At 38.4% G+C, this 128386-nt stretch overlaps 2 protein-coding genes and 1 non-coding gene across 6 annotated transcripts; 2 read left to right on the top strand and 1 right to left on the bottom strand.

The window, feature by feature from the left end:
- Positions 1 to 36602: 36602 nt before the first annotated feature.
- On the bottom strand, positions 36603 to 59170 carry YBX3 (Y-box binding protein 3). 2 transcript variants are annotated; one of them, XM_057700774.1, is made up of 10 exons: positions 58672 to 59170; positions 54792 to 54855; positions 53753 to 53786; positions 51302 to 51391; positions 49160 to 49282; positions 45959 to 46162; positions 41432 to 41529; positions 39444 to 39615; positions 38774 to 38873; positions 36603 to 37171 (listed from the first exon to the last, which is right to left on the bottom strand). In XM_057700774.1, exons 1-9 carry the CDS (start codon positions 58919 to 58921, stop codon positions 38808 to 38810), a joined length of 1101 nt encoding a protein of 366 aa, XP_057556757.1. In that variant the 5' UTR covers positions 58922 to 59170; the 3' UTR covers positions 36603 to 37171; positions 38774 to 38807. The 2 variants fall into 2 exon arrangements, with proteins under 2 accessions (XP_057556757.1, XP_057556758.1); XM_057700775.1 differs by lacking the exon at positions 45959 to 46162 and having other exon boundaries at positions 58672 to 59165.
- A 9976-nt stretch (positions 59171 to 69146) lies between these two features.
- On the top strand, positions 69147 to 125876 carry LOC130832471 (mesenchyme-specific cell surface glycoprotein-like). Of its 3 annotated transcripts, none has more exons than XM_057700778.1 (6): positions 69147 to 69278; positions 89387 to 89487; positions 105341 to 105397; positions 106669 to 106731; positions 123515 to 123553; positions 125252 to 125876. In XM_057700778.1, exons 1-5 carry the CDS (start codon positions 69203 to 69205, stop codon positions 123548 to 123550), a joined length of 333 nt encoding a protein of 110 aa, XP_057556761.1. In that variant the 5' UTR covers positions 69147 to 69202; the 3' UTR covers positions 123551 to 123553; positions 125252 to 125876. The 3 variants fall into 3 exon arrangements, with proteins under 3 accessions (XP_057556761.1, XP_057556762.1, XP_057556759.1); XM_057700779.1 differs by having other exon boundaries at positions 125249 to 125876; XM_057700776.1 differs by lacking the exons at positions 69147 to 69278; positions 89387 to 89487; positions 105341 to 105397; positions 106669 to 106731 and adding an exon at positions 117552 to 117611.
- Positions 71980 to 72083, top strand: LOC130834271 (U6 spliceosomal RNA). Its single transcript, XR_009048653.1, has one exon. It is a non-coding gene; the product is annotated as a U6 spliceosomal RNA (small nuclear RNA).
- Positions 125877 to 128386: the final 2510 nt, after the last annotated feature.

Below are 128386 nucleotides of genomic sequence, written 5' to 3'. Positions count from 1 at the left end.
TACTCTGGTTACCGAGGTTCTGCTGCAAATGGGAAGACATGACCATCACCCCATCCCTGTTCTACTTCATGTCTACCCACACACCCTGGGACCTCTTGCCCTGTTTTCTGTTCACACCACTAAAAACCCAAGTTGCTAATTCTTGCCTGCATTTGACTCTATTACTGAACAGTCCACCTTTACCTACCATCTATCTCTGCAACCTAGTTAATCTTACATCACTTACTCAGACAATTGGTTGTAAAGCTGATGAAAAATAAGAGAAAAAGTCACCAGTGGATACAGGCAACATAGAGATCACTCTTGCCCATAGAAAAAGTAGTTTCAGGGTAGCAGCAGAGCCAGAGAGTGGTGTGGTTCAGGACATTAATAGAAAGTGAGGATGTGGAGAAAATGTGTTTAGATAGCTTTTCTAAGATGTTTAACTATGAATGAGAAAGCTAAGCTAAGGAGTTCAGGGAGAGCTCTTATAGTTGGTTTGTTTGCAAACTTAGGACTGCAGCAAGATGAGGAAGGGAACTAGCAACACCCCAGCATGAGGTAATCTTTTATTCTAAAAACAAAACAAGCCAAACTTTGAGCCGGAAGGGCATGTTCTAAGCTTGAATATATGATAAAGCCTAACACACACACACACTCACACACACACACTCACACAGTGACACTGAAAAACAGAAAGATTAATAGAACATGTAAATATCCTATAAATAAAACACATATTTAGAAATTTAATAGAAAGAAGTCAGCATGAAAAAAACAAGGAGATTCTCAAACTTGGGCTGTACATTAGAATCTCTTACTGAGCTTTCTGAAAAATACTAGTGTTGGAGCTCACCACCCACCCCCAACCCTGGAAGAGACTGTGATGATATGGATCCAACAGATTGTGATTTCACCTATCAGCGTTGAAAAAAAGGAAGAGTATCTCCACGTTTCCCAGGAGATACTAAACTATAGCTGGCATTGAGAGGTACCAAGACAGAGTACGCATTATATGAGCTATGCATAACAGGCATATCATGGGTTGCTCATTTGGCAAAAATAATTGATATCCTTATTTCATCCCTATGTAAAAATAAAGTTTAGTTGGAAAAATGACTGTATGTTTTAAGGGCTTCCCTGGTAGCACAGTGGTTAAGAATCCGCCTACCAATGCAGGGGACATGGGTTTGATCCCTGAGCCAGGAAGATCCCACATGCTGTGGAGCAATTAGGCCCATGCACCACAACTGCTGAACCTGAGCTCTAGACCCTGAAAGCCACAACTACTGAGCCTGAGAGCCACAACTACTGAAGGCTGTGCACCTAGAGCCTGTGCTCTTCAACAAGAGAAGCCACTGCAATGAGAAGCTTGCACTCCTCAATGAAGAGCAACCGCCACTCACCGCAACTAGAGAAAGCCCATGAGCAGCAACAAAGACCCAATGCAGCCAATAAATAAATAAATAAGTAAATAAATACTAAAAAAAAAAAGAAACATAAAAAATAACAGTATAAGTTATATTGGATTGGCAAGGACTTGCTAAGTTTTAAGAAAAGATTCCTTCCAATAGAAAAAAAATCACAAAGAAGAGATCAACAAACAACAACATAGAAATTTTATAGCAATAAATAAAAAAATTATTAAGATGCCAATAAATAAATGGCCATGGAAAGTGAAAACTAAAAGAAAACAAATTCATCAAATCAAAATGCTTAACAAATATGGAACCATGAGGGAATAAGATTAAAGATGTTCAATTTAATTAAATTAAATAATTTAATGATTTAATTAAATAATAAAGTAATTAGATAATACACGTTAAAATAAGAACAAAATGCAATTTTTTTTTTTTGCTTATCCACTTAAGAAAAAAATGGAAGAAAGAATTTTGATGCACTGAGGCAACATTAAAAAGCCCACTCTTTTTTTTTTTGACAGGGTATCTAAATTTCTACATTTATGGAAACAAATTTACCAACATGTAAATGAAGAGCCTTAGTGACATTTATAATTTTGACCCAGTAATTTCTCTCCCAGGAGTCAATTATAAGAATATCTTTTTAAAATGGAAGATGTTTCTGAACATACACAAGCATTTTTATTGTACTGTCATCTATTTCTCTTGAAAGTAAAAATATACATTTACTTCAGAATAATCCCAGGACTTAAAGGAGAGTGGGTGGAGATTTAAAAAAAAAAAAAAAGATTGACCGTGTGTTGAAAAGTGTTGAATTTGGGGGATTAATATAGTCATCCTCCCATCCTACCTACTTTTTTCTGTTTTTGTATAGATTTGAAATTTTCTGCAATTAAAAAAGATAAAAATAAATTTTCATCAAAAAGAGTGTAATGGTTAATTTTTGTGTTAACTTGGCTAGGCCCTGGTACCAAGATACATGGTCAAACATTATTCTAAATGTTTCTGTGAAAGAATTTTTTAAATGAGATTAATATTTAAGTCAGTGAACTTTGAGTAAAACAGACTACCCTCCATAATGTGGGTGGGCCTCATCCAATCAGTTGAAGGCCTTAATAGAAAAAGACTGACCTGCCCAGAAGAAGAGGGAATTCTGCCAGCAGACTACCTTTGGATTCAAACTGCAACTCTTCCCTGGGCCTCCAGCCTGCTCGCCTACCCTGAAGATTTTGAACTTGCCAAATATCCATGGGTTTCATATATCTTGATAGATTGGATAGGTAGATAGATTGATAATAGCTAGCTAGATAGACACACACACACACACACACACACACACTCATATCTTTTGTTGGTTCTGTTTCTCTGGAGAACCCTAACGAATACAAAGAGGGATGTCAAATTTTTATATAGCTGTGCAATGGAATACTATAAATACGTTAACTTTATGTTCATGAAAATTTTTAATAAATGGGGAATTTTAATGGTAGTACCTTAAATGATAAAAGCAGATTTAAAAAATACACATATTTTATAGAAGACCACAGCAATATTGGTTAGGGTGAAACACCTGTGCAGGGGAACCCAAAAGAGAAACATATCAGAATGTTACAGCAACAGTGGTGACAGTAAGATTGATTTTTTTCCTCTGTTTTTTATTTTTTTCCCTCTGTTTTTTATTTTTCAGATAGTCTGAATTAAGCCTTCATTATTTTATAATAAAGGAATGAAAAGGAAGAAAGCCTTGAAGGCAGAAAAAATTTAAAGCAGAGACATCAAAAGGAATCTGGCTGAGGGTGACAGAAAAGACAGAAGAAAAACTCTTCTTTAAAATTTTCTTCATAACTAGTGATCAGAATTAAAGATGAGGTAGAATCACTAAGTCAAGATTTAAGTCAAGCAGCTTCCTCTGCTCTCTTTGCCTAAAGCCAAGGTGAAGATCTGAAGTTTATCAAGTCCTTCCTTACAGCTCACTGGAGGCATTATCTTTCCCACCTGAGAAAGAGCCAAGTTGGAATTTTTGGGAACAAAGTTAATATATCATCTCATCAAGCTGTGGTATAGTAGAAAGAACACAGGGACCAGAGTCGGAGATGCAGAATGGATTTATTTCAACCTTGTAAAGCCTTGGTTTTCTAATTTACAACTGAGCTCATCATGACCACTTAGCTCAGAGGATTCTAGTGAGAATTAATGAGAGTGTAAAAGTGTTCTTCAGGGGTAGTAGTTACAAGTTCCTCTACTAGCAAGCATTCATGTATGTAATATAATTACTTTTCAGACCAAGGGGTCCAACATAGTGTTCCTGAGTAACATATTCTACTTGACGGTCTCTAACTCTGATTACTACTGCCCCACCATGATGATCTCAAGAGAGTGTGCCTTTCCTTTAAAGCATTGGCATAAATGTGGATAAAATCCCTTTCCTCTTAACACAGGCACAATATAATAAAAGTACCAAAAGACTTGCTAAATGTTAAGGGAGAATAGCTGGAAAATAAATTCAGTGAGCCAAAAATGCAGAACCACTAAGTGTGTACATGTGAACACGGATGTGGGTGAGTAGAGTGTGTAGGCATGTGAGCAATTCTGCTATAGTTGGCTTGTTATCTTAATATAGCCGCAGTGCAGCCCAACAGCTGGCCCCACCTCAGCCATCTGCCTTTATCCTTTACTTCCCTGCTTTGAACGTCTATGCATGAGAAAGGTGCTTTGTTTTCAGATGCTTCTTTCCTTGAGGTCTTTTATATCTTTCACAACAAAGGCCAAAAAGGCATACTCCCAGGCTTTAGCCACCTTTCAGTTTTTATTACAAGTCTCAGAAGTATAGCCCAATGCATTTTTGCAACCCAATATACCCATTTCTGCTATCAATTAGCTGTGTACTCTTGAGCAAATTACTCAATCTCTCTTAAACCTCATTTTTTTCCATGTTAAACTAGGTTACAATAGCATATAACTCCAAGAGTCACTCTAAGAATTAAATGACACTTAGAACAATACCTAGCACATAGCAAGTAGCAGCGATTACTAATTATTCCTATAATAATTAGAGGAAATAAAAATATTCCTATAATAACTGTTATTAGTATTATTATTCAAATTATGATCTCTTCAAATGACCTCTCCTTTTGGATAAGGTCTTCATCGTAGGCAGTATCAATATCATGACATAATACCACAGTTTGAATACTCATATGTCTGTGTATCACAGAAATAAGAAAATTATTTCCTGAAATCTAAATTTAATGTATCCTTACAGTAAATATTACCCAGGGTTCTACAACAATTTTCTCACCTTCTTTCGGTGAAGTATCTGTTTTCTTTAAATCTTAAATTTCCAACTCTCCTGTTCTTTTTTTTACAAATTGCTTCATAGTTTTTAAATTTAAAATATCATATTCTTAAAATAAAAGTAGATAAAACAGATTGTAGATGTCCTTTCCCAGACTCTAACCCCCTAAATTTAAACCAGTGTGGTTGAAGGAGCTTTTTAAGTTTCAGCGCCCAAGATGCATCAATTCGGTCAGAATGAGACTCTCTGGGAATGGGAACCAAGTACCAGGATTTGCTAAAGCTCTGAAGGTTAATTCCAACATGCAGCCAAGTTTGGGAACTCTGCCTTAAAACCACATTACCTTCCTTTCTTACTTAATACAGAGGAAATTCACCAGGCTCTAATTTAATAGCTAAGGTTCTAAATTTACAGCTATGTTTTAGTATTCTCTCTTTCTCTCTGTCCAAATACTATCATTTCCCTGTGTTTTAACTACTAATCTATAACAAAGCAGATCATCATCCTTGCACCACCTACCCAGAGACTTTCTAACAAATGAGATAAAACATATGAGAGGACTTTTACAGTTTTAGAATAAAAGGATTTCAGAATCATGTCCCACCCTCCCACACCCGATACACGTGCGCACACGCACACACTACGCCCACTGCCATCTCCTCTGAAGTATCCTTGCTTCCCACCAGTAAAGCTTTTCTATAGTAATAACTTGGGGATCTGTTAAGCTTTGTTAAGGAATTCCAGAGAACTTCAAGCCAACTCTGCTCATTGCCCTGTCATTTATTAGTCATACTTTCTCTTATATATCATTACTAATAATCTTTAAGGAGACAAAGGTTAACGCATCTAAAAAGAGGTGATAATGAGATTCACCTAGGAGAAAAATCTGATATCAAATGAATTTTAAATAATGCTATATCTGTACCAGCATGGATGCCAGTATAATGAGGCCCTGGCATTAATCTTCAGGCTTCAGCTGCCTTCTGCCCTGGAATTCACCATATTTTCCACACCCAGATTATTTCTCAATAGAAAGTTCTGGGAGAAATGTACAGTAAAAGGGAAGAAACCTCTCCTAATACAGGCACAGGAGTCATGAGCTCTAAATAATGACCCTGGGTCAGCAAGTTCTTGTGTGTGACTTTAAACAAGCCAATTAACATCTCTTTGTCAAAGGCTTGTGTGTAAAGCACCAAGAAATAATATGTAAAGAGTAAAAATACAAGGCATTACAATTATTTATTGATATCTAATGGAGAGTATTCAATAAAGCAGAATTATGAAGAAACCAAGTCTATATAAAATATATTTGCCTAGGAGAAGAGAATTCCAAAGTGCAAAACCAGAGAAAGGTGGACAACAGGGTTTTTCTCTATCCTTCTAAGTAAGGGATTTAATAACTTATATCATTCCTTCAAAATGGGTATGCAATATGGGGATATGTGTATAAAAACAGATGATTGAAATTGGTGTACCCCCAAAAAAATAAGAAATAAATTTTTTAAAAAATGGGTATGCAATCCATCCTTCTACTAGAATCTCTATTTGGTGTCTATCAACAGATTGAGATCTACAGAAAAATCAAAACTCGTAAGTACACCCCTACAAAGATGCAGAAACCAGTTTAAAGCAAAGGGATACAAATTCTGCCAGAAATACCTGCCACCCTCCTGGGTTCTCGATTTGTCCTGGAAATAAAAAACGTGGCAGTGACGTGAACTTTAAAGATTTGCTTGATCTTACTTTTTGAAATAAAAGAGCAAAAGAGATCCCAACAAAGACAGGACAAGAGAACAAAGATCATGAGGTTAGTGTCTGAATTCCAAAGGAAAACCCTCAGAATTGTTGTCTAACACATTTAACTGAACAGCAAAAATATATTAAGTACTGTTCACCATCCCTTGCCCTGATTTCCTCCTCTATATATCTCTCCTAACATATTTTTGGATCTTTTTTCCAGGACCCAGGTAAGAAGATTAAATTTAGGTATTGTATCCTTGGACCAACATTATCTCTCTCTCCTTTTCCACTACACCCAGGATCTTTCCACTAGGGAGCATGGAGCAGAGTTCAGACAATAAACAAGTGAAGTAATCTGCTTTGACTCCACCCTTAACTGATATTTACGCTCAGCACAGCTTCCTTGATACTAATTTTTGCTTCACACTACTGCCTAGTACATTTTAACAGCATGTAGTTAAAATGACAAGAACTGATACAGTGCTCACCATGCATCAGGCACTGTTCTAAGCACTTTACATATAGAAGAAGAAACTGTCACAGAGAGGTTAAGTATTGGGTTGGCCAAAAACTTCGTTTGGGTTTTTCTGTAACATCTTACAGCCAACCCAATAACTTGCTCTAGATCACACAGCTAGTAAGCAGGGATTTGGAACGTCAACCCAGGTCATGTGGCTTTAGAATCTGTGTTTTTACATTATACTATACTGCTTCCCTAGCAGATTCTCAAAAACATTTTTTTTCCAAAATTAAAATTACCTTTAATATTGCTTTTGGGTTTTTTGATTGGTATATAATTCACATATCATAAAATGCACCATTTTAAAGTGTACAATTCAGTGCTTTTTAGCATTTTCAGAAAGCTGTGCAACCATCACTGCTATCTAATTTTAGACTATTTTCATCACCCTCTGCAAAAAAAAAAAAAACCCTGTACCAATAGCAATCACTCCCCAGTGCCCACCTCTCCACCCCAAACTCTGAGCCAACACTAATCTATCTTCCATCTTCATGGGTTTGCTTATTTTGGGTATTTCATATAAACTGAATCATACAATCTGTGACCCTTTGTTTCTGGCTTCTTCCATTTAGCAAGTTTTTGAGTTTCATCCATTGTATTAGTGACGGTTCTCTGGAGAAACAGAACCAATAAGATATATAGAGAAAAATATATATATAAGAGGATATTTATTATAGGAATTGGCTCACAAGGCTACGGAGGGCGAGAAGTCCCACAATCTGCCATCTGCAAACTGGCGAACCATGAAATCTAGCAGGAAATCTGGTCTTAATTACTGTAGCTTTGTAGTATGTTTTAAAATTATTAATTCTGGGCAGTTCCCTGCCAGTCCAGCGGTTCGGACTTGGCACTTTCACTGCCAAGGACCCAGGTTCAATACCTGGTCAGGGAACTAAGATCCCACAAGCAGCACAGTATGGCCAAATAAAATAAAATAAAATTAGTCTGAGTCCTACAACTTTGTTTTCTTTTTGAAGATTGTTTTGGATACTTTAAATCCGTTGTGGTCCTTCCTATACAAATTTTAGAATCAGCTTGACCATTTCTGAAAAAACAGCCATCTGGAATTTTGGCAGAGACCGCACTGACTGTATTCATCAACTTGAGGAGGACCGCATCTTAACAATATTGTCTTCCTATTGGATGTCTCTGCATTGATTCAGTTCTTCTTTCATTTCTTTCCATGATATTTTGTAGTCCTCAGTGTACAAGTCTCACCTGTTTTTGATGATAGAATTTATAGTTCCATGGCCTCTAAAGGTTAAATCAGAATTTGTGTATGGTTTGGTGATACCACAGAATGTTCTGTCTCTGAGAAAATCAGTTCTAGAACAGGTTGGGCAATACATACCTCCTAGAGGTTGGCCAGACATGCCATATATAAGACAATAGAAGCCCATGACTGATTTTTCTCATATCTGGATAAGAACACAGACTATAGAGCACCACATTCTGCAGCTTGTGGTGTCAGAACCCAGTTTATTTTCTTTGATGTCCTGAGATGGTCTAAATTTCTTAGGTTGCCATGAATTGGTAGGACTAGAGAAGGTATCCAAAGAGTCACATCTCTAAATTGCCAGCAACGTAAATGTTTCTATATATCTAACCTACAAAAATCACTGTTCCCTGGGCACCCAAATTTTGTTTGATTAAGGTTGAAATAAAAACCACAGAGGTGCAGCCTCCAGTATAGCTATTAAAAAACATAACTATGGGGTATGAAGATATGCACAGAGTTCTATCCCAGGGTTCAGTGAACTTTTTCTGAGCAATTTATCTCACACACTATCTGGATATGTAAAAACCCACAACCTATGGCCTTGCTGATACTATCAAATCTTTATTGCCCATCTGTTTGAAGATAACCAAAGCACATACTTTTATTTTTAAGTCAGCTTGCCTCTATTTCCCAGTCCATTAACTCAGTGAATTAAAAATAAACAATTTTGGACTTCCCTGGTGGCACAGTGGTTAAGAATCCGTCTGCCAATGCAGGGGACACAGGTTCGAACCCTGGGCCGGAAAGATCCCACATGCCGTGAAGCAACTAAGCCCATGCACTGCAACAAAGAGTAACCCCCACTTGCTGCAACTGGAGAAAGCCTGTGTGCAGCAATGAAGACCCAACACAGTCAATAAATAAATAAATAATAAATACTTAAAAAATAAAATAAACAGTTTTAATGTCAGCCCAAGAAAAGCAGACCTAGAGAGAGAAAGGTGGTGGTGGTAAAGGGGAGGTGCTTTACAGATAATTACACAATTGCCTTTGGTTTCTCTACATTTCTTTTTTTCCCAATCCTAAAAAATTTGAGTGCTCTTCAAAGTTTTTTTTTCTTTTTCTTTTTTTTTTTTGGTCCCCAGCATATGGGATCTTAGTTCCCTGACCAGGGATTGAACCTGCACCCCCCTGCAGTGGAAGCGCAGAGTTTTAACCACTGGACCGTCAGGCAAGTCCCTTAAGTTATCTTCATTTTTATGATAGAAAGCCATTTTAGAATAACCCACGGCTGTTTTAACAACTTCATATTGCATGTGGAAACTAAGATCTAAGTGAAAAGGTGACTCATCTAGGGTCAGAAAATAAATCAGAGATCTAATCAGATGTGGGATCTTCTGATCATGAATCTATTATTAGACCATCTTAAGAGTGGAACGTGGGTGAGGACAAAAAAGACAGGGCGTGAAATCGAGGTCACTTGGTGTTAAGCTAGCTATTTGGGTTTCAAGAAGGGATGCACACACAGCAGGTTCAACTCTCAGTGTCAAAAAGCCAATCTATTCCCACACCATAAATGAAGAAACCACCAGTGTCTCCTGTGCCAATATAGACACAACTCCCTGCTAAAGAAATTGTAAAAACAGCAACCCCGCCTTCCATTTCTTATTCTGCTTTACAAGTACACTATGAGATGCAGCATGAGCTCCACAAATGAATTCTAAACATGCACAACCAGAAGAGCCCTTTGAAAGCAACCAAAAAAACCCTACCCTCCATAACTAGCTGCTGAAGAAACTGAGGCATGGGATTGAGGTATCTTCCAACAGATCATTGGCTCCTAAGCTAAGACTAGCCTTGTGTGCCTTGAATGTCTGTCTGGTGCTCTTTTACTATAATTTTCCACCATTCAAAAGGCTGACTGGATATTGGATCTCTTTTTATTAAGTTTTGTACAGATAAGAATAAGGAGGAAGACCCTAGTTCTTAGAATTCATCATGTGCCTATAGTTTCATAGTTTCTTCTGCCTGCCAGGCCTTTGGGTTGTATTTGTGTCTGGCTTAACTTCTGGAAATCTACCCCATACATTTCCGAGGTTGAAGAGGCCTTACATTCCAATTGTATTTTCCGTGCTAGCACTGCAGGGCTTTAAGATTATTCTAGTGAATATTCTGTTTATTTATTCCTCCTGCAAAACTAATTTTGATTCATACTAAGATATCAGCTCCAAGAAACACTAAAGGGGTCAGGCATTGGGACCTACGGGGAGAGACCACATAAGTAGGAGGCAGGGCAGCTTCAGACCAGACTGGTTGGATTTGTAGAATCTGCTTATAAATCTGGTGGAAAACAAGGCAGTCAGGACAGATTTTCAGCATTCTCTTAGCTCCCCTCCCCCTTCCATGAACCACAAGCCAAGCTTGTCACTTCTACTCAGATAAAGAATTCCTCTCCTGTTGCTGTAGCCTCTAACTAGCCAGAGGCAGCACTGATTTTGGGTCCCAGCTGCAGGGGCATCGTACAGCACACAGGCAAAGGTTAGCAGGAGCTTTCCCCATCTGGGCTAAGCCAACCCCATCTGACTTAACAGGGACTTTGGAGAAGCTGATCTTAATGACACAAACTAGGGGTGGCTTGGTCTACAATTGGTCTTGAAAACTGATTATTGTCAGAAAAAAAAATGCTTAGGATCATCTCTAAGCTCCAAGTTATCATCTTTGGCAAATATTTTCCATCATTTAGATGACAGCATAGTATCAATATAACATAAATGGTGTCTCCCAGAGTTCAACACAACACCCCACATTCATCCAACAAAACAGTACATTTGGTTAAATCATTCAAAACCAATGATCAGATGAAAGTTAATAATTTTGAAGTTTTCTCCAGGAAGCTACCTAGCTTAAAATATGAGTATTATATACGTATTACTGAGATTTTTCTATGAGCACAATGTACACTTTGAAACATACTGTTTTCTTAATCTTTAGCAGCTGCTATAATTTGTTCTTAGTAGAATTCTAACATAGCCTAGAATTATACACATATAATAATTTTCACTTAGATCAATATTCTAGAAACAGCACCATATTTCTATGTATTTTGTTACCTGACGACTTTAAGAACCACTGTTAAATACATAAAGATGGGGCAGTTTACTATGACTGAAGGTATAAGATGTTAACAGCTGTACAAGAAAAAAATTAAAGCAATTTTCCTTTTCATTTATCTTTCTTGCCAGTAATTTAGTCCATAAAAGTATAAAAGTATAGGTCAGAAAATTTCAATCACTATCTTCAAGTTGCTATGATCATGCAGATGTTAAGAATTGATTTTATTGAGGTAGTGTTGCCAAGAGGGTGGAGTAAAAGACACTGAGCTCACCTCCTCCCACCAGCACATCAAAATTACAACTATTTACAGAGCAACTATAATTGGGAATGATCTGAAGATTAGCAGAAAAGATTTTTCACAATTAAAGATACAAAGAAGGAACCACAATGAGATGAGTAGGAGGAGCAGAGAATGGTCTAGTCAAGACCCACACCCGTAGCTGGGTGATCCGCAAACTGGAGAACAATTGCAGAGGTTCTCACCAAAGCGTAAGGTTCTGAGTCCCACACTAGGCTCCCAAGCCTGGGGTTCCTGCACCAGGAAGACGAGCCCCCAGAATGTCTGGCTTTAAAAGTCAGTAGGGCTTACATAGGGAGAGTTGGAGGGCTGTAAGAAAAAGAGACTCACTCTTAAAGGGCTCACACAAAATCTCACATGTTCCAAGACCCAGTGAAGAGGCAGTAACTTGAAAGGAGCCTGGGTTAGACTCATGTGCTGACCTTGGAGAGCCACCCAGAGAGGCAGGAAGCAACTGGGATCCCCTCTGGGGACAGAGATGCCGATAGCAGCCATTTGGGGAACTCATTCTACTACAAGAACGCCAGTGCTGGCAAGGCACCCTTTTGGAATCCTCCCTCTAGCCTATGCTTAGAGGGAGGATTACCGACCAGGGGCTTACCCACCCACCAGCCAGTAGGCACCAGTCCTAGGACCCCACAGGCCAAGAAACCAGCCATATGGAAGCACCAGCCCTGGGACCTGCCTCCCCCAAGCCCCACAAGCAGCCACCCAAGGACCCAGCTCCACTCACCAGTGGGCCAGCATCCTCCACATGAGGCAGGGCCTGGCAGCCACTGGGCTGGGAGCAAACTCCACCTACCAGCACACCTACAGTAGTCAGATCACCACAACAGAAGGGCCCATGCAGCCCACATGGGGGCATCCTTAGAGCATATGGCTCTGGTGACCAGAGGAGAGTGTGATGCTGGGCCCTATAGGACATCTCCTATATAAGCCACTTCTCCAAGATTGGGATATATAACCAATCTACCTAATATATACATATATATACACATATATACATATATATAGATAGATAGATAATACATACATGTGTGTGTACATATATATATATGATACAGAGAATTAGGCAAAATGAGGTGACAGAAGAATACACTCCAAATAAAGGAACAAGCTAAAACCCCAGAAGAAGAATTAAGCTAAATGGAGATAAGCAATATACCCAATAAAGAGTTTAGGGTAATGATTATAAAGATGCTCAATGAACTAAGGAGAAGAAGAATGAATACAGTGAGAATTTTAACAAACCAGCTAGAAAATTAAAAGAAGAACCAAACAGCTGAAAAATACCATAACTAAAATTAAAAATACACTAGAAAGAATAACAGTAGATTAGATTATACAGGGAATAAATCAGCAAACAGAAGGCAGAGCAGTGGAAATCACCCAAGCCAAACAGAAAAAAATAATTTTTCAAAATGAGAATAGTTTAAGAGGCCTTATAGACAACTTCAAATGTACTTTTTAGGGGTCCCAGAAAGAGAAAAGAAGGTAAGGGAAAGAGAAGTTATTTGAAGAAATAAAAGCTGAAAACTTCCATAATGTGTGTGTGTGGGGTGGGGGGGGGGAGGTCAGGGGAGGTAGGTATCCAGGTCCAGGAATCAAAGAGAATCCCAAACAAGATGAACCCATAGAATTTCACACCATGACACACTGTAATGAAAATGGCAATATTTAAAGATAAAGAGATAATCTTAAAAGAAACAAAAGAAAAGCAACTACTATGTACAAAAGAACTCCCATAAGACTATCAGCTACCTTTTCAGCAGAAACTTTGCAGGTCAAATGGGAGTGGTATCATATATTTTAAGTGATGAAATGAAAATAACCTACAACCAAGAATACTCTTCTTGACAAGGCTATCATTCAGATCTGAAAAAGAGAGAAAGAGGTTTAAAAAAAAACAAAAAAAACAAACAAAAAAAAAAACCCCAAACAAACAAAAACTGAAAGAGTTCAGCACCACTAAACCAGCTTTTCAAGAAATGTTAAAGGGACTTCTCTAAGTGGAAAAGAAAAACCACAACTGGAAATACAAAAGTTTTGAAAGGAAATTTCTCATTGGTAAAGGCAAATATACAGAAAAGATAGTAGATCAACCACTTACAAAGCTGGTAGAAAGGTTAAAAGGTGAAATTAGTAAAGGCATCTATATCCACAAAAGTAGTTAAGGAATACACAAAACCAAAAGATGTAAAATATGGTGTAGATAACATTCAGTGTGTGTGTGTAGAGGGTGTTAAATGCAGGGTTGTTAAAATACATTTGAACTTGAGATCATCAACTTAAATAATCATGTAAATATTTAGGTTGCCATATATAAACTTCATGGTAACCACAAACCAAAAATCTAAAATAGATACACACACACACAAATGAAAGAAATCCAAATGTAGCATTAAATATAGTCATCAAATCACAAGGAAAGAGAGCAAATGAAGAAGAAAGGAACAAAAAAGGACAAAAACGATCTAAACCAATTAACAAAATGGCAAAAAGCACATACTATCAATAATTACTTTAAATGTAAATGGACTAAGCACTCCAATCAAAAGACATAGAGTGGCTGAATGGATTAAAAAAAAAGAAAAGACCAATATATATGCTGCCTACAAGAGACTCACTTCAGATCTAGAGACACATACAGACTGAAAGCAAGGGGATGGAAAAAGGAATTACATGCAAATGAAAACAAAAAGAAAGTTGGGGTAGCAATACTTATATCAGACAAAATAGACTTTAAAACAAAGACTGTAATAAGAGACAAAGAAGGAATTACATAATGACCAAGAGATCAATCCAACAAGAATACATAACAGTTGTATATATAAATGCACCTAACATAGGAGCACCTAAATGCACAAAGCAAATATTAACAAACATAAAGGGAGAAATTGACAATAACACAATAATAGTAGGGGAAATTTAACACCCTGCTTACATCAATGGATACATCATCCAGACAGAAAATCAATAAGGAAACACTGGCCTTAAATGATAGATTGGATCAGATAGATTTTATAGATATATAGAGAGAGAACATTCCATTCAAAAGCAGCAGAATATATATTCTTTTCAAGTGCACATGGAACATTCTCCAAGATAGATCACACGGCAGGATAAAAAACAAGTCTCAATAAATGTTTAAAGATGAATCATATGAAGCATCTTTTCCAACCACAACAGTATGAGACTAGAAGTCAACTACAAGAAAAAAAACTGCAAAAACTACAACATGTGGGGGGTACACAACATGTTATTAAACAATCAATGGATCACTGAAGAAATCAAAGAGGAAATCAAGAAATATCTGAGAATAAATTAAAATGGAAACACAATGATCCAAAATCTATGGGACACAGAAAAAATAGTTCTAAGAGGGAAATTTATAACAATATAAGCTTACCTCAGAAAACAAGAAAAATCTCAAATAAACAGCCTAACCTTGTGACTAATGGAACTAGGAAAGAGAGAACAAACAAAATCCAAAGGTAGTAGAAGGAAAAAATTATAAAGATCAGAAAAGAAATAAAGTGGGACTTCCCTGGTGGTCTGGTGGTTAAGGCTCTGTGCTTTCACTGCAGGGAGCATGGGTTCAATCCCTAATCAGGGAACTAAGATCCCACATGCTGTGCAGCACAGCCAAAAAAAAAAAGGAGGAAAAAAAAAAAGAAAAGGAAAGGAAGGAAGGAAGAAAGAAAGAAAAAGACAAAAAAGAGAAAAGAACAATAAAGTTAAGAGCTGGTTTGTTGAAAAACAAAAATAGACAAAATTCATAAACCTTCAGCTGGACTCATTGAGGAAAAAAGAGAGAGGGCCCAAATAAATAAAAAATGAAAGGAGTGAAGTTACAACCAAAAGCACAGAGATACAAATGGTCATAAGAGACTACTACGAACATTTATACACCAATGAAATGCACAATCTAGAAGAAATGGATACATTTCTAAAAACATATAGAGTCCCAAGAATGAATCAAGAAGAATTAGAAAATATGAACAGGCCAATTGCCAGTAATGAAACTGAATCAGTAATCAGAAAAACTCCCAACAAACGAAAGTCTAGAACCAGAGAGCCTTACAGGTGAATTCTACCAAACATTTAATGAAGAATTAACACTATCCTTCCCAAACTATTCCAAAAAATTGAAGATAAAGGAATGTTTCCAAACCCATTCTACATGGCAGGCATTACCCTAATATCAAAACCAAGCAAAGATACCACAAAAAAAGAAAATCAGAGGCCAATATCACCAATGAACATAGATGCAAAAATCTTCAACAAAATAATAGCAAACCAAATTCAGCAATACGTTAAAAGGATCATATACCATGAACAAGTGGGATTTATCCCAGGGATACAAGGATGGTTCAATATCCTCAAATCAATCAATGAGATACACCCCATTAACAAACTGAAGAATAAAAATTATATGATCATCTCAATAGATGCAGAAAAAGCTTTCAACAAAACTCAACATCCACTTATGACAAAAACTCTCAACAAAGTATATATAGAGGGAACATACTTCAACATAATAAAGGCCATATATGCAAATCCACAGCAAACATCATACTCAATAGTGAAAAGCTGAAAGCATTTCCTCTAATATCAGGAACAAGACAAGAATGCCCATCCTCACCACTTTTATTCAACATAGTATTGGAATTCCTGGCCACAACAATCAGGCAAGAAAAAGAAAAAAAGGAATCCAAATTTAAAAGGAAGAGGTAAAATTCTGTTTGCAGATCACATAATATTATAAACAGAAAATCATAACGATGCTACCAAAAAACTATTGAAACAAATAAATAAAGTTTAGGAAGTGAAATAAAATATAGAAATAAGTTCTGTTTCTATACACTAATAATGAACTATCAGAATGGCTATTCTCAAAATAACAACAAATTAACAAGTGTTAGCAAAGAAATGGAGAAAAGAGAAACCTAATACACTGTTGATGGGAATGTGAATTAGTACCGTCACTGTGGAGAAAAGTATGGAGGTTCCTCAAAAAATTAAAACAGAACTACTACATGATCCAGCAATTCCCCCTCAGAGTATTCTTCTGAAGAAAAAAATACTAATTCGAAAAGATACATGCTCATTGCCCTATCATTTATTAGTCATATTTTTTCTCCTCTCATATATCACTACCAATAATCTTTAAGGAGACAAAGGTTAATGCATCTATAAAGAGGTGATATAAATACTGAGTGAAGTAAGTCAGACAGAGAAAGACAAATATCATGTGACATTGCTTATACATGGAATCTAAAAAAATGATACAAATGAACTCATGTACAAAACAAAAATAGAGTTACAGATGTAGAATACAAACTTATGGTTACCAAGGGGGGTGGGGGGGAGGGATAAACTGGGAGACTGGGATTGACATATACACAAAACCACATATAAAATAGATAACTAATAAGGACCTACTGTATAGCACAGGGAATTCTACTCAATTCTCTGTAATGACCTATATGGGAAAAGAATTTTAAAAAGGATGGATATATGCATATGTATAATGATTCACTTTGCTGTACACCTGAAACTAACACAACATTGTAAATCAACTATACACCAATAAAAAATTGTAAAAAAAGACATATGCACCACATGTTCATTGCAGAATTATTCATAATAGCAAAGGTATGGAAGTAATCTGTGTCCATCCATAGACGAATGGATAAAGAATATGGGAGATAGATACACAATAGAACATTACACAGTCATAAAAAAGAATAAAATCTTGCCATTTGTGACAACATTAATGGACCTAGAGGGCGTTATGCTAAGTGAAATGTCACACAAAGACAAATACCATGTGATTTCACTTACATGTGGAATCTAAAACACAAAGCAAATGAACAAACATAGCAAAAGAGAAATAGACTCATAGATACAGACAGCAAACAGCTGGTGACCATAGGGGAGGAAGATGGAGCAAAGAGTGAAATCGGTGAGGGAGATTAAGAGGCACAAACTTCTAGTTACAAAAATAAATGAGTCATGTGGATGAAACATATAACATGGGGAAGAGAGTCAATAAAATTGTAATAACTTTGTATGGTAACAGATGGTAACCAGACTTGTGCTGATCATTTTGTAATGTAAAGAAATACGGAATTACTATTTTGTCCACCTGGAACCAACAGTGCTGTAGATCAATTATACATTAATTAAAAAGAAAAAGAATTGGCTGTGCTGGCAACTGGCTACCTCAAGGCCAAGAAGGATTATTACTATAAGTAAGAAAACAGATTAATGCTTAAAAGCTGAGATAGAACTTAGACTGATGAGGGTTAAAGAAAACATGAACGTCAGGAAATCCTTCTGTTTCTTGAAATCTCATACTTCAGAAGTGGCATTCACAGCATGATATAGCTGGAGTCTACTGCCCAATTCAGCTGGAATTGTAGGCAGGGGAAAGTTGTGGAGAAGGCCACCTGAGCTGAGGGGGTAAGAGCAACTTTAGGAAATGAGGCTGAAGTCAAGGCATGGATAGGAACCCCTTCACTTCATCCCCATTTTCCTTTCCTTACCCAGAGTTGACTGTCTCCTCAGCTAAATTCTCACCCATCTCCTCATGATCATTCTGGTTAGGAAACTCAGAGAAATTATGAAAAATTCAAAAATAAAAGGCTTATTTTTTTTAATCTGGAAGAATCTCCCAAGATTTGCCAGTCTACCTCAACCCTTTATTTTCTAAGACAGAAAAAAATAATAATAATAAAACAATTAAGCATACTGAGGTAAGTACCTTGTTCTTTGCGTGCAAAAAGAGTGCCAGAGCTTAAAACAGATTTCAGGTCCTGGGACTCAGGACAGGACTCTTTCCACTCTACACTGTTATCTGTGTAATATCTCCTTTTTCTTTGTTTACATTTATTCCCTTCTTTTACTTTCCTCAGTTAGAAACTGTATCCAAGAGACGAAATGTTAATATAGAGCATGGAATACCTAACCTACTTATTCAGTGCTTAATCAGTTTGCCTGCTTAAGAAACATGATTATCTGTTTCTTTCCAACCAAACAGTAATTTCCTTGAGGGCATACTCAGCTTCTTTAGGTCCTTTTATTAGCACAGCCTGGAAGTATGGAAGTAGACACAGAGCAGTAGCCTGGTGGAGGGTTAGGAGAGAAAGCATGAAAGCCTTCATGAGAACAAGAATTTGGGACTCTGGTTATTTCCTTCCTGGCTGTATCCCTAGCCCTTGGAAAGAGGGTTGTTCTGGGTGCATTTCAGTGTGGGTGTGTCACATGTTACAGTAGCTTAATGCCTCTATCACCATAACTACCGATGGCTATTAGTAAGTAGTGGGAAGAAAGCTTGAAATGTGTGAACAACTCAGATGGGGAGAGGATTCGTATTAGAAGGAGTCCACATTCACAGAAATACAAGGGAAAGAAAGGAGACAAAATGAGAATGAGATTGAAGGATTGATAGAAAGGAAACACAAATTAAGAAAAAGAGAAGACAGAGATGGAATCAATCAAGATGATGGAGTAGGAAGAGGCGGAGCTCACCTCCCCCCATGAACACTTCAAAAATACATTTACATAAGGAACAATTCTCACTGAAAACTAACTAGACACTGGCAGAAAGGCTCCTGCATACCCAAGGCTGTAAGAAAGAGCCACACATAATCTAGTAAGAAGGGAAGAGAAGCAATCAGGTCAGGACCTGTGCCCCTAGGAGGGGACTCAGGGGAAAAGGAAGATTACACAGGAGGAGACCCACGCTAGAGAATGAGCAGTTCAAGCCGCATGTTGGGCATTCCAGTCCTGGGGTCCTACACAGGGGAGATGAGCCCCCTTGGCTGGTGGGAAGACCACGGGGGCTAATAGGAGAGCTGTGGGGTGCGCACAGGCGCTGGCTTGCCCCCAAGGCAGAGTGGAGAGGGCAAAGTGAGGAGTACTCCAGGTGGCTGCCAAATTCCCTGAGACTGCCTTAACATGCACCCCAGCCCAAGCAGAGAGAGTGCTCCAGCCCCATTTACTCTGGGGTGACACTGGATCTGGGATGGCTGTGACCATGAAGAAAGCTCAGCTGTGCAATGCAGAGGTGACCTGGGTGGGGCAGAGGCTGGATGAGGCAGTGGGACAAAAAGACAACCCATGGAATGGGAGAAGATGTTTGCAAATGATACTACCGACAAGGGCTTAATATCCAAAATGCACAAACAGCTCATACAATTCAATATTTTAAAAAAACAAACAACCCAATCAAAAAAATGGTCAGAATACCTGAATAGACATTTTTTCAAAGAAGACATACAGATGGCTCAGAGGCAAATGAAAGATGTTCAACATCACTAATCAGCAAGGAAATGCAAATCAAAACCACACTGAGATATCATATCACACCTGTCAGAATAGCTATAAATAACAAATGTCGGAAAGGATGTAGAGATAAGGGAACTCTCATACACTGTTGTGGGAATGTAAATTGGTGCAGTTGCTATGGAAAACAGTATGGATATTCCTCAAAAAACTAAACATAGAATTACCATTATGACCCAGCAATTCCCTTCCTAGGCGTATATCCAGAAACACGAAAACACTTATTTGAAAAGATACATGCACACCAATGTTCAAAGCAGCATTATGTATAATAGCCAAAATATGGAAGCAACCCAAGTGACCATCAACAGACAAATGGATAGAAAAAGACATATATACATCATATACATATATGTAATGGAACATTACTCAGCCATAATCAAGACTGAAATTCTGCCATTTACAGCAACATGGGTGGACCCAGAGAATATTATGCATAGAAAAATGTCAGACAGAGAGAGACCAATACTGCATTCACATTTATTTGTGGAAGATAAAAAATAAAACAGAGCTTCCCTGGTGGCGCAGTGGTTAAAAATCTGCCTGCCAATGCAGGGGACACGGGTTCGAGCCCTGATGTCTGGGGAGATCCCACATGCCACAGAGCAACTAAGCCTGTGCACCACAACTACTGAGCTTGCGCTCTAGAGCTCTCGAGCCACAACTATTGAGCCCACGTGCCACAACTACTGAAGCCTGCACGCCTAGAGACCATGCTCCACAACAAGAGAAGCCACTGCAATGAGAAGTGTGCACGGCAACAAAGAGTAGCCCCAACTCTCCGCAACTAGAGAAAGCCTGCGTAGAAGCAAGACCCAATGCAGCCAATAAATAAATAAATAAATTTTTAAAAATAAAAAATAAAACAAATGAATGTATATAGTGAAACAGAACAGATCCACAGATATAGAAAACTAATTAGTAGTTACCAGTGGGGCGAGGGAAGGGGGAAGGAGCAAGATAGGGGTAGAGGATTGAGATACAAACTACTCTGTGTAAAATACATAAGCAACAAGGATATATTGCCTAGCACAGGGAATTATAGCCATTATTTTTGTAATAACGTTTTTTTAAGCTCTTTACTGGAAAATAATTGCTTTACACTCTTGTATCAGTTTTTGAGGTACACCAAAGTCAATCAGCTGTATTTATACACATATCCCCATACTCCCTCCCTCCCGTTACTCCCCCCTACCCTCCCGGTCCCGGCCCTCTAAGGCATCATCCATCATCAAGTTGATCTCCCTTTGTTATACAGCAACTTCCCACTGGCTATCTATTTTACAGTTGGTAGTGTATATATGTCTATGCTACTCTCTCACTTCATCCCATCCCCTTCGCCCCCACCCCCACAACCCCGTGTCCTCCAGTCCATTCTCTGCATCTGCATCCTTATTCTTGTCCTTTCACTGGGTTCATCAGCACCATTTTTTTTTTTTTTTTAGATTCTGTATATATGAGTTAGCATACAATATTTGTTTTTCTCTTTCTGGCTTACTTCACTCTGTATGACAGACTCTAGGTCTATCCACCTCATTACATATAGCTCCATTTCATTCTATAAAAATACTGAATGACTATGCTGTATAACAGAAACTAATATAATATTGTAAACCAACTATACATCAATAAAAAAAGAAAAAAGAAAAATTAAGAAGGAAACTGAAATTCAGTAAACAAAGAACAGCATATCATACTGCACAATTTTTAAGCGTGATTACAAGCGTGATTACTGATATTATCTCATTTAAATAACACAACCCCATGGGGTAATTACGTTCTTAATTATGCTTAAGAGATGAGGAGCTGAAGCTAAGACCAGTGAGCCCAAGGCGGCACGTTTGAACAACTGTATCGTCCTGTAACAAGTAATTCCTGTACCTGCTTGTTTCTATATATCTCCCCTCTCCTGATGGCCTCCTCTCCAGGAATGACACAGAGGCCCCTCATCACTTCGCTTTCTCGCTGCTGTGCTCCTTGCCAACATTGCTGAGGCAACTCTAGTCTATCCTTGAAAAAAAAAAGACAGAAGCCAAAACCCACGAGATGCTTGTTCCAAAGAAATACAGATTCACTCACCCGGTGATCGTTGTTTGTTCACATAAAATACATACAGCCACCTGCAACCATCCTACTTTCGGCCGCCTCCCTCTTTTCCTTCCCAAACATCAGTCCACCCCAGCTGCATCCCTGACACCTTCCCCCCACCCCACCCTTCATACCCCCCAAACCCTTTTCACTACCGTGTCCTGCCTCCGGTCACTCTGTATTTCAGATGAAACTGGCCCAGCAAGGAAAAAAAAAAAAAAGACCGTTTTGGGTAGGGCAAGCTGTGCCGGCCTCAAGGAAATGCTTTTCAGTCCCTCCTTCCCACAGCGGGGCGTGGCTGCCAGCAAAGGATGGAGTTTGGGAGGGCTCCCCACAAAGGAAAGTCTGCGGGCACTGAGGTTTCCGGCACTCACCACACATGAACCAGAAGGAAATCTCTGCCGAAACTGTAAAAGCTGGACTTGTTTCTGATCAACTTATTCATTTCCTTCTCTAGCGATTGCTAGACAGGTGTAAAGGAGACGCCTGTCCAGGTGAAAGTATAGTTACGATAAAGCGCAACAGCGCCACCTCCTGTGCGACCCAATAACAGCTGCCTTCATTGGTGCTGAGAATGGTCACGATTTGACTCAGCTCCAAGGGACAATTGCAACCCCAAGCCTTTGCTGGGTTCACCAGATAATATTGACAACTGCTATGACATGAGGCAATAGATGTGGTACAGGTGAAAATAAAAATCCCAGGAGTAGGCAGTCAATCATTCACATATGCTTTTTAAATAATCTATGTGCTGGATTCTCCTCTAGGGATATAGTGATAAGCAAGCTAGTTATGTTATTTGCCCACATGAAATTTACAATCATAGGAGATACTGAAGAAAATACACAGCTGGGAGAATTCAAAATTAGATACTAACAGCTAATACACATTCTAGTCAAGAAGTATGGGTCATAGATTGAATAGATGGCCAGTTTGCTCAGCATTGGTAGCAAACCAAGCAGAAATTGGTCATCATTAGAACAGAAAGAATTTAGGTACAACGTGATGTGGGGCATTTAGAGACTGAAGCACTTAGGTTCTCTAGCGTCTTTGTGGTTGATAGTTTTAGTTCCTTCAGAGCTCTTTTAAAATAGGATGAACTGTGCTGAATGCCACTGAATTGTACATTTAAGAATGATTGGTGGTTAATTTTATGTTATATGAATTTTACCTCAGTTTTAAAAGAAAAAGAAAGGATGAAGTCTCACCAGTCAAATATTCTTCCCACCCTTTATGTCATAATTGATGAATAAAAGCCAAATGAACTGATCTGAGCTTTATATTATATAATCTGAGCTTTATATTATATAATCTCCTACTCTACTTCCCCAAGAACCCTGATCTCCTTGAAGGTAGAGACCGTGGCTTACTCATTTTTGTAATTCCTAAAGCATCCTAGCATATTGCTAGATACCCATTCTGATGCACAGAATTCTGTTTAAAAATCTAGTTTTTGTAAAGAAGCCATTACAGTCACAGAAGCTGTAACCTCTAAGACCTAGAACTTTTTTTTAATATACAGATTGAACAAAGAGGGGAATTCAAAAATTTATTCTCCAAGTTTAATAAACAATTCAAATAAATGATGAATTTTTTAAATTTTCTGAGATAGACAAAACTCTGGAAATGATAATGCTTGGACACAGAAAAACCTACATACATACTAGACAGAGAATCCTAGTTAAACAGGAGGTATATATGTGTGCCTGGTCCCACACATATCTGCATGAATAAGGTGACTAGAGGGACTTCCTTGGTGATGCAGTGGTTAAAAATCCACCTGCCAACGCAGAGGACATGGGTTCGATCCCTGGTCTGGGAAGATCCCACATGCCGTGGAGCAACTAAGCCCATGTGCCACAACTACTTAGCCTGCTCTCTAGAGCCCCAAACCACAGCTACTGAGTCCAAGCATTGCAGCTACTGAAGCCCGCACGCCTAGAGCCCATGCTCCACAACAAGAGAAGCCACAGCACTGAGAAGCCCACACACCACAACCCCATTCTCTGCACCTAGAGAAAGCCCGTGTGCAGCAATGAAGACTCTATTTATAAAAAATTATAATAAAGTGACTAGATATCCCTTATTTCACTTTTCTCTCCAAGTATTCATTCCCTTATAATTTCAATTATTAACTCTGTCTCAAATTTCTGTCCCTGTTACTCGTTTTCAGCAATGCTTCAGTCTACCCGTCCCTGCCAGAGGGTTATTTCTGCCTTGACGTTAGTTCAATTAGCGTTTATTAAATGCCCATTTTCCGCTCTGCCCATGTTAAATACTGAACAGCGAGAAGTCACACTGAAATATATACCGGGGACCTCTTCATTCTGCAGTTTAGTCCACACACACCTCTACTGGATCCTCTAAACTCCTACAACAACACTCGTTTGTGTGTTATTTAGTATATTCTGTCTGATTCTACAACTGTGAAGAGGAATTCCAGCTCAAAGACTGGAGGTGTGAACACTCCTGAAATCTATTTACATGAGGCGTGGAGAAAGCGCTAGGAAATTGTTAATTATAAGGGAAGAGTCAGAGCAAGAAGGCTTTGCCCAATGATGAGAACAGATTGATGTTCAGCATTGTGTCTGTCAAAGTCCTTTGCCTGAGACCTCATAATTTATAAATGAGTCTAGGGAAAGATGACTATAGTACAACTGGCAGAGTTGTTTCACAAAACAGAAAAGCAAAACAAAACTGAAAAACTATGATAGACTTGGGGTAGCATTGCTTTGGAGCGGTTTCAAAGGAAGTTAATACAAAAGCGAGGCAAATGGATTCTTCCAACTTTTATCTGAAAACAATCCAATTTCACCATAGGAGGGCAGCAGGGGACCGTACACAGCTTCACAGGCCCTGAGTCTTATGGAGGAGGTTTGCAGGCCAGTGGAAACAGAGCAATGTTGGTGGAAGCTGTAAACAGAGTCAGCAACAGACTCGCTGGGGCAGTGCCTCGCACCTAAATGCGGCATCTCAGGCACTGCAAGAACAGTAGGCACTGCCAACAAAAAATAGGCACTCGCCATCTGGTTCTACAAAAATGAAGTCACTGGCCACAGCAGTCCCTGACCTTCAACACACCCTAAAAGGAGTCCAGGGGGGAGATCAGGAATGAGGCTCTCTGTGCTCCGGGAAAAACTGGCAGAACGGGCCTTCAGATAGTTAGATGTTTTCAGGAGCAGATTTTATGAGCCCAGCTTCTTGTATCTTCTGATATCTGGAAAAGCACTAAAACCATTCATGGAGACATCTGCTCTTCATGACCAGCAGCAACCCTCTGCCAAAATGTGTGCTTGACTGCATTTACTCCCTTTACTAATATCATATATAACACTGACCTTCCCCCTACCTCTTCAGAGCAGTGAGGACTATAGCCGAGGAGACAGCTTCCCGTTTCCCCACTACTGGCTGGATGACAGCAGGACAAGCTGGATATTAAAGACAACAGCCCCATAGCATGGAAAGAGATTTTATTCCTAAGAAGCCACTGGGAGGAAAATTGCCCATGGGAACCACCCAACCAAACGTGTCTGTAAGAAAAAAGTATATTATAGCAAGCCACTGAAATTTAAGATGGTTTGTTACAGCACTAGAATTAATTACCCTGAGAAATGCAGACATATCAATTTTTCAGAGCCACTGTTCTCCACATAAGTAAAAGGGAAATAAAAAGACTTGCAGTAAAGGTAAAAGATAATCTACGTAGTGCTTGGTACATAGGATACATTAGTGAGATATATGTAAATTGGGGGGAAATACGAAGATTTGCTTCTGTTTTTATCTTGAAGTATATAAAAGTAAGTTTTCTGACTAAAATTCAATGTATTTTTACATAGAGTGACAGCGACGTACTTACTGAATCTGCATATCAGAGGGTTATGTGTCACGTATGGAGGAGGAGGTATCCTGAGAAAAGAATGGCAATTACATGAAAACAAGGGGGTGATAATTTACATTTGTTTATAGGTGTCTAACATAATGCAATTTATAATGATATCAGTGAGGTTTATTTTGTAAAAGCAAAACCATTGAATAGTATAATCCTGGCAATACCTTGAAATGAGAAGTAATAATTTAAACTGTTCTACATAGATGCATCTGTAAGACTTATGAGAATTGTCACATTTAAAATATTATCCATTTTTCTTTTATATAAAGTCAGGTCTCCTAAGTTTGCTCTTTTCTCTGTTAAGTGACTGACAGGAGTATGCTAGAAGATAGTTTTAGAAAAGATGAATACCTTCAAGGTAAAAGTGATATTTTCACAATGAGTAAAAGTGGAACTTTTTTGAAAAAACTCATGCTATACGGTTTGAAAATGGGTTTTTGGAGATGTTATTATTCGTTATCTTGTATTCCTTTGTTGCTGAAATGATATATTTTTCACCTATGGAATCTCATATTTACATATTTCTAAAACTTTTAAAAATTTCTAACCTCTTTAAAAATTATATAAATGGTTTCCACTTATTTTGAAAGCAATTGTTATTTAACAATTTCTAACTAGTTTACATAACAGTTTTGATATCAGCTAGATGGAAATTTTCTATGCAAATTTCGACAAAACAATTAATTGGTAGATGGAATTGAAATATACATATCATGATAGAAGGAAAATGCTTTTCCTCCATTTGGACCCATACATATTTTTTTTTTCAGCTATTACAGCCACTGAACTCAACTATCAAATTAAACTGAGCATATAAAACATATTTTCAAATCACGTCACAAAATATTAAGCCAAAACTTTTACAAATAGTGAAACTTTTAAAACACCTTACTAATTATTATTAAAATATCATAGTAAGAAGTTTGTTACACTGGGCATATGCTCAGAGAAAACCATAATTCAAAAAGACACATGCACCCCAATGTTCATTGCAGCACTATTTATAATAGCCAGGTCATGGAAGCAACCTAAATGTCCATCAACAGATGAATGGATTAAGATGTGGTACATATATACAATGGAATATTACTCAGCCATAAAAAAGAAACAAAATTGGGACATTTGTAGAGACATGGATAGACCTAGACTGTCATACAGAGTGAAGTAAGTAAGAGAGAAAAAAACAAATATATTAATGCATATATGGGGAATATAGAAAAATGGTACAGATCAACCAGTTTACAAGGCAGAAATAGAGACACATATGTAGAGAACAAACATAGGGACACCAAGTGGGAAAAGCGGGGGGAGGTGGGGAGGGGAGTGTGGGAATGAATTGGGAGATTGGCATTGCTATACATACATTACTAATAAAAAAAATCAAATTGTAAAAAACAAAATAAATTACAAATGGATAATAACAGGATAGTATGTAGCTTATAGTAGGTATTTGATATACACCATTGAACACCCCAAAGTTTTCGTCAAAATAAATAGCAAAGGAAATTCTTCCAAAAAAAAAAAGTTTGTTACATTGATAAACATTTTCTGCAGAATACTTTATCTTTCATTTTTAATTTCTTTTTTCTGTTTTATAACATATGCCATACATACATATACATACATACACAGAGTTTATGTATTAAAAAATATGTGCCTTGGGGTGCATACTCACTTTTTTAAAAAATTTTTTAATGAAGTATAGTTGATTTACAATGTTTTAGTTTCAGATGTACAGCAAAGTGATTCACATACTCACCTTTAAAAATTGACAAATTGATTTTTTAAATTAGAACAAGTGTCTAAAAGAGCAGAGAGACAACAGCTCTCAGTGGTACCTACAGTATATCTGAAATTTAAATAACTTCACTTGGAACCACTAGCACAGTGTCATGAGAAAAAATTGTACAACTGAGTCTTTTCTTATTTCTTTATTAACATCAGGAAAACTATCCCTGCAGGGTGTGGTAGGGAAACAAGCAAACAAACCCCTGACCACTCTAAGTTATAAGTACACAGACTGAGACGTACTGAATAAGACTGGAAAGGGAGTCCAAATTGAAAGCACTGGAAAACTCTTCCTCTGGTTCATCTACAACCTCCCAACTACAGTCACGTTTGTAAAGGACATGGCACCAGCAGTAATTTAACCTTAAAGGGAATGTCATAAGAAGAAAGAGGAGCAGAGGGACTAAGCAGAGGAAAAGTAGGGGGTGTGGGGGAAGAGCTGAAAAAATTTCAGAGTCTGTCAAGAAAACGACTTCAGTAATTCTTAACCATTACTAGTACATTTTAATTTCAGCAACTTCGGAGTTATCTCAAACTATACTTGTCGAAAAGGGTCTTATATCACAGTTCTAAACATACACTAAGAGAGCAAATTGTCAGATCCTTGTTCAGCTTCTCCATTACCTATTTCAGTTGGTTATCCTTACCACCCATTTTTGTTGCCACACGCCTGGAACACTGTACACTGCAGGGTAAATGTTAGCAGAGGCAGACATAGATAACAAATAACAGCCAGTGAAATATAATTCTTTGGTGCCGTCTCTAGGTGTGATCTTGACAGAGTCACTTACAGAAAGACGATGGCATACTAAAGTTGAGGGAGAGCGGGGGATAACTCTGAAATGACTTCACCCTGACCCCCGGTTGAAAACCACTGATCCACACAACTTTTTTCTTTTTAGACAGACATTGAAACCACGATGTTGAGTGAGTGGCTTGAGCTTAAAGCTTATGAGAGCTTTGGATTTGAACCCAGACTTTTTCTGTCTCCTCCATTTCTGTGGGTTTGAGCCTCAAAGGGAATCTGTGTGAGCTGGATCCACAACTTTCTCATTTCCTAAATGGCAACAGAAGCTACTATCCAGCATTGGTGTGAAAGTTTTAAACAATGCTGAGAACATTGGCATTTTATGTATTTTTCAATTATGCAAGAAACTTTAAAGATTAAAAAGTCCCTAAGTTAATGATACCATATTTCTTTACTTTTTTTCCACAAAATTTTTATCATCTTTTATTTTGCCTAACCCAGTTTCTTAAACTTTTGAAGGAGTTACGATAGGTGTGGCTTAGGTCAACATGACTTCACAAGACAAGTTTCAAAGTGGGGAATTTGCTAAGATCTTGCCTCTTCTTCACTCAGTCTGACTCAAACCACATCTTCTGATAAATTCAGTCAGTATATGGCCTTGAAGATTTCTCTTGTTGCCCCCAAAACTCAGCAGTACATGTTGATGGAGAAGAAACCAGTGAGTCTAGATGGTTAGATGGTCTATTGGTGCAAGAATATAGGAGAGCTTGACAACAACATCAATCAACAGAACCTAGTTGACATTTATAGAATAATGAGCAGAGATTTTTTATGTTTATTTATTTATTTATATATTTATGGCTGCATTGTGTCTTCATTGCTGTGTGCATGCTCTCTCTAGTTGCAGCGAGTGGGGGCTACTTTTTGTTGTGATGCTCAGGCTTCTTGTTGTGGTGGCTTCTCTTGCTGTGGAGCATGGGCTCTAGGTGCTTGGGCTTCAGTAGTTGTGGCATGCAGGCTCAGTAGTTGTGGCTCTCGGGCTCTAGAGTACAGGTTTAGTAGTTGTGGTACACAGGTTTAGTTGCTCCATGGCATGCGGGATCTTCCCAGACCAGGGCTTGTACCCATGTCTCCTGCATTGGCAGGCAGATTCTTAACCACTGCACCACAATGGAAGTCCCTGAGCAGATATGTTTTTAAGAGCCCATGGAACATACTAAATGATAGACCATATCCTGGGCCATAAAACCAAAATAATACTCAACAAACTTTAAGGAAGTAAAATTATTCAGTGTGTTCTCTGACTACAATGGAATAAAGTTAGAAATTAATAACAGAAAGATAACAGAAAAATTACTAAACACTTGAAAATTAAGCACCACACTTCTAAATGGGTGAATAAGAAAGTCTCAAGAGAAATTTAAAGATATATTAAACTGTATGAAAATGTAAATACAACATTTGAAATTTGTGGGGCACAGGTAAAGCAGTACTGAGAGGGAAATTTATAGCATTAAATGCTTATCTTATAACAGGAGTAAAGTCTCGAGTCAATAATCTAAGCTCCCATCTTAAAAAACCAGAAATTGAAGAACAAAATAAACCCAAAGCAAGCAAAAGAAGGAAATAATAATGTGCAGAAATCAATAAAATAAAAAAAGAGAAAAACAGAAAAATCAATGAAACAAAAAGCTGGTTCTTAGAAAAGATCATTAAAGTTGAAAACCTCTGGTAAGACTGACAAAGAAAAAAAGAAAAAAGATGGAAATTACAAATATCAGGAATGAAACTGATATCACTATCATTCCTGTAGACACAAAAGGACAATAAAGAAATAATTGAATAACTCATCACACATACATTTGATGACTTAGGGGAAATGGAAGAGTTCCTCAAAAAGCACAAATCTCTAGGCTCAGATATTTTCACCGAAGAATTTACTAAACATTTAAAGAAAAATTAACACCAATTCTACACTATTTCTTCCAGCAAACAAAAAAGGAACACTTCCCAGCTCACTTTATCAGGCCACTATTACACTTATACCAAAACTAGAAAAAGAACAGTACCAAAAAAACTACATACCAATATCCCTCATGCACAGAGATGTAAAACCTTCAATAATATCAAATTAATCTAATAATATAATTTTAAAATTATAGAGCACAACTGTCTTAGTCCATTTGAGACGCTATAACAAAATATCACAGATTGGGTGGCTTTTAATCACTAGAAATTCATTTCCAACAGTTCTGGAGGCTTAGAGTCCAAAATCAAGGCATCATTTGATCAAGTTCTGGTGAAGGCCCCCTTTTTGGTTCTTAGCCAGCATCTTCTTGCTGTGTCCTTACATGGTAGAGGCCTAGGAATCTCTGTGGGGCCTCTTTTATAAGAACACTAAACCTATTCACAAGGGCTCCTCTCTCATAATCCAGGCACCTCCCAAAGGTCCTACCTCCTCACAGAATCACGTTGGCATGAGGATTCCAACATATGAATTTTGGAGGGGGACACGAACATTCAGGCCATAGCAATGACTAAGTGTATTTATTCCAGGGATGCTAGGCTTGTTCGGTATTTGAAAAGCAATTCATGTTATCTACCATATTAATAAGCTAATGAGAAAAAATCATGTGATTATATCAACTGAGGCAGAAAAAGCATTTGACAAAATTCAACACCCATTCAGGATAAAACAAACAAACAAACAAACAAAAAACCAACCCTACAGCTAACATGACGCTTAATGGGGAAAGACTGAGTGCTTTCCCCCTAATACTGAAAGCAAGGAAAGAGTATCCACTCTAATCATTCTTAATCAATGTAGTACTGGAAGTCTTAGCCAGCCAGTGCAATGAGGCAAGGAGAGAAAATAAAAGGCACACACACTGGAAAGAAAGAATAAAACTGTCCCTATATTCAGATAATGTGATAAAAATCCTGTTTTGTAAATGTAGAAAATCCCCAAATTTCTATAACTGATAAATGAGTTCAGTGAAGGGCAACATATAAAAGGGCAACATATAAAAATCTATTATAGATAGCTAGTGGGAAGCTGCTGAATAACACAGGGAGATCAGCTTGGTGCTTTGTGAAGACCTAGAGGGCTGGGATAGGGAGGGTGGGAGGAAAGCTCAACAAGGAGGGGATATGGGGATATATGTATAAATACAGCTGATTCACTTTGTTGTACAGCAGAAACTAACACAATATTTTAAAGTAAGTATACTCCAATAAACATGTATAAAAATAAAATAAAATAAATCTATCGTATTTCTATATTCTAGTAATGGAAGATGACATTACAAACACAATACTATTTGCAATCACTAAAACCAAAACAAAATACTTTGGTATAAATTTAACAAACTATGTACAGGACTTGTGTGCTAGAAACTAAAATGCTGGTGAAAGATATCAAAGATCTGAAGAAATGGAGAGATATAACATGTTCATGGCTTAGAAAACTCAATGTCAATTCTCTACAAATTGACCTATGGGTTTAACATGTTTCCTATCAAAATATTTTTGTAGAAATAGACAAGCTTATTCCAAAATGGACATTGAAAGGTAAAAGAACTTGAATAGCTAGAATAATTTTGAAAAAAAATAAAGTGAGAGGAATCACGCTACCTGATTTTAAGATTGACATTAATCAAGACAATGTGTTATTGGCAGAGAGATAGACAAGCTAGACCAATGGAACAGAACAGAGATCCCATAAATAGACCCACATGAGTAGGGCCAACTGGATTTTGGCAAAGGCATTAGCAGTGCAGCCAAGGAAGGATAGTCTTTTCAAGAAATGGTGCTCAGATAATTGGATATTCATAGACAAAAAAAAAAAAAATGAACCTCAACCTATACCTCACATCTTATACAAAAATTATCTCAGAGGAAAACACAGAAGAAAATCTTCAAGACCTAGGGTAAGTGAAAGGTTCTTAGACATGACACTAAAAGCACAATCCATAGAGGAAAAATAATCAACAAATTGGACTTTATCAAAATTAAAAACTTCTGCTCCAACAAAAGACACTGTTAAAAGGGTGAAAAGACAAGTCCCTAACTGGAAGAAAAATATTTACAGACCACATATTTGACAAAAGACTCATACTTAAATTACATAAAGAACAGTTGTTGTTTTTTTAAGTCAACCCCCCCCCATCACCAAGGGAGAAAAATAGACTTTATTTACAAATATTAAAATTTAGAAAATATCTATCCCTGGCGCTTAAAAATCTTCCCAGCACTTCAAATTCAGGGTGTTCCCACAAGGTCAATACTTCAAGAGCACAGGCCTTGCTCTGCCCAGACACCAGGAAAAGCAAGAACCAGGGTCTGTTCCTCCAACGGTCCCTTCTAGATCCAGAGGCTGAAAAGATTGGCTGAGCCCAAAGACTGAGCCACTCACAGCCAGCTTCAAAGTAAAAAAAAAATTTTTTAAGACATGAATAGACATTTCACCAGAGAGAACATACACACAACAAATGAGCCCATGAAAATATATTCAACGTTATTAGCCATTAGGGAAATGCAAATTAAAACCACAATAAAAATCACCACACACATTAGTTAGAGAAAAGCTAAAATTTTAAGGGACATTTCCAAATGCAGCTAAGAATGAAACTTGGAATTCTCATACATCACTGCTGTGAATGTAAAATGATACAGCCACTGTATTCGTTCACTAGGGCTGCCACAACAAAACACCACAGACTGGATGGTTTAAACAACAATTTATTGTGTGAGAACACATTCCTGGAGCTGGAAGTCCAAGATCAAAGTGCTGGCAGGTTTGGTTTCTCCTGAAGCATCTCAGCTTGCAGATAGCTGCCCTCTTTCCTTCCCCTTCACATGGTCATCCTTCTGTACAAGCAAGCCCCTTTTGTCTCTTCCTGGTCTTAAAAAAAAAAACCAATCCTATTGAATTGGGCCCCACCCTAATGGCCTCATTAACCTATCTCCACATATGGTTATATTCTGAAGCATTGGGAGTTAGAATTTGGAAGGAGCACAATTCAGCTCCTAACAACCATTTTGGAAAATAGTTTAGGAATCTCAAATAAAATACATGCACACACATGCAATTCCCAAGGTTTTTATTGCTTGGTAAATTCTGTTATCAATTGATGAGAGGGATTTTTTTGCCAGTTGTGCACTAGGTACAGGAGTCACCCGGAACTCCACATGCGAAATCCTTCATGAATTTAACAGTGAGAAGATCAGTGTGTGAAACAATACTAAAGTAGTAACAAAGTAGCGGTTTCTCATCTCACAGGCTTCCACTCTATACCTTCTTAAAGGAATACTGCCCAAACTACAGGGGCAGAGGGAAAGATTACATCGAAACACTGTGGGTTTCAATTCCATTAGCTTCCCATCCCCATTCTGAAAATCTGGATGGTTCTGGAGCTAGTTGATCAGTCAAAATGAAATGCTTTCGCCCTGAGAAAATCACAAAGCTGATGAAGTCTTTACCACTGCCACTGACAATCAGCACCTGCTTCCTTTCTAGACTTTTCCTATTAAACAAGGCATTCATGCCACAATATATAAAATTATTCCTCTAAAGTGAAGAGATTTTTTTTCCTCTTTTCAACTGAAACCAAGTACTAGCTCTTGGATTTAATGTGTCAGTTCTAAGATTCAAAGAATTTTATTACTTCAAAGTCTCAAAGTATTAGTCTTTTTTTTTAATAAATAAATATATTTATTTTTGGCTGCGTTGGGTCTTTGTTGCTGCATGAGGTCTTTCTCTAGTTGTGGCGAGCAGGGGCTACTCCTCGTTGCAGTGCTTGGGCTTCTCATTGCAGTGGCTTCTCTGGTTGCAGAGCACAGGCTCTAGAGTGTGTGGGCTTCAGTAGTTGCGGTGCAAGGGCTCAACTGTTGTGGCTCGTGGGCTCTAGAGCACAGGCTCAGTAGTTGTGGCGCATGGGCTTAGTTGCTCCATGGCATGTGGGATCTTCCCAGACCAAGGCTCGAACTCATGTCCCCTGCATTGGCAAGTGGATTCTTAACCACTGTGCCACGAGGGAAGTCCCTCAAAGTATTAGTCTTTATAAACACGTCTTTAATCCACTAAGGGCAAAAGTACTTTCGAAAATTGCATCTGTGCAATAAACACAGGAATCCCATTAATGCTGTTGCAGTTGATATATTTATGATGTGAAAACACCCAGCATCACTCTGCACATAGCAGGCACTTGATCATTTTGACTTGTGTAGGGCTACTTTCCCAATAGGTGCTGTTTCAAATATGCAGAACTCCGGAGCTTCAAATTAATACCAATCACAGCTAATGTGTAACCATGGTACAACAGTTAATCTCTAGCTGTGCTCCCACCCAGGGACCATGTGTCTCTTGGTAAAGAAATTCAAATCCCTGATTTTGTGCTGTAACAGAACTTATTTCAGGCCCATCCTCATATCACATCCAATTTGTATTTTCTTCCGTACCCCCAGACCGGTGTGTTTTAGAGATATAGTTACACACACTATCAAAGTTAAGACTTTTTTCCCCAAATCTTTGCATTCATTATTAAATTTTCTTCTCTAGAAATAGAATAGCTATAACCCTGATGGATGGTATTTAGAGGTAAGGGTGTTGGAATGACAAAGTGTTTACAACTGCAATTTTTAAAAACCTTCGATACCCAACAATAGAAGACTGACAAAGGTATGGAGAGCTATGTAATGGAAAGTTATGGAGCCAGCACAAAGGAGAAGAGGACCCTACATACACTGATGATGGAACAAGAGGAAAGATATTAGTGGAAAAAAATCTCAGGGCCCAAATGTATATGGTAGATTTTTTAAAAAACATTTTAAAAAGTATGTTTGAAATACTCCATAATAGAATTGCTTTAAAATAAGCAGGGACAAAGGGGGAAGTTAGAAAAGAGAGCAACTGGCTGAATAGTATAATAAACTTACCCACAGAATTTTAAAAACAGATGTTTAAGCTGTTAGGGACAATTAATACCCCTCTGTCTCCCTGAATTTGCATTAGCTGATCAAACACACACATACACATACATAACTTGTGCACAAAAAACATGTGAAATAGATATATTTTTTTAAAACATGCTAACTGGTTGCCTTGAGGGAACCAGGACTCATATGGGAGATTTATGTCATAAAATACTTTATGCCTTTGAACATTTTTACCTTGCGCATATTACCAATTTTAATTTTTTTAAACTTGCAAAGCAATACAAGGTTCTCAAACAACCCACTTTCTCCAGCTTGCCATTTCTCAACAGGCCAAGTGTACTCCCTGCTTAGTCTTTGCACCTGCTCCCTCTGCCTGGAATGTTCTTCTCTTCAGATATTCAAGAGTTATCCATCTCTCACCACAGGACTCCATTTACATAACCTCTTATTGTATACGAAAAACCTCCCCCCTTGAAATAAACGTACCTCCCATAAGTATGCCAGTCTCTATCCCTTTACCACGTTTTATTTTTCTTTATAACATATATTGCCATCTGATATTAAATTTTACATTTCTTTACATATTGACTGACTCTCTATTCACTCGGAGGGACTAGGGCTTTTGTTGGTTTGTGCCACTATTTAGTGCTTGGCACAAGCCTGGACTCAGTATGTATTTGATTTAAGGAATAAATAATTTGAAAGGCGCAGTGGATCTGAGAAGTAACTACACAGAATTGACATACACTGTAGTGTTTTTCAGCTCGGGGGCACCACCTACTCCCTGGGGGAAGAAATTTGTGGTGCGGTTGCCAAGAGGCCCCCTTCCTCTCTTCTGAAAGACACACATATACAGGTACAGCACAGCAGTTAGTGTTGAAAACCTCTGCGGTTAGAAGTTCAGGAATGTTAGAACTACTAACCCCTTCATTAATCGAAAGGAAGCTGTTAACCTAAATGTCATCAACCATCTTAACCAAGATCAGTCAAGAGCTAGGAGCACCAAGCCAAGCGTGCGTACGGCTGAACCCAGATGTGAATTTGTTCATTCCAAGGGTAACCCCATTTCCTATGTTCTCAGCTCACATGCCTACATTTATTAAACAGCACCAGTCCACTTGTACATCTGGCTTTGAGCTTACTATTCAGTGAACGAAGAGAGGAAAAAAGACAAAACATATGCTGAGATAGGAAAACATACTTCGGTTATACATCTTTTCCTTTCAAGGGTAAAAATTTTATTTTTGAGGAATTTTTATACTGCACATTTTCAAAGAGAGTCGCATAAGAAAGCAAAACGTTATCCTCCCCTCATCCTAGAAATAAATAAGGGCATAAAATTTCTTTTTAAATCATGACACTTGGAAGTTTAGCACCAGCATCCAAAATGAACAAAAAAGAAAAAAAAAAAAAGCATTTACTATATATTTCAGATTTCTTTGGTTGGGGGGTCTCCCCATACGGTATTAATATTTCTTCTTTCAATTCATATTACCAAAACAGTAAAAACCAGGAAAAAAATAGAACCCTAGTGGCTGCTGAAACTGGGGAGGCTGCTCTCTTGTTCTGTGCCGGCATTCTCAGGATCTCAGCTGCTGGAAAAATTGGCTGATGCTTTCCTTATGTAGCTGTTTGTTTTGTAAAGAACAGTCGTAAACATTCTAATGTCCACATCTTGGTTATTAGTCTTCCACTTTATTGCTTGGACGTTTCTTTGGTGTTGGTAAGGTCGTGGCCTGCTTTTTGCTTTTATTTTTTGAATGGTCATTAATTCTTTAGGTCACCTGGAAAAAATTCAAATCAAATTCATGAAGAGTTAAAGAATAAAAGGCAAAAATTATCTGTTTTTTATGCAGTTCAAAAAAACAATTTTCAAAAGCTCTAAACAAAATCTTACACATGGATCTTTTATAAATTTGTATAACAAGACATTAATTTAATAGAAAATTTTTAATAAAACATTTTTATACACCAGGTCAGTAGATAATAGCAAAAAATCCTGTAAAATTATAAAAAAGAAAATTATCATCATGAAGCCTTTTCAAATAAATGATGCTATAACACTGATAATTCTTCATAATCATTTTAGTGACTATACAATATCTCCTAATATGGCTATACTACAATAATTAACCACTTCTTCAATACTAGATTGTAAATAGTAGAACTATTTTTTTTCCTATATTTTGGATTATTTCCTTAGGAACAATACCTACAAATAATGTTACTAAGTAAAAGGTTATGGCCAAATGATTAATACATAATTCTGTCAGTTAATGCAAGGAAGTTTGAATATGGAATTTATTTCTATGATAAACTGCCCAAGCTAGCCAGAGATAAAACAGAATATTCTCAGCATAGCAATTGTCTACTTAGTGAAAGGCTAATTAAATCCCAAACCTCTGCATATAAAAGAGATGGTATTTAAAAAGTAGAAACTTAAAATGATCACAAAACTTTATGAAATCTGAACAATTTTTGCAAAAATAACACTGCTACTATGAGCTTTAGGACCTTTTAACTAAAAGCTAATTCCTTATTTAATGAAAAGGACAACAATCAAGAAATATTAAAAACTAAAATTTTCAGGACTTATTAGATGAAAACCTCAGAATGAAACCAACTATGGCTTATAAAGACTCGCTGAGTCAGTTTTTCTAATGTATTTCTACCTATGTAAATACAATTTCCAAGATCTTTAACAAGAAGACAGAAAAAAGCAGGAAGCAACAATGAAGAAAAACAAGCTAACTTTTACGGAGACATTATTCTCCATTATCTCACTAAGTCTTTGCAACAACCCTAGCAGGGAATCTAGCCAGTATCCTCATGTTGCTAGCAGCAGACAGTACCGCTGCAGAGGATTAATCAACTGCTCAAGATCATTTCAGCAAATAAGGAGTAGCTCCTGCACTGGATACACAAACCCAGGGGCTCTCACGCACTACAGGTTCTGCCTCGAAATAAATAATATTGGTTATCAAAGGGAAAAGGGAAGAAAAAAAAACATTCTTGTTTATTCTACAGATCACAGTCCTCTGTTATTAAAGTGAGGCCTTGTCAGGCACTTTAAAATTATCAAACTGGCCACTAGGTGTCACAAAAGTAAAACTTTCAAAAGTTTTCTGAAGTGGTGCTAACAATTATCTAGAAAAATGAATTTGACTCATTAATTCTGTCTGCATGTTTGCATCTCCAACGCTTAGCAAAGTGAGATAAGCCTCAGAGATATTTCACCACCAACACTGCTCTTTCCCCAGAATCCTGATGGAGATAAGAGGTTGGCCCAGATGAACTGCAGAACTAGTTTAGACTGTGCTACCGCTGAGAAATCAGCACTGTGGAAAGAGAACATCAGCTCCCACACGGGCCGCCCAAGCTCCTACCTGCTGATGGTGAAGGTGCCTGGGGAGCCGGGTGTTACTCGGCACTGCTCTGCTCGGGGGCTGGAGCAGGGTTCTCAGATGGTGCTTCACCTGCCTTGGTCTGAAACACACAACAAAACCACAAAGCAGAAACGAACTGATTCACATGGCAATGGAAAGTTCAAGACTGAAAGGTCTCACAAGTCAGGATCTTTCTGCCTGTGAAGGTATCACTGTGCAAAATATTAACAGAGCTCTTAGAGTATGAGTCAAAAATTAGAACCAGAGAAGAATAGCCTCCAAATGGCAACTAAACAGCACCACTCTCCACAGCAAAAAGCCATAAAAAATACACAGTTGCTTTCAATACGTGCTGAGAGACAGATTCCTCTCTATAAATGCTGTCTTCTGTATGGAGAGCTCTAAACGCTGCAGCTAGAAGGTTAACTGGTTGAATTCAAATATTTGGTTTGTGATATGTGCAGGGCATCCTCTCTTTCTCTCTCTATACATAGATACACACACACACACACATAGATGAATAATGTTATACACAAAAATATATATGACATATATTATACATATTTCAAGTCTCAGTTTTCAGATGATAAAACCACTCTTAGAAGGGAATACTAAGGCTTGATGTGATTAAGGATGACCTGGCAGCATCCCCTCTGGCTGGTGGACGCACCTCTTTGCCATCTTGTGCAGGAGCATTAGGAGGACGGGGGCGACGCCGATAGTTATAGGGGCGCCGGTATCCACGGCGAGCAGGCGGCGGGTTTGGACCATTGGCTGCTTGTTGATTCTCTTTATCTTCAGCCTCTCCAACGGCTGGGGCAGGTCGTGGGCGAGGAGGGCCCCTAGAGCAGAGAACACAGGGGACAAGAGAATAAATGCAAGGGGACAGGGCCCTCAAGGACATCAGGATTTATTTATGTATTTATGTATTTATATATGTATGTATATATGTATTTATTATTTTTGGCTGTGCTGTACAGCTTGTGCAGCACAATCTTAGTTCTCTAACCAAGGACTGAACCCCGGCCCTCAGCAGTGAGAGCTCGGAGTCCTAACCCCTGGACCACCAGGGAATTCCCAGGTTTTATTTTTACAGATTAAAAAGTCAAAGGATCAAGACAATGCTAGAATGAAGCACAGGTTAAAGTGGCAAAGGGAACAAAGGTGTGGTGAAAGTTTTCTGTCATTTTCCGCCTTCACCTGAACACATATTTGCAGTGAACAAACATACACTGAACATACACTATGGTCCTAGCAGGCACTTTGATAGGCACTGAAGATGGAAAAATTAAAAAAGAAAAGTGCTCCGGTACCTGCCCTCCACAGACAGCGTGCAGTGGAGACTAAGGGGATTTGACGTGGGAAGAAAACTAACATCGCTCACTGTGTGCCGAAGCCTGTGCTGGTGTGTTTTCATGTTAATTATCTAATTTAATTTCAGGGCTAATTCTGTGAGGTTAAGATTTACAGTGAGAAAACCAGGAGGTTTAGAGAGGGTAAGTATTTGGTTGAACCATAGAGGATTGCTGCTTCTACAGGTCAAAAAAGGTCAAATGTAACTTTCCCAAGATCACACAGCTAGAGACTGACAGAGCTGGGATTCACATACACTACTGTCTTTTTTCTGTTTTCCTTAAGACATTTCTGTGAAGACTCTGTTGTTTCCAAAGTCCTTAGTAATGAATCATTAGAATGACTATGTCTAAACCTGAAACTTGTGAGAAAAAAGGATGTGGAGAGGTACGAATCCTTCCCAAATAATATACCTAACTCTCCTCTCAATAAACCCATATTGCCAAACTTTAAGGTGGTATGAATGTCACTCAGGAATGAAGCTCCTCAAGGATAGGGTAAAGGACAGGAAGGCTTATAATATAAAAAGCTTACAAAGAATCTTGGGGAATCTCACCCAATTCGGTCTTGTCTTCACAAAGGATAAAGCAGAAATAAAATAACACTCCTTCACTAATCTTAACATCATTGGTAGTGATAATAATCAATCAGCTTATTGAGGGCTTACTATACCAGGCATCATACGGATTATCTCAGATGCCTAATTACATCTAACCCTACTGACCGCTGTGGAACATTCCTCATTGTCCATTTTATAAGCCTGGTGACTAAGTCTAAGAGAAGTCTCGAAACTTGCCAAAGGAGCTACAGCTGCATAGCGGCTACTTACTAATCGTAGACTGGGAATTTAAACACAATTTGACCTGTAGCCTGATTTAACCCCTGCATTAGACCTCCTCAGTTATCAGATTATTCAGTAACCCAAATACTCACTGGCAGCCAATTCTTCCTCCATTTGTAGCATTACCACTGAATAACCCATCAATTATTTTCTGTTTATCTCATTAAATATAATAAAAATTAAGTATTAATTTATATCGTGTGAAAGTTATAAAGAACAAATAATGCTTTGGTACAGGGATAACTAAAAGTTCTCATTGTTCAGTGGAGGCAAATGCCACACAGCCATATGGAAACACATTTTGCAGAGCTCCCCCCACCCCAAAACTTGGACACGTGGTCAAAGCAGTCCCATCTTCTCATTACATAATAAACCCACAAAACAGACCCGCAACATCCCCATCCATCCTACTGTCACTCACAAGTTCTTCGATCAGTCATTAGTCAGTAGAAAACATTACCGACCTGCGGTACCTTGCGCGGTAAGTCGGATTTCGATGAACGGGTCCCTGAAGTTGTGCTCCCTCTGGGACTCCATCTTTCATCTCTCCAATCTCACCCGCCTAGAAGGAGGCAAGGAGAGCTGAAGATGAGTGTCAAGCTACAGAATATGAAAGACACAGCACATGGCTGCATTCGGAATTTTTTTTTAAGGAAAAAATAAAAGCCTTTATTACAAATCTGGGAACTCTCAATTCTAACAGCGAACTTTGTACTGATTAGATCTGTGTGAATGATAGGAAAGAAAGAAAAATGCATTCTCACTAGACAGTCTTTTGCCTCATCCCAGTGCACCTAATTTTATTCTACAATATTACACATTTTGAAGTGTTCCATTCATCTCTTGAAAGAAAACCTCTATCCTAAAGGGAAGTGGAATGATATACTACATTGGAGGAATGAGAATCTTTTCAATCTTTTCAAACTCAGACCCACTCATTCTACAGACTGGGTATCTCTTCAATAAGATAATTATTTCTACATTCAAAGATTCCTCCACAGACCTCTTAACCACACCTTCACCTCTGATTTCTTCCTTTCACAATTTTTTCCTTTTATCTGTTTGCATTATTTAGTAAAATATAACATTAAAAAATAAAATCAAATATCCTTGAGAAATTTATTTTAAGCTGGGGGAATAAAATTAACTTATGCAGAACTTCCAGGGGAAGGAAGAGCTAAAAACTAACAAACAAAAAAACCCAACAACAATCTGCGAATTTCTTTATAACACAGCCACATCTCAATCTTCTTTTTTTTTCCCTCAAGAGTAATATCCCTTCCTTCTCCATATTTCACTAAAAAAAGAAAAGCAATCAGAGCAGAATCTCCACATTCTTTCACCATCAAATCTGCCAACCTACCTGCTTTTGCCTTTTCTTTTCTCATTACACTGGTTAAGTGGTCCGCGCTCACAGCCAAAGCCAGCTGTTCTCTCTGGCCTACGAGGGCACTTGAACTCTCAATCCCCCCTTCTCTCCTCCATCATTTCCATCCAGGCATATAAACATGCTGAAATAGCACCCATCCTTTGACATTTTTGTCTTTAAATAATCACAAACTTACAGGACAGTTGGAAGTACAGACTCTAAGCCTCAGACTCCATTCAAGTTTTGCCAGTTGTCCCAATAATGTCCTTTACAGTAAAGAGACTCATTTGGAACCATGCCTTGAATCTAGTTATCTCTTTATCTGGAACAGTTCTTCAATTTTTACTTGGCTTTCATGACCTTGACACTTTTAACAGTGAGAAGCCAGTTATTTTGTAAAATATCCTTCAACTGGGGTTGTTTGGTGTCTTCTCATGACTTAGTTTATGGATCTTTGGAAGTCACAAAAGCGGCACTGAATTCTTCTCACTGAATCCTGTTAGCCGGTGTATGGTTTCAATTCATACCGTCACTGACACGACTCACTTTGAGAAGTAGTAGGGCTTCTCCACGGTAACTTTACTATTTCCCCCTTTGTAATTTATAAGGATATTGTGAAGTACTTTCAAAGTCTGTAAATATTTCATTCCTCATCAAATTCAATATATTTATTTGTTTATATCTGTAAAGACCCATGGTTTTCTATTCTATTCAATGAGTGATAATCTGTTACTATCATTACTGGCCAATGGGAACCCTTTCCAGCTGGCTCATGTCCTTTGGACGTGTCTCCAGCATTCTTTGAGCACTTCCTTGCTTTCTGGAACAACAAGATGTTCCAGGGTCATATTGTACTTTCTCTGGCTTGGCTCCGAAATCAGCCATTTCTCCAAAGGGGCTTCTTTTTATTGGAGAACGGTATTTATAAATGAAAAATCGGGGGCCAGGCATGCTCAATGCTATTAATGTGTCATTGATTTCAGGCCATTTTAGTAGGTAGAAATAAGGAAGACACACACACACAAATATATATGCACATACACATACACACACTATAAGTTACACATATGTAAATGTGTGTATATGTATGGCATATTTGATCTGCCCGAAAGAAGATCTCCAAGTGACTTCTGTCTCTCTGCCCAAACCTGGTCTTTCTTCACAAAGGTATCCTTTACTCCTCACACCATGCAATCATTCCATCATTAAATGCTGTCACTTCTATGTTGAAAACATTTCCTAAATCTGACCACTCATCACACCTCCACTGCTAGCACTCTAAGCCATGCCCTGATCGCCTCTCCACAGGGAAAGTATGGTAGCTGGTTTCCCTGCATCTGCAGCTGCCTCCCGTGGTCTAGCCTCCTTAAACTGTAGAATGATTTCTCAAATACATTGCTTCCCTATTTAGATCCCTTAGCTGGTTTTTCATCACATTTAGGGTGGGTCAATAGTTCTCACCTTGGTCCACCCAGCATGCTTGATCCGCTCTAAAATATCACCTTAATCTCACCTCTCACCCCTCTCTTCACTCATACCATCCCAACCACATGAGCCTCCCTTACTTCTCTGAACAAGCTGCTTCTTCTTCAGGAACTTTGATTCTCACACACACACACACAGCAACAGCAATGAACATGTGTAAAGGATGAGCATTTACTGGAATGATAGAATGGGAAGAAACTGGACAGACAGATTGAGTTTAAATCAAGTTCTACCTCTTATTGCCCATGTAACCTTAGATAAAAGTTGCTAATTTTTTAAACTACTCAAATCCCTTTATTTGTAACAACAACAAAAATCTGGACACCACTGCCAACTCCATAAAGCTGTAGGGAAAACTAAGAGCTGATTTCAGACATCTGTCCCTTGGTGGATGCCAAACAATGTTGCTCCTTTTCCTCTGTCATATAATTCTCTTCTCACAGACTACAAATACTGATTTTAGCTCAGTAACCAATTCAACTTATTTTTCAAATAGCTAGAATTATTATCTTTAAAAAAAAGAAGTCATTTGGACACTGATATATCATGCTATATTACGTCCCTCAGTACACAAGGGAAATACCTACATATTTTCATTTTTTTCCTGTTGTGTCCAATAAATTTCACAGTTTTGTATACACAGTAGTAGAAAATGTTGGCAAAGACTTTTCTATTTGACCTCAACAATCTTTACCATCTCAGCAATCTCTCTATAGTTTTAAGCCATTACACGGACAACCTGGAAGTAGCCTAGCTACATAGGAGAAAGTTTTAGGAATTTTCCTTTGGTGCTGTTGGTTAGCTTAAGCCGACTTCTGTCACTGGACATTCAATGTGGTATGTATTAGAAGGATTCTAAGGGACAACTGTTGAACCTTTTATTTTAGCTATTAAATGGGTAGCAGTTTCAACCCAAGTTAAGACAACTGAATGCAGTTACCAGAGTATGCACACATTTTCAAAATTAGTTTTCAGCATGGCACTAAAGAATCCCTTCGCTCTGAACCTCCTATTCCTAAGGTGAAATATGCTTTATTTCAAACAATCTAGGAAATAATCATCATATTCTCAAAAAAAAATATGATACACATGTATACGCTAAATACTAAGAAGGATTATTTCAGGAAGGTACTACTAACGCCCTAAAAATAAATGTGTATTACAATCTCCCTGACTCTTCCTGTCCTCATTTCCTAGAGGCCCTAAAGAAACCTACTATGTCTCATGTACCCAATCTCTCCATATATGTAAGGCTACTTGTTATTTTTAGCACATTTGTCAGGGACAGCTGTAAAAGAGTAGAAGGGAAAAAAAAACAAGAAGCAATGTAGAAAGAACACAGTCATGCATGATAGGATAGGAAAAGGGCAGCAAAGAACAGACTGGACATAATGTTCAGTCAAAACACTCAGTAGAAAAACAAAACCCGAGGACACTAAGAGGAAGAAGTTGTAGCTGGTAGTAACAAAAACGACATCCTATCCCAAGATTTTCAAGTTTCCTGGGAACTGCAAAGTTATTAAAAGGCTTATTAATTACAGGTCAAATTCCTAATAGCTGTATCAATATTGTGCGGTAAAAAGGAGAACCAATGTCGAATCAACAATCTCCACTCTGTGTTAGGTTTTCTTAATAATCAACATCATTTCATCTAAATTAAGGACTTTATAGACATTCTCCATCCTGAGGCATCACACTGAGGTCTCTAGCTTTGGTTTAATCATGACAACCCCACGGTGGAGGCAATTATTCCCATTTAACGGATGGACAAATTATCTCAAAAGCTCATAGATAGTGAGTAGCAGAGACAAGATTCAAATCCAGGCCTGCCTGACTTCAGAGTTCAGCTCTTACGTGTACTACCTGTCTCTATGTCTTTTATTCTTCCACAAACTAGAAACTGTGCCCTGTCTACCAGGGTCCCCAGTTATAGGCAAGGCTCATGTGGTCATGCTTTTAGAAATGTGACTAGAATGACTGCTCTGAGAAAGCAGCCTAGTCTGCTTTGGTAGCATCAGGAAGCCAAAAGCAAGGTTTGATTTCTGGCCGCTGGTGTTGGAGGAGGAGGAAGAAGAGGAGGCAGAGGAAGGACGGAGGGGTGAGGACTGCTGAAGAGAAGTCCCAGGTGCAAGTTTACCTGCATTCTGTTGGAATGGGGAAAGACCCGGGAACGGCGATCAAAGGTCTGTCCCACGTGGTAAGGCGGGAAGCGCCGCCGGTACTGAGGGCGGTACTGGGGGCGGCGCAGCTGACTCCGGGCCCCAGAGAACTGCCCATCAGTGGCAGGGGGGTCAAATCCTTCACTGCTGCCGCTCCCTTCCTCCTCCTCCTCCCCAGCGTACTAGCGAAGCAAAGAAACAGAGATTCAGAAGAAGTTTCAGCAAGAGAAGAACCAAAGAATACCATTTAGGATGAATAATAACAAAGGAAAAAATTATCTCCCCCAAAGGAACAATCCCTTCTATTATACCAACAAAAATGCATTTAACCCAGATGATCAGGTGATTACCTGGGATAAACTACATTAAGATTAAAGGAGATCTGCACAGATAAAATACCAAGAAGCAGAAAAGCAAGTGCAATCAATCTCTAGGGAATTTAGTTCACGTCTAGTTAGAAATGGTGAATTTCAGTTGGCCAACCACCGCAGAAACATCCACAAGTTTAGAATATTTAGCTCCACCAAATGTGTCTCCCCCAATATTGGCCATCCCCGGGGGCAGAGTCAAGAAAAATATATTTTGTGGTGTTATCAACGGGTTGATCCTAAGTGATCTGCTTCCTGGAGAAGTTCTCAAAGTGTGGATGGGGTCTCTGAAACCCTTCCCAGGGGGTTATCAAGGTCAAACTATTCTCATAATGCTGTTAAGATGCTATCTGTCTTTTCCCCTCTCAATCTCTCATGAGTTGGGGGTGGCGGGGGGGGGGGGGGGGGGGTCTCCCAGAAGCTACAGTGACATGTGGTCTCTCAGCAGCCCCAATGCAGAAGTAGCTGTGAGAATCCAACTGTCTTTTATTAAACCAGGCATCAGAGATTTGCAAAAACATAAAGCAACACCACTCTTCTTACTCAATTAAAAAATATAGTTTTCATATAAAGTTATTTATATTTACAAGTAATGAGTTCATTTTAAATAAAGCTTTTAAATTTCTGCTTCATTTTCTTATACAATAAATATTAAGATATAAACACACATAAACAAAAACTCTGGGATCCCATATTTAAGCATATAAATGGGTCCTAAAACCAAAAGGTTTGAGAACCACTGACTTATGCCATGATTCTCTTTATATGTTTATAAATAAAGTTTTAATTGAATTTTAATAGATAGTAGTAATAAATACAGTTTCTGAATAAACCTTGTTAACAAAGGGAATTACTGACTCTGTATTTTTTCCTGTATTTAAATTACCCTATCACATACTAATATTTTATATATATATATATATATATATATATATATATATATATATATATAAGTAAACAGCTAAACATCCCTCGAAGAATTTTTTATTTCAAGTCCTACTTTAAAGGGGGGATTGCAATGTCAAAGGTAGTCTTAGGGAAGTAGCTATAGTTTTAAGAAATGAACAAATTTAAAATGAACAAAATAAAATGACTGATGTTGGGGTTGAGGATATTTAAAATTTAGAACCCTCCAGAACCAAGCCCACATGGGCAACTAAATTCCCAAAGAGGAAAAGCTTAAACTATAGCCTAAACTAGTCTAATTTGAGAAAAACCAAGCCATTCTATGCTTTATAAAACCTGTATCAGATATAATCCCCAATTGTGTAAAAAAATATCAGCATAGAAAATGTTCACCAAAATAGTGTGAGACTGCATAAATTGTTTTTCTCTTTAGGTTTTCTGTATCTCTTGAGTTTTCTACAGCCAAATCTTTCATTAAGAGTTTTACAAAATCAGAACAATGGCACCACCATTGTCAAACATATTCAATAAGCTGTCAGGACTTAAAAGACACCACAACAGAAAACCTTCATTTATGTTTACTCTCAGAATCTTGATAATTTTATTTCTAAGCATCTTGCACACGCATGACTTCAGAATTTTCAGCTAAGAAGAAAAGTCTTTAAAAGAAAATTTTTCACTAAAGGTTTTCTACCACTTTTATTTCTGAATTAACCTAGAAATTAAAATAATTACAACTAGAGCTCCGTGAATCTGGTGAGTGTTAAAGAGTTAACACGATGCTGTAAACGCTATGGTAGCTCATTCCACCACCCCCTACACAGCTTATTATTAAAAATCAAATAGGATAAGGAAAACATGTGTAAGAGAAATACAGAAAAACAAAATGTCATAAGGAATCTGATAAAAATCAATCTGCGCTGTGTGTGAGGATGACAGAATGAAGAGAGGAAGCATTTAGGCGAGCAGAAAGCCATTACTCTATCTAAGGGTAGAGATGAATCATTCTCAATCCGCAAATACTTTATTCTGGTGAGATTTTTCAGAAGTTTTCCTTGGATGATATGCAATCCTACGCTCACAAAGCATCTTGAGTTTTACTGCATTGTACCAATCCCAGGTACTAATTCTAGAAACATCAAAAAATGATTCACACCTAATAGGATCCTCATGACCACAAATTGGACGGGAGTCTTTCTGGGTGCCTTGAGAATACTTTAAACTGAGCAACCTAAGAAAGCTCCAGCCAGACTTGGTTGTAAACCCTCTCACCTGGATTGGTATCAATGTAAAGAACTAAAAACCCAGAGAATTACTTATTGCTTCTTTACTTCGCAGTTATGGGAAATGCTATGGTAAATAAAACAACTACATAATTGAGGCAAATTACTTAATATTTCTCTGGCCAGCACTGTTCATCACTTATTCCTGGGCTGTTCCCCATTCCTCCTTGCCAAACAAAGGCTGACTTTCTTAGAAGTTAACAGCACCAGCACCAAGCAATGGACAACAGATGCAAGCCAATTACAGAAATCCCAGTCCCCGTTCCCAGTGAACGTCATGTGACTCGGTTCTGGCCGGATAAAAGAGCCAAATGAAGAGAAAACCTTTTCGACAACCTTGGCAGGGCCCACCCTCATTAAGCCTTCTTGTTGCAAGATAATGAAATGACTGTTACTTGCAGCCAAGTGCATACAAACTGATACAACTGCTGAATGGCAAGTTTCCCATAAGACCAGTGGCTAGGGATAAATTCTGAACATGAAAAATTTCCAAAAAAAGAAAAAGAAAAAACTCATTTTATCTCCAGGAGAAGAAAGATACAGTATTCATATGCTCCACGTATACGCACTTAATTTTAGATGTGCACATTTCAATCACTTATTGGGAAGGGTGACAACGTACATTGCGGGGCGGTCCACGGCGTCTGCCGTAGTAGCCGCGTCTGTAGCGGCGCCGATCAGCGGCGTAGCGGCTCCCTTCCACGGGAACGCCATCCGGGCCGGTCACGTTGGCTGCTTCTGCACCCTGAGAAAGCAAAGAAGCAAAGACGGCCTAGAAGTTAAAAAGAAGCCAAACTACAAAAGCACCACCTCAGCCAGCCAGAGGGTTAAAGACTGGCAGAACGTACTAGGAATTCCCACAGTGATCTCAAAAACACACCCACGTTTTAATTAGGTGAGCAGGGTGCTTGATGTCCTGATTTAAATGTATACAGCTTGACACCTGAAACTAACACCACACTGTTAACTATATTCTCCAATAAAAAATAAAAAGTTAAAAAAAATAATGTATACAGTTTGTTTCCACCACCTTTGCCTTCTTGTTTGACTCAAGGGCACTCTAGCTCTCTTTAAGGAATATAAACTGGGAAATACAACGCAACTATAACAAAGGAATGCTGGACCAGGAAGAATATCCCTCACTGGAAAATAACCGAGATGATGTTCTCTTCCTAGAGAATGCTGAAACCTACATTACTCTGCAAGGTACTAAGAGAATCCACTCATGGGCTCACAAGGCTCTGTCCAGCATGGAGCTATTGAGAAGGAAGCTTTCCCCAGCTTGGGGGCAGAAGGAATGAAGGGTCCTTGACTTAGCTTCCGCATACATACACAGTGTCCACAAATGTAGTCCCTCTTTAAACCTGCTTCTTATCCTTGAAACAGACTTAGCATTCAGATTCTCATATGGACAAGCAGATAAAATAATGCTTCAAAAATTTAAAAAGTTGAGACAACTCTACATCAGTTTGTATAACCTCAAATTCTGAAAATATACAGAGGGAAGATTAACCTAGCAAAACAAAATTTTAAGAGTTGGGTGGGACATTAGAGATCATTACAAGCCAGCATTTGCTGGTAGATAATTTGAAACTCTGAGAGATTTGCAAGATACCCTGGGGATCACACTGGTAAAAGAAATCATTTAAATTTCTATATTAGATGGAATAAAGTATTTTTCTTTTAAAACAGAAAACAATTTGAGAGCTGCTAAGATTATGAACTATGGAATGAATAGTGTGTATGTGAAAAGAGCACACACTTGAGAGTGAACTAGTCATTCACTGAGCTTGTAATTCAGCTGCCACGATTAGCCGCCATGGTAGCTGTACCATATATGGCTTTAACATGTTTTTACTCTTATCCTGTATTATTTTACTGATACCTCTAATATACTGTTGATTAAAAACAAAACATAAAGGACACTACTAATATTGGAATTAAATATATAACAGCATTAAAAAAAAAATCTGTAGATGCACATCAAGATGAGCCATTAGGGGACTTCCCTGGCAGTCCGGTGGTTAAGACTCTGTGCTTCCACTGCAGGTGGCATGGGTTTGATCCCTGGTGGAGGAACTCAGAGCCTGCATGCTGCATGGCGAGGCTGGCAGGCAGGGGGGAGAGGGGAATGATGAGGGGGGTTAAATAAAATGCTTCACCTTTTTTCTTAAAGGAAAAAAAAGATGACCCATTAGCTAGCTTCTTGGGTTGTTCTTCATCTGAAGATAGTTGCTATACAATCTATCAAGATGCCTCTGGCTTTCCAAAACCCAAGCCAAAGAGAAAATACAATGATTATATTCAATTTGAATCTTCTTGTATTGAGATTAAAACATTCTTTACTGTGTATTATTTGTGCATAAGTGCTTACAAATCACAGCCTAAAAAATTTATTCTTAGAAAAAGATATTTTTGGCCCCAAAGCAACTTTTATCTATTTTTAATACTATAAAACAGTTTAATTTTAAATTACACTTGAATATATACTTGGTACCAAAATAAAATGTCATTTTAAGTCTTGAGAAATTAGCTTTTCCTTCCATGATTAAATAGGGTTCGTCATTTATTAAAATGCAAATTAAAATGTTCTTTTATACTACTTCAAACAATGTATATAATGACATTCAATAATCAGAAATATTTTTACTTAAAGGTCACTTCTCTCTGTCATACAAAAAACCCAAAGTATGGCTGAGAGACCATTTACTATGTGAGAAAACTGTGCCAGCGGCCTGGATACCCAACCACAATTTCCTCTCACCTTCTCTCCTTCAACCACATCAAACTCTACAGTTTCTCCATCTCCTACACTGCGCAGATATTTCCGTGGGTTATTCTTCTTGATGGCAGTCTGTCAAGAGAACAGAAAATTCTCAGTGAAGTATATGTCAAAGTTGGCCACAGATTTCATCGCTTTCAAGTTTACTGGCTTTACTGAAGAAATTGTTCATCTAATATTGCTTTTAAAAATTATTCTCCCAACTAACCTGGATCTCCAAAGCAACAACAAAACAAAAAACACTAGGAAACTATGTTGCACATTACTTTCTTGATTCATGTTATCCTTCAAAATTCATCTTGGTAGGTGGGTTAAACAGAATGTGCAGTTACAGCCTGATGACCTAGTCATGACACTGGATAGATTAGTTCCCTCACACTATTAAGTGTCTTAGATTCACTATATCTCTGTCAGTGAAGGAGCTGAGGGGATGCCTTCATGAAATCTTATATACACACATAAACGCAAAAATACAGGGATACAGATTTCTATAGAGAAGAGAAACTGCTAACTTCGAAAGGAATTTTTAAAATGCCAAGGGGATAAATATTTCTGATGGAATATATGAAATTACCTTGAGAACAAAACACTGCTGACAGTTTTCTCCCATTTTACTGACGAGGAAACCAACCCGAGGCTGATAACTGATTTATCTGAGGTTATAAAAATACAGCCTAGGGGAAGAAGGCGGGGAGAAGGAGGGTAGGTGGGGGAAATGTATACCCCTGTACTGTAACTGTATGATACTTATTCAAATTTTTCTCACCATTCATATGTCAACTCATCCCTACAAGCTCCCTGAGAACACTGTAAAAGGTTAATGAAGATGTTATCCTGCATTGAACATCTGTCCCTAAATATCTGCTTATGAATAGGCCTTTTTCAATCAATGGAGGGAAGAGAATAATTCCTGCAACCAATGCCCATTTCTTTAGCTAGTATCTCTAAATAGTTAAAGGGGCTCTGAGTTTCTATGGAACTAGGTCAACCTTATTTTATAAAGCGATTAGGCATGTGTAATCCAGCCCTTCCCTTACTCTGAGTAGGAGGGAGAAGAAAAAAAAAATAAGCCAATAGGGCAGAGACCTCACCCACAAAGGAAAAGGCAGTTCAGGACAGGATATACGACGCACAGGCCGTTTGAACACTCAGCCAGTCCAAAAACAGCCCCTCCCTGCCAGCTCGTTCCCTTTTTCCTGTTAAACTGGGCAAGCCTCAACCCCGTGAGGTGACTCACGGCCCAGCCTCACGGGGGGCTGGAATCAGGTCAGACACTCACAGGCCAGTGAAGCTGGCCGCCGGCCACAAACTTGTGAGGTCCTTTTACTCCAGCAGCCACCAAGAGGCAGCATTCTTACCCCAAAAGGTCTATTAACCTCTAAATATTATAAGTAACGCCCTTTCAGTCTGTTAAAACGTTAAAAGTCATTGTGTCTGGACAAAATAATCTACTCCAATTACCCAGGAACAACTGAAATATAACTGATAGAAACCAAAACCAGAGAGCTTTTTCTTAGATATCACTCTCCCGTCACCAAACTCTACCCTGTTCCACACACGGTCCTAAACAGAAGGAAACAAAAACACAGAAAACCAGATGCTTGACTGAGTCCTGGAGGTGAACATGCTGGTACTGGTATATGCCTTTGTACTTCTTTGTTGTTATACACTAAGAAGTGCACACGTATGTGAGACAATTCACTGCAAACTAAATATACAAAGAAGAGTAAGCGCATGTAATGCTTCTTTTAACCTATTTTGCCAAGCAAGTCCAGGACACAGAATAACATCTTAGGCTAATAATGTAAAGAAAGACTGGGCTTCCTGTACAGAGACGCCAATGTTTTCCATATTTTACCCATTTTCTACATTTCCTTTGAATCTAGGGGACTGCAGGCCTTTTTGACCTGGACATGTGCTAAGCACACCTCATGGTAGCAGGAGAGAGGACTATCCTGGGAGCTGGGAGTTTCCTCATGTCTTGGATACACACACCCTAACCATCTGCTCTGCTGTGCTATTTACTTCAAGTCTGAGCTGCTCTGATAGAGGAGCTTTAACCAATACCCACCCAGGCGAAAGCAAGATGGGGTCCTGCCGAACACTAGCAGGAACCAAAGTCAGGAGCGTAGACTGCTAATGTGGAAATAGAAGGGCTTTAGCTAAAGACTCAAAGGCATTAAAAATTAGAAAGTGGTCTGATTATTACTTCATTAGACTGCAAAATAAAAACTGTCTGAAAACAGTTAATTGATGGGACAGAAGAGCTTATGTGCAAATCCTAAAATGTGGAACTGGGTTCTCTTGCCAAAAGAAAGTCCCAGAAAGAGTTCCAAATAGAACAGTAATGTGTAGGACTTCACTCTGGGAAAGGGAAAATAGCACATTACAGACTCCTCACAGAGCAAATGTCACATTTATCATCACTCTTACCTGATGTACAAATACATCTTCTTTGGTGTCATTTCTGTTGGGAGACACAAAGCTCACAATTAAAGGGACTAGGTATGTGGAAAAACTTAAAAGAACAGTTTGGATCCTAAAACCTCAAAACACAACATAAATGTTTGTTTATCCTCTAAACTCAACTCAGATGTCTCAAATCAATCCTCCTTAAAAACTTCTAAACCCAAAAGATACCCATCTTACTCCTCCATATGACAACACTGCTTGGATCCAAGCATACACTCAACCTACAGAAACATCCCTTTCCTCTCATCTCTCTCTAAATCACATGGTATGTAACCAGAGCCCTAGATTTCCCTCCCAGCAAAAGCAAAGCAAGACAGTTAAAAGGACAGGGCACAGCTGTGAACTAGGCTCTCCTTACACTGAAACCTAAAACACCATCCCCTGTTCTAATCCCCACCCCCCACCCTCCCCTGCCATCACCACCACCCACCAAAACATGCAAGGAAGAAATTGGTGGAATTTTTTTTAAGAAGGGGGGCCTGGGAGGGGGAATAGAGAAAATGATGGTATTATATAAAAACATCAGAATACCCCCAACAGCTTGCAGCTGTGTTCTCATTCCTATATGGTTAGACGTTACCATGGTTTAAAGAAAACACTACGATTTCTACACAGGACTTGGACCAGACCTGGGTTACAGATTCAGCTCAATTACTCACTAGTTGTGTGACCTTAGGAAAGTTGCTTAACCAGTCTAAGACTCCACTTCTCCATCTGTGAAATTGTGGATACCAACTCAATTATCCTAAGGCGCTTCCCATTTCTAATTTTTCCTCCCCATCGCCAGCTTTTTTCTTCTAATGACTAGACTGTATAAAATGTTACTTATCAATGTTTTAGAAAGGTATTTTAATTACTGTTTAATGATCAGTAGCTTAGAAATGAGAATATTCACAGGGCTCAGAAATCTGGAAACTTACACAAGCCATTAATAAAGTATGGGAAAAGCAGGTGCCACAGCACGAACATGTATTTAAAACATGTAGCGATATACACGTACCGATTTATAAATCCATATCCATTTCTGACGTTGAACCATTTGACAGTGCCAAGGACTTTGGTGGCTAAAATAGGATTAAGCAGATAAATTAGTATCTGACCTACAAAGAGATAAAGCTCATACCACTAAGGTCTTAATAGCATTATTTAAAGCCTCAACATACCTGAGGAAACCATTAAAAGCTTCACACCAAAGTATACTGGGAAAAGAAAATAGAGCAAGTGAAGCTATCATAGGGAAATACTACTCATAAGACTAAAACTTTCTTCCTCGTGAAACTTTTCAGTAAAGTCCTAAGAGAAGGAGGGGTCATGAGTTTATACAATTCTGCCATAATTAAAACTGAGAAACACTGCTTAAGGAAAAACAAAACAAAAACTTGCTGTTGAAAGCTTTACAATTGAAAAATGTTCCAAGTGAAAAAGAAGGGTCACAATGAAAGCGACTATAGACACGTGAACAAGGTAAGTACTGACCACCTAACACATCACTTTCACACTTTGAAATAGCAGGCAAACTCTACATAGTGAAATAGTAGCTCCTTGTTAATAGCTAATCTACAGAGACCTGAAGAAACCTGTCTGGGTGCCAGATGGGGGCCTATCAGAGGAGTTGAAAGTAATAATAGAACTGAGGTCGGCTCAGCCCAGTTCTGTACTTACCACCCTGAGACATGATGTAACAGGCCTTTTCAAAGCAGTGATGAATTTGGGATTCTGTTTCATTGTTTACCCTGCTCTCTCCATTTGTTGGGAATCAAACCAAATTGATTTTGGTTTTTCTTATAAACCAAATTCTTATGAGCATTTTCTTATATCATGCCCCCCCCCCCTTAACTTTGCTCATTGTCTCTATTTTTCCTCTTGAGTAGGACCATTTCTGTACAATGCCAGAAGTTTTAATAGTACTCAAGAGAAGGAATTTAAACAAATAGTATGGTCATAGAACGTGTACTTCTTAGATTCATATTTATTTCAGCCATTTATGATTTTTTAGACATAGAAATGCATATGTCTAAACTCAGGAAAGGCATAAAGCAATTATTGAGACAGTGAAACAGGAAATGTGACAAGAGTACCTTTAAAAAAGAAAAAAGTTGACTAGAGAATAAAAGTAACAATTAACATTAATCCATGCTACATCTCTCTGAGATACAAAGTTTTTAATTTCCAAGGATAAACAATAAAGATTCAGCTTTTAAATTCAAGACTAAAACAGTAATTAGGATTTACTTTGCTGTGGGCAGGGTTAATCCTGAGCTTTGCTAGATTGATATGCTTGGGAAAGTATTTTAGCTCTCTTTGTAAAAAGAAAACAAAAACTCTCTCTGTCTTCAAAGTCATTGAGCCCACCATTTACTGAGCAATCTCCAGCTCTCATGCCAAGTAAGGAAGATCTCTCCAATGAAGACATTAAACTATTAAAATCTTCAGTTTTAGGCCATTTAAATTAGAGCAGCAGGGCAAAAAGGTAAACAACATTTTATGTTTTAGATCCAAATTACACAGAAGACTGGTTTTGATAAATCATATGCTTTTAAATCATATTATTTCAAATGATACACTTTTTGTCTCCTTTCACTTGCCCCAAAATTAATGACCTAGAAAAATGTAAGGAAAATATAAAGCTAGGAACTCTTTTTGATTAATTTTCACATAGTTAATGTCTACAGGTACTGTCAAAGGCATAATCTTGATTAGAAAAGCAACACTAATAGGAAGAAAGATGAAAGTGCTTTTCAAGTATAACTTCAATCCAGGCTGAAGGTTATTTTTACTCCCACTGTAGTTTTTGAAAATTTCCTAATTCCACAAATATTTCCAATGACTTCAAAAGGCAAACACATCCATGCACTCTTCTTGCTTTAAAACCATAAGCTCACTTCACATACACAGAGCGGGAAGTGGGGACGGTGGAAGACTACCAGGCTTCCACAATGTTCATTAGGATGGAAGTTTTCCTTCAGTCAGGTCAACTACTTTCCCTGGCCTGTGGCTATGCTCTGAAGTTTTGAACCGTTAGTGAAAGCTAGAATGCGAGAATCCCAAACCAGAATTCCACTGCAGTCAGCACTGTGCCTGGCACATTTTAGGCACCATGTGCTTGCTTGGGTAAGGACAGGAGATGGCAAAACACACTGGACAGAGACAGTGTTGAAATGTCATGCAGAAGGCTGCCCTTGCTTTTGAGAGCTGGAGTGACAGTGGAAAGATCCAAGACCTCCAGACTCATCACCAGGGCTGTGCTAGGGCCTTAAGAGCAGTTGGTGGTTGAGGAAATTAACCTTATCTGTTTCCTTCATCTTTAAAGATATCTGCTTCAGTTTAAAATTCAGGAGTTTAGTCAGATCTAGAAAGGTACAAGGATCAAGTGAAACACTGCAAAATTTTCCTTTATACGAAAAGAAATCAAAAAATAAATTTAAAAAAATTAAAAAAAAAAGAAATCAAATTAAGAATATATCCTAACACTGCTTTGGATAAGCCAAGGTTGTCTGACATTTTGCATGTAAGTGTTCTGAGAAACACTTGTTGCAAACAATATCACAATACAACACTGACTAGACTGAAGCAAATTTTAGCCCAGGGAAATGAAGGCTATTTTGTCTCTTAACCTGCTCTTGTTACATTTAGCAGGTTGTCTGACAGTAACTGAGTAAAATTTAGGGAGAGGGGAGGAACCATGAAAACAGGCTTCTCAAGGTAGGAAACATGGAATCGTATTAAACTTTCTTCGCATTATTCCCCCAATTTTCTTCCCAGAAAATTTCTTCCTAGAAAATTGGGCAGGCAAGGCTCAGAGAGATCAAACATGCCCCCTGCAAAATACTGAAAATCTCTCGGAAGCATCCTACACCATCTCTTACGCTCCCTGTTTTAAAAAAGAGGGGATGGTACAGCACACACCCTCTGGCAAGCCTGTTTAAGGCCTCACACAGGGCGTTACTTAAGGAGAGAACGCTGAAATACTGAACTACGTGACAAAACCAACAACTACCACAGACATCCTTTGTAATGCTCTGCCCCGCCTTCCCGAGAACATCTCAACTTCCGAGTTCCCTTCCTAAATTACAAGTCCCAAGATAACGCTGTTGTGAACTAACGTCATACACGCACTTCCGATGAAGTTTTTTCAGCTGCTGCACCAAATGCTTTCCCACAATCCGGGAAGAAGAGAGTGACTGGTAAACACTGAGTGGTTCACAGCAGCAGCGGGCACAGAGAGGGAGGAGGACGCGGGACCAAGACCAAAGTTTCCCGGAGAGGATTGCAACACATCTCTGCCGGCATGTGGCCGATAGAAGCATGGCCTCTTTCCCGCGCCCCCGTGGGAAGGGCGTCAGGGACAGACACCTGAGCCTTCCCAACAAGAAGCCTTTCCACCTTTCCCTCCCCCGTCTCCTCCGAGAGTCTTCCTCTCCCCGAAGGAAATGCTCTCCTCACCCAGATCCCGAGCGAGGACTCCAGAGTCCCTGTCCCACGTGGGTGCCTGTCCCATCCCTACATCTACATCCATCCCAACCCCGGGGCCTCTCTCCCGACTGCCGCTCCTTTCCCCCTCGCACCGAGGGATGATGCTTCGCCACGGGATGCGACAGTGCCCGCCTAGAGGACCCCAGTTAGGATCCCCATTTGCGGGCCCAGGACCAGGAGGGACGCGCTCAGGCGGCCGGGAGCGCAGGGCGCCGCGCGCTCGCCCGGCAGCGCCCGCCGCACGGGCGGGCGGCCACCGGCGCCTGGGACCCGACGTCCCCGGGGACCCCGCGCTGTCGGCGATCCCGCCAGGCGGGAGGGGCGGCCGGGGCTGCCCACGTGTGCTCGGCGGACCCGGCTGCCCGCCCCGCCCGGGGCAGCCCCCATCCTCTCGGGGCCTGACTCACCGAGAACTTTCTTCTCCGCGTCTTCACTGCCCGCGGCGGCCGAAGAGGCGGGGGCCGCGGGGGCCGCGTCCCCACCGGGGTTGCCCGCGACCAGGGCGGCGGGCGCGGGGGCCGGGGCCTGGGGCGCGCCGCCGCCCGCCGGGCTCTTGGGCGCGGGGTCCTGGGGGGCCGCGGCGGCCGCCTCCGCCGGAGCCTGCGGGAGGGTGGTGGTGCTGGTGCTGGTGCTGGTGGCCTCGCCCGCCTCGCTCATGCCGCCTCCTCCGCTCTCCCTCGGGCACCTCGGTGGCGGTTGGTCGGCGGTTGGCGCGGCTGGAGGTCGCGGCGGCCGGGGCTCGCTCTCCGGGAGGCCGGTGCGGATCTCGAGGCGCGGGCGGCGGAGGCCGGGGTGGGGTCTCGCGGCGGAGGCGGCTCGAGCTCTCGGGCTGCGCGCTCGCTCTTGGGCTCCTCGCTCGATCTTACTGCCCCAAAAATGGCCCCGCACAAGTTTTTCTAGGCGGCGCGCGGGCCCGGGAGGGAAGAGGGTGGGGAGAGTTGGCTCCGGAGTTGGGCATCGACTTCATTAGCATTTAAAGGCGCCCGCTGCCCTTTCCACCCGCCGAGCGGCCCGGGATGGAGCGCGGGGGCCGAGGGGCCGGGAACAGGAAAGCAAGGGTGCGTCTGGGCTTGGCAGGCTGCTCTGGAGTTTTCTGCGGAGCACGCGCTGCCGTCCCTTTGTTGGAGCTGGGCAGCGGGGCTCTCCTGCCTCGCCACATCTTCCAGGAGGGGCACACGAGGGCCTCCAGATGACTGGGCGCTTCTCTCTCCCAAACGCTTGCTCTTGAATCCTTTCTAGTTATCCACGCAACGTTTATGAAGCGCCAGAAACTGTTTCTGATGCAGCGATGAAGAGCTGGAATAAAACGATCTTAAGGCTATTTGGCTACTTCATCCTTGAAAGATAAGTTACGGGTGATTTCGTCTGTGAGTCACAGGTGAGGAAATTGAACTCCAAACCTCCGAGAATTAATGTAAATATCAGTTTACAGCAATGTACCTGGCAACAAATAAGGAGCTGTTAATATTCATATAATAATAGTATGCTTGAAAAAAACGAATAACTCCATATCCCACCTTTTGCTCTAATTGTCTCTGCCAGCTGGTGAAAACTTAAGCAACCGAGCCCTCTTAGCCTCAGGAAGGAGAGCTACAGAGAAACAGATCACCCATTAAAGGTATTCTCAGTTTGAAGGGCCCACATGGCCTTTTAGAGAATGGACTGAATTATGCTAAACACGGGCCAGAGGGACTGTGCCCTGTACTCAGGAACTATTGGGATACACGGCTGTTGGGTGTTCTTCACCTCCAGGGTCCAGACACACCTACGTATATACTCTAGTGCTGCTCTTAGTTAACGGAGTCTAGGTGTTCAGTGTCCCAGAGTCAGTTTCCTCCTTTATGAAAGTTTCTCCAAGGTACCATGGAAAGTAGATGGGATTATCATATGTAACTCCAGTGTCTGGTCCAACCAAAGCTCCTTTTTTTCAGCCCCTATTCTCCTAAACTATTTACTCCCCCCCCTCCCCCGAATTATGTGTTATGTGGCTTCATCAGGAGGGTATCTACCTGGTGTATTTCCTCATTGTATCTCCACTGGTTAGCACAGTATCCATCATAGAGCTGAAACAAAGTAAATGTTTACTAAATGAAAACAAAAAGACCAACACTTTCTAAACTCAATTACTTATCAACACATTCATTGTCAATAATTATAAACTACCTGCCTGATTACTTTCTTACTCCATCCATGAAAAAATAAAACTTAAAAAAAAATTCTTAGGAAAAAAAGCAAAATATGAAATATTTGACTTTTCCATGTAACTGACGTATAGTTTTAAAATTACAAAGATGTACATGTTAGATTCATATTTTAGTTTGACTTCAGTATGGACCATACAGTGAAGTTATCTGTATGTAGGTGTGGAAAAAAAAATGCTGGGCTGGTTCTAAGTGTGATTAAATTATTTCTTAATTTTAAAGAGTGTAGTCTTAATCACAAGTAAATAATATGCATGATTTATTCTGGTGAGGACTGGCCATTGACTTTCCTATCTAACAAAATGGTTATCATTGCTATGCAGAATTGGATTGCAAGGGGAAAAAAATGAGAGGGCTTGAACTCTTCAAGCTCCAATCTAATAGCCAACCCCTTAAAAAAAAGTGTGTGTGTATATATATATATATATATATATATATATATATATATATATCTCCACCCTTAGAAAATAATTCATAACTAGCAGGTGTGGACTCCAACCTTTGGAAGACCCTAAAATAATTCCAGATGCATCCTGGGATTTCCTAGAATTTTGTGCTGGAATGGCTCCCAAAACTACTCATCATTATCAACCAAAAAAAAGCGGTGAGCAGCTGGGAGTTCTTGGTACTGTGCTAAATAAATCTAAAGAGAATTAATTAGAACAAACATAATCTATGTTGTTTTAATAATCATAGTCAGGGAGAAACTTTGAGACAGATGCACACGAAGTCTTCCACTCCTTCCCTCACTCATTAACTCGTGGGCTCACTCATTAGCACATATTTACCAAACCACACACTATGTGTCAAAGTGCTACATTATGAGTATCTGATGTTGATGAAAATAAAGCTTATACTAAAGTTTTTTTTATGTGAAATCATGTTTTTCCTGTCATTGATACTGAAAGAAAATATAACTTAAATTTGAGATTAAGTGGCGGAAAAGAATCATAATCTTATTGTTGACAGTTATCATTTTTAAGCTCTGACCGGTTTGGTCATGAAAACAAAAGGCACTCTGTTCCTAGCATGAAAGGAGTTAGAGCTTCCGCAACTGTTAGAAGGGCTGTGGAAGAGAAAATCTGAGAGTGCCACTGAGGATCTCAGACTCCAGCCCCACCAACGCCGTGCTCCTAAAGAGCTTTCCTGAAACCACCGGAGTCACAGGATCTCTGCGAGGCTCCCAACCATTCCGGGCTAGAGCCAGTTTTGTGAGACAATTACATGATTTAGAGAGCTGTCTTTGAGAATAAATAAATAAAACTATGAATGCAAAGTTGGTAGCTACTTCCAGAGTCTTAGAAAAAGCCCATGCAAGAAAGGAGCCCATAGTTTAAACTTCATTAGCTTCACCATGAGTCTACCTGTACCAGCTATCTCAGTCAGCAACGAAGATGCTGGGGTTCCTCAAGAAGCTTATCTGCAAGCAGCTTTGAACCTCCATCTGCCCATCCTTCCTGTAACTGACTGGGAAAGAAAATGATGTCCTCTTCTGCCTTCTAAGTATTGAACTAGTGCCTCTCATTGACAGTTTCCAACCTGGAACTACACAGGAAAGGAGATTCTGGGAAATGTAGTGCCTGCCTTTGAGGGGGCTTAAGGATGATGCTGAGTTGACAAGAGACTACCCAGCATATCACCCTAAGGAAGACAGTGCAATTAATTGACTAAAGAGATTAAGAAGAGTTTAAACCATTCCTGAGACTAAAGCTTAAGTATGAAAGCATTGCCATATGCTCATATCTAAAACTGAAAAACAGTGAAACATTAATCTACACCTGGTTGATTCTAAAACAATACATACTTTGGAATAAAAAAGTAGAGGAATAAGAGAGCAAAGCTTTTTCACGGTCTTGAGCAATGTTCATGGGAGAAAGTTCCCTGATTATAAGTCTCTGTCATTCACTAATAATGCATTCAATGCATTTATTGATTAGTCGCATTAGGAGCCAAGAATATTATGCAAATCAAGACCAGATTGGCCCAGGACTTCCCTGGTGGTGCAATGGTTAAGAATCCACCTACAGGGAACACGGATCTGGGAAAATCTGGTCTGGGGAAATTCCACATGCCACAGAACAGCTAAGCCTGTGAGCCACAACTACTGAGCCTGAGTGCCACAACTACTGAAGCCCGTGCACCTAGAGCTCGCACACTGCAACAAGAGAAGCCACCACAATAAGAAGCCCAGAGCCTGTGCACTGCAATGAGAGAAGTCACTGCAATAAGAAGCCTGCACACTTCAATGAAGTGTAGCCCTTGCTCGCAGCAACTAGAGAAAGACCCTGTGCAGCAACAAAGACCCAAAGCAGCCAATAAATTAATTAATTTTAAAAAAGAGCAGATTAGCCCTGTATTCGAGGAGCTGTCCAATTGAAATATAATTTGAGCCCCAAATATGATCCACATATGTAATTTTAAATTTTCTGGCAGCCACAGCACATAAAAATAAACAGACGAAATTAATTTTAATACATTTTACTTAACCCGATATATCCAAGATACATATTATTTCAACATTTAATCAATATAAAATTTATTAATGATATATTTTACATTCTTTGTTTTTCTTTTGGTACCATCTTCAAACTCTGGTGTATATTTTAAGCTTATAGCACGTCTCATGTCTTACTTAGACTTGCCACATTTAAAGTGCTCAATGTGGCTAGTGGCTACCATGTTGCCACTAGAGTTATACCAGTCTTCTAGACAACTAGCGGTTTAGCCTGAATAATTCTCCAGAAGCCCATCGTGGAAAACATCCTGGCCCTGCAATCTGGACCACACAACAGTCTGTGGTAACCTGTCAGGATACTACTACCTATAACACTCTCTTGAGCTTCCTTATGACATATAATACCCAAAGAATTTACACGAGCCATAATTCTAGATAGTTGTGTGATGGACATAAGTTCTAGAGCATGTATTGATAAAGTTAATTTACAGTATCCATTCCATGTCCCCACTGCCTTTGCAAACATGCACTCTCCTTCTTTAATACTTTAATATATATTGGTACCAAAGTGAAGCTGTATTGTGCTCTTTCTTCATTTTCATTAAGAGAACTAAGCATAGGTGCAAGATTGACTGTGACTTAACTCTCTCCTCTGAGAAACTGGATTTAGGATTTGGAAATTTTTGCACTTCCAGATCTGAGATTATTGAGAGAGGAGAAGCAATTACCGAGAATTTTTAAATGCAGGTTTTCCAGTCCATTTTCTGCATCTGCATCTTGCCCTGGAGGACACGGGGTTGGGGGGGTGGGGGGTGAAGAGGAAGCTGGGACGAAGTGAGAGAGTAGCATAGACATATATACACTACCAACTGTAAAATAGATAGCTAGTGGGAAGTTGCTGTATAACAAAAGATCAACTCGATGATGGGTGATGCCTTAGAGGGCCAGAACAGGGAGGGTGGGAGGGAGTCGCGGGAGGAAGGGGATATGGGGATATATGTATAAATACAGCTGATTCACTTTGGTGTACCTCAAAAGCTAGTACAAGAGTGTAAAGCAATTATATTCCAATAAAGAGATTAAAAAATAAATAAAAAATTAAATATAAATAAAATGCAGGTTTTAAAAAACCTGATTATTTCAGTATATGCTAATTTTATATAAAAATTCCAGCTTCTAAAAGACTTTGTTAGTAAATTTTAAAAGTTCTCATCACAAGAAAAGAGTTGTAGCCTTGTATGGTGACAGATGTAACGACTTATTGTGGTGATTATTTTACAATGTATACAAATATTGGATCATTGTATCATATACATGGAACTAATATATGTCAATTATACTTTAATGAAAAGAAGCTAGTCAAAAAATAAAGACTTTGTTGTGTTGGTTTTGCTTCCACTGGTTTTTCCTGAACTACTTAGCTTTCCTAATGTTTCTTTAAAGACTAGCAAATTGGTATACTTTTGGTTGAAGAACTTGAAAAGATTGTCTGATAGATACATAAGAACTGGAAAGAAATCTTGGAAATCACCCATTTCAACCCCCTCATTTTACAAATAAGACTCAGAGAGATTAACCAAATTTCTCAAACTCATTTGTCTATTTAATGGCAAAGCTAAAACTCAAACCTGAGTCTCCTTATACTCAATCCAGTGTTCTTTCTACTGTCTATATAATTCTGGTTGAAAAAAATCCCCCTGGTCTGGCACTGAGTCTAGTGGTGTTTCAACTCTCCTCTTTGATTAAGTACATAGTAACTGAAATCTGGTAAAATGTAAGAAACATGCAGAGAAACCTGTAAGCACTCTGAACTCATCTCAGAAATAGACTGAACTGAGCAGGGCTCTCTGGACACTGGAAGATGTTCATTGGGAACCCCCTATAGGAAACCAAGCAGCTCTGTGCAATTTTATTTTATAGCATTTTGGAACTAACTCACTGAAGCAATTAATAAAATATATTCTCCTCTTCCTGAAAAAGCTTCCTTCTGTCTCTTTCTACAGATTACTTCTCTCTCTTTTTTTTTTTCCTGGTTTAATCTGCTTTCTCTATTCGTTTTCATCTTTTTCTTTACTTCCCTTTATGTCCTCACTTCTTTAGGAATTAAATCTCATGGGATATCTAGTTGAAATTCTCTTCTAGAAAGTCTAATGTCTAATGTTTTTTGGTGGATATAATTCTGTGAAGTAAATCCTCAACCAGCAAAAGAAAAAAGGAAAAGCTGCCAATAGATCTCTTTTTCAATTTTTGCTCTTCAAACTTCTTTCCCCTCTCCTCTTTAATCTGAAATCTTCCTCTTAGACTTCCTTTTTTAAATTTATTTATTTACTTATTTATTGGCTGCATTGGGTCTTCATTGCTGCACATGGGCTTTCTCTAGTTGCAGAGAGCAGGGGCTACTCTTCATTGTGGTACGTGGGCTCCTCATTATGGTGGCTTCTCTTGTTGTGGAGCATGGGCTCTAGGTGCACCGGCTTCAGTAGTTGGCACATGGGCTCAACAGCACAGGCTTAGTTGCTCTGTGGCATGTGGGATGGGATCGAACCTGCGTCCCCTGCATTGGCAGGGGCATTCTTAACCACTGCACCACCTAGGAAGTCCCCTTAGTCAGACTTCTGCTTTACCTCTATTAGCATCCCTAACTGCTCACTGTAATGATCTATTTAGTACTCATTTTTTGAAGACATCTGTTCAGTTTGATTTTGATACTCCCCCAATATGGGAACTTTAGGGTAGAAATTGAGAATGAGAAAATTTGGGAGGGTAAGGAAGAAACTAGCTCCTAATAAGATTGCAAGAGAGAAAGATTAGTAAAGTCCCATCAGTGTTTTGACTTCTGTATGACAGGGGCATAATGTTGAAGAAAAAAAATTATATATATATACACACACACACATATGTGCAAAAAATTATCATAAAGCAGGAATATTTGCTAGTGTAGTTCTGAGTGTGTATTTATTTTGATGTGATGAACTAAATATAAACAAGGACAGTAATATCTACCTCTTCCAAGTACTTAGATCTCTATAAAGCTTACTGCACTACGAGCAAACTATTTCTAGTCCTCTTTCTTTGATTCTGCCTTTGCCTGAATCCCTTGCATCCATCACTATTGGCCTTGATCTTCTCATACATATAGGATGTTGGAGAGCAGAGTATGTGTGAGCAAAAAGAATTATGATAGTAGGACACCTGGGTCCTTACTAAGTTGTATTGTACTATAATTTGTAATTAAGCTTGTTACAAATTTCTAGAAACACATCCACCTAATACTGTTTTGGATTAAGGCATGAAATACATTTTCAAAAATATTATTAGTAATATAATCTTTCCTTTATTTGTATTCTTGCTTAGGCAGTTTAGAGTAATTTTCAACATCTTGACTCTCAAGGCAGGGTGTTCTCTTTGGCTTCTTATGCCATTTCAGGTAAAAAGGAGTAATAAATGAAATGGTTTCACTGGTAAAGATGGAGCAATTTTAGAGTTTTTAAAGATGAAAGCAGAACTTTTATAGTTTAAGCTATACCACAATAGGAGTCCCTACAGTGAGAGTTTACATGGATGGAGCATGAAAACATCTAGGAGTTGTGAAGTATCAACAGGGAAAATTAAAATTCGAATAGGCTAATTTTTAAAAACAAGATTGCAAGAATCAGGTGGAGTGGTTTTGTTTGTTTTTTGAGAAGGTTATTTTGGTGGTGGTTGGGGGGATGATTTTTTTGTGTATGTGTTATTATTATTATTATTATTATTATTAATTTTGCCATTGTAAAAAAAAAAAAGCCCACAAAGCTAAAATCATGTCTTCAGGATGATGGACCATATAAAGAAGTATTTTACAATAAAGACTTACATTACACTGTTTGGGTGAGGCTACGCCTATCCTCCTGTATCTCGGTTTCATGTATTTCTATACAGATTCAAGGTCCATAATCTGTAACTAAAATAAAATGAAATATTGTCCTAAAGCTTAAGTATGGAACCTAACATTTAAAAAGACCCAGAAGGTGTGTCAGGGCCTAAGAAAATAGAAGAATGCCATTTTCTTTGAATTTCACTAATGTATAGTAATGTTAGCCAGCTATTTCGTTATCTTTGATGAGAAGAAATGAAAAAAACCCACATTAAGTTGTACCAAGGATATCAGTTTAATAACATCTAACTGTGACAAATGACTTTGAGGCAGCCCTGATTGGAAAAGTTCTAAAGTCAATTTTTGATGGGCAGGAGGTTGATTGGTGATTGGATATAGCCTTGACTTACTGTGAAAAGCCCAGATGGATGGTTTGTTTGTTTGTTTTTAATAATTGTTATTGGAGTATAGTTAAGTGACATTGTTATATTAGTTTCAGGGGTACAGCAAAGTGAATCAGTTATACATGTACATATATCTACTCTTTTTTTAGATTCTTTTCCCATTATAGGCCATTACAGAGTATTGAGTAGAGTTCCCTATGCTATACAGTAGGTCCTGATTATTTATCTATTTTATGTATAGTAGTGTGTATATGTCAGTCCCAGTCTCCCTGTTTATCCCTGCCCCCTTCCCACCTGGTAACTATAAGTTTGTTTTCTACATCTGTGACTCTATTCCTATTTTGTAAACAAATTCATTTGTACCATTATTTTTAGATTTCACATATAAGCAACATCACATGATATTTGTCTTTCCCTGTATGACTTCCTTCACTCAGTATGACAATCTCTAGGTCCATCCATGTTGCTGCAAATGGCATTATTTAAGAAGACTTCCTTAACAATCTTTCCCTTCATTCTTTTTCATGGCTGAGTAATATTCCATTGTATATAAGTACCACATCTTCTTTATCCAATCCTCTGGCGATGGACTTTTAGGTTGCTTCCGTGTCTTGGCTATTGTAAATAGCACTGCAATGAACACTGGAGTGCATGTATCTTTTCAAATTATGGTTTCCTCCGGATATATGCCCAGGAGTGGGATTGCTGTTTCACATGGTAGTTTTTTTTTAATGAATTTATTTAATTAACTTATTTATTGGCTGCTTTGGGTCTTCACTGCTGCACACAGGCTTTCTCTAGTTGCGGTGAGTGGGGGCCACTCTTTGTGGTATGTGGGCTTCTCATTTTGGTGGCATCTCTTGTTGCAGAGCATGGGCTCTAGGTGCACGGGCTTCAGTAGTTGCAGCACACAGTCTCAATAGTTGTGGCACATGGGCCTAGTTGCTCCACGGCATGTGGGATCGATCCTCCCGGACCAGGAACCAAACCTGTGTCCCCTGCATTGGCAGGCAGATTCTTAACCACTGTACCACCTAGGAAGTCCCTCATATGGTAGTTCTAAATTTAGTTTTTGAAGGCACTTCCACACTGTCCTCCATATGGTTGTACTATTTTATGTTCCCACCTACCATGCAGGATGGTTCCCTTTTCTCCACACCAGAGGGATGGTCTTAATGGGTATTTTAGGACCTGGACTTGACAGGAGCAGGAGGCTGCTCTGGAGGGTGATACTCACTTCAGTTCATCACTCAACTCTTCTTTACAGCTTAGGAGGATTTACTATGGCTGTTCAACAGGTATAACTGGGCACACCTTAGCCTTAGTTTCTGATCTCAGTGTATTCTGGTCCCTCAAGGTTAGCTGATACTTTCCTGACCTCTTTTATGGCTGAAACTCTTAAGCAAGTGGCACATACCTACAGAAATGGGCCACAGGGGTGTTTGAAATAGAAGCCTGTCAAGAAAATGCTGGATTGGGATTACTGATGCCTTTTCCTCCAGAAAGGGACCAAACTCATATTGAGACTAAGTTTTGTAGTCAGAGGATTCCTCGCATTCCCCTGTTAAACAAAAGATGGAAAGAAGAGACAAAAATATCTCCTAGGGAGAGACTTCTTATTCTCTTCTCTTGACCTTTCCAACTGCCATTCTTATCATTCCATTTGTCTTTAACTCTAGTCCAATTCATGTCTGTATCCATCAAATTCTCAGATCTTTCTCTCATTGGGTGTTTTCTGTAGTACTGAGGGTGGCACAGCTACTTGAATACTAATAGGAGGCACCATTTATCTGGTATCTATCATGGTCTAGGTACTAAACAGGAGCTCCATAGCTATTATTTCTAATCCTTATACCAGCTCTGCAAGATTAGTATCACGATCCTAATTTTACAGATGAGGAAACCAAAACTTAGAGTGGTTATATGACTTGTCTAAGGTCATAGAGCTGGCAGATCACAGAACAGAGACTCAGACTCAGGTGTTTTAAGGTCCAAAGCCAGGACTATCTCCCCAGCTCTACCCTGATGATTCCTCCAGGTGTCCATACACAGTATGTGAGGCGACCAGCTCTAGAAAGTTATCTACCGTTCTTTCAGAGAGGTAAGTTTGCTTGAAAATTGCAGAGGAAGCCTTATCACGATTTGCTTACCTTTAGCCTCCCACATCCCTCCGTTTCTATCAAACTCAAAGGCTTAGAAGCATGGAAGCAAAGTTAAGGAGAGGAAAAGGTATACAAGAGTGAAATAAATGACTAGGCTATGGCCATTTTTCTGCCCTTTTTATACACCTTTTTTTTTTAAATATATATTTTTTCTTGTTTCCGTCTTGCACACTAGGATTAATCTCGATTTCTTCTTTTCTATAGTACCCCGACACCATTTAAATTTCCAGTTTGATTTATGCAAATTAAGTTGCCTTTATTTACAATAGAAGGATCAGGACGAAGTCTGAATAACTGGGTTTGTTTCTAGGATTTTCTTTCACCTTATTCCAGAAAGACAGCCAAGATTTTGGCTATTAGTTTACAGGACTGAAGGCAGAAGCTGACCCAAGACCTCTCTTTCATCCAAACTGACTAAAGATAATGTTCTAGAGTGTTTCGAATGGTAAGGGAAGAATCGCTAGTGCCTTTGTAAGGAGATGTGCAAAAGCAGAAGCCAAGGCAAGAAGATTCTGAAGCCTGGGAGAGGGATGTTATGTTACTGTGAGTGACTGGGACCATGGCCTGCTCCCTTTAGGGCCCCCTGTAGGCTTCGTCCTGTGGGCATATCTGCATGGTGAGCACATTGGGTGGCATCGTGTTCCTCAGCATTTCCAACTCTGCTGAGGACTCCCCTGCACACTGTGGCACAGAGCCACGGGGCCACCAGACTTGGACATTCTCACAAGCCTGGACAATGCCCATCTCAGCAGCAAGCGTGAATGTGCTTTACTCTGTGTAATAAGGGTCTTAGGTGGGATGGTCAGGGGTGGGAAGCGGAGACAAAATTCCATCAATGATTCAATTTCTTACAACCTTGGTGGGATAGGTTCTTCAAAGAAGATGATTTTTAAGTTAAAGAAAATAATGTAGGCCGAATACTTTTGTTTGTCTCTAAGAGTTAGTCTCCACCTTTCTCTTCCTGGCTCTGTCCCCAGGGGGCTAACTTTCTGGATGGCTTCTACAAACTTCTTTGACCTCTGGATTCCAGTTGTGTCCAGCCATTGGGAGGCACTGGCAGGAGATTAGAGAAATGGAGGAGAATAAATTGGGATATTTACTCCAAAGATCCCTCTCTATGGGTTGACTGGGTCCCTTTACTGAAGACAGTAGATCCTGTCTGGGGCCCTTTCTTATAGTTGCTCTCCCTGGGTTGGGTTCTGGTAACCATGTCTTCTCCTTGCCCTCTCAAACTTAAGATTTTTGGAAGCTCCTCCATTGTGGGCGAGGAAAGAGGGACTGTACTATTCTTAGTTGATTTTCCTCAATCTTATCTACATCTTTTAAGTAGTTTCTTTGTTTTTGTGTGTTTATTGAGGTATAGTTGATTTACAATATTGCGTTAGTTTCAGGTGTACAACAAAGTGATTCAGTTATACACATACATATTTTTTTTTCAGATTCTTTTCCCTTATAGGTTATTACAGAATTTTGAGTATAATTTCCAAGTAGTTTCTTTGTTAAATCCTCCTGAATTAATTGCCGAATTCTTGCCGGGACCCTGAATAATGCAGTATGTGGCTTTATTTTTTCACACCAGAATATATTCTCCAAACCTGGACATGCCATCAGAGGCATGGCTTAACACGTTGGAACAGATAGAGCTAGGAAAAGATCATTTAGTTTGTAATGGAAGTGATTACCAGCCACTGAGAGTGTTTTAGGAGATATAATTTTCATCCCAAGAGAGAAGACAGTTCTATCTTGGATACAGGTGATATAGAGATGTCAGGGAGCTGAGAAAAAGAACATAATCTATGGAATGTCTGAGGATGTCACTCTGAAGAGGCCACTAGTGCTCTCAGGTAAAATGTTTCAGAGGCTGTGGTTGAAGGTACTTGAGAGCTGGTTCCAGGGCTTAAATCCAGAGAATACAGTAGGTAAACCTCTTAAGTGTTGCCAGAAAGTTAGGGAACGCTGACTATATTCACAGTAAGGTTAGAGACTTTATTACAAAGGAACCTTCCCTAAGAGCCTGGGAAAGACAGGAAATGACTCACTGAGCGCAAGTGTGGGCAGGGGCCAAGGTGAGCATCTTTCCCTGCACAAAGCTAAACCTGGCTGAACTCAGCCCCTTCCGAAACTTCTCCCACATAGAGAAGCTGGTGAAAAAGGGGGAAGCAGAAGCAGCTGTTTCCTTCCACAATAGGGAAGTGGAGTTCAGGAAGGTGGGTCCTTTTCAGCTGATTGGCCCAAACCGTGCAAGAGAGTAGATGGGGAGTTAGCATGGCAGTTAAAATCTCTGAATGCCAGCCACTTTTCAAAGTTGCAGGTAATTAGGGGTGGATATCTTTCTCCAGTTTTCCCTGAGAAACAGCTTCTGTAAGGAGTGAAATCTGGTGCTCCCACCAAATTGTCACCAACTTTAACCTGCCATCAATATTGTAGCCAGGGAGATTGGGATTGCCATATATATATTACTAATAAGAAAAAAAGATATCAAATTGTACACTTTAAATATATGCAGTTTATTATATGTCAACTATATCTCAATAAAAGTTCTAAAAAAATATGGTGGCCAGAGGCACCCACTTGAAAAAGACGGGACCCCATGGTGAGATTAACATTGCCAGCAGCTTTGGTGCTAAGGATGGAGGTCTGGTGCTCATTTCGGCAGCACATATACTAAAGTTTGGAACAATACAGAGATTAGCATGGCCCCTGCACAAGGATGACACACAATTTGTGAAGCCTTCCATATTTTTATGTAATGTACAGCACAGGAAATATAGTCAATAATATTATAATACCTTTGTATGCTAGATGATCTATAAAAATATCAAACCACTATGTCATGCACCTGACACTACTGTAATATTTTAAGTCAAGTATACTTCAATTAAAAAAAAAAAAGGAGGTCCAAAGCCATATTTGCTGGAGTGTCAAACTTACAAGCTGTGCAACCTTAAGAAAGTTCATATCTCCTCCCTTCAGTTTCCTTATCTGTAAAGTGGGGATAATAGTACTAATTCTTTTGTGAGGTTGTTGTGATGATTAAACGAGATAATGTATACAAGTGTTAGCAAATACCTGTCACATGTAAAGTATTCGGTAGACGTTTGTGTATCCTTCTCCTCACCAGAAGGCACACATTTATAGGATAGCTGTTTACAGCTTAGGATGTACAATCACTTTTCTTTCATCATGTTTTTGAGGAAGATCAACATTCCATGATTGAGCACGCAATGAGCGCTTGTGATAAAAAACCTAATGTGTGCTTTGAAGTTCCCAGGTGGGACCACTCTCATCTCAGTGGAGGCCACGCTCAATTGGCATCTCCTTTTCTTGACTCACAGCCCCTTAATTCAACCCTCTAGTGATCTAATTTGTGTGCGTGTGAATTAAATAGCATTAGCTCTAATAGTCTGCTCAGAAAATGGGTTATTCGTTGTTACCAGGTAATTTCTCTTCACTGGAGAACTTTTTGTGTTTTATTTGGGGAAAAGCTTTTAGGAAATAATAAACTGAAATTTGGAAAGGGATGGAGGTTCAGTCTAACCTCTCACCAGGTAATAGATGAAGGTCAGGGATGGATAAAGAGTGGGGAGCGATATATCACCTTCTCACTCTTTCCCCAAATACGGATGGATGTGAGCAGGAGCCTCTGACCCAAGGGGTGAGAGGAAAAGGAAGAAGGTGGTGCCTCTAGGGATGAAGAGGCTTGGCAGAACATTTGACTCAGGTGAGCAACTCATATCACTTCCCACCAGAAAAGCCAGTGTTTCTGCCTTAAGCCCCTTAAGGTCTCTAAACACAGAGACCATTAGACTGAAGTAGCTTTAATGCCTTAGTAATGAATGTAAGAAAACCAAAACCTAAGCCTGAAATGCCTCAAGGTTAAGAAATTAAACCTAACACAGCCAATCACAAACAGTCACCTAGGCTTTTCCAATAATGCAACCTCTAAAGCTATAGCCAATCAATTTCCTTGCTTTTTTCCCAAGTCTTCTCTATAAAAGTCTTTCCCCCAGCTCCTGTCGGTGGAGAGCTCCTAACAACTTCTGGCTTAGCACTGCCCCATTTGAAATCGACTTTTGCTCAAATAAACTCTGAATTTTAATTGGCCTCAGTGTATCTTTTAAAGGTTCTGATGTCAGCTGTGGGATCTGAAGGAGACCCCTCCCCCCCCCCCCACACACACACACCCACAATAGCCCTTGGGAGCAAAGAGCAATAAGCAGGTGTGGGTACACGCTGAGCTCACTGTACTCACTGCTTTCTTGCTGTATCTGGAGGTTGTGGGCAGGTCCGTCTCAGATATGTGAGCTCTGCAACTTTTGCATTATGAGCTCTTAGACTTTGAGTATTTCTTTTACCAGACTGGGTCCAGAGTTGGACTGCATCTGTCTTAAATCAGACTGAGTCTGGGGTTGAACTGGGTCTGATTTAAACCAGACTGGGTCCACTGTGAGGCCTCAGGTTAATTAAAAAAAAAAAAAAAAAAAGCATCTTTTAAGAGGAATAAAAAGTTCTTTAGGTCCAAAGAATCTGAGACTCCTCCATCTGGGACTCTGGCTAACTATATGTATAAAAATCATGGGCCTAGAAGTCGTGTTTGTTTGAACAAGTAGGTTAACTTTCTGAAAGATAATCTAGAATTACAGTGGCCACAGTGGAAAACTTTTAACCTAGATAAGCTTATCCCTTTATGAAGTGCCCTAGAGAAAAAGGAGTCTCGGCCAAGAACGCAGAAGGGCAGAGGGAAAATTATTTTTCTTCCCCTACAATTTCTGGTCATCCAGATGGGACCTGCTGGGATACCCTACTCACTCTGGAACCTGCAGATGGGATCCTGGGAAAACTGGAAGAAGCTGACAAAGGGCAAGCATTCTTAGCAAAGTCAGCTTTCTGGATCTCTGTCTGTAGTGCTTGGTCAAGAGAGAGAGAGGTAAAATATCACATTGTCTCTTCCTTTCCAAGTTCAGACTCTTGTGAATTTGGTTTTGGAGTATCTACTAATTATCAATTCTTTCCCTGCCAGGGACCGCTATTGCTTTCTTGTTTGTCTCGCTTTGTGTCCTGAAAACTTGGCCTGGCTTTCCTCCCATTCGGGCATGCAGGTGGTCAGTTCTCCTGTGTGCAGGCAGCTCAGCTATCATGTTTGGGGGCCCAAGAATAAGACTGGATAGAAATATGGGTTGCACCCCCACTTGCAGTAGCATCCTACTGTTGCAGGAAGAGGGATCCCTTCCAGGGCCTGAGAGCGGGCTCTTGTCTCACACTCGGAAATGAATTGTCCGAGGAGATACACGTGCTGACAAAGCAAGAGACTATTGGGAATGGGCGCCCGGGCAGAGAGCAGGAGGGTAAGGGAACCCAGGAGGACCGCGGTCTCGGGGTTTATGGCGATAGGGTTAGTTTCCGGGTTTTCTCTGGCCAATCATTCTGACTCAGGGTCCTTCCTGGTGGCACGCACATCTCTCAGCAAGATGGACTCCAGTGAGAAGGATTCTGGGAGGTTGGTAGGACATGTGGACTGGTGTCTCTTCTCCTCTTTTCACCTTTCCCGTATTCTTCCGATTGGTTGTGGCTTGTCAGTTCCATGTTCCTCACCAGGATCTCCCATAGTAAAATATCTCATGCAAATCGTTACTGTCTTTGCCTGGCCGGGGCAGGCGGTTTCGGTCAGTGTTTCCCCTAACACTACTGACGGTTGCCAGCTCTCATGGGAATTGTCTAAGCCTTTCTTTCTTTTGGTTATCTTTGGGGGTGGTTCTGGATCTTGGAAGGGGTATCTTTCAAACCCTCTTTGGGGACATCTCTTGGGTCCATGATTAAGCCATAAAAGTCTCATTGGTTTTGGTTTTGAATCACGTTATGTGTATGCCTTTGGTTTAAAAGGGAAAAGGAAAAAAAATACATAAGGAGTTCAATACAGCCAGAAATATTTACTGTTTGTCCTGGTTAAACCAGATAATAAGATATTTGAAAGAATTTTTTATTTTTTTTACAGTACTGTACTGTATTTATTGATACTGTAAGTTTACATCATCTGTTTACAAGATGAATAGTCTATCAGCATCTGACAACATCAGTATTGTCTTATCTGATACAAAACATGGTAGATGTTATCTGTATTACTAACACTGGACATCAAAAATGAAAAGGTAATGTGAAAAATAAATTGAAAGAATTTTTTTAAGTGAGCTCCGTGATAAGATTATGGACACTGATATTCAGAGCTTGATAGAAACTTTTTTTAAAGGCCTTTTTTCCTAAGCTAAAGTGGAACAATGTACTCAGAAGGAAAGAAAACATCCTGAAGCTATTGTGGAAGGATTTAGTAAAACAGTCCAAAGACACACAGCTCCATATCCAGAACGTAGGACTCTTTTGATTTCCATCTTTATTGGAAATCTTCTCCCTGATATAAAGAAACAATTGAATGTTTGGCTCAGCCCCTTGATATCTTTCAGATTGCAACCCAATCCTTTGAGGAATTTGAAACAACTGTATTTTGTTTTACAGTAATAGAAATGCAGCATTAGAAGCAATTCAAAGCCCACCAATCCTTTTTAACAATCCCCAGACCTTTCCTATTCATCTCAAAAGGCTTGCAGATATTGTAAAAGATCAGGACATTGGAAACAAAACTCCTTCTTGGAGAAAAACTTACCTCTTTTCTCTGTGCCTTTGAGGTGTAAATTTTTGACCCTGTGTTCTCTGGGAACCTAGAGCCATCTTTCTGAAATTCAAACTTCAGGAAGATAATCCTTCTCAGAAGAAAAATAAAAGTACCTGTCTCATGGCTAAAATTTAAAAATTAAAGCTATAAGATGTCTGTATCTGTCTGTTTCTATTTTAGATTCTTATTACAGAGGAGTTAAAGATGCTTGGGTCTAATAGTAAATGTTTTCTGCCACATTGAAATGTTTGCTGCAAAGGCTGTACTTCTAGAAATTATTAAGAGCATTTATAAATTTGCCACTGCACAGAATGCTGGTGTGACAACCAGTCCATAATTGCTTACCTCTCAGTTTTCACTAGAAACTAGGGTTTCTAAGCATTAAGAATTCTAATCAATATATTTAATTAAAATTACCAGAGGTAATAAGAATAAAAGAAAACAACTGTGTATAAAAAGTAGGTAAGGAAAGTAGAATATGTTTTTAGCTTAAGGAAAGGTATGAAGAACATACTTTTGTTAAGAGAAAAAGAAAGTAATTTTGTCCAGAAGTGGACAAAAGAGGAATGACTGGCTGTTACAGAATGAGAAAGGACAAATATAGGGCAAAACTTAAATGGATACAAAGAACTTCATAGAAGGTTTGTGGAAAAGGAATCCTGGAAATGAATTTTATGTGTGGTAAGGCTGGCTATGATTGGAATTATAAAGAATGAGCCTTAATATTCAAAAGCACCCTGGTGCAAAATTAGAATATGTTTCTGTTTCTGTTAAAAAGACTGTTTTATTGGACTATTGGTCTGCTCTTGATAAGAGATGGTAAAAGCTTTTTGTTTCTGTTTTGTTTCTGTTTTGTTGCCTTTTGGGTAATTTTGGTAAGACACAAAAGATTTTGTGCTTCATGTTGTCTTTATTAGATTTTTGATTACCTTAAAGAACTGAGTCTTCTCAACATTAAAAGAGCTAAATTTTGTTCACAACTATATTTTCCTTTAATATCTTCTATTGTCACTTTTGCTAAACAGATAATTAAGCAATATTTCATAATGACCTGTGATCTTATTTAATCAAATGTTCAAATCTTTTGACATTTTTTTCAACTTCCCAAATCAAGTATGAATGGAGTCTTTTTGACCTCAAACTAACTTTGAGATTTCCCAGAGGGCCCCTGGAAATTCTCAAAAAATTTGTTTCTCACCTTGTAAAGGAGATGTTAAACTAATTAGGTTTATTTGGCATGTTAAATTACATGGGAAACATTGTCAAATAAGAAGTGATAATAAACTTTCTTAGGTTATATTTGTATGGATATGTTACCAACATAAATATTCCAGAAATTGAAGTTCAGAGAAATTTATCAATATCCTCATTGTTTAATTATTGTCTTAAATTGTTGTATGCCACAAAAATAACTGAATTTCCTTATCAAATGAACTCTCATCAGATCTTCAACCATAGCCATTTTAAAAGTCTTTTGGTCATTTATAGACAGTTATTGTTTTATACTGATGCTTTTGCAAAAATGCTTCATCTTCGAAGAGAATCATGGAAAAGACTCATATAAGTACCCTATAATACAAGTTTCTGGTACTTCAAGATCATGCCACAGAATTGGGTAAGAATTTTCAGAACGCTAGTGGAAAAACAATTCAAGCAGAACAAGAATTAATAATATGACGCTGAATGAACTGATGAGAATGATTCTACGTCTTAATGACTTTATGCTGGCTCTTTAATGTTTCAGTTTTTCAGAATTAAGGAAACCCTTTTCTCTCTTCTTTTAAACTATCTATTTCTTAGAGAAATTTGATAAATTATACCTCTGTAAACAGAATTGAAACACTTTTTCTCTCTACCTGATTTCTCTTGGATTTGAATTATCTTTGATAAGAATGGTGGTGGCAGTAGAGAAAAAAATTATGTTTCAATGAAAAACTATACCACAACCTTGTGGTCATTAAATTCTAGTCTTTTTCATTGTCTTTGAGGTTTTATTATCTGCTTATAAATTAGACTGGATCTTGAATCCTTCTAGTTTTCTCACATATCTGACTACAACTCTCCAAGCTAGTGTTTCCAAATTTCTCCTACGCTCCTGACTTGGAATCACTAAGAACAAAGACTGTTTTTGAACTTTTTTTGGAAGGGACCATACCAAGTCACTGTAGACAGCCAAACTTCAGGATCTTGAACTTTGGGTCCATATCTTCCAATTAAAAAGGGCTCCTCCAGACACCTGGAACTACACCCCACCTGGAGATCTGAAATCAAATTGCCTGGAAATGTTCCTCCTCAGAAACATGACATCTTGAGGTGGACATTTCTCCCAAGATCAGAAATCAAGATCTTCATCTCCAATAGGAAAACTCTTCCTTTTGTCTTTTCTCTGCTTCCTTTTTCTCTCTATTAATGCATGAGAAGACAATGCTCTTTAGCTCTGGCAACTACCCCCAAATCCACTCCTAAGGTCATAGCTGCACAGCAAAAGTTCCCAGGCTTTCTTGCTAAAGCGTTGATGATGAGGAGAACATTTCCGTGGATTTAAAGTATCTCCCCACAGATCACATATTAGTTGGAAGAGAAAAAATAGTAATGATACCATGGAGAATGAGCAACACTGTGACCAAGTGATCAGAATTAATACTGCCAACGAGGGACAGATGCACATCTTGTGTCTCCAAATAAATGATCCTGCGGACAAACATTAGCTAGGTAGTATCCCAGATGCAAATATATAATCTGAATCTAATAATGAGAAAATATCAGACAAATCCAAAATGAGGAATCTTTCATTAAAAGAGGGGCGGCTATATTCTCCAAAAATGCCAACGTCATAAAAGCTGGGGAAATATTCCAGATTAAAGAAGGCTAAAGAGAGGTGACAATGAAATACAGCACTAGATTGGTTTTGTGTGCTAGAGGAGGCAAAACATGCTGTAAAAGACATTGTTGGTTTCATTCACAACTTTGGAATTGGGACAGGAGATTAGATAAAAGTACTATATCAATGTTACATGTCCTGAAGTTGATAAGTGGCTGTGGTTGTGTAAGAGATTGTCATGGTTCTGAGGAAATACACACTGAAAAGTTTAGAGCTAAAAGGCCATGATGTATGTAACTTACCCTCAAACAGTTCAGGGAAAAAGAGAGAGAGCAACAAAGCAAATGGGGTAAAATGTTACTAAGCAGATCTGAGCAAAGGTATGTGGATTATTTTTGCATTATTCTTATAGTTGCAACCTTTCTGAATGTATGAAATTATCTACTAAAAAAAAGTTAAGGGACTTCCCTGGTGGCTCAGTGGTTAAGAATCTGCCTGCCAATGTGGGGTCATGGGTTCAAGACTGGGCTGGGAAGATCCTACATGCCGCAAAGCAACTTAGCCCGTGAGCCACAACTACTGAGCCTGAGTGCCACAACTACTGAAGCCCGCATGCCTAGAGCCCATGCTCTGCAGTAAGAGAAGCCACTGCAATGAGAAGCCCACGTGCTGCAACGAAGAGTAGCTCCCACCCACACACTGCAACTAGAGAAAGCCTATGTGCAGCAAGGAAGACCCTACACAGCCAATAAATAAATAAATATAAATAAATAAATAATAAAAATAATAAAAAAAATAGATAAAATAAATTTTTGAAAAAGGTTTAAATAATTTTTAAAACATGCGTTTTATTCTTTCTGGCTTTTTACATACTTTTTCAATGTGCGTATATCTATATGTATACCAAACATTCAAATACATTTTTCTGTCTTTACAAATCAAATACAGGTTTTAAAATTTATTCATCTATCAACTGCTATGGAAAAACCACAGAGCGAGGCACTGCCCACGAGGACTTGGAGTAGTTCTCAGTGGTGCACCAAGAAGAAGGCCTAGAAGCAGACCCTATGGCATCTTTGTAATTGATTATGATTTTTACAGTCACGGGGCAGGGTGAGGAAGGGATCAAAATGAGACTGACGAAGAGAAAAGCATGATATGAATATCTTATCACATCTAAGTACCCAGATTAAACTCTACAACACATTGTAGAAAATATTTACGGGCCATCGTACATTTGACCTATTGTGTCTCTTGTCCACCTTATTATGTGTCAGAGTTGTAATCTGCGTAACAGCTAACATATTATGGGGATTTAATAAAATTCCAAGCTCACTAAGAAAATAACATTATTTTATTAATTCCTGGTGGTCAATTACAATGCTCATCACCAAAGGGCAAAAGAGATTCTAGATTCTGTTTATAAGAAAGACTCTGCATTGATTGTCAGCCCTTCAGAAAATAACCTATAAATTGAGACCTCTTCTTCCAATCTGTAAAAAGCCATGACAAGGCTGACCCATTTCTCAGTATTGCTCTGAGAGTAGCTTGTAGAAGAGTGCAACAAGACTTCAATGACTTAGGAGTACCTCATGAAACTAAGTAACGGCAGGACATCTCTGTTCCACACAGCACTGTAGTCTCCGAATGTCAAGGGTGGAGTAAAGGGGCCTTCTGAAGACCTGCCTACCAGAGGCAATAAAGAGCTTTATGCAATATGCATGTGAGCATTGTGACGGTAAAGATGCAAGTTTCTGTTATTATTTGGAATCATAATTGCTGAAGCAACTGTACAAAGCAGAATTGAATAATGAAACAAAAAATCAAAACAGCTAGTCAAAGGCAGATGATCAGATAGACCAGGAAGGTTGTTATCATTTATATCACTGACAATGCAATACAGACTAGTTTATGCTATAAAACAGACTCCCTTGTACTGAATAGTCAGAGGGAACGAGCAACTACGTTGCAGAAGTTCAGGGTCAGATTTTTCCCCTGCTGGGAGCAGAATCTAATAGCAGAAAGGCTATGTAGGAAAAAGATGGAGACTAGATTTTGAAAAATAAAATTTCCCCGTATCTTAGTTTTCCCTAATTAGGTCTGCCATCAAGGTCTTGATGAACTTAGATTTAAAAGTAGGGGACATTACTTAGAGACAGGAAATGAGGAGGAAAGCAGTAAAGAGGGGGTTAAGTCACTTATATAGGGCAGTTCTTCCAAGTCTTTGTTTCCCTTTGGCCAATTATCTGGTTTGTTTTTCTACACCTGACCTGTCCTAGGACCCTCCCCATCATGCATGCACAACTTTTTTCCAAGATGGATTTCAGCCCAGAGGCCTATGGGAAAGCTTTAGCATAACATATTATGGGGTGGTGCCCCCTCCTTTTTGACCTCCAAGGAGCCTTTCTGTGCATGCGTAATGTCTAGCTTGTCCCAAGGATGGGGAGTGTATGACCTTTTGATCTCTTAACACGGTTTAGCCCCTCTCTGTCCCTGCCAAAAAAGTGTCCAATGTCCAGTTATTTACCCTATTCCTGTCGCTCTTTCTTATATCGAAGTGCAGATATCAAAATATAGGCAGGAGTCCAGTCATAAATATGTAGTCTTGGAGCCCGTTTGTCTCTTGCCTCAGGAAATGTAAACAGGGGGCTGGTAATGAATATCCAGCCTGGAGCTCATCTTCTTCTCTGCCTCATGAGATGTAAACAGGAGGCCAGTTGTAAATGCCCAGCCTGGAGCCCATCTATCTCTTACCTCAGTACTAGCCTTGACTACAGCTTTTGAGCTTCCATTCTTCTTTGAGAGTTTATGAGATGTCATTTGTGAATGTATCTGTAGATTTATTTCTCCCAACCACCGTTATCCCCATCTCCCATGGGGATAAACCAGGACCCTGAGAAGTCAGCCAGTAAAATATTTTGTTGTTTTTCTGTTTGCTTACGGTTTTTGGTGCCTTTGGCTGTGTTTGGTATAACTCTGTATGAACCCAGAAAAATATTAGTTAGAGATGGGACCTCTGTCCTGAGCTTAGAGCAAGAGTTCTTAAAGTTCTCAAAGCTTCTTGACATCGGTCTTGGCAATACATTTTTTGATTTGACACCAAAAGCAAAGGCAAAAATAAACCAGTGGGACTATACCAACTAAAAAGCTTCCATCCAGCAAAGGAAACAATCAGAATGAAAAGGCAACCTATGGAATGAGGAAAAACAGAGTAGAAAAGTGGTTCACAGGGGATGGGGAAATAGGGAGAGGCTGGTAAAAGAGTCTAAGCTTTCAGCTATAACCGAATAAGGTCTGAGGACCTAATGTATTAACATGGTGACTGTAAGTGACAATACCTGTATTGGATGGTTGAAATTTGTTAAAGGAGGAAAACTTACATGTTCTCACACACCAAAAAAAATATGAGAAAGAAAGAGAGAGAGAGAGAAGAAAGAAAGAAAGAAAGAAAGAAAAAGAAAGGAAGGAAGGAAGGAAGGAAGGAAGGAAGGAAGGAAGAAAGAAAGAAGAAAAAAAGGGAGGAAGGAAGGAAGAAGAAACAGTTCTCTTGCCCTGAGTTTAGAGCAGGAGATTTCAAAGAGCAATCCCTAAACCAGCAGCATCAGTGCCATCTGGGAACTTTTAGAAATGCAAATTACAAATTATCAGACCCAACCAGACCTACAGAATCGGAAACTGGAGGAGGAGGGGCAGGCAGCAATTCTTGTTTTAACAAGACCTCCAGGCAATTCTGAAGTGCACTACAGTTTGAAAACCACTGATGTAGAGTATAAACAGCATTTTAATTTAGCTTTTGATAGTAGCTCACATTTGTAATGTATTGGTAACTTTTACATTTCTCTTTTGCTAAATAGACTAAATGTTGGTTGTTAACAACTTGAAGGTGTCGCTTAAAAATGTTTTTTCACTGACTTGGTTCTAATCAGGATATTAAATATCCTTGCTAGCTCTGCTTTATTATTTAAGGATCCTTTTCCAAGAAAGACGTGTTTGTTGTAAATGATAACCTATTTCAGTGACTCCAACTTTAGTCAGAAGTCTTTCCGTCGGTTAAATTTAATCTTTTGTCATTTTAAGTGTATTGCTACTTGACCTATCACCAAAGTACATCTTAATTTTTACAATCCATTTTAAAATGGGTGGAATGAGGTATAGATATTGCAAGGGAAAATTCAGAATTTTCTGATTTTGACCTAACTTTAAATATCCCGATGAATTATCAAAATCTGTATCCCAAATTATGCTTTGATATTTATCACCATTAGCATACGGGAAAGTATGGAAGTGCCAAATGGTTTAGAATTTCATCCTGATATTCTTTCAAATTCCCCAGAAAGTTATTTAGCTGCTGGTAACATACATTTTCTAGGGTGGCCGCTTGGCACAGAACTGTTTGCGCTTAGTTACTCATGCCACAGCCATAGCCCGATCAAGTTGGATTCTTTCACTCAGAGGTTAGGAATCTGGATTGAAAGATGTGGGCCAGTCTCTGCTAGCCACTGGAGCTGAGGGTGTGTGAATGCAGGAGCTGCAGGGTCTAGGGAAGAAGAGAAAGCCAGTCATTAGAAAGAGGCCACAGCTCAGGCATGCCAAGAAAACCCTGGGCTGGAGAATGTGGAGAGAAAGAGAGAATGAGAAGGAGAGCAAGGGCCCTGATTCCTAATGGTTTTCTTGTTCTTGATTCTAACCTTCTGTATCACCTAAAGAAACTCCCCACTTTGGATTCTTTGAAATGCACCTTTATTCCATTGAAAAAACCATCCCCCCCCGCCCCGCCCCCACCTTAGCCAAGTTTGAATGAAACTCAAAGTACCTTGATTAAGATTACAGCCAATGAAGGTTCCTGCTCCATCTAAGTGGCAGGAAAGATATGAGTGACTCAAATAAACGCTGGAGTTGAAATACTACACTATTTCCTAGTGTCTGGGAAAGTTATATGTATTGTCCTGTGCTAAAATGGAATCAAATCTTTTACGCGCCTTTTCATTATAAAGAAAAGAGCGAACATCTCATTTCTATATCAGTGAAGGGTGGTTAGGAAGGAAGGTCTCCTTGTCAATCAAATCGGTTTTCTTCAGTGCCCCCACCAAGTGTGGTGAAGGGACCATGGATTTTGACAAGAGACACAAAATTTTGAATTCTGGCTGGATCACTTACTATCTCTGCTGCCTTGGATAATTTACTTTATTTCTCTCTTCCTTGTTTCTTATGTAAAATGAGGATGAGGTTGGTAAAGTCTCCTTCGCAAGACTGGGAGGATTGCAGAGGGTGTAGATGGTAGTCAGTTCTCCCGTGGGAATCATCATCACCGTCCGGCTGTGTGTACAGCCTTTGTTCTCCCAGCTTCTCTGGCCTCAGTGACATCATAAAGGCGGGGGAAGAAAAATGTGTCAACTTTAGCCGTTGAAGAAGCCTGTGTCTTAGAAGTAGTTTGTGAATTCACTTTTAACTCAGTGTTGTTGCCACCCTGTGGATTTCTTGGGTACTGAAACTCAATCCAAGCCAGGAAAAGGGGGATTATGGTGACTTTAGTAAATCTCAGTTGTCAATGTGAGTGCCTTCTTCTGGAGGAAAGACCATACTCATCACTCCACTCTCATTTGTAGCATTGAAGGTAGTGCTGCAGCATGAATGAGATTGTGCAGTAATCCGCCCTCCTCCATGGACACACACCCCCAATTTTCAAAGATCAAAGCTGAATCCCAAATAACTTGAATTTCAAAGCTGAACAGTGGTCAAGCTAGGAAGAGCATTTGGGGTCTTCACTTCCAATTGACCATGCGTCCCACTTCCACAGTTGGATAGTAGAGCCTTGTTTTTACAATTAGCTGGTAGTTATTTTTTCATTATTTACTTATTTATAGGCAGGCGTTAACTGATCAATTAATTAGTTTGCCTTATAGCACTGTATACACCTGTGTTCCTGCTCTAGTCTATTTCCGGCTGTTGCTAATTTTCTTCCTTTAGAAGCATTTTCTTGTCATTCTTTTCTGTGGAAGTATCCAGAGATAGTTTAAGAGCCTGTCCATATTCGCTGTAGATATTCCACCTTTGTGTTTCCTCCTACTTCCTGAAAAATCCCTCCACTTATCTGTTACTATGCAAATCCTATTTCTTCTGGGCACAACTCAAGTTCCACGTGCTTATTCTGAGCTTTGCAGGCCATAGCGGCTCGTGCTACATCTTTTGGGGCTCATATCTTTGACTTATATGTTATTTTAACATGTACATTATTATTTATTTAGCTCAACTATGATCTCTTTGAAAGCAAAGATGTCTGTATCATTTTTAAAAATTTTGTTTATTTATTTAATTTATTGGCTGCACACCAATTTGGGTCTTTGTTGCTGCATGCGGGCTTTCTCTAGTTGCAGTGAGCAGGGGCTACTCTTTGTTGCGGTGTGCGCCCTTCTCATTGCAGTGGTTTCTCTTGTTGCAGAGCATGGGCTCTAGGTGCACAGGCTTCAGTAGTTGTGGCGAGTGGGCTCAGTAGTTGTGGTACACGGGTTTAGTTGCTCTGAGGCATGTGGGATCTTCCCAAACCAGGGCTTGAACCTGTGTCGCCTGCATTGACAGGTGGATTCTTAACCACTGTGCCACCAGGGAAGTCCCTAAAAGCAAAGATGTCTTAATTGTGTTATTAAGGGCACCTGAATTCCTAATGGATACATAATTAATACATATTTCCCTACTTCCATTTTCCTTCTCTATCACATATTCATCTTTCCAAGCAAGCAGGAAAACAGAAACAACAGAAAAAATAAGTAGTAGCAGATTATTGCTTTTGTTTCCACTGGGTTTTACTTGTGGCAATCCAGTTCCTCATGGGTGTGTGCATGGTGTATGGGTGTGTGGGTGTGTGTGATTTCTCCCCTAACTTCCAGTTCCAAGCAATTCATCTATGGGTATTCTCTGGCATCTCTGTTCAAGTTACTTTCTTCCACAGAGGTTTTCTTTTTTGCTTCTTAGAGGCAACTGATGGTATCACTTTAAAATGAATTCTAGGTCTGCGGTTTTAAGGACTAAATGTGGCAAATGTGTCTGAAGGCTGGTTTGTGGTTTTGCAGTCTCAGTGGAGATTATTTTCTCTCTCTCTCCTCATTTCCAAGGTTGAAACCTATAATGAATCTGCTGTTCCTTTTTCTGAAGAGGGTAGTTTTCTGTTTTGTTTGTTTGCAGTTCACCCTCATTGTGAGAGTGTAGCCTTCTTGTGTTTCAGGTGCATATATGTGTGGAGGTGTTGGTCTCCATTAACTCACCTCTGCTCGACTCCTGATTTTTCACTAGTGAACTTGAGTGAGTACTTGGTTTTGTGTTGGTGCTTTTCTCTCATGAGCTATAAAATGGAAGCTCAAGATCCCCTTACGGCAGACACCAGTTTCAGGCTTTACTTCTCTCCACAGAGTGTTGCTTTCATTTATTTTGTCAAACCTCTGAGCATTTCCTTTGATTGTTTGCTAGCTCAGCAATGCACTGAAAAAGATTTTTTTCATGTCCTGTGTAGAAGTCTTAGTTCTTTGAACTGGGGTGGTTGTTCTTGATGGGCTCATTGACCACTCACCTAATCTCTTAGATACATTTTAGGATTAATTTGTCAATTTCGCTAAACAACGCTGGTATGATTTTGGACTGCGATTTCACTGAATTTATAGAAGAATTCAGAAAGACAACATCTTTACAATATTGATTCTTCTCGTTCTTAAACATGGTTTTTATCATTCCATTTATTACATCTTCATTATGTCCTTCAGGAACGTTTGTTTTCTTTTAAAGCTCTCACACTGAGGTTTTGTAAACTTTTTTTTTTTTTAACTTTCTTTTCTGGCCATACCAAGAGGCTCATGCGATTTTAGCTCCCTGACCAGGGATCAAAGCCCCAGCCCTTCACAGTCAGAGTGCAGAGCCCTAACCACTGGACAACCAGGAATTCACGTAAACGGTTTTTTAAACTTGCATTTTCTGTTGGTCACTGCTGTATAAAAGGGTGAGATTTACATAGTATTTACCTGTGCTGGGCATTATTTTAAATCCTTTAGTAATCTTTTATCTGGTGAACTTGTTTATTAACTCCACTAATCTGTCACTTGAATTTTCAATAAAGACAATTATATCACCTATATTACTGACACTTTCTTTGCTTTCTTTTCAATATCTGTGCTTTTTATTTGTTTATTTTTTCTTATTGCTGTCCTATTTGGTCTCTAACAAAACTGTTTTTTCCTGGTGTGTTTTATTAGTCTTGATTGCAGTCTTATCTTTGCATTTGAGAATTCGTCTTTCCCTGACTGTAGACACTTCTTAAATTTATTCCTGCCTGCCTGCACGGTTGCAGTGGAGAGGGCTGGACTCCACTAGCACAGAATCTTCCAGTCTTCCCTAGTAGGATTTTTCCATTCCTTTTGGGTGTTGCCAGCCACCTGGAAGACGGTGTTGCCTCTGTGACCCAGTTATTCATACAGACTTCTTTAGTCTGGAGGCAGATGTTGAACTGTTTACTGCTTGACTGTGTGTGCGTGTGTGTGTGTGTGTGTGTGTGTGTGTGTGTGTGTGAATGCTTGTGTTTGCATAGGAGGGGTGGAAGCAGGGCCGACCGGCTTGACTGTTTTACATTCCATCTCTGAGCAGTCACCCTAATCATCATCCTTCGCTCCATCTTCGACGTTATTTTCATTAATTATGGGTTACAAGAGTCTTAAGAACTAATCTCAAAAAAAAAAAAAACAAAAACAAAACTAATCTCACCCATATCAGCCATTATATCTGGTATCTACCTCTGAGCCAAGTTTCTTTCCTCAATTCAGTCCTGTCCGATTTCTATCTTTTATTTTATTTTTTGTTAAAAAGACCACAGCTTTTACTTATTTATTTATTTATTTATTTTTTTGTTTGTTTGTTTGGCTGCTTCGGGTCTTCATTGCTGCGCACACACTCTTCTCTTTAGTTGCAGGAAGTAGGGGCTACTCTTCATTGTGGTGTGTGGGCTTTTCATTGAGGTAGCTTCTTGTTGCAGAGCACGGGCTCTAGGCCTGTAGGCTTCAGTAGTTGCAGCACGTGGGCTCAGTCGTTGTGGCTTGCAGATTCTAGAGCGCAGGCTCATTAGTTGTGGCGCACAGGCTTGGTTGCACCATGGCAGGTGGAATCTTCCCGGACCGGGGCTTGAACCCGCGTCCCTGCATTGGCAGGCGGATTCTTAACCACTGCGCTACCAGGGAAGTCCAGATTTCTATCTTTTAGATGTATCTAAACATTTCTGTTTTCCTAATGACATTCTTAGTTTCCAGTATGGCTAAGGATTTATTCTTACTTTTAAATTCATTTTCAAAGATTTATTGTGAGGTCAAGTTTGTTGCATTTGCCAATTCTGTTAGTAATGCTCACTAATTAATTGTTTTCCTTATTTTGAGCTATTTCTTATTGGCTCAGCTGCTAGTTAAACACATATTAACAATACAAATAATGATAGGATATTTGTATTAAGCAACTTCTGATCAGTATATACATCAGTGAAATACTGAACTGAGAAAACGTGAGTAATTATTATAGGCTAACCTGTATAAACTGACATCATTTTGCATTTTCCAAAAAGTTTGTAAATTGTAGCACCAAATTCTCTCTACAAGTCCGAGATACTCATTATAATTTCAAGTTGAGAAAATATGTCCAAGGATTAACTAAGATTTAAGCTATTAGTATGCAGCAGAGAAAGATTCAATGCCCAGGGAAGCATAGCTGTTAAAGGTATAAAATCTCTGCTGGGTTCAAATTTTCACCTCAGTTACCAACCAGTTGTGTTCCTTTTTAAAAAAAAAAAAAATTATTTATTTATTTGGCTGCACTGGGTCTTACTTGTGGCATGCAAACTCTTAGTTGCGACATGCATGTAGGATCTGCTTCCCTGACCAGGGATAGAACCTGGGCCCCCTGCATTGGGAGCATGGAGTCTGATCCACTGTGCCACCAGGGAAGTCCCCTGTACTGAAGGCTTTAAAGCAAGAAATCACTTGGCAACCTATAGCTCAAAAGACTTAGAAATGCTCAAGTTCGGTTACAATGACTGGAATTTTATCTCCCTGAAGGCATGTCTGAAAAGTGATTGCTTTTTAAATTGTTGAAAAAAGGTTATGGCAGACTATCCATGACTTTTATTAAAAGAATCTAAAACAAAACTATAATCATTTTCATCTTTTACTATCCAAGTGCAAGAAACAAAGAATCTGACAGGCAGAATAATTCAGGTCTTTGGAAACATGTACTCAATTATGAAGAGAAGGACAGATCTTCTGTTGTTACAAGGTTCTAGGGGGAGGTGGCTAAAACAGAAAAAAAAAAAAGCATCAATGGGTTCATTGAATTGTAAGCAATACTTTAGGAAATTGCTAAGGTCTGAATGTTTGTGTCCCCCCAAATTTCATATGTTAACATTCTAATCCCAAAGATGATGGTATTAGGAGGTAAGGCCTTTGGGAGGTGCTTGGGCCATGAGGGTAGGGCCTTCAGGAATGGGATTAACGTTCTTATAAGACAAACCCCTCAGAGATCCCTCAACTCTTCCATCCCCTTAGCACACAGTGAGATGCTGGCAGTCTGCAATCCAGAAAGGGGTCTTCACCCAACCATGCTGGCACCACCATCCAGAACTGTGGAAAACAAATACCTGTTGCCTGTAAGTTACCCTGTCTGTGATATTTTGTTATAGCAGCCTGAACAAACTAAGACAAGTCCAAAGTAAAAACTGCTTCTGTATTGATCAGAGATTACTGAAGACAAAAATTATTTCATTATTTTTGTTGTCAAGCTATGTTTTATTCCCAGTCGAACCAGTAAGAAATAGCCTTCAGGTTCTAATGATTAACATTGCATAAAATTATCAGGTACATACCCACCATATCCCAGGAACATTTCTAGGCAGTTGGGGCATATTAGTGAGCAAAACAGATAGAGATCTCTGACCCTGGGGTCCTTTAAATAATTCAATAGACAGTATCTACCTACCCTGTCTTCGTGGGAAGAGACAAGGAGGAGCAGGACCATTCTTCTGATGACAGAGCTGAGGGCAAACTATTGGGCTAGCCAAAAAGTTCATTTGGCCAGCCCAGTAAAACTAACTGAGCTCCAGTCAAGGAAAGAGATGGCTGAGATGTTCCTCTTGCTTGTCTCCATGATGTTTGCTGACTCCAGCTATCTTCATGGTCTGCTCCTCACAAGCAGCTACATCTGTGGGCTCATTTGCAGCCAGGTGTAATGTTCAGGCAGTCAGTACTCATCCCAAGCATCATAAGCCATCTCTAGTTCCAGGTAGAATATTCATGGCATGAGGAGGGGATGGATGACCTTTCCAGAGTAATGATGTGGAGTAATGGGAGTTGAAGCCAGTACAATAGATTGAGAAGGGAAAGATTGTTAAGGTAGTCTTCTTAAATAATGCCATTTGCAGCAATGTGGATGGACCTAGAGATTGTCATACTGAGTGAATCAGACAGAGAAAGACAAATATATGATAGCGCTTATATGTGAAATCTTAAAAAATGGTACAAATGAACTTATTTATAAAACAGAAATAGAGTCACAGATGTAGAAAACAAACATGGTTACCAAGGGGGAAAAGGGGGGAGGGGTAAATTGGGAGATTGGAATTGACATATACACACTACTATATATAAAATAGATAACTACTAAGGACCTACTGTATAGCACAGGGAACTCTACTCAGTACTCTGTAATGGCCTATATGGGAAAAGAATCTAAAAAAGAAGGGATGTATGTACATGTATAATTGATTCACTTTGCTGTACAGCAGAAACTAGCACAACATTGTAAATCAACTATACTCCAATAAAAATTATTTTTTAAAAAAAGGGAAAAAAAGGAGTTCTTCTTAGAAGACAGAGTGAGATTTGGTAGCTTTGGATGTCCTTCAACAGTCATTCTGAATCCTGCCACTCAGATTTTTGCCTCCGGGTTCCTGACTAAGGAGTTTACATGAAAGGAACAGTGGGGAAAAAAAAGAAAAGCAGACTGCAGTGGTGCCGTATCTGACACCAAGTTAAAAACCAAGTCAGAATACAAGGTGAAAAATCATGTATCAATGGAATTCCCCATGAAAATCCTGTAATTGGCCCAAGTTAAAGTGCTTGGCCCCTGTTTTTGTTTTTACAATTGTATATCAGGTCCTATAACCCTTTGTTAGTCTGTTTTTTGGTGCCCTTAGTTAATTCTTCCATCTCTCCCTCAAAAGTATTGACAAATCCGTCACTATTCACGTGTCTGGCTACATGAACCATGCATTTCTTTTCCTCTTTCTTTTTCTTTTCTTTCTTTCTTTTTTTTAAAAAAATATTTATTTATCTGGCTACACCAGGTCTCAGTTGCGGCATGCAGGATCTTTAGTTGCGGCATGCAGGATCTTAGTTGCAGCATGCATGTGGGATCTAGTTCCCTGACCAGGGATCGAACCCAGGCCCCCTGCATTGGGAGCACAGACTCTTAACCACTGGACCACCAGGGAAGTCCCTCTTCTTTCTTTTTCGATCTCAAAATTCCTGAGTCTATTGTGTATTATTTCCTTAGGTTTGCTAACACACATCAACTCTTTTCATCTTAATTGAATTTAGTCTGAGTGATGATCAATGTATATATTTACAATATTTCAGTAAGTTAAATGGATGGAACATTTGAAATTATCTGGCTAGGCACAGGGTAATGTAGGATGATTTGGTATAAACTGGATTGGAAATATAGAAGTGAGGCCTCTGACTCTCTATTTCTCTCTCAAGAAGGTTAAGCACAAGAGAGGACCCTTGCCTACTTGTTGACTTGACCAAATGACTTCCTGACATAGCCAGCTGATGGGGAGAGAAGAGAATGATGAGGCTGCCTCAAGGGAGCACGCCCAGGTAGGAGTTACTCCAGGAAGCAGGTGAACAAGAGTGCCGCTCGTGGATTCTGAAAAAGCAAACCTACCCTGAAATATGGCCCAGTTAATATCCTAATATGCTTTGTTCTGAACAAGCAGATTAGCAAAGCCTCCCCTCCTGAGAGGGAGCAGAAAGGAAGGTGGTAAGAGGGGAGAGAGGATGGGGGAAAGGATTGGAAACATGGGACTAAGGTCGAAAGTGTATGGAGAAGGGTAAAGATGCCTCTCTCCCCATAAGTTGCCCATTGCAAATCCATTGTCCTATAGTTACAAAACGAACCCCAAATTTACAAAATACCAGCAAAGGAAATGCCTAGTTGTGGTGAGCAGGAGCTACTCTTCATTGCAGTGCGTGGGCTTCTCATTGTGGTGGCTTCTCTTATTGCGGAGCACAGGCTCTAGGTATGTGGGCTTCAGTAGTTGCAGCATGTGAGCTCAGTAGTTGCGGCACATGGGCTCAGTAGCTTTAGAGCACAGGCTCTAGGGTGCATGGGTGTAGTGACACTCTTGATGCCTATGAATCTTGTCTCCTAGAGGAGCCTTCTTTCTTGCTCCCAAGATCATTTCAGCTGGAGAATTACTCTACCTTATACTTTTAACAAATTAACTTTTTTTTGAGGCCTAATTATACATACTGTATAGTGTATAGATCTTAACTCTATAGCTTAATGAAATTTTACATACAAATATACTTGTGTAACTACTTCCCAGATTGAGATAAACAACATTTCAGTCAGCTTGTTCTTGAATTGGGCTCTTGATGTTTCAAGAGCATTTTCTCTGCTTCTGGGCCCTTGTAAGGAACAATATCCATTAACTCTCTCTTTTCCACAAGCATGCTTTTTTTTTTTTCCTTCAGCTTCTGAATTTTTCAGGCAATGAGTAAGCTGAACTGTTTCAAGAGCAACAAAAACATCTCTATATTCCAACTCCTACCCTGAAGAAGTGGACTAGGTGTCTCAATAAAAAAAATGTTGCCTGCTGTGTCGGTAACAAAGGATGTTGCAGCCATCAAGCCACCACATTACAGCTGCCCTGAGTGTGAGCCCTGAGGGGACTCAGGATGGACTAGGATGCCTGCCATCTAGCAGTCAGCTGCTGCAGGCATCCCGGACTGTGCACCCTGAGGAGACTCAGGATGAGAAAGCACAGGATACTGGCCCCAGAGAGCCAAGGTGCATATCAAAGGAACAATTTCAGCGAGCCCAAACTCTTGCATCTTCCCATACAAAGAAGAGTGCTAAATCCATTAATTTGAGATATCTGATTTTCTTTAAGTAACAGTAATCTTCTGATGTTCCAACTACCTGGTCATTGTTGCAAAAACTCCTATATATCCTGGCTCTACCCTTACCCCTCTCAGAGCTATCTGAGATGCTGTGTCTTGGGCTTAAGTCCTCAATTTTGTCTGCCAAATAAAACAATTCTCAGCTTTTATGTTGTGCACTTTTTTTCAGTAGACATGTGTCTACTGTTTCTTGTTTTCTGTTTTCAGATGTGCCTCCATTTTTTCTCTAACTTAATTGTTTTCATTACATTTCCATGATGACCAATGAAATTGAGCATCCTTTCTTATGTTTTTGGCCATTTATTGCTTTGTAAAGAGTCTGTTCAAATTCTACCTGTTATTGTATGGGTTTTCTCATCTTTTTTTTTTTTTTTTTTTTTTTATTGATTTGAAGAAGGTTTTTCTAACTTCTGGATACAAGCCCTTGTCAAGACTTGTGTTGCAAATATTTTTATTTTTTTTCATGGTTAGCACTTTTGGTGTCCTGTCAGTTGCTGGTTTTATGATTTCCTATCACACTTTGAATAATTTCTGAAACCAGCTACTACTGGGAAAATGATTCCACTTTGTTTTGTAGGCTCTTGCTTTTCATTCTCTATTAAGTCAGTCTGGAACCATTAAGTCTCTCTCTCTTTTTTAGCCTAATCTTTAAAAACCAATAGGTACAGGTAAAAAGCTCCTTTTCTTTAGTGTACCTGTTTCATCATGCTTCTAAGTTCTTGAAGCTTTCTTCTAAGGAAGTTTTCTCTTCTTGAATTTACTTTGCAGCACGGCTCAAATCTTAAGAGAACAGGTTTTCTTCTTTTGCTTTTTTTGGTTTGTTTTTTTTCCCTCCTCACATAAAGCCCATTGTGGATCTGAAAGCCTCTCTGACTTCCATTCAGATGCTCAGCGATTCTGGCTGCTTTGATCTTATGATCCTACCAGCTGAACCTGAGGCCTCCACATTTTCCTGGGGACTCATATAAGGCTTTTTGCTGCCTCAAACCAGAAATGACACATGTCACTTGTTCTCATATTCACTGCCCAGAATTATCACTGGCTCCAGCCAATCACTTGGGGGCTGGAAAGTAGTTTTCCTTGTTCCCAGGGAGGAAAAGCACGAGAAGGGATTTGGAGAACTCACAGCACTATCTCCATCAGGGCAGGACTGCCTCTTTCTTCCCATTTCTTAATTTTTTGAGCAAACCTGATTCTTAGAGACAAGGTGTTCCAGATAAAAGTTTAAAATTTCTTTGCTGGCCCTCATTTTTTAATCAGTCTGTTGAATAGCCAGGACTTCACTCCAACACCAGGCTCTCCCTCTTTCTCAACATATGTAAATGGTCACTGCTACTAGATAAGCTGATTCTGTTCTCTCAGTGAAAAAAATGAGAAACAAAACCAAATGAAGCTGAAACAAGATCCCTCTGCTATCAAAGTAAGCAAAATTCTACTCAAAATGTAGTACATGAACACTGCACATAACTTTTAAAATTAAATCTCATAATGGCATCATGAAGAATTAATGATAAATAAAAGAATCTGACAATTGTGCCACAGAGAAGGTTGTTCATTCTGGATAAAAAGGGTGAAGAATCTGTGTGTTTATATGTCATGGATAAGAATAAATATATCTGAATCAGCATGAAAGAGTATAAGGATTTTAAGGGAAGGGAATAGACCACAAAAAGCTATTGCATTGTTCCTTTATGTTTTTGATGGGAAGTGTTTTCATTCAAAGAGAGACTATAACTCCCTAGAAATAAGACTTGAGACCTTTAGATCAAGTAGTTGCTTGAAACAACAGCAGCAACAAAACTGGGAAGACATGCTGGGAAGTTCAACGTATCTAATTTAAATGGGTATTGGCCTCAGTAAAGAAAATTGCATTTGCTCTCAAAACTCTAATCCCTTTCAACAACAAATTTTGTTAATCAGCAAAAATAATCACAGTCCCTTTCTCTTTTTAAAATTTTATTGAAGTGTCGTTGGTGTACAATGTTATGTTAATTTCTGCTCTACAGCAAAGTGACTCAGTTATACACATATATATTCTTTTTCATATCCTTTTCCATTATGGTTTATCACAAGATATCAAATATAGTTCCCTGTGCAGCAAGTAGGACCTTGTTGTTTATCCATCCTATATATAATAGTTTGCATCTGTTAACCCCAAACTCCCATGCCTTCCCTGTCCCCTGCCACAGTCCCTTTACTTTCTGTTTTCCTGTTGGAGGATTATGATGGTTGGCTCTGAAGAAACTCGCAGAAGTTCTGTGCCATCTAAGCACAAGGTGATGAAAACACAGGATGAAATTGGCTATCTGCCTCACAGATGCAGGGACAGAAGCCTAGCACAGGTCGTCAACACAGTAAAGGTTGATCCATATTATGCTCTTTTATTTTTTTTATTTTTTGATATTATGCTTTTTTAGAACATTCCTCTCTCAAGTAGGAACATCAGACCGCCTAGAGTGGCTGTTAGTGGCTTTCTTGCTATTCCACTTGGTGTTACTGACTTTTGCACTTTAGCCTTTCCTGACATATCTATCTCTCTTGCCAGTCTCAACAACCATTCAGGAAATCTGAATGAGGAAACCTTTCTAAATCCCAAGTTGGAAAACATTCATAATGAGGAGGCATCCCATGTCATTGAGAATGAGGCCGTCTAGCATAAACGATCCCTGACGGCAAGAGTACAAGGATGATTATGTTTTGCCTTTATCTCTGCCTTCTCGTGTTTTGTCAGACCCAATTCAGTGTCCAGAAATAGGTGATATTATTTCTGTGTACCCACCAATTCCCTAAGGGCTGTGATGGAGACTTACCATTTTTAAATGAAAGACAGAGTACAGTTAATAAGGCTTTGAATTCAAAAAAGCACTCAGGTAGGGCAAAAGGCCGCCCAAATTATCTGTAGTAAAATTGTCATAAATAAATACGGTGCATAGAAAGAAAGCAATCTTGGGAGTTGAGACCCAAATTTTACTTCTGACTCGTCTCCCATAACAAGTAAAATGAACATGGAAAAGTCATTAAAACATGCTGGCATTTACTTCACTTTCTTCATCTCCAAATTAAAGATTTGGGAAAAAATTCTTCAGATATTAATTTTAGCTTCATCATTTTATGATAAAATTTAGATTTATAAAATTGATTAATAAAAACCTAGGTTCAACAGGGGACAATGGAAGGGTATATCTAGTGTGAGATACCTGTTTGTAATCGTGTCATAGGTACATTTATTCACGTACTTCAGAAACAATATTGTTCTGCAAACACAATGTAAAAGGTAGAACGTTTAGAAGACATGCGTTGGTCTTTCTCAAATTTGCACCGCTAGATGGAGCCCTTGAAGGAGTAGCATTTCAAGAGATGGAACTTTGAAGATGCAGACTTGAAATGGAAGATTTCAATCCCCATGAAAATCTGTACGGAATCAAGATCTTCTCTTACAGTTAAAGGCATCTTTAATTGGTCTTAGATAAACAGAGTGCTGAGCTAGGCTGATGATTTTCCCCTCCTTCTATTGCTTTTTTCCTTATTCCCTTTTTGCAGCTTTGAATTTAATTTTCTACATTAAAATTCTAATAGTCTTTTATCCAAATTGTGTGATTCAGGGCAGAGACGCAGTCTAGTAACTTAGTATTTTCTTTCAGAAAAGCGAGGTTGATAGAATTATTTCTCAGGAAATCTGTGGGGATTTAAGCAGGAAGAGAAGGAAGTTCAAAAAGCTATGGATATCTTAAACAATTTTCTTTTATCTTAGACTGTAGTTGATTACCGCATAATTTTGGACATTTCTGAGCTTCAATTTCCTCATCCATTAAATGGGGAAAGATTCACCCAGCTTTCATGGTTTTTACAAGGACTAAATGAAATAACCATGCCTTGCACAGAGCAAGCAGCTTCTTAATAAATGTCAGTTTTCTTTCCTTTTCTCCTTTTCTAGTTTATTTTGCATCTATTGTCAACTAATTCAAATACCCATCATAACCAAAATAAGAGCTATGGAATTTTGAAATCAGACTACCTGAGTATGTGTGACTCTTAGCTGTGTGACCTTGGAGAGGTCTTAGTTTTCTCATTGGCAAAATGGGAACAATAATAGTACAAACATGAGATTTTTGTAGGAATTAAATGTTCATAAAACACTCAGCACAGTGCCTGCCACTTGTAAATGCTCAATAAATGTTACCATTTAAAGCAGTAAGGAAAATAAAAGACTGAAATACATATTTGGATTAAGCTTTAATATACCTGTAGAAATTCACCCAAAGGGCTTGAATCGATAGAAGAATGCAGGATTTAACAAAAGACAGTAGTGGAACTACACTGCGGAACTGGCCCATCTTTATAATAACTGTTGCTCTGTTACCTGGTAAGGCTACTTTTGTGTTGCTTCTAAAGACACCATAATCTTCAGCTGGTCTCTGCTCCCTAAAGCTACCCAGCTCAGCCTGCAATGGGTCCGTGTGTTCTACCACGAGCTCTCCTTCTCACAACCAGTGCATCCTGCTCTCAACTTTCTCCTTGACACTGACTATCCTATTTGTTTTCTAACTGCTGCCCTTCTCTTGTATAAAAGGTAGAAATAAAAAGACAGTTGGTTGCAATGTTATGTCCTCTTGGTGGTGATAGCTCAGATTCTTCTCTGTCAATAACTTCCCCCATCCCCTCATCAACAAACCATCTCCACTGACTTGATGCCCCTCCTGTTTTAACTTTCTCCTTGACTTTTTTTTTACCAACTCACTCCTCCCTTCCTTATATACTGTAGTATATATACATATATAAAGAGGTAATCCCATCTTTCATCCAGCTGTAAACATTCCAAAGATGGAATTCTTGCATTCTAAAGAACCCGTGATAACCATAAGTTTGTTTTCTACATTTGTGACTCTATTTCTGTTTTGGAAATAAATTCACTTATACCATTTTTTTAGATTCATGTATATGTGATATCATATGATATGTCTTTCTGTCTGACTTAGCTCGGTATGACAATCTATAGGAACAAACTTATGGGAGAAATTGGGAGATTGGGATTGACATATACACACTACTATATATAAAATAGTTAACTAATAAGGACCTACTGTATAGCACGGGGGACTCAATACTTTGTAATGATGTATATGGGAAAAGAATCTAGAAAAGAGGGGATATATGTATACATATAACTTGGCTGTACACCTGAAACTAACACAACATTGTAATCAACTACACTCCAATAAAAATTTATTTATTTATTTATTTATTTATTTATTTATTTATTTATTTATTTTTTGGCACACGGGCTTAGTTGCTCCATGGCATGTGGGATCTTCCTGGAGCAGGGATCAAACCATGTCCTCTGCATTGCCAGGCAGATTCCTAACCACTGCACCACCTAGGAAGCCCTTTTTTTATTTTATTTGTTTATTTATTTATGCCAATAAAAATTAAACAAATAAATTACTTGAATCCCTAAAAAAAAAAAAATCCGGAGCGTTACCATCCTCTTCCTCATTACCAATCTTTATTGAACATTTACCATAAGCCAGGATAAGCATTTTATCTTTGTAATTGTACTTAATTTTCACAAAATGTTACGTTAGTTACTACTATTTCTCTTTTTATAGATAAGGAGAATGAGGCTTAGAGAGGTTAATTAGTTTGCCCAGATTACTAAACCAATAAGTGATAAAGACAGATTTTGAAACTACATCTGACTTCAGGACACAAACACTTAACCTCTATAGTCTATTGCTTAGAACCAAAGGAAAGTTTTCTTTTTTAGATGTATTCTTTCAAGCAAGCATTCTCCTAATGCCTATAAAGTGGTCTTTCTTTTGGTGATTTTTCAGAGAATTGATAAAATAGCAGCTTACATTCTTAAAAACTCTGTTCAGACCCCCTGCAAGGAGATAAGCATGGCTTTAGAGAACATTTAGTTTAGCTCTTTCAGTTTTAATATTCAAAGTCAAAGAGATAATAAAAGGAGGAGCCAAGTCCTGAGTTCACAGAAATCACTGGACTTGACCTTTCATTTTTGTACAAGAAAGCCAACTTTTTTTGTTTAACTATTTTTATTTTATTTTGCTTATTTTTTGGCCATGTTGGGTCTTTGTTGCTGTGCGTGGGCTTTCTCTAGTTCCAGTGAGTGTGGTCTATTCTTCGTTGTGGTGTGCAGGCTTCTCATTGCAGTGGCTTCTCTTGCTGTGGAGCACGGGCTCTAGGCACGTGGGCTTCAGTAGTTGTGTCACTCAGGCTCAGTAGTTGTGGCTCTCAGGCGCTAGAGCGCAGGCTCAGTAGTTGTGGCGCATGGGCATAGTTGCTTCACGGCATGCGGGATCTTCCTGGAGCAGGGATCAAACCCATGTCCCCTGCGTTGGCAGCTGGATTCTTAACCACTGTGCCACCAAGGAAGTCCAAAAGCCAACTCTTTTTTAACTCCCTGATTCCCCTCCATTGAGGCCAGTTTATCTTAAATTCCCTTCTAAGTTGTGACAACTGCCAACTCCACCAAATGACCCTCCAAACCTTTCCACAACTTTCAACTCTTCACTTCCAACATTTTTGCTAAAGGAATCTGATGTCATAAATTTTATCTTCACTTATCAATTTTTTGTGAACTAAATTAACCCTAAATCAGGTGTAGTATATTAGTGTGGGTCTCTTCTTTATAGACTCTTGCCCTGGCACTACTTAGTGATTCCTCTGGCTCTACTGACAAATCAGAAAGTTCTTTCTAAATTCTCCCCCAAAGCAGTTCCTGTGTCATCAAGCAATTACATTTGTGCTTTCTTCATCATTCTTTCTTTTATTTGTCATTCTCATAACAGTTTAGGAAGACAGCAGAAACCATACTGTCATGTGACAACTTTAATAACACAGGACACAATGAGATCAGCGATAAAATCATGGAAGAAATATACTGGTTGAAGCAACCTCACGAGAGAAAAGACTGGAGGTCCTTCCTGTGTAGCAGCATAGTTTTATTGTTCTTTGTAAACTATGCAAGTGAGAAACCCCAAATTTCTCCAGAAGAAAGGAAAGTATAACTGTGTTAAAGATGCTTTCCTCTTCCTTTAGCTACCCTGGTGCCTTTCAGCAAAGCCAGAAAAAAGTTATGGACCCAGAGTGGTAACTCCGATGTGATGACAGCTGTGGTAAGGTTTTGATAAGCAGATGTGTTACCACTAAGACTGTCTATCCTCAGTCATCTTTTGCTTTCCTTTTCTTTAGAGCAAACAGAGAACAAAGGGATTAGGTACAGAAAGAAGAAGAATAAACCATATTCCTCTCCCTGGTCACTGTTATTCAAATAATCCCCACATTCAAAATGTACTCCTTTCCTCCCAAGACCACCAAGGGGTTCATCTAATCAGAGAATCATGTTTGATGTTTAGGATCTTGTGAATTAGATTAACATTTCAACCCCAATTCCAAAAGAGAAACTCACCAGGAATAATTTACTCAGCAGATAATTTTTTAAGCAATGATTGCATTTCATGTTTGTTCTTTAAGTCTATTGATCCTTCCATTAATTACTTAGAATGTCAATTATTCTAATCATTGGTACAGATTAACAACTAATACATGGACTTCCCTGGTGGCAGAGTGGTTAAGAATCCACCTGCCAAAGCAGGGAACACGGGTTCGATCCCTGGTCTGGGAAGATCCCACATGCCATGGAGCAATTAAGCCCATGTGCCACAACTACTGAGCCTGAGAGCCACAACTACTGAAGCCTGAGCACCTAGAGCCCGTGCTCCAACAGAAGCCACCACAATGAGAAGCCTACACACCGCAATGAAGAGTAGCCCCTGCTAGCTGCAACTAGAGAAACGCAGCAATGAAGACCCAATGCAGCCAAAAAAAAAAAAAAAAGACAATTCCTTGCTGATTTACTTGTCATTTTGGTCAATACAAATCAATTTTTACAATCTTAATTAATTTGATCGAGTAGTTTTTTAAAGATGTAATTTTAGAAATACAACCTTCTTCAACCTATTAACTTATTAAAGTTGTGTTTATATAAAGGAAAGGATACAAAAGATATATGCGATCTGGTTTATTGTCCCCAAGGGACAATCTTCATGGGAGAGTAAGGCTTAAATACACTTAGGAAGGTAGTAAATAAAGAAGTACTAAATTCAACATTTTTCTACTAGACGATGTGATACAAACAAGTGATGCATATTCCCATGGACCTGGAGTACTAAGACAATTTTTAAGTTGTTGGGATCAAATAAAAAGAGATTAAAATGAGCTAGATGAAATGAGCAATGGAGTATACTTATTAGATGACTCTATCTTAGCTAGGTTAGCAGTTATTATAGTATGTGTGCTATCAGCATGAATATGAAAAGAGTAGTGCTTAAAACAAGATTGAAAATAACTATTGTAGTGTATTATTTGAACCTCTCTATCCTTATGAGTTCCATTATTCTAAAAAATCATTTTTTTAACAGAGAAACAATGTAACATATTTTCAAAATTAACCTGCTTTACAAGTTAACCTCAAATATCATTATAAGGTTTATAACTAAATTTTAAAATTGTGTATTTAGGTCTGGTAACCCAGTTTTTTGATTTTTATACTTTTTATATGCTGCATTGTTTGTTTGACCTTATATTTCCTTTTTTAACAAAATTTTATTTATTTATCTATTTATTTATTAGCTGTGTTGGGTCTTCATTGCTGCACACAGGCTTTCTCTAGTTGTGGTGAGCAGGGGCTACTCTTTATTGTGGTGTGCGGGCTCCTTATTGCTATGGCTTCTCTTGTTGCTGAGCATGGGCTCTAGGTGCGTGAGCTTCAGTAGCTGTGGCATACGGGCTTAATAGTTGTGGCTCATGGGCTTTGTTGCCCCGAGGCATGTGGGATCTTCCTGGAGCAGGGATCGAACCTGTGTCCCCTGCATTGGCAGGCAGATTCTTAACCACTGTGCCACCTAGGAAGCCCTATATTTTCTTTTAATGTTATGTATTACTCAGAAAGAAATTTAAAGTAGGAAGCCACGCTAAGAAAAAAATAAAAGAGCCATGAAAATTATTGCAGTTGAAATCTAGAAATTTAATAATGTATGAGATTATAGACGCTATACTTACAATGACCACGGGGTGGCATCCTGGCATCATGTATGGCAATAAAACTCCATCTAGAAGTGTGACAGAATTCAACGAAAACTAGCTCAAATTATTGTAGGTTCTTTCCTCGAAGAAAGTTATCAAGAGAAGCCCGCCTTTAAACATCATGCTTATTTGTGTATATGTTTGATTTTTCTTGACTCATATCTAGTTTTACCCTTCTTTTGGCAACTGACCTTTGGTCAAACCTTCCCTTATCTAAAAAGAAAATCTTGTATAGATGTGGATGGACCTAGAGTCTGTCATACAGAGTGAAGTCAGAAAAAGAAAAACAAATATCATATATTAATGCGTATATGTGGAATCTGAAAAAATTGGAATAGACGATCTTATTTACAAAGACACAGACATAGAGAACAAGCGTATGGATGCCAATGGGGAAGGAGGTGTGGGAAGAATTGGGAGATTGGGATTGACATATATACACTATTGATACTGTGTAAAAATAGATAACTAATAAGAACCTATTGTATAGCACAGGGAACTCTGCTCAATGCCCTGTGGTGACCTAAATGGGAAGGAAATCCAAATAAGAGGGGATATATATATATGTATAGCAGATTTACTTTGCTGTACAGTAGAAACTAACACAACATTGTAAAGCAATTATACTCCAATAAAAATTTAAAAAAAATAAATAAAAATAAATAAGAAAATCTAATCCTACTTAATCCTCAAACTAGTTACATATTACCAGCTCATTATTTAATTTCTTGAACAATTATCCTTTACTTGTAAAACCCACTTTGTAACTACTCTTCAGCCAATAGCAATCTGGTTTCCAGTGCCACTTATTAAAACTAGCTTTCAATGAGCCTGAAAATGAGTTTGTATTTGATGCTATTGTTCATCTTCTTCTTTTGGAAACTCTTTTCTATTCTGGTTTGGTGACATTATTCTCTTCTGGATGTATTCTTATTGTTAAGTTGTTTCTTTTCTTTTCTTTTGTTTTCTTTCTTTTGTTTTCTTTCTTTTCTTTTCTTTTTTTTGACTGGTGTCCAGGGTGAAATTTTTTTAAGAATGTTTATTGAGATATAATTGACATACAATAAACTGCATGTATTTGTTAGGTTGTTTCTTTTTAATCTATTTTGCTAGTTTATCCTCAGCCCCTTCCTTATGTAGTGGCATCCTTCAGAATTTTGCCTCCAAAAGATCTGTCAGCTAGTAAGTCTTACATACAGAAGCCCAGAGAATGTATCTCATCAATCTTTAACCTCACGTTCAAGGAACACAATCCAGCCAATACCCATTTTTATCAGATAATGGAGCGTGGGGAGTGAATACTTTGTCCTCAGGTTCCACCCAAGATTTAAGGATTTTGTCTCCGAGAGCACAGGATGCAGGTAGCAGAGGGCACGCCCCTCTGAATCTTCTTTCTCAGGTGCATCACAGCTTTCTGTCTTTTTCACTCCCTCACTGGCCCCCACGTGTCCCTTCTGTGTCTGATCTCCATGAGTGGACAGTCATTTTCTGCTCTTTTAGATTCTGCAGCTTGACGGGAGGCGTGTGAGGTGGGGAGAGAAGGGCCTTGGAACCTGCATGTGGAGGTGGGGAGGGACTATCGAGAAGAAAAGAACTCAAAGTAATGTATTAGCTTAGGTCAGATTCTTTAGAAGTCAGGTCTGAAATGGGACTGTTTTCCAAATGTTTATTCTCCTGGGGGGGGGGGGTGAGGGAAGCAGGGGAGGGCAGGGAATGAAGCTAACAAGGACATGGTCTTACACAGAGACTAGCTTAGTCGGACCCCACAGAGAAAGCTCTGGAGCACCAACTACTCCACAGAGGGTCCCACCCGAGGCCGGGAGGCTTGCCTCTTGTCCCCTCGTGTCAGAGAGTCACAGCTGAAGTCAATTAGCTGAGGAAGGGGGCAGCCCTGGGTGCTGGCAGCTAATACTCACAACAAGTGGGTGCTGGGGACACTGGACAGTAAAGGAGATCAGGGCAGGGCCCCCAGGATACTCACTGCCTGTTGCCTTCAGATGGAGCGTCTGAGAGCTGTTACACTTTTTTAACACAAAGATTACCTCTTGCGAATATGCTGGAGTTAGACAAGTATCTTTGTCTCAATATTGACTCACAGTAAAAAGACTCTGTTCAAGCATGGAAAACAAAAAGTAGCAAAGCTACAGAGGAGAAACCTGGCAGACACCACCTTAACCAAATGATCAAGTTAACATCACCAGTTGGAAGACACAGTGCTATCAGGTTCCCCCATGTGATGCAAGCAGAAGAGAACTTCACCTCTACAGTATTCTTTCCAAATATCTGGACCTCCAGGCTAATCATCAGAAAATATTAGACAAATACAAGCCAAGGGACTGTCTGTAACATACCAGACCCAAATTCCTCTAAAGTATCCAGATCATGAAAGGTAGGGAGACACTGAGGAACTCTCACAGATTAGAAGAGGCTTAGAAGGACAATTAAATGCAACACGTGACCTTGTATTGGCTCCTGGAACAGAAAATGAACACTAGTGAAACCACTAGGGAAATCAGCATAAGGGCTGTGGTTTACTTAGGAGTATCATGCTAACATGAATTTCTTAGTTTTGATCACTGTACTATGGTTATGTGAGATGTAAACATAAAAGGAAGCTGGGTGAAGGGCATAGAGGCACATTCTGTACTATCTTTGTAACTATTCTGAAATCTAAAATTAGTCCAAAACTAAAAGTTTTTAAAAAACGCTGTTCTATTTACTTAGACTCAAAAGTGTAGCATTGAGATTGTGGAGAAGAAAAGTCCATTCTGCCATATTACACATGCATGAAATAATATTCTTTACAAATAATGAAAAATAAATAATGTAAAAGAATATTTATATCATTCCTAACCTCTATGCTATATATTCATTGAGCTGAATTACCAGAATTAAGGAGACTGATGAAAGAAAATCTTGTCATAAGTACAGTTCTTTCATAAAAAAGGATTGTAAGCTGTTCTCAAACTTTAAATTCTCCAATTCTGTTACTTTCCCTATCCAAGGAAAATGAAGGTTATAAAGAAAAAGGAAGGTGAGTTTTAAGTTGAACTTAATACTTGGCTGATTCTATAATTCTACTATTTTTTTCCCTTTTTCCTTTACAAAGTTAATTCATACCACTAAGTTAGTTTTGTTTGTTTTCTGGCTGCCACGCTGCATGGGGGATGTTAATTCCCCTGTTTGGGATGGAACCTATGCCCCCTGGAGTGGAAGGGCGGAGTCTTAACCACTGGATCCTGGATCGCCAGGGAAGTCCCCCACCAAGTAAGTTTAAGTTTTTATTTTCTAAAAAACTTTTTTTTACTCTTTTCTCTTGTGTCCAGTGTTTTTTGTTCTGTGGTATAATGACCAACAGGGATTACTATTTTCATATATTAAATTTTATTTTTTATAGTGTTAAAATACCATAGAATTATAATGAAAGCTTATAATGCTTCCTGGCATTCATTAATTACTGATAATATTTACTTGCATTTTCATAAACAATCTATAAAGTAATTGACCTCATGGAAAGTAGAGCATTATTCCTGTTAGTGGTGGTGAAAATTTGAACAGTGCTTCTTGAATGGTAGTAAGTGTGAACAGACAAGATGTACAGTGTGCAGAAAGTTCTAAAAACAATTGATTTATGTAGATAAATAGTTATACATCCAAAATTAAAGAATCAGAGGATTGGGATTGCAAGATATTGTTAGGGACCTCCTTTATTGATTTAGTTATTATCTTTTGCAATACATAGTTTGTCTAACATGCTATGTATTTTACTAATTTATTTTTTCTTTTACTAATTTTATTTTTACTAATTTACTTCTATCTTGTCCACTCCATGAAAGAAAGAACTTTTGTTCTGTTTACTACTAATATCACCAGTGCCAACAACTTTGGCATATGCAATAGCACTCGATAAATATTTCTTAGAAATTAAAAAAAAAGAGTAAATGAATGATTTAAAGTTATCTACATCTGTTCATCATCCACACTTTAGAATTTCTATACCATATTTCAAGTAAGCCTACATTGGAACACTTCTGGTGATTAAAAAAATGTATAAATGTACAAAAACATTTTGTTAATCCTATATAGGACTGTAATAAGATTCTTTTAAATAGACAAACATAAGTTGAAACATCTTTCCCTATTGTGTAATTTCTTGCTTCCAATTTATTTCAAATATATACATTCCAAATATACTTATATATTCTAAATGTATATATATTCTGAATGTAGAGTTTCCAAATGTGTAGATATATAGAAGTATTCCAAATATATAAATATATATATTCCATATATATGTCATATATTATATACTTCGAAGTATTAGAGAAACCAAGTTGGAGCTGGTCTAAAGGCCAGTTTATAATTACACCTTAAATGTACTTGTGCAGTGTTTTATAGCACTTTTAAAACATGATTTAAAGGAGAGAAATGAGCTAACAGAAGAACATAATTAAGGAGACTATGGATATACCTTTGATTAAATTCCTTGTGTAAATACAGAGGTGGTAAAAAGTCTCACAGTTCTTTTTCTTTTACAGATGAGAAGAGACCATATATGTGTCCTGCATATACTACACAATCTTTTGATGTCAACTAACAAAGTAAGTTAAGATAAAATCAAACAAAATTTAGATGCCATTTTGGCAAAAAGCACCATAAGCAACAATCTAATCTTTCCATGTGTTGTTCTGAGGATCCTTGTACAAAAGATAATGCCTGCAAAGCTGTTATGAAATGCTGTGGTACCTCTAGGTGTGGTCTGAGGTGCACACATCCTCTTATGTTAACCTGTTATTTTCAACCCACCTCCACAATCTAAGGCCCAAGTGTCAGGCACCATCACCCCCTCATCACGGCCTCATTTAAAATTCTCTCATCTTAAAACAGCTTCTGTGTCTTTTGTCTCATATTCTTCTAACACAGACTCATATTTTATATCCAGTTACCATCATACAGAATATATAGTTAGAATCGTCTAGAATTTAGACCACTTTCTCCATCATATATATAAGGGCATGATGTCTCAGAAGAACATTCTAGGTATACTCCACCTGATTTTATCTATCTATCTATCTGTCTATCTATCATCTATCTATCTAATCATCTATCTATCTACTCATTCATTCAACTAATATTTATTGAAATTCCCACAATATGCCAGGCACTGAGAATACAGTGATGGACAGGACAGATGCAACCACTCATGCAAATGATAATTTTAGAGATGTCCTTTATCCTGCACTAGTAACCAGAACTTTTCCTCTCCTTTATGTTTCCCTACCTTTCCCCTTCCTTTTCTAAAGCATCATAAATCCAACCCTGTCTGAGAGTTAGAAGTTTTCAACTCTTGGTTGAATTATTCCCTTCTCTGTTTTCCCCCTAGATATTGGATGGAGAAATGGGTTCAGAAGGAAATGTCATAGAGCTTTTTAAAATGACTCATTTCTACCAAAAATATTACCCTCTCAAGTATTATTCTTAAAATCCACATGTCTATAAAAGCTCAGCATCATCTATATTTGAGTCACGTGTCCAATCTGTGGCTTTAATTATTTTTGAGTCCTAAGGGTACTTGGAGTAACTGGATTGCAAAGCATATGGTTTCTGCTGTCCAGAATGGGGTTCCTTGGGGGCTATTGGGGATAACTAAAGTCTCTGTAGAATATGAAATCTAGGGGATTTGGGGACATTTTCAGAAGGCATGCATCTCAATTTGATCACCAGAATGCCTGCAGATAATTCTGAACGTTTACGTGCTGTACAGGTTCTTTGTTTCTGTTTTGTCTAGTGATGTAATTGTGTTATTTTAATCTTTCATCTTATATTGATCTAATCTTTTAATGTTTGCTCTGGGAAATATATGGAAGAAATTCAAGGCACTGACATTTATTAATTTGCCTAAATTAAGGCACATAATAGATTTGTGAGATCTATGAGAGTTATTCCTTATGATGTCAACTTCAGTATGATGAAATTTTCCCCATTTGTATAATTTGAAATTCATGAACTTAATATTTAGTGAACGTTCACCTTTTACATAGAAATGCTCTGTAATATGGCCTGAAAAAATATATGAATCTTGTGGATAGCAGCTTGTATGAATTCAGAGAACAAAGAAATCTCTGATATAAGCTGTAGCTGACTCTCTTGGCAAATATTTTGTTTTATATTTTATCCAACAGTGGAGAAAACGAATTCTGCAAAGAGAAATTGCACGTAAATATCTATTAATATGTTTCTTTTATGCGTTTTCAAGGAAAGCACCTTTGAATTCAAAAAAATTCTCTGTAGCTAATAGAACATTCATAGGTACTTTCCAGATTTTTAAAAAAAAAAGACGAAAAAGAAAAAGAAAACTTTACTAGAAGTTAGTGGCCACACTTTGCATATAGCTCAGTATGGTGCTGCGTTGATCAAGACTTCATTCAGTGTATTTCTCTGCAAAATTGAGATTCTGATTTTGCTTTAGTGACTCAATTAGGAAAGAGATGCTTGCATTTCTATAGTGCTAAAGTGAAAGTGAGTTTTCAGTTGAGCCTAATCTTACTTTTACTCTCTAATTGGCCCTAGACATGGTGTATTCAGACACCTTAAATTTGATCTTAATGCTGGTAAAAAGTTTAAATTAGTGTAGTTATCAATTAAAACATTTTTAAATCAAATAACTTTATTTTGAATACAACAAATAATACATGAATTTATTCCTAGTAGAAAAATATTTTTTAAAACCATTGGGATTAGGTAAAAATCCTTCCTGATTTACCAAGACGTAACCACTGTAATCTATTTGGTTTATCATCCAGACGGGCCTTTTTTGTGTGTTCATTCATGTATAGGAACATTTATAAATATATTGTTGTTTTGTGTACTTATTTAAACATACAGTATATATCAATATTTTGTTTTGTAATATTGTTTTGCCATATTTCAGTTTCAGTTTCTCACTTAACAACGTGTCTTGGAAATAATCCCACGTCAGTTTATACCGAACTGCCTCATTTGTTTACATTGCTGCTTAGGATTTCATTCTATGGACATATTATAATTAATTCCAACATTCCTCTACTGAGCGCTGTTTTCATTGCTATGATATTTTTGCTACCACAAATAATTTTCATGAATATCCTAGTATATGCCTGTTTTAATATTATTTAGGTATAGAGAGTAAGGCCAGAAGATCGGAAGATGGCTACCATTGACAAGGTAGTTTGTTGTACTCAGAGATGGCAAGAGAAGGGGGCTGCCTTGCCATGGGTGGCCACACAGGAAAGCCCTGGGGTGGGTCAGGAGGCAGACAACCTTTATTACGGTTTCAGGAGTCAGGAAAGGGAGGGAGCTGAAGGGTAAGCAGGTTTAGGATAGGCTAGTCTGAGTAAGGCTCTGGGACACAAGGGCTGTCCCTAATTGTCTGGTACCTGGCCTTGGGGTCATTAGAGCAGGTGGCTGAGCGTAAGCCCTGATAAAAGAGGTGGTTGGGGGTATAGGCTCCAGATGGGTTTGCATTTAAAAACCATGCTCATTAGACATGTTGTTTACTCTCTCTAGGGATTTGCTTACCCTTGGAGGAGGGAGGAGGGGGTTAGTCCTTCTAATGTCAGCAAGTCCCCAGATGTCAGAGCATCAGAACGCAGAAAATAAGACATCTTCTATTTAAATAGATTTCATTTTAACTCCCTGTGCAAGCTTCTAAAGGATTGCACAAGAGCAAATAGATCAAAGATACTCTATGTTAATCACGTTAAACAAATTCTAGTAATGATTTTGAAATTATATATATAAAATTAAGTTACCAAGGCAGTTGAATAATCTCCATATCTGAAAATAGGATTGAATGTAAACAGTGAATAAAGCAGGACCTTCCTCCCAACGCGAGGGGCTGAAAGGCGATCTCACAAAGTGCTGGAGATTGGCGTGCTCTGTCTGTTCTGTGATTCCTGGTTCTTATCAATAAAACAGGAAAGAGGATTATAGAGAAACCAAATCCTTGCTGGCAATGCAGCAGATTCATTCTGGCCAACGAAAAAAAACTGTTATTTCTAGATGCATACTGTGCAAAGCCTGGATGGTTGGAGATATTAAATCACTGACCAAATCCTTTAGGATGACTTTAGAATATAGACTGTTTACTTTGTCTCTGTGGTGCTGGTGGTGGTCATGGATGCTGGGGAGGGGTTTACAGCTTAGGTACAATCATCTGCACAGCTGTTCTACCATAGAAAAATGTTTAACTAATTCCCCTATTTTTAGTCCTCTTTTTCATTCCTTCCCTGTTAACTTTTGCCCAGTGGTTTTAAGAATATCATGACTCCCACTTCCTCTAAAATACCAACCATTCAGCTAGTCCTCTGGATGTTTCAGGCGTTAACATGTTGCTAACCACTTACTATCTCTTGGACATTAAAAAAAAAAATCTCATTAACTAACAGCCCCATTCCTTTCTCTTCTTTGTTATGGCTTTACTCACTTTTGTATATCATTGTGATGAAGTCTCAGAGAGGAGGGAGCAGTTATCTTTGTTCTATTTGCTTCCTTTAATGAGACTTTAAAAAATTATTTAGGCTGCAAGATTTAGCCATGGTTCATGGATATAGAAGAATTCAAAACACAGTTTTAAAAAATCTATAGTGCTTGGTTCAAAGTGCAAGAAATCTAAAATATATATACATATATATTCTAAAAATTATTTTTATTTATTTATTTATTGGCTGCGTTGGGTCTTCATTGCTGTGTGCAGGCTTTCTCTAGTTTCAGAAAGCAGGGGCCACTCTTTGTTGCAGTGCACGGGCTTCCCACTGCGGTTGCTTCCCTTGTTTCAGAGCACGGGCTCCAGGCGCAAGGGCTTCAGTATTCGTGACACATGGGCTTAGCTGCTTTGTGGCATGTGGGATCTTCCCAGACCAGGGCTCGAACCCCGTGTCCCCTGCATTGGCAGGCAGACTCCCAATCACTGTGCCACCAGGGGAGTCCCTAAAATACATTTTTAATTTCAGTTAAATCTCCACATTTAAACAGCATACACTCAGCAATAACCCATGCTGTCATGTGACCTGCTTAGAGAATGGTATGCCCCAGTGCCTTCAGTCTTGAACTTACAGCTTCTTTGCTTCTGCATCAGCTTGCTCTTCAGTATTTCACACTACTAGAAAGACACATATTGACAAAGAGCATTCTGCTTCTCCAAGCCTGTTTCTCCAGGCAAATGCATTTTTTTCTCCTTTAGCAAAGTTTTGGATGAATAGAATATTACCACACTTTTGAGGTTGTATTAGTGAATCAGTCTGATATAATTAGTAAGCTGACCAATCATTCTTAAATGCAATGCAATGTAATACCATCTCATATGGACAACATGTGTTTTCATTTATTATTTCCAGGGGAATGGGAGCACATGCTACTAGCACCCTTTCTCTTTCTCTCTCTCTCTCCTCTTCTCCCTTTAATAACAATCAGAGCTGACTAATCTCGAAAGCTGTGATCACTATGAAATTTCTGATCAGAAAGGTGTATATGAATAGGTGAGCCTTTTAGTAGAAAAAGTTGTGAATAATAGTTTTTTTTTTTTTCGAAAACCTGAATTCCAGGTAAGTTGGTGATTCAACAGAAACCTTTCCTTCAAGATCCAAATATATTTGGCTTTTTATTTGTTGCTAGCACCCATTGTCTCTGACTCCTAGATCACTACATTTACCACCTAGCTATTCAATTATAGGATGAGATTTAATTGTGGTTGTCTTACAGTGATGTTTCACTTGACTGTAATAGCATCAGCAAGTTGATATTGCATTAAAACATTTTTTTATCAAGTTCATAAAATAGAAAGAAATTAGTGAGAACTCAAAAGTGGAAAGCAAATGTGAGGGACTGTACCCTTATTTGCATGCTCAGTGTTCCAAGAATAAAGACTAAACATTACTAGTTCCTCTGAGAAATTTATAAGCAAATAAGGACTATAATACAAATAAAAATATGAAGCAGATTAAAATCAGGGTTGGGCAAAGTCTTATATACAGTCTAATGTAGTAGTTAAACACATGGATTCTGTCTGAGTCAAACAGTCCTCAAGTCAAATCTGAGCTCCAAATTTACAAGACAAATATAATCTATGCCTCAATTTATTTACTTATAATACTGAAATGATAATAGCACCTACTTTCCAAGGTTGTCAGGATTAGATTAAATAATAAAACGGCTAAAAGAACTTATACAATGCTTTGGGCATAGAACCCAAGTTTACTTAAATATCCTTTGATACTGATTATTGGCCTCAAGGATGGGCATGGGACATTGAAACCAAGGTCATGACTATCATTTCTAAAGAGCAGGTGGTGAAAGTAAATTACATCTGGAAGGAAGATCTGAAATTAAAAAATAAAGTGAAGGTCAATTGTCAGGTAGAAAGAGGTAAATGTCGTAGTCAGTCTGATAAGGCCAAGTAGAGTGAAGAGTTGAAGTGAGTTAATTGCAGGATGACAGAAAGGAAGGTGCTAAGTGTTAAATGGATCTAGACTTGAGGTCATGGTTAAAAGCCAAGATCAACACCTGGCAGAAGAAAATGAGGAAGCAGGAAGTTGAGGCTTGAGGCAAATTGTGGGGCGAGCATCACTCGTGCTGTCAGACTACAGCTTGCTGGCAAGGGCCTTCATTTCATTAGCATTTTTTAAATATAAAAAAAACACATCATTATAAAAAGTTTATACAATACAAAAGGAAAAAAAAAAGGTGGCTTTACTCATTTCCACCACAATTTCATTTCAGAAAAAAATCACTGGTAAAACTTTGATTATATTTTCAGATATTCTTTGAACACGGCTCTATGTCTAGATAGATAGATAAATAGATAGATTACATATAAATAGCCACAGGGCGAGTCAGAAATTATCCGCACTCCAGTTGTGTTAAAACTTCTGTTAATGCTGCAGAGTGCGGATAATTTTTGACACATATATGACATTATATAAAACATATATTATATAATAAATTATATATAAAGTATATATACATATATAAAATAGTTATAGATTATATAATATATATAACAGTATATATTAGTTATATATATAAATATACAGTATATATAGAGAGAGACAGAGAGAGAGAGACAGAGAGAGAAGATTCCTTTTCTTTTATGTAGAAATGGGATCATACTAACCTTTGTTTTTCACTTAACAATATTGTTTGAATGTCTTTTCACATGCATTTCGTATGCACGCCATACATATATATCTATTGAATTGTTTTAAATGAGTGAATTATATTCCATTGTATTGATGGTCCATAATTATTTAACCAGTTAGATCAATATTTATATTATTTCCAGTATTTTGCTATTACAAGCAGTGCTGAAATAATTTCTATTTATTTATTTACCTACTCATGCCGTAACATATACAGGATAAATTCTAAGAATAAGATTTCTGAATAAAACACTAGGTGCCCTTTGATAGATCAAACAACTTACCTTTTAAAAATTGTATACATTTGAATTCTCCAAAGATATATGAGAAAGGCTGTTTCCTATATCCTTATCAACATAGTATATATAAACAAATGATATCATCTAGATTATTAACTTTAAATATTTTTTGTTAGAGTATAACATGCCTACGGAAAAATGCACCAATTGCAAGTATGTATACTGACAACTATTTACAAAGAGAACACAGTCATGTAATTAAAATCAGCTCTATAAGTAGAATATTAATAATATATTACAGTACCCTAAAGGAATACTTGTGTCCTTCTCAGATACAACCTCCATTGCTCCTACATACATATCTTTCCATGATGCCTCATTTTACCATTTTAAACTATATAAAAATGTAATAAAACAATATATACTCTCTTTGATTTCTTTCACTGAACATTTTGTATGAGGATCACTGTGGAGTGTTCATTTACATTGCTGTATAATATTCCATTCTATAAAAATTTATTCACCTGTTTTCCTGTTGACAGACACATGGGTTACTTACAGTTTGGACTATTTCAAATAAGACTGAGAATCATTGCACCTGCCCTGTAGTGCACATACCTTACATTATTGTTGTGTCTACGTGTGAGACTCAGATTGCTATGTCATAGGGTGTGTGTACGTTCAGTGTTTGTATACTGCCAAACAATTTTCCAAGGTTCTTGTATCAATTTACACTCACCAAGCTTTTAACCCTTGCTGATTTGATATCTGGAAAAAGGTATCTCTTAGCTTTAATGTACAATTCTTTAATTTTATGTATGGAGTATTATACTTTCTTATATTATTAGGCCAGTCTGAATTTTATTTCTTGGTAACTACACCCACCTCTATGGATTACCTGCATACCTTTAGGAAATAAAATGATTATATTTGTAATTTTAAAATTTTAGTGACATATAAGTAATTTGGACTTTTTTAAAAATTGATTTGCCCTTTCAATCTACTTGGCCTTTATCAACTTACAAAAGCATTTTTTTCCTCATAATCTAGCTTTGATTATTGCTTCTATGCCAAGATAACTATATGTTGGTTGCCTGTTCTCTGTCTTATTCTTTAACTGCATCACAATAAGAATAAGGTCAGAGAGGCTGAGTAATTTTCCCAAAGTTATGTGATTAGGAAGCAACAGAAATAGGATTTTTTTTTAAAAATAGGAGAGATAAGTTGCAAAAACAGATTTCTTTCCCCCCTACACTTCTCAACCCCCACTCCCCACCAAATATGGAAGCCAGCACTACAATTAATTCCCTAAATGGAGATGCCCTGCCCCGCCCCATTTGAGTTTCAGTTCATAGATCGTGGAATCTTAAAAATTGAAACAAACTGACACAATGCAGGTGAAAACAAATTTTTCTCTGCCTGCCTTTTTTCCCTTACATACCAATGAGTTTCAATGCTAATACGGATTGAACTATATTAGAAGTGGGGTGTTTTTCTTTTAATTGAGGTGTAGTTGATGTACAATTTTTTTCTTTGCTGCACCATGTGGCTTGTGGGATCTTAGTTCCCCAACCAGGGATCGAACCCGGCAGTGAAAGCCCATGTCTTAACCACTGGACTGCCAGGGAATTCCCAGATGTACAATATTATATAAGTGAATTATATAGCCAATATATTATAACTATAAATGGAGTAAAACCTTTAGAAATTATGAATCACTATGTTGTACACCTGAATCAGGATTTGAATGCAAACTACCTGGCTTTGAATTCCTGACTTTTAATCAACCCTCTTCTCTAAACTTCCTTAGACATTTTCATTTATAGCCCACGACGTGTGCTATTGGACTTTCTGGGGAAACCATTTTGTTCATGACTGCCTCCACTGTGGATTTTAATTTTACTGTTGTGTTTTTTCTTTCCGTAAAAGCCTATTTAATTTCCGGTTTTACTTATACCTCGTCGCCTTCTGTTTTCTCCTAAAGACTGTGCTCCTCATTCTCAGTGGCTCCTGTTTGTTTCTCACCTTAATTGACTTAGTATTTTCTTCTTCTTTTGTTGATGCCACTGAGACCTTTCTGGTGATGTTTTAGTCTCTCCCCTCCACTGCCCAGGCTCCTTGATTTCTCCTATATCTTAATTCTTAGTGTTCCCCAAGGATCCTTCAGCTGTCTTTCTTCCTTTCTTCTCTGATATACACTTTGCATTTTATCTCATTAATTGCCATGGCTTTACGTACCTACATATATGTAACTCACAAATATATAATTTCACCCTAGGTCTAATCCTGAACTATATAGCAGTATATTGATTCCAGTAATTTTGTTGAGTATCTGTTTTCCAGGTACATGTGAGACACTAGCCATTTCCACCTGGATCTTACACAAACACCTTAAACCATAACCTCACCACATCTTCCTCCAAATCTGCCTTTTAAAATTCCTTGAACCACATATCTTGGTGAACCCTAATGTCACTAGTTGCATAAGTCAAAAGAGAAAAAGTGAAATTGAACTCAGAAAACTCTATTTACTTTACTTTTAATTCTATCAACTTTATTCTATTTCTGAAATATCTCCTTGAGCATGTTTCTTTCTTTATTCCAGTTATCACTGTCCTAACTCAGGCTCTCACTATGTATTTCTTGGAGAATTAGAATAGACCATTTTCTTCTCAACACTGTTACAATGTAGTTTTTCTAACACAGTAATTGAATAATCTTATTGTTTGTGTGAAATTTATTAATTGTCTCCCATTCCATAAAATATATAATTTATACCACCTCCTTTGCATGGCACCCAAGACTTTGGTCATCAGCTTTTATCACTTGGTCTCTACCTATATGTCCAGTCTTTTTTCTTTCCACTTGAAGTCTCTTCTCTCTTAAAACACTGTAATTCAGAAATATTGAACTCCATTCAATGTCCCAAATATGGTACATTCTCTCACGGGTCTCTGTTTTGTACACATTTCCCCTTCCTAAAATGTGCTCCTTATCCAACCATCCACAAGACATTTAACTATGATTTTACTGCTTCTCTGAAATGCTATGTTCTCTGTGAAGCCTGCCCTGATCTCTATAGGCAGACTTGAGGGCTCCATTTACTGGTTCCCACTTTATCTGTATGCTTTGACCTAAGGAAATATTTGCATTGTAATTGTCTCTATGTATACATTTCCAAGTGAGGTTGTAATCTTCTTGTGGCTAGAAATTTTATCTTTGCAACCCAATGTCTAGCATAGTTCTAGAAATAAGAAGACACTTGATTATTATCCTATGAAAGAATAAAGGTGACAAATGGATAAAACTGAGTCTGACACTGGAAGTATAAAGTATGGTTGGCAAAGAAAGTAAATTTTGAGGGAAAGATGAGAAATCCAGTTTTGAAAGTTTGGATTTTAAGATACTTGTGAATGTCATTTATAAAGAATTGAGAGTTTAACTGATGTCTCTGGTTTTATAACCCAGGCATAAATAGTTCCCTAGTACTTAAACAAAATGCAGTTCTTGAGCATTCACCGTCCATTTGATAGCAAAAATTCCAGCTTCTGTTTCTTTAAACACCTGTGCTCATTCCTGTATGTTAAGGACTTTCAGTGACATTGGTCAATGGAATTGTGATAGCTTGCATTTTTTTAGTGTCTCTGTATTGAAACAGGAACATAGAGTTTGTTCTTGAGGCTAGAGAATGCTGTCATCACATGGATTAGAGATGGATTGTTCTGGGACATGGCATCTGAGTGCCAAGCCAAGGGATAGGTTTGACAGCTGCCTCTGCTGAAGGCTGGAAATACTCCACACAGGTCAGATGTTCTTTGAGGGAAGACTATCCCAACCGCTAGTGCTCACTCAATCAAGAGAACTTCATACCAAAAACTAACTTGGGCTCTTGAGTTTGCAACTCTTCAAATCCCTTTACTGAAGTACTGGGTTCAGAGAAGAACAATGTCTTTGTCAAAGGTGCTTTACTGTGGGAAAGGAGCACCTTTACTGCAAAAACCTGTCCTTGATGGAGAAGCAGCGTTTGTGATGAATGAAGCAGGATCTCTGAGGATCATATCCAAAGAGGTATGGGGAGTGGAAAATGTGTTGTTATCTTGACAGCAATTCTTCAAGGGAAGATGACCCAAACCCCCAGAATTCATCAAGAGGGTTCTACGCCAGATTTGTCCCAGAAATCTCAAAGTAGCCACCCCTTTCGTTGAGCTATCTAGCCAAACAGAACATCCAGAACTCAAGTGTGCCTTTGGGAGGGGTCTCTGCAGACTCCTAACCGCACAATCACTCCTTTCCCTGTTGTTGACTTAGGACAGCTACCCACTTCCTTTCTCCTGCCACTGGGCTTTGGAAGAAGAACCCTAGTCTTCTCTGACAGGATTCCCTAATTTTAAATTTCAGAGAGAAGATGTCTTCAGCTCTTCTCTTTCTTCCCTCACAGAAGATCCCTGGTCTTCTTACACAGATCATTTTGAAATCATATGCCCAGGATTTGGTACATCAAGGAATATTCACTAGTTATTGAGGCACTTTTGGACTCTTTTCATAGAAATTGATGAATTATTGCTTCATATTTGCCTAGTTAAAAAGGTTATTCAAGGGATTAGTCCTATAAAATAAGAAGTTGTGGTTCCAACTCTTCTTAATTTCTCAACCTCTAGTCATCTCAGCAGCTGGTGTAAACTTTAGTATCCCACCCCAACAAACAGCCTATTGTGAGAACGATTGATTGTTATTGATGTGACAGTTGAAATGATGAAAATGATACTGACAAAGTCGATGTTGGAAACTTGATGTGTCAGTTAGGAATGCATTCATTCTGCTGCATTTCTAACTACAAGCAATTTAACCAATTAGTTTTTTTCAAATAATAAGATGTTCAAAGGCCAGGACTGGTACAAAGTTTAGTTATACAGTCGGGAATTAGGGATCTTTCTATCTTCACTCCACCAAACTAAACATGTTGAAATCCATTCTTACATTGTAGTCCCATATTGCATGATGACAAAATTTAAGGCATTGTGTCTGCATTTCAGGCAGTAGGAAGGGGAAAGGCAAACAGTACTCTGGAAGCAGTCTTTTCCAAAAGTACCACTCAAAGAAAATTTAACTAACCTCAGATTTTCTGAAATTATGCAACACAGTCACACCCAGAAGCAAAGAAGTCTGAAAATAAATATTTTTAGCAGGACACATTGCCGCCCTAATCAGTATTGTGGTTATGCAAGCCAACTGGTAACAATAGATAATGAGTAAGCAGTTAGCAGTATCTTCCCCACCTGGTAGGTAATAGCTTCATTTAAAGATGAAGATTCAATGAAGCAGACAAAATGATAAAAGGATATAAAAAGAATCAGGATATTTATTTTCACAGGAGTAAAAAGAAAAAAAAAGACTTTAAGGGGGAAGAAATATATAATAATATAAAAATAAATATATAAAAAGTTTAAAATATATAAACTTTATATAAAATATATTTATAAAGTTTTACAAATATTTATAAATAAATAATGTAAATATATTAAAATTAAATATAAATATATTAAAAGTAATATTAAAAGTTTCAAAAGGTTAAAGATAAAAAGACTAAGAGAAATATTGCTGTTTGATAATCAGGGGTAAAGTGGGACCTCTCTAGGGGGTAATTTCAGGACAGTTTTCAAGTGAGTAACCATTGTAATAAGAACAATGGGTAGTAGCACAACAGGTTAGAAAAATTCATGGAAGATTCTTTTTTAGGCTAAGGGAGACTTGAGACTATTTTGGCTGTAGGTTGAGGAGTTAGTTAAGATTGAAGATGCAAGGAAAGGGAAACAAAATTATAAAAACAAAATACTAGAGGCAGCAGGAGTGAATGAGATCAAAAGCACAACTGGTCAGCATAGCTGAGAATGGGAAAGGATATACTTTTTTTTCAGATGAGAAAGGGGGAAAAAGATCATTACAAATATTTACTAACTTTAAAATGTAACAGTTTAATTCAACAAATATTTATTGAATACTTTCCAGATACCATGTCTTTGTGGAATGCTGGAGATTATAAGATGAGACAAATTTTCTGCTCTGAAGGATATTTACAGTCAAATATATATAACACATGAGGACTGTTAAAAATAACCATTATAAGATATGTAATAGCTATATCAACAATTTACAAAATTCTTGATTAAATTCTTCCTGAGCTGGGGCAGGGGGTGGAAGTTGGCAGATTTTATTATCTTAGCCTGATGAGAAAAGTTGTATAACTTCTTGAAATTTCATCCAAAGGAAAGACATGCTTTTCTTCTGTTGAAAGCATGTTAAAGAGATAGTTAAATATGAATAATTCTACCCTAATGATTCTCCACATTTTTTTTAACATGCTAGTTATAGATCCCTTGGTGTCTAAGCACATCCAGTGATAAGAAACTAATTTTCCCCTAAAGAACTCAATCTATTGTCTCAAGTTTTCACAACCCCAAGAAACTTATTTTTATGTTATTTTAAGATAATTAAAATTTATCTGGGAAAATTTAAAATTAAATTTTAAATGATCTAATATAATTTAAATAATTGTAAGAAATTATTTTACCTTATTTTATATTAATCTCCAAATATCTTCCTTTTTAGATCAATAGCTCTTTTTGTAGCTTCCAGAACTACACATGCAAGATTGCTCTTTGTTCTATATAAATAAGTAAAATTACCATGCTCAGTCATTCTATTTTCTTTCTAAGCTGAACTCCCTTAATTCATCCTATGATTGCTTGCATGATATTGTTTTCTAGCCCACTCATTATTCTGATAATTTTTAGTTTTAAGATTTCACAGTCCATTCAAATTACGAACTCAAGCATATTCTGAATAACTACAGTCTTCTGTTTGAAGTTGGTTTTAGTGTCTTACTGGCAACTGCTTTCATTTGTTAAGCCATGTAAGATAACATATACTAGCCTTTCTTGATCCCTGTTGTCCTTTCATCTTGTGATTCTATTTCTGTTATTTAACCTTTCATTTAATGATAACTCGGTTGGCTCACTCTATAGGAAAGGGGCCTGGAGTAAGTGACATTTGGACAGCATGAACAATGTTGGATAGGGTAAGAAAACAGGGAACCACAGTTCTGAACAAAATATTACAAAATAGAAGACAATAATTAATACTTATAAATAACAGCTGAGGAAGATGAACAATTATTGTAAAGAATCTGACCAAGTTATGGTTTCTCCACTGAAGAGCTTGACCAGCTCTGGAATCCAACCAGGCTGGTTGAGGCCCAAATGGCAAATCAGAAATGGGTGAAGGTGTCCAAACCATGGGCTTCAAAGGTGATTCTGTTCTGCTTGGTCTTATAAAGGAGCGTGCCTGGGGCTCCTGCAGCATCAGGAGAGAGAGAGAGACGCCATGGCTTCTACCAAGATGCTGCTGTTCTTGCTCCTGACGGCCCTGCTGGCCCTGAGCTCAGCTCATGGCACTGATGGCAGTAAGAGGGGGAAGTGGGGGTAATAAACGGATGATGGGGTTAAGACTCATGGAAAAGAGTAGGGTTGGATTGACCCTTCTCAGAAACTAAGCATCTTATGTCCTTAAGTTAGTAGAAGAGGAAGCAACGTTAGTTTCTATTTTCCAACTGCAAATATCTCTCTGAAAACCTGGGCCTAAGTCCTAAGCCAGCATCTTCACGGTATGAATTTTGCTGTTTTTAAATATATGGACTTTGAATTATTCACTCTGTTTGAATGAAAAAGCTTATTTAAATTGAGTTAAAATTCTATAATTCATCTAGATAACTCATTTCTTTAATATCAAACACTTGAACATTCACAAATGTTGAGAATTTTGATTGAATTTTCATTTATTTCATCAAAATTTTGACATTAAGTAGGCATTATTAATTTTTTCTCTCCATTACATTACTTACTCTTTTAAAATACTTATAGGTCGGGTGACATAACTATTTGGTAGGCATGCATTTATAGTAAGTCTAGGGATTCATAGAAATGGATAATATCAGGTAATGATGACGGAAGTTATGTATAATAAAAGATGAAGCCTAATTCTTTATCAATTGGTGGCTCTTTTAAATAGAGAAGATGGATGGCATGTCTTAATAGTAACAGATATCCAGATACAAAGTAAAAATCCAGATAATTGTCTAAGTGACTGCAAATATCAGATCTCTTGTAAGAATATTAGAAGTTGGAATGAAATTTTATTTTCTTAGGAAATGTTTTGTCATTATATAGAGGCAGCCTAAGTCAAGAAAATAGAAATATTAAACAAATACGTGAAATTCTTATAGATTATCTGAGTTTAAACCTGTTTCCACGTAGTGAGACAAAGTTGCTGCTCATGGGTAAGGTTAATTCTAAATGGTAATTTTAGATTTCTCTGGAAGACATGTAGGTTTTAATAAGGATCTATAAAAGGGTATTTTATGATAAGACTCTTCTGAGCCTCAAACTCTACACTTTGTAATAGTTTGGATATTAAATGGGGAATAACAGTAAATCTCTGAGGAAAGATTATTTTTTAAAAAATTATGTACTGGAATTTTGTCTCTGCCTGGTCCTGTAAATATATTACGTCATTAATTATTCACTGCAACAATCTGAATTATGAACATTCACAGTTTATGTTTAAAGCATAACTTTAGAGTTTAAATACTTTGCAGAGCTTACACAATTATCACGTGACAAAGCTGTATTATAGACTCAGACCTGTCAGATTTCAAAGTTCATGAATCTTTCCACTTCATTCTGTGACCTCTTTTTTAGTTTTTACTTCATCTAAAATGACTTGGAATTGTCTTCAGTATGTTGAATATTTTCAAGTTAATATCTCCATTCCACACGCCAATTCCTTTGCTCCACGTCTCTTCTTGTTTCCAAATTGATTTCTTTCTTGAGTTCTGTTCCTAATTCACACAGTTCCCAAGCGCAGCACTGCAGTATAATCAAGTGCCGGGCCACGTTTCCTTGAGTATTTCATAGAGCATTTATTTATCAAAATGTGAATAACTTTCAAGCAAAACTATGACTTAAAAGATTGTTAAATGTAGGATGCCCCAAAGTACCACCAAAACACTCTGTCATTGAGGCAAAGATGAGTTTACTCTCAGTCTTTTTTTTTTCTTATTTTTTCCTTTTTAAATCCTAGGTACTGATTTTGAAGTCTCTTTTGAAGGACCAGGCAAATCCTTGTTCAAGAATGTATTCCTTTCTTTTTTCTTCAGAACCCTTTTTTTGCTTAGTGTTTTGTCTCTTGAAAGCTCTCAAAATTGAGTTTAGAGAAGGGCAAAAGGAAAAAAAACAAACCCATAAGTTTTAGTGATCCTCAACCCATTGTTAATTACGAGCTATCTCCTTCCTTTCCACATTGGAATCTCTTGTGTCAGAGATCTAGAGTCTGAACGTTAGAAGAACTTGCCACCCTATTCATTTGCACATGCTTTTCTTTAAATCCTTTTATAACCAATAGCTAATAAATGAATTCCTTTACATTTGTAGGAGCATTAGCTCATGGATATTTAACTAATTTGAATCATAAAGATACTATGTAATGTAACTAAAGTACTATAGTTGTTCAATCAGTAAGTTTACTTTTGCATCTTATTTATTTATAGCACTGATGATTCATTCTTGATATCTGTTTAAATAATAAGCTGATTCAGAGTTGGCAAAATTCAAAGCCATTATTAGTTGTACATACATCAGATGAAAAATTTGAAGTCAGTTTTAATGACATGGGTGGAAGTGTGTGTAGGAGGGAGAATTTAAGAAAGGAACAGAGTACGTGGGAGAGCTAATGAATTATTAGTTATGCTGCCAAAGAAGTGGAAGAATTTAGTAAATGAGTCAAGCAAAAAATTTGCTGCTTAAAGAAAACTTTTACATGCTTAATGATATTCCCCAGTTCCGGACTTGACAATGACCCTTCCCTTCAGGTTATGATGTCATTTCATACTTCATTCTTTTCTTATTCTTTCTTTGCAGGAGCCTTTCAAGGGCAAAAGGAAAGCCACCCACTGACAAGTGAGTTATTTAAGATTCAGTCAGCTTATTTAGAATTTTTCTAAAAGGATTCTAGGAACCTCTGGGTCATCAGTCTAATCCAAAATTTCTATGATTTTTTTACTTACATTTTAAAAATCATGGTTAACCTTTAAAGTTTCCTTTCTCAACTACTCCACTATATATATATAGTTTAATCTTATTAGTTCCACATTGCAGAAGGAGCACAAAAGGCAAAAAAAAGAAGGAAAAAAAACCAGAAGGAAATGATTTGCTTTAGATTTAAGAGTTTTCTCAGGTCTAGAGAATGTGGTCACTGTTTTCCTTCTGATTTTTTTTTTTTTGTCTAAGTTACCTGGCCTTGGCTGTCTTTATAAGGGCATGCCTGTTTGAGGATTCCAGAAAGAAACGCTTTGATTATCTACATTCTCTACCCCAACATTAATTCAATAAAATGTACTACTTACCAATTACCACGGCAAGGTCCTATTCTTGGTATGAAAGATACAAATGTGAATGAAGCATTGTTCTTGTCCTTAAGGAACTCGGGATCTAAAGGAAGGTTTAGCTGGGATGTAACAATGATCACTGTCATAAAAGTGGCAAAAGAAGGTATCATGGAAGCTCAGAACAGGGGAGAAAAGGGAAGGTCTCAGCAGGAGATGTCATGTGACCCGGACCTTGGAGAGTAGAGATGTAGGGGAAAGCAGAGGGAAATGCGTGGCTAAATCTACACATACAAGAGTCAGTCAAAAATTTCTGCACCCTGGCTGCAGAACTTATAGAAGTTCCAATATAACCGGAGTGCGAATAAGTTTTTGCCTCACCCTCGTACAACATTTTCAACGGTCTAGGAACACTAAATCCAGTAAGTTTGAAGTGAAAGTAGGAGGACAAAGTTGAATATGTGGGTTAGTTCCAGATTGTGAAGGATGCTGTGGATGGCAAACTGAATTTGTAATTTATTCTTTGGGCAACAAAGAGATTTTGAACAGAAGAGTGACCCAGCAATTTTTTGTGTGGGTGTATCACAGGCCGTATCTTTTAAGCTTGGAATCTTAGTGTCTGACATAAGGTGCAATACAGTATACAAGCGTGCAATATGAGATCATGAAGAAATGATTGAACATTGATGCAAGAGGTGGTGAAGGCTTGGGTTCAATTATAGGACCAGAAATTTGCAAAAGGAGACAACACAGGGTGGGCTTTACTTATAATTTCTGTTTGAATACAGATGACATTCAGCAGAAGGTGACAGAGGAGAGAGGAGAGTGAGTGATACATGATTGCTCTGCTATTGGGAAGGGCAGAGTGGCTGAAAGATGTCCCCTATTCAATAGATTTGTGTCCAGGTAGCATGTATTCCTATAGGCAGACGTAGTGACTCTATCTGGTGGTTTCTCTCAGATATCATGAGCTATCTGGCAGTTTATAGATGATTTCATATACATTGTGGCAAGCTCAGGACAGATGGCCGTGTAGAATAGTAGCAGAAATATCAAAAGAGGGGAAGTGAAGGCCCCGGTGCAAACAAGACCTGCTGCCCCTTCTCTTCTGGGTACTGGGCCCCAGTCACTACCTAACACCATTTAAACTAGTAATATGTTACTTCTAACTAAATTTAGGTTACGGTAGTTTCCATACTTGCCTCATTTAAGTTTATGGCTGACCTTGCTCTTTATTCTTCTTTTCTCCATCTGTGTTTCATTGCCTAAGCAGGTGATGGATTCTTTGAAGAACCCCCAGAACTACAACTCAACCCTCAAGGAGAACATGGAGGTCATCACAGCAAGAAGTGCAAACATGGGCAGAAAGGTCACGGTCAGCAGCATAGACCTCATAGCCAGAATGTCCAGGAAGGTCAGGAAAGCTCTTATAGCAAAGGTGGCCAAGGTAGTCAAGGTGGCCGAGGTGGCAGACCAGAATGGCCAGGGAAGCCCTGGTCGCCAGAGAGGCCAGCGTGGAAAAGGTGGCCACGGCAGTAAGGGTGGCCATGGTGGCCAGGGTGGCCAGGGTGGCCCTGGTGGCCAGAGAGGCCAGCATGGAAAAGGTGGCCACGGCAGTAAGGGTGGCCATGGTGGCCAGAGAGGACCGCATGGAAGAGGTGGCCAAGGTGGTCAGTATGGTGACCAGAGACAAGGAAGACCAACTAAAGATGTTCTCCAGTGATCCCTTAGGTATTAATTGTACTTTTTTTCACTAACCTAGTGTATTTTTTTAAATTCTTAATTCTCTCTTTTGCTTCTGTTCATTTCTTGTTTTTAAATCTTGACTTTAATCCCTCATAACTTCTTTGTCCAGATTTGTCCTTGTCACAAATCTCTTGTCTCACCCTTACACATAGAAAAATATCCTCCATTCTCATGAGAATTCTCATGAGTATTACTTATACCCTGAGCTTTTTTTCACTCCCTTTTCTTATGTTAGCATGTAGCCTTCCCAAAGTCCACCTCCCCTCCCAAATACCTTTCCTCCCTTCCCTTCCCTTCTCTTACCCCTCTCCTGGCCTTCTCCTGCCTCCTTCTTCTCCTCTCTTCTCAATGTGATGTCTTGTAATGAGACTACTTAATAGTAGAGATACTAAGCATAGTTATTACTTCTGTCTAATTTTTGTTTCAGAGATCGATAGACATCTGCTGACCGAGAACTTTGCTGTGGTGTAAACGTCTTGATATTTCCTTTCTCAGACTTCAAAGCATCAATAAAGTCATCAGCATTGAAGCACTGGCTCTTGTTTTCCTTCTAGGGTCATGGTTCTCAGTAGAGGGATAAGAAGGACAGGCTGGGAGATACAAAAACCTGATTGGAATCCAGATGTTCTGTATTGTGAGGCTTTATAGGTAGCTCAAATAATTTTGTTGGACTTAAATTACCACCAATATTTCAAAGCAAAACCAATTTTACTCTTGAGACCAGCAAGGGAGTTTGCCAAGTTCAGATTATCAATACACACAGACATTCTCAGCTCAGACACAGAGAAAATGATCCTGTAAACTCCCTTGATCTCTGGCAGTCTTTCAAGATTTGTGTGTCATCTTACTACAGTTCTGTTTATGTTTTGGATTCAAGAAAGCCCCCAGGACCTGATGGCCCTCAGCATGCCCTGTTGGAGACAGACTTATTTTTCAACTGTCAATCAGACAGGCTTCCCCTTCGTTTAGAGACATACAGATATACTTCACACACTGCATTTAGCTCATACAGGTTGCCTCAACTTATTTCTTCTACATATATGCATTTTTAGAAATAGTGTGCAGTAAAATCTGCCAGAAAGTGAGTATTATGAGTTAAATGATGTCTCCCAGACATTCATATGTTGAAGTCCGAATGCCAGTATCTCAGAATATGACTGTATTTAGAAATAAGGCTGTTGCAGATGTGATTAGTTAAGATGCGCTCATATGGAAAGAGGGAGAGTCCCTCATCCAGTATGACTGGTGTCCTTATAAGGAGGGAAGATTTGAAGACAGACATGTACACAAGAGAACCGTGTGAAGATGAAGACAAGATTGCAGTGATGTAGCATAAGCTAAGGAACACCAGAGGTCGCCAGCAAACCACCAGAAGCTGAGAGAGACCTGCAGCAAATTCTTCTTCACAACCCTCTGACGGAACCAGCACCTTGCCCTTGGACTTCTGGTCTGTGAGCAAATAAATTTCGGTTGTTTAAGCCACCCACTTTGTAGTACTTTGTTACAGCAACCCCAGCCAGGTAATAATACAGTGAGAAAATTTACTTACCAGATGTTTTAAATGAATGAGTGGACACAGATTACTTATAACACACTTAATTCCATCCACCTCCGAAGCCCCTGAGTGGAGACCAACAGAGACAGGTGTTACAGGGAAGCATCCCTCGATTGGTGGGCTCAGTACAGTCAGGCTAGGAATTTTGCCTATCCGAGAAGTTCTTTGATTCTCTGAGTGTTAAAATGTGTTTATACCTCCTATGGGGAGTCACACATGTGAATGTAGGTAGGCCAAGAAGATTGACTATAAAATTAGGTGATGATAAAAATGAAGCCTCTGGTGGACATTTCTATCAAGGACATAAGTAGTTTGCTTTTAGTATTAGTATGAATGATGAATTTCTGTTTCAGTTACCTCACAGGCTAGGGTAACAGAAACCAAAATGAAACATATTTAATTCTGCTTATTCCCGTCTTCATTGGAATCAGATCTAGAACTGGCCTTTTCCTTGGAAGCAAAATTAATCTCTGGTTGTTCTGGCTTTCTCAGTACCCTGAGTGACCTTCTTTCCAGTTTCTGAAGTAATGTGATCATTCTGCAGATGGAATTTCACAATGCAAATATACAAGACTGAGGATAGGAACACCTGGAAATGACTTGGCTGAGAGTTTGGGAAGAAATGAGCAGCTTTCTCTTCACCACGCAAGCAGGGTAGGAGTCTCATTTGTGATCTTTCCCAATTTTCCATTACTGATTGAAAGCATGGCGGCGGGGGGGAGGGTGGAAACGTAAAAAATAAAAACCAGTCAATCTCATAATAACACTAGGCATTAAAAATAACTGACAATAATTTACCAGATAATGAGTTGCTATCATTTCAATCAAAATACTGGACAGCAAAGCTCATGGTCTCATATCCAAATCAACAGTTTTGTATAATACAAGCTTAGTGACTAGGCAAGGACGTTTATAAATAAGCTATTTAATATTATGGGTTTTTTTTTCTTTTTTCTTTTTCTTTTTCCAGAAACAGATTCCAAAACTTGGCTTTCCTGTTTCAAAACTGCATGCCTAGCAATATCATATTCAGCTCAAACTCTAGTCCCCATTTCTCCTCTCCAAATGTCATCCAAAAGAGCTGTCTCAGGGAGCCTCCAGTTTCCT

The sequence above is a fragment of the Hippopotamus amphibius genome, chromosome 12 (assembly GCF_030028045.1).
Source record: "Hippopotamus amphibius kiboko isolate mHipAmp2 chromosome 12, mHipAmp2.hap2, whole genome shotgun sequence".
NCBI lineage: Eukaryota > Metazoa > Chordata > Mammalia > Artiodactyla > Hippopotamidae > Hippopotamus > Hippopotamus amphibius.
Note: the sequence above shows the minus strand (reverse complement) of the source record. Positions and strands in the feature narration are given on the sequence as shown.

Excerpts from the sequence above, each read along its gene's own strand:
- YBX3 (XM_057700774.1), bottom strand. The coding sequence starts at position 58,921 with ATGAGCGAGGCGGGCGAGGCCACCAGCACCAGCACCAGCACCACCACC. Across the intron at positions 54,856-58,671 it reads CGCGGAGAAGAAAGTTCTCG|CCACCAAAGTCCTTGGCACT; the intron begins GTGAGTCAGGCC and ends ATCCTATTTTAG. Across the intron at positions 38,874-39,443 it reads CTGCACAAGATGGCAAAGAG|ACCAAGGCAGGTGAAGCACC; the intron begins GTGCGTCCACCA and ends TGTGTGTTTCAG.
- LOC130832471 (XM_057700776.1), top strand. The coding sequence starts at position 125,255 with ATGGATTCTTTGAAGAACCCCCAGAACTACAACTCAACCCTCAAGGAG.